Genomic DNA, 130011 nt, shown 5'->3' with positions numbered 1-130011 from the left:
TTGTAATCAACAGATTACGCTAGTAGGATTGCAAGAAGTTTTGTAAGGAGGACTATGTGAAATATTGCAGAGGAAAGTATGAAAAGAATTATTATTGAAGGACTATTAAAATTAATAGTGAAATTAATGAAATGCAGATTAAGTGATAAAGACTGAAAAATCTTCAGATGTGGTTGATGGAAGTCCAAAACATTGTATAAGATAAGCAAATATGTTATATGATTTGTGGAAATTTTATGTAAAAATCAATAAAAATATATATTTATATATAAAAAGGAAAGTGCAGTTTTGCCTGCTTCCGCAAAACAAAATGGCAGTAGGCAAACATTTCACATCAGCCACCTACTTCCTTTTGAAACATCAGCCTCCCTGACATAGTTACGCTAGGACTGGAGAGCAGAAGGGGAGGCACTCGCTGGCTTCTGCTATTGGACAGAGGACCTAAGGTCACCAGGAGGTTGCATTCCATGTTTCTGAGAAATGGCATCAAGAGTGAGTCTAACCTGGGGCCACTCATGGACCAGAGAAGGAGCAGCAGCAGGGTAGTTGAATCTCCCCTCCTTGTCCGAAAGAATACTGAGCTACGACTAACCTGTTGTCCCTGGACATTGGATGCAAGAGGAATAATAGAATTTCAATATACTTCAAGAAGTTCCTTTAATTCAAATACTTTCCCTGTGTTTGTGTGCGTTCTGAATACTATAAATTAAACCAAAGCTCCACACATGATTTTCTATACAGTGGTCCTGGCAATACCCCATTCCTGTTTCAAGATAAGAGGTGAAGAAATAATATTTTTATTTTGGAGCAATGTATTTTTAAAACCTTCACCACTGGCTAAAACCATGCCTCTTCACCCTGGCTGATTATTGTTCATTCCCTGAATTGTATTATATTTTAATTAAGGCTTTAAAGTTTTATTATGAATGTTGTTGCTTCAGTGTATAGGTTTGTACATTTCTTTCTCCTGTTTTGTTTAGTAGTGTTTCAAATGTATTGTGGGCTCCTCAGCACATATGCTATTCGTGTGCAACAGCAACCCCTAGTGGACAAATTCATACTTCCGTGGAAATATCAATTGAAAACTGCTTTTCAACCTGGGAAGGTAAAAAAAAAATCTTACAAACTAAAAAAGTATGAAGACTATTTATTTATTTGATAAAATTCACATACCGCTAGAGTGTAACACACACCCACACACCCCTTAAAGCAGTTTGCTAGACCATCCATGTATCCCTAGAGAAGCTACAGTGTGTCCCCTGAAGATTTTCAAATTATGTCCAATACTTTTGTTATTATTTAAACTGGCTTCTCGCAGCTGCTAATGGTTTTTGTTGCCTTTGTTTTTTGAGTGGGAAACATTTTTTAAAAATTGTTCTCACTTTTTAAACACCAAGTCACTGGATCAATGTCCAGAACCTCTGAAGAAGATACGGAGACAGTGTTGGTTTAATATGCTGTGTCAACAATGGTGAACAGTTAATCAACCAAGCTTTCTTTAATTGGGTGGCTGCTCTAGAAGTAAAATGTATCCCAAGCCCTTAAGCTGCATAAGACAAAACTGAAACGTGCACATTCCTGTGGGCCGCTGGTACAGCCACTCAGCCAAATTTTCCTTTGTGGTTCTGTTCAGATGGTTGTGTTGATCTCTCCCATGTTGATGTCTGCTGGCCACAGGGGCGTAGCAAGGGGGGTGCGGTAGGTGCAGTCCCCCCCAGGTGTCCCCACTGAGGGGGTGGCAAAATGCTGGGTGGCACTCACCATGGGGCCTGCAGGGTGCCTGAGTCCGGGGAGTGACGTGGTGGCTTGAGTACCCGCAGGCTCCACGCTATCCAAACAGTCTGCCTGTTGCCTCCCCCTCAGCTGTAGGGTGGCTGAGTGGGAGAAGAAGAAGAGGAGGAGGAGGAGGAGGAGGAGGTGGAGGAGTTTGGATTTGATATCCCGCTTTATCACTACCCTAAGGAGTCTCAAAGCGGCTAACAATCTCCTTTCCCTTCCTCCCCCACAACAAGCACTCTCAGGGGCTGAGAGACTTCAGAGAAGTGTGACTGGCCCAAGGTCACCCAGCAGCTGCATGTGGAGGAGCGGGGAATCGAGTCCGGTTCACCAGATTACAAGTCCATCGCTATGAACCACTACACCACATTGGCTCTCAATGTGAGAGCCTCAAAGGGAGGAGACAGGCAGACACCTTGGAGGCCCCGTGGTGCCCCCATGAGCGGCTGGCCCCACCCCTGGGCGCCTGGTCCACTTGCTCCACCGCTGGCTGGCCATGACCTTATTTGCACTGAAAGCCTTAAGTCTGGCTGGGAAACTTTTTCAGTCTGAGTTCTGCATTCCTTTCTCAGGCGACACATCCATGACAGGTGGCAAAAGTAGGTACAGAGGCAAAAGTGGACGGAGCAACAAAAGTCAATTTTACCTTTGTCCAATAAGCTAGTTTATACAGGCACACACTTTCCTCTAGCCTTCATCCTCTCAAGGAGGCATTGCCAGAGTTCCAAAGAGACATGCCAGCTAGGCACTCAGGATGTGAAGCAGGGGTGTGGCTTGGGGAGAGTTCTGAGGGCCAGGTAGACAAGCCTGAAGGGCCTACAGTGGTGGTGTAGTAAGCCAGTGTGGTGTAGTGGTTAAGAGTGGTAGACTCGTAATTTGGTGAACCGGGTTCGCTTCCCTGCTCCTCCACATGCAGCTACTGGGTGACCTTGGGCTAGTCACACTTCTCTGAAGTCTCTCAGCCCCACTCACCTCACAGAGTGTTTGTTGTGGGGGAGGAAGGGAAAGGAGAATGTTAGCCGCTTTGAGACTCCTTCAGGTAGTGATAAAGCAGGATATCAAATCCAAACTCTTCTTCTTCTTCTGCAGTCCCCCTTCCCTGCCTTATATATTTCCAATGTTCCACAGGTCGAGGCCAAGATTTATACAAAGTCTGATAGTTGTTACTGGTCTCATTTGTTACTATGCTCCATTCGTGGCTTTGCATTTGTGCATATAAGCCAGCAGCTGGCAACAAAAACTTTCACTAAACCTCATGTCAAGAATTAAGTTTGTTTGGAGAAGTTCCCTAAAATTTATGGAAAAACAATAGTAACCCTGATTTTTTAAAAAGAGAACTAAGATAGAAAAGGTAGGATACAGCTGCACCCATTTCATTTCTCATTGTACAGCAAAAAGGAACAACACCATTGAAGCATTATGTGGATCAAATAATTGCCTGAATATTATTCTCTCTGGATTTTTTTTTAAAGGAAAGGAAATATTGTGCAGCTGGGGAAAAGTTTACTGGTATTGATTAGAAACATTTTAGTCAAGTGCTTACATAAAATCATCACGGATTTAGCATTGCTTGAAACAGGATACAGACAATGTATGGCTTGATAAGTGTGTTCATATGCTGCTGGCTGAACAATGCCTTTAATTGTATATAGGCTGAATAGCCAGATCCTGCTAATGTGGCCCCATTCATTATCAATGAAGGAAAAAATGGATCTAGGTTCATATGGAATTTACTTGGGAGTCTGGTGTTCCTTCTGCCAGCACATCTGGGTTTCCTAGATGGTTTTAATCACAGGGTGAATGCTACATATGGAAGATAATTTATGAGGCTTTCAAAATAAATGCAAAAAAAAAAGCAAGCAAACCACAGTAATACATTCAGCTACCGCTTTCTTATAAAAGAGGAAGAATGGGAGGGGGAAGTTCAGCAGCCAGCTTCCAGAGTCGTGCGGTTTTGTCCCTGATTTGAGGATTTTGTTTGGGGGATTGGAAAGGTCATGGATCCTCCGGATCTGTGCCTTCATCTTCTGTCCCTGACAAGCCTCCAGTCCACTTCCGGGGTGGCGCCATCGGCAATGGCGGACTCCCTCTGAACTGGAGGGACTAGCTCCGCAGGAAACGGGTCTTCTCCGCTACGGCGAAGCGGGGACCCTTTTAAAAATCACAGGCGGATGAAGCCTGTGACCATGGGACTCGGCGGGCACCTTTAGCGCCCCCCCCAACTCGCTAAGGAACCCACTAACGGGCTCCGAAGTGAAGAGGGGGAAGTGGCGCGGTGCTGTGAGTCAACTGCTATTTCCGTGGAGTGAAGCCGCATAGCCGTTGCCGGAGAACGCTACCTTTTTCCTGGGACAATTTGGACTCTAAAATAAGCACCCGTGAGTACTTAAACTTTGAACAACTGGACCTTAAATAAAGACTTGCGAGCAGAAAGGAATTGGATTTTAAAAAATTTATTTCAATTTGGTACTGAACGGGAAGGTCTAAACAGGAAGTCAGCCTTCCGTTCTTTTGTAGACAGAATAAAGCAAAGACAACGTAAACTAGAACTCAGAAAATCACCTTTAAAGGATTGGATTTCATCATTTAAAATTGTGGAACCCCCCCTTTGACAGCAGGAGAAGTAGGGGGATCTTTTTCGGACTGTTTAAAGTGAGTTTAAAGTAAAGCAACTTTCCTCCGTCCTGATCTTGGAGCGGGGTGTCAGGACTGACGTTTGAAGTTCATTGACCAGAGACAAACGTTTTTGACAGATAGCTAAAAGAAGAGAAACACAGTGATTCCATTGTTTCCCTTCGCATTTTAAAGGGACAAATATTGGCAAAGTATCTCAAAAAGGGAAACTTTGTTGCAAGAACAAATAGAAGTTTTCCCCCTAGAGGGAGACTGTGAAACTGTAACCAACTCCAGGGAGCCGGCAGCTGTTACAGATTACAATCGTGGGAATAGGCATTTGACCTTGCAGGACAATGTATTCAGAAGCTCTGTTGTGTGCTTTCTATAAAACAAATGCCCTACTGGAACAGTTACATGAGAAGATGAATTTGATGGCGACCTCGACAAGAAATTTTGAACAGGCAGTGGGAAATTTTGAACAGACAGTGGGAAAATATGTGGAGCCCACCCAGGAATTAAATCAGGAGTGTGTCCTGACAGAACAGGCCCAACAGGAATATGAGTTTTCGGATTTGACAAATGAACTTGGAAAAAGCCAGATTTGGAAAGAAAAAGTTTGGTTTGGCTTGGAACTGGGGGGCTGGATTGACCCCCCTATGCTGGGATGTTTGGACTTTTCAAATCTGGCAATGGGCCGTGAGATGTTTGGGACTGTGGGGGCTCTTAATTTTGGAGGATTTTTGAAACATGCCTTTAAATACCATATGGAATTTAGTGCTGAATATGGAAAAGGGGCTGATCTGTCGAGAAGGGTTAAAAATATTGCCAAGCTGGAGTTACCACGAGCAGGAGACAAGGGAAAATACAGATACAAATATGAAGAAGAGCTGCGGAAGCGACATGGAAGAGACTTGAGGGCCTCGGATATAAGGTTGCCAGGTTAATGGGCTAGATCGATGGGATAATAAGGACTGACAAAACCCGGAACCAGGAGGAAGGGACGTTGGATGAAGATTGGATCTGTTTGTATTTTTTTTTTTCTACCATTAGGACTGTTTTATAAAATTGATGAATGTCAGAAAAATGTTGGAATGAAATTACTCGGCTTTAGTAAAGATGTTTAAAGAATTATGAAAGAATATTATGGTTATGAGAAGTTGGTAAGGATAAGATTTAAGTTTTAAGCTTTAAGGTTTATTTTCTTATAGAAAGATAAGATTAAAACAGTTTAGGGTAATATAATGACAGAATATTATGAAATATGGAAAGGATTTGCTGGGATAATTAATAACTAGGATACAAAGAAAGGGAGGAGGAGGAGGTCAAAGAAAGAAGGTAATGACAGTTGAGGATTCGAGAATAATGAATTTGTTTTTAAATGTTCTTAATTGTTGGTGGTGTATTTTTGTTTGTTTTTTCTGTCTCTTTTTCTTATTTTTGAATTTGTACTTGTATGGTTGGAAGGGGTTTGTTTTCTTTCTTTTTCCATATTGTTAATCATTTTTATTTTGTATTTTTTTCTGTTTTTATTTTAGTTTGTAACATTTTGAAAATTTCAATAAATATCTTATTTAAAAAAAAAAAAGACAAGCCTCCAGTCTGCCCCCTCCTTGGCCCTACTGATGTCAGAGCTCCGTCTGCAGGGCAAGGAAGGAGGCACCCGACGTCTTAGTTCTCTCTTCCAGGTCAGGCTGCTTTCTGCGGCTGGATTGCACCACTCCACACCGCAGGTGGGGAAGTGCGCTTTTGAATGCGCCTCCTGTCTCTATATCTATCTAAAAGCCGTCTGCGAGCCCGGAAAGTCAACTCAGCAGTTGTGGAGGAGCTTTAGTGAAGATTTTCGACTGCTAGCTTTCCATTTGCACACATCCACAAGAGGAACAGCAGTGCAATATATTCCAAAATACGGTCCGCCCCCTGAAGCGGCGCGCTCCATTCCCCCAGCAAAGCACCGCCCCTAATCCCGCTTCATTCCGTTACCTGCACGCATACAGGTGCAGACCTCCCTCCCCCTTTCTAATAGTGGGGTTTCCAGCAGGCATGCGCAGAGTGCCGGGCGCTGACGGCGAAGAGAACCGCCAAGAACTTCCAGCGCGATTCTTCCCCGTTGGCTGAGGAAGCGTTCGCGCTGGCCGCCGCCTCTAGGGGTCGCTGTGGGCTGGGGCGGCTGCTGCTGCTGCTGCTGCGAAGGAGCGGCGCGGGCGGAGACGTCGCGCGTCGGTTTCCGAGGAACGACGTCGCGAGTCCTCGGCGCGTTCCCTTCAGAGTCGGTTCCGTTGGAGGCCTTGCTTCTCCTCCGGGCCACGCCGCCGCCTTCCGGAGTAGCCGAGGAAGGGGAGGAGCCGCGCCATGTCGGTGCCCCCGACAGGGTTCCCCCCGCCGCCCCTCGGCTCCGCCGGCGCCTCCTTCCCGGGAGGGCCCAGCGTGGGGCCCGCCAGCCTCAGAGCCTCGGGCGGTGTGGGGCTGTGTCAGAACGGTAAGGGAGCAGCGGGGCCGGCCGGGCCCAGGACGGCGGAGAGGGGCTGAGGCTGAAGGGAGCGCGGGGCCTGGTGGGGGGGGGGCATGAGGGGTGGGGTCGGCCCACAGTGCAGGGGGCGAAGGTGGGAAGTGGGGGGGGGGCAGCTGGGAGGGGCAAAGGCAGCTCCTGATGGGAAGGGGAGGCGTGCCAGGCTGGCGGGAAGGGGTGGTGCAAGGAGCCCCCTGGGGAGGTCCTGGGTTGGAGCAAGCGGGAGGTGAGGGGCGGGTTGTGGGGCAGAAAGGGGGAGGGAGGCTGACTTCGAGGTGAGCGTGGAAATGTTAAAGGCTTTCAGGGTATCTTAACTTCCATGGGGGTTTCTTTGGTGGTGGGACTTGCGCCCTGCTTTTGGGATCCCCCCCCCCGTCCCTATGCTCCCCAAAGTTAGGTTCTGCATCCTGTATTCAGCAGTGGCAGGGCGGTTGCTTTTGAAAAGGGAGCTGGGAAAGAGCACGAACCCAGGGCAGAAAACGGGACTGGAAGGCTTTACTGGCTCAAGGCATGCATTCATACGTATACGTTTATTTCATGGGATCGACACACTGTAACAAAACCTCAGACGGGCCTTTGGGGCTGTAGAAGGGAAGACTGCCAAAATTTGCAATATGTACAATACGGAGAGGTTCCATTTAATTGTTGTTGCTAATAGCCATTGGTGGTGCTACCCTTTGACTTTTTCCAATCTCCCTTTAAAGTCATCTAAACTGGTGATCGCTGACACACCTTTTGAAGTTAATTATGCTTGGGATAAAGATGTACAGTGGTACCTCAGGTTACAGACGCTTCAGGTTACAGACTCCGCTAACCCAGAAATAGTACCTCGAATTAAGAACTTTGCTTCAGGAACTTTGTTTTTTTAAAAGTGCTCCAATCCCTCAATTTTTGTGAGACTTTCTTGCACCTTTTCCAGGTTTTTGGTGGCCTTCTTGATGCAGTACTGTCCATGTTCCATATTGCATCTACACCATAAATTGAAAGACATGAAGATAATGCTTTGTAGAAGCAGCTGGATGGCTTTTGTTGGAAACAGGTTGCTGAACTAGTTGAGTCTTTGCTCTGATTCTGCAGAGCAGTTACGTTACACAGAACATACCACAGATAGTCTGCTTTGCTCCTTTTGGTTGGGAGGCTTTTGTTTTGTGAAAGATTCTCAGGTTAGATTGTATCTCTTTTGAACAAGTATGCATTATCAAAATTGCATATGTCTTGGCATGTGTAGAATAAAGTTATTTGCTACAACAATGACAACAAAAACCATTTAAAGGGCTTAGTAAGATAGCTACAGATTTATATAGCAATCGAGCCCCCAGCCCCATTTTGGTCTAGGGAGATGGTGTGAATCTAATGTCACTCCGCATGAGGGGAATTTCCTATTCTGCCCACTGAACACCCAGCCAGGGTGAGCAGCATGGCTGTGGATGATGTGGTTGACCTACTGCTCTATTAAGCCTCACTGCTGCCTGGCCAAGGTTTGGATTTCAGTGTAAATTTGTTAACGTTGCCAAAGATTTGTGGAGTTTTCTCAAAGCTTTAAAGAAAGTATTTATGGCAAAAATACAAGTTTCTAAATACAGTTAAAATAACTTAAGTGCTGCTGACAGTAATGTAAGTTTGTTTGAATAAACAAACTTATCTAAAGCAGTTTACTCACCAGATATCGTGGTTGAATAAATCTTCATGAACAAAAGAAAGTCTTTAGCTAACGTTTAAAAGAGTAAGCCAAACCATGTATTTCATATGGTTTATTCAGTTCGAGGATTTTTGTCAGGATCCTGAGGATTCCAGAATTTTATAGCCCTCATTGTTGCAAGCAGGTAATGGCAAAGACTTCTCATGTGGTTTTCATTTTTTAATTATTTTGGCTACCCTTGGAAGACAAGACATTGTTAAATGTATGATAGTTTTTAGATACATGGTCTCAAAAGTATGGTTTTAGAAAGGCTTGTTTGCTTCTTGATGGACATGATTCTTGCTTGGTGGCAAATCATAGGGCATCACGTTACTGTTGTTAGCAGTTCTAATCTGTGGGGCCTTTGCCAGAGGTGTGGGAATGCTGTGCATATTAAAAATAAACTTTTGAGAGTAGTATTATGCAGTAGCTAGAGCTGAGGTTTTTAGATGTCATAAACCTAGGCTGAATTCACTGTTCCTCTATTAAGGCAGAAATAAGGTGACTTGCCCAACATACATCTCAGAGGTCTCAGCGTAATCAACTGACTGACCAGTATACATGTTCTTTGGGTAAATTGTGGGTTACATGTGACCAATAAACACATACCTGTCACTAAACTTAACTATTATTATTGTTGAAGAGTAGTGAGCAAGTTGTGAGTTCTTTATAGTTTCATGCTGTAGCAGATGGTTGAAGTTCCTATAGCTTATGTGTATACCTGCGCAGCACAATTGTTCTATGGTAGAGTCTTCCATACCACTCTGGGGGGCGGGGGGGGGGGTAGGGTAGGGACAGTACAAGTTATATACCTGGCCTCTTCCATTACAACTTTTCAGCTCTTCTTGGCCTGTAGATGAGCTAAGCATGCATGTGCACTAGCTATAACTGGTTGTAATGAAGGGAATCAGGTTTGCTTGGTGCAGAATCATATTGCAGCTGTTGCAAATAGGGCTGAGCCAAATGCGGAATGAATGTGTATCTTGGAGGGGGGTGTTAGTAATGGGAGAGGAAGTGACTTGTTTGCTTTAGCGATAAAGCAATGCTCCCTGTTTTGCTGCATTGTGACAATAAACTTACCGTACGACAGTGCAGCAAACCAGTAAGTGTTGGCCCAGGTGTGCAGTTTGGTTGTGCTTCAGAATTCGTATTCTATCAGACAACTTATTGAGAGCAATATTGCACAAGCAGATTGTGGGCCCTTTTGGATGTAAAGCTAAACACTAGTGTAGCATTACATGAGGTTTCTGCAAACCTCAACCTCATGTGCACCCACCATTTGCCAGGGGAGGAGATTGGAAACATCTGCTTCCACTTTTTAACTAGGGCTTCCTCTTATGTCCAGATTTTGGGATCTCAAGTTAAAAGACAGGATCAAATTGTAGCTTATGATCCTGGGGTGTGGACTAACCACAGTTAAAAATAACCAGAGTCCCTCAAGTTCAGACATAATTGGGAACTCTCATTCATTAAAAGTGGAAGCAGATGCTTCCAGTTTCATTCGCCTTGGTCTACAATAGAGGATCTGATTCAAGTTGACTGTCCTAGGTTGCTAACTGACATTAAGCCAGAGTTGTCTGATTTGGACATAATAGGAAGTGCTAGCTTTAATACAAGCCAAAATTTCTGTGCCAAAGCTGGCTAGAATGGAGTGGGAGGTGTGAGAAAGCCATATACAGTGGTATCTCGGAACTCAAATGTAATCTGTTCTGAAAGACCGTTCGACTTCTGAGGCGCAGCTTCTGATTGGCCAACAGCTAGGTTTTTGCACAGTGGAAGCCACATCGGATGTTCGTGTTCTGAGGAACATTCGAAAACCAGAGCACTTACTTCTGAGTTTTTGGCATTCGGGAGCCGAAACATTTGACAACAGAGCCATTTGAGTTCTGAGGTACCACTGTATTTCCATGGTACCCATCTACAGCTTAATGGACCATGATTTATGAAGCTGTGGGCAAATATCCAAGTGTGGCCATTGCAGATGAACAGGTGCAAAAGATTGAAGAGTGTGGTAGTATGTGTTGAGCTTATAATATTCCTCAAAACTAAACTGTGATGAAAAATGAAAAATTTGGTGGAATTCAAATACTTTATTACTGATCAGAATACTTAAGCTTGTTTCTCTGGACTCCAGGATAAACTCCTGTTCTTAAAACTGTATTCCTGCTTAGTCCAACAGCTCTCTTAGGGGGTTTTCTCACTATAGGAAAAGAGAATGGACTCTTTCAAAGTTATAAATGATATTTCCATGCTGATGTAGCTAAATAACTGAAAAGTTATATTGGCAGCAATCTACAAATGTATACACAATGCATCTCCTTGTGTCTGCCCCTCCCAGCTCTGATGAGTAGCCCTTCCCTTTTCTCTGCCTGGAGTGAAGGAGTCAATAAGGATGAAGCTGAGGCTGTCTTTTAAACTTTACTATTAGTACACAGTCTAAAGGTGTGGAGATGTAGCAGCCTGGAAATGCTTCAAGGAGAGTTTTGGAGGTGTCTAATTGGATTCCGTACTAGTTTGGGGGCATGCTGGGCTGAACCTCATTTGAGTGGCAGGTCAGGGCTGTATATTTCTCTCCTTTAGAAAGGCTTCTATGTTAGATGAGCAGTTTACAATTTTCAGAATGCTTGCTTTATCCTAAAGAGTAACCACTCCTTGTACAATTGCTTAGGTGGTTAGAAATGCAAATAAAATGTTATATATGCAGTACAGTAAGCAGAAGAGCCCTTGTTAAGTGAATGTTCAGTTTCTGTTAAACTCTGAGCCTATCTATGCATGGTTCCTCAAAAGTTCAGTGGGACTTACTCCTATGTAAGTGTGTATAGGATTGTGCTCCCAGTAGGCTGCTGGTGGTGAGCCCACATCTGAAATCAGCAATAGTTTAAAGTTTGGAAATGTTATAATTGGCGGATTGTATCCTCTCCTTTTAATAGGAGTTTTTAAAATAAAACTTGGACAAATCCAAAAGCCCCAAATGAATCTGATTTCATCATGACTTCTTAGTAGAAAACAAACTACTCTAGTATTTCCAAACCTCATGGACAGCGATTCAATGATCATACCTTGAGAAATAGAATCTAGTCTAGCCTATAAAAACTCAAATCACAAAAAAGTTGATGGTCTTTACAGTGCTACAGGACTTGTGCTTCTTGAATAACAGTTGTGGACAGGGAATTAGACAAAACATCTTGGGTTTTGTTTTAGAAAATATAATTCATAGAACAGAGTTGGAAGGTACCTCAAAGGTGATCAGTCCAAAGGCCATTTTTGTTCTTTCTGATGTTGGACTAACTCCAGCCCATGAGCCTAATAAGGCCTGCAAGGCGGTTTCCCCTAAAATATGGTTGTGTGCCCAACACTGGATAGCATATGTTATGTCAGGTGTGGGGCAGGTAAAGATGTGACCTTTATTGGCTGCACAAGAGATTTCCCATTGGGAACTCTGTAAAGGTAAGGGGACCCCATTGCAGCCATTTATTGGGGTTCTTTTGGTGCTGAGCAGCTGATGGGCACTTAGATGGGGCCCCTTTTGAAGTCTGGTCTCCCTCTCAGTGCCCAGCACCTAATGGATGGCGAGAGGAGCTCCTTTTAGGGTGGTTTCTCAGCTGCTTGATGTTGATACTGACGTCTCACCTTCGGAGCTTGCTCTTAGTGCTAATCAGGTGATGTATGCTAAGATGGATCTCAGACTGCAATTTCACAACCTCTGTGATAAGCAGCAGATCAGTAGTATCATAATCATTTTAGCCAGTGTTTTTAGCCACCATTGGTGTAAGGTGACCTTTAAGGTACTTTATCTTAACCTGTACTAATGATCCTTCTTTCTCTAGTTATTCAGTATGTAATTGCTGGAACTGACACTGAAATAAGTTAGGTGAAATCCCAATTTCTAGGTTTTTTAGTCGGATAAAGATGAATTATGGCTGCAATCCAGTATACACTTAACTGGGATGTGAGCCCTGTTAAATACAATGGGACTCAGTAAGATTGAGAAATTCCATGTGTGAACTAAGCTTACGTTACTAGTACTGCTAGGAGTATGATTGGAGAGAGGGCCATAGCTCAGTGATTGTGTACATGCTTTGCATGCACAAGGTCCCAGATTCAGTGTCTGGCCTATCCAGGCAGGGCTGGAAAAGAGCCATTTTGGAAACCCAGTAAGAGCTGCTGCCCATACTGAGCTGAAGGGACCAATGGTCTGACTCTGTTTAAGGTAGCTTCTCTCCTAAGCATCACTTATAATTAGTATTGAGACTATCAGGAGCATGGTTTCTGAAAGGAGGTTAACAAACTTACAGCCTGATATAAATATTTACAAAGGAGGTCACTGTCTGTCACTGAGTAAGTCCTATTAAAGTTGGCATACTTGTTTCTGAGTAAATTATGCATAAGCTCAGATAACATGTAAATTAGCAGCGGGTCTAGCTGATCTTCATTAACTCTAATGGACATGGATAGAAGTCATAGCTGGTTACTGTTGTTTTACAAAGCATACACATAATCATGGTTGGAAATTATGTATTTCCCACACCCAGGACAGAGCCAAGCTCACCAAATACCCCTAGTCCAGCTTTTTACTTGTTTGTTTTAATTTAAATATTTATACCCTGATATAGGTTCTTTTGTCACTCTGGCTCTTGTGTGCAAAATAGGATGCGGAATTATAAGTATACATCTCTGATTCTCATTGCAAGATGGCCCAGAATTATAAGCTGCCTTTGGCACCCAGAATAGCTAAACTGCACTATCTGCTGTCTTTCTGGGAAAACTCTTCACTGCATAGATGCCATTCAACAGTATAATTTCAGTTATATATAATACTGTTTTTGATACACACATGTGACACATGAAGTTTCAATCTAAACTGCTTTAAGGTTTACTACTTGTGTAATTGCCCAGGTTGTTGCAAAAGTGTGTGTTTGTAACAGTGTTTGTAACATGCTGCCTGCATTGTTACTGCTTGGACGTATTCCAGATGAGTGAATGTATTACAAAATGTTACATTTTTAAATGTCATTTTCCCCAGGTTTTTAGGAAAACTGAATATTGTTATGCTTTTTATGTAAACCACTCAATTTTTTAAATATGCATAGATAAAATAAATAATAAAAAGGCACTAATGATTTTTAAGAGGTGTATATCATGACTTTTAAAATTTATTTTTTAAACACTTTATGTACTGCATAACTACCATAGTGTCTTAAGTGGTTTGACATCCTTTAAAGAGATGATCTCTACAACTTTAATATACTGATTTTTCTCCCTTTCCCCCCAGGTCCAATTCAGAATCAGATGCCGTTCTCCCCTGGATATGGATCACATCCTCAGAACTATAGTGCTCCATCAGGACACTACTCACAAGTGCCCAATAACATTATCCCTTCGCAGCTGGATAACCACTATGGTGCTGATTATTATTCTGCCCACTATTCAGCACAGGCACAAAATGTTAATGCATCTTCTATGACTCCCAAGATGTTGAGCATGCAGGGATCACAGTACTTGTACAATAGAGAACCTCATATTGTAGAATCATCTGGACCTGTCCCAGGAATGGTTTCGTCAGCGTCCCAGTTACATACCAGCATTTCACAGTCATATTCCTCCTTTGGTAGTCCCTATAGTAATCCAGCCTTGCACTCTGCCAGCTCTTCAGTTCCATCTCAGGGATTTGTTGCTCCTTCTGGTCCCTATGCCACACATGTTGCCTCTAGTGCTGCTTATCCTAACGTTTCATATCCTATGTCCGTCGGCAGTCCATATGGGCAAGTGACTGCTTCTCACAACACACCAGCTTTTGGACATCCAGTAGAGGCAAATGCTTATTCTTCCAGTCAAAATAGAGCACCACCTGCAGGGCAGCAGAGGGTTCCTTTGAGTCAAAGTTCTGCAACATGGTCTGCCCCAGAGCTCCAGCTGGCTCAGAAAAACCATAGTGGAAGCTTTGCAGGATCCTTGCCACAAGCAAGCAACCCGACAGGCACAGGTATTGCACAAAGAACCAAACTGGATGTGACACAGTACATTTATCTATTCGTTTACCTGCACCATTCATGTTTTAAAAAAGGTTGGGAGGGGTCTACTTTTTACAACAAAAGGGGTGTGTTAATGAAGAGAGCTGAATCCTACCCACCACCTTCCCTCACCAAGCTTCATTACCCCAAGCACTTTTTCCCTTTGCTTAAATAAAGATCCTTTCCCCCCATAAGTCCAGCCTGAGCTACACAACCAGATGTGCTTATTATGTACTGTTGGAGCATGTTCTGGTTTGTGCAGTGAGAATACTGTTTAGCACATACCTACAGTCATGTTTTTGAATTTGACTGCTTCCATGCAATTAATTTGCATTTTTTTAAAAAAATGTGATACTAATAAATCATATTGCCTGGAATAGACAAGGCTGATGTATGTATTACAGTGACTTGATTGGTTCATATCTGAGCATGTAAGAAATTCAGGCAGTGTTAATTTTAATATATAAGCAGCAACCATTTTTAGGAGCATCCAAATTACACAAAATCGCTAAAGCTTGGTTCCTTTCAGACCCGGAAGATGACAAAATGGGGTCGGAACAGGGCATGCTTTTATATGTGCTTCGCCAATGTGCACGGGGACTAGAGACTAGTTCTTCGTTTTCTTAAATGCTTGTCCTCAGTTCTGTGTTGTATTTCTCTTGCTCCCTCTCATATACATATGTGTGTGTGTAACTGTAGGGCGTGTTAAATTTTTCAACTTTCAAATTCCAAAAATGAGGGGTGCTAAAAAGTTGTAACATGCCTTGGGATTTCAAAAGATATTTTGGTTAAATTAATATAATTTAGGTTTGCTTGGTAATTAAAATGTGTGTAAAGTTGCATGGAAATCACTAAAAATGATTGCCAAGTAGAATAATAGAATCATAGATTCTACTTGGCAAGTTATATTCCAAATCACTTGCAGTTATATCTTATCATTATTGTTATATATTATTATTATTAAGAATTACATGACATTTTCAAAGGTAAAATTAAATTTTCTTGGTTTTCCAAATGCCAAGGAATTGTGCTTCTTCATCAAACATAGACTTGCCAAGTGAAATTTGCCCAAACACAAAAATAATACACCCAAAATGTTTTAAAGGACCCCCCCCCCCGAGTAAATTTGCAAGCATTAAGTTTCACTCCCTAAATTGACATGCCCTGGTATAAGTAGCAGCAGCAGTGGTTGTGCATACTGATGATCAATCATCACCAATCTTAAAAAAAAGGGGGGGTGAAGTTAAAAGGAAGACTACCACATGAACTATCTGGACTAGAATTCATCATTAAGTTTGTTTCTGTTTGTTTAAATCTCAGTCTAAACAGTGATCTCCTCATTAGAAGTGTTTCATTTAGCATAATAATGCTAGGAAGATTGTGTTTTAACCTGTTAACTCCTGTTGAGAAGGCTCACTTTATTTGGCATGCATCACATACACTTAATATAGAGTTGTCATGGCAGTTTGGCCAGCAGTTGACAGTATTTTTCTCAATCCGTATATGTCCATGTGAATCTATATTCTTGCAAACTGAGAATAATCATGTACAGTGGTACTTCGGGTTATAAACACCTCGGGTTACAAAGACTTCGGGTTACAGACTCCAATAACCTGGAAGTAGTACCTTGGGTTAAGAACTTTACCTCAGGATGAGAACAGAAATCACACGGTGGTGGTGGCAGCGGGAGGCCCCATTAGCTAAAGTGGTACCTCAGGTTAAGAACGGTTTCAGGTTAAGAACGAATTAAGTTTGTAACCGGAGGTGCCACTGTATCTGATAAAGTTCTGTGCCTCAGTAAATCTGTTAGCTACAAAACTTTCATTGCTGCAGCAGACTTACATGGTTTCAGCTGTGAAAACTGTTAATCAGTGTAACTGTTTCCAGTTACCGTATTTTTCGCTCCATAGGACGCACTTTTTCCCCTCCAAAAATGAAGGGGAAATGTGTGTGCGTCCTATGGAGCGAATGCAGGCTTTCGCTGAAGCCTGGAGAGCGAGAGGCATCGGTGCGCACCGACCCCTCTCGCTCTCCAGGCTTCAGGAAGCTATCCGCAAGCCTTGCAAGCCCGGTGGGAGTTCCCGCGGGCTCACAAGGCTTGCAGGCAGCAGCCTGCAGCCCCGGCGAGTGTCCGCAAGCCTTGCGCGCCCGGCAGGAGGTCCCGCCGAGCGCGCGAGGCTTGGGGCAGCAGCCTGTCGCCCGAAGCACGGGGAGCCCTCCGGAGGGCTCCCCATGCTTCGGGCGAGTGTCTGCAAGCCTTGCGCGCCCGGCAGGAGGTCCCGCCCAGCGCGCAAGGCTTGGGGCGGCAGCCTGTCGCCCGAAGCACGGGGAGCCCTCCGGAGGGCTCCCCGTGCTTCGGGCGAGTGTCTGCAAGCCTTGCGCGCCCGGCAGGAGGTCCCGCCGAGCGCGCGAGGCTTCGGGCGGCAGCTTGTCGCCCGAAGCACGGGGAGCCCTCCGGAGGGCTCCCCGTGCTTCAGGCGAGTGTCTGCAAGCCTTGCGCGCCCGGCAGAAGGTCCCGCCCAGCGCGCAAGGCTTGGGGCTGCAGCTTGTCGCCCGAAGCACGGGGAGCCCTCCGGAGGGCTCCCCGTGCTTCGGGCGAGTGTCTGCAAGCCTTGCGCGCCCGGCAGGAGGTCCCGCCCAGCGCGCAAGGCTTGGGGCTGCAGCTTGTCGCCCGAAGCACGGGGAGCCCTCCGGAGGGCTCCCCGTGCTTCGGGCGAGTGTCTGCAAGCCTTGCGCGCCCGGCAGGAGGTCCCGCCGAGCGCGCAAGGCTTGGGGCTGCAGCTTGTCGCCCGAAGCACGGGGAGCCCTCCGGAGGGCTCCCCGTGCTTCGGACGAGTGTCTGCAAGCCTTGCGCGCCCGGCAGGAGGTCCCGCCCAGCGCGCAAGGCTTGGGGCTGCAGCTTGTCGCCCGAAGCACGGGGAGCCCTCCGGAGGGCTCCCCTTGCTTCGGGCGAGTGTCTGCAAGCCTTGCGCGCCCGGCAGGAGGTCCCGCCCAGCGCGCAAGGCTTGGGGCTGCAGCTTGTCGCCCGAAGCACGGGGAGCCCTCCAGAGGGCTCCCCTTGCTTCGGGCGAGTGTCTGCAAGCCTTGCGCGCCCGGCAGGAGGTCCCGCCGAGCGCGCAAGGCTTGGGGCGGCAGTCTGTCGCCCGAAGCACGCGAGGCTTGGGGCGGCAGCCGCGGGGGGGGGGGAATAATTTTTTTTATTCATTTCCCCCCCCAAAAAACGAGGTGCGTCCTATGGACCGGTGCGTCCTATAGAACGAAAAATACGGTACATTTCAAAATACAAAAGTGCATTTCCCACTTTTTGGTTCGTATTTCAGGGTCACCGCATCTTGTAAACCAGAATATTCAGCATATAAAACCTGCCCAGGGAGCGTCTTCAGCTGTTACTTCTTCAATAAGAACACCTGTTGTGGAAAAGACAACGAAGCCCACCACTTCCTCTTCCCTTACACAACCATCTGATCCTTTGCTTCAAGAAGGTATAAAACTAGAAGATGAATTAAAGTGTCTACATTTTGAAATTGCCCTACAATTTGAAATTAATGATTTCTAAAGAGTTCATTTTTCTCGGTTTTATGTGCTCATCTATCCCAGTGCAAAGGGATGCGGGTGGCGCTGTGGGTAAAACCTCAGTGCCTAGGACTTGCCGATCGTCAGGTCGGCGGTTCAAATCCCCGCGGCGGGGTGCGCTCCCGTTTCTCGGTCCCAGCACCTGCCAACCTAGCAGTTCGAAAGCACCCCCGGGTGCAGGTAGATAAATAGGGACCGCTTACTAGCGGGAAGGTAAACTGCGTTTCCGTGTGCTGTGCTGGCTTGCCAGATGCAGCTTGTCACGCTGGCCACGTGACCCGGAAGTGTCTCCGGACAGCGCTGGCCCCCGGCCTCTTAAGTGAGATGGGCACACAACCCTAGAGTGGGACACGACTGGCCCGTACGGGCAGGGGTACCTTTACCTTTTTATCCCAGTGCAAGTAATAATTTAATATTAATTCTAGCTAGCACTTCTGTAAGATTTGGCTCTTGTTATTGTGTTTGTTTATATATCAAGATACATTGTGTTTTATAATATATACACTCGCACTGTGTGCAAGCTGCTTAAGAAAGCATCTTTACTTTTGCATTCTCATTTCAAGGTGAGCACAGATTCCATTTGTATATCTAGAAAGATATGTGCAAGGCAACCTACTCAGTTGTCAAATTACAATTGCAAGAGGCAGAATCATACTTTTCAAGTAGGAGCCTTTTACAAGGATGATGTATGTATGGTAAATTTACAGAAATATAGTCAAAATATATTCAGGAATCAGTAGGCTTGGCTGAATGTGAGCCTTTTAATGGGAGCTCCAGGGACTACCACATAAAGTTTTAAGAGTTTGTAGCCAGTGCTTTGGTAAATAGTAATAGTCTGACTTTTCAAGTTTCTGAGGGAGAGGTATTGATAAGACAGCTACGAAGAATGCTGCTATGCAAGTCCTACTAAGTCGTAAGAAGGTGCTGTTCTGATTTTGGAGATTGTAATGGTGCAGAGGGGTAGAGAGCATGGTAATAAATGGCTTCAAATCAGTTAGGGATTTATAAGTCTGTATCATTACCTTATATTGATATGAAAGATGGAAGGGGACCAGTGTACATCACTGGTGTAATGTGTTACTGGCAACCTGTTCTTAGTATTGAACAGACCATGGGTTTCTGCAACAACTAAGACATCCAAACAGATTTAGAGGGTAGTATTTTTAAGTCACCTCTTTGCCTTAAACAAAGAGTGACATACTTAATTCTGTAACTTGGTGTCAAGGTTTCAAAGGTATGAATAGTAATTCAGCCTAAATCTGAGAAAAGGGGGTCACAGGGTTTCTTTTTTGTATTCTCCCTCCCCTAGTTTCATTTGAGGTCAGAATGAGTTCATTGTGAGTGACTTCGGTATGCAGATATAACAGATGTGCTGTCATAGCTTAGATTGATGTACCAATAGTAGAAAAAATATTACCAACTTCTTAATTCCTCCTTATTACCACATTTATATTATAGTTGTCCACTCTGTGTTTTAACTGGTAAATTCCTTTCCCATCCCCACACCTAATCAGCTTGATTATTTGCAAGTTCACTCAGGAGCAAGTCTCATGGAAGTAAGCACAGCTGAACTGTGCATGTGTTTGTGAACTTAACCCTGGCACGCTATAAAGCCTTTGTGTTATGACTCTTACATGTACTACTCATGTAGAGACTAATACGCTGCAAATATATTAAGGTATTAGCTGAAGTTTATTTTATTTGTAAATCCCCTACATGAAACGTCCACAATAAAAATAAATTTGGATCCAGTACAGATACAGATTGAGATAAGAATCTCCATCTAAAAGGCTTGTTGAAAAAGGAAGGTGTTTGGTAGGCATTGTAAAGGCAACAGAGATGACACCTTTCTGATACTTAACAGGAGGGAGTTCCAAAGGGTAGGTGTCATCACACTAAAGGCTCATTGCCTACATCATATGAAACAGATCTCTTGAGGAGGTGCTATCTGCAGGCCCCCTGCCGCATGCAGTCTGGTTGGGTATATGAATGCTGAGACTATCGTTTAGGTATCCAAGTCTCACAGTCTCAAGCTCTATATTTGCATAGGTTCTGCTAAATGAAATCTGACTGGCAACAAAAAAGTATTCTGTCGATCTTAGAAGCACTTTAATAATACCTTTGTTTTATGGATATGTTTTTTGCCAGCTGTGTATAAATTCATTGTATTTGATCCAAAGGTTCCATTCTATAAATGGAAAGAGGTTCTGTGACTAGAAGTGGCATTTCCATTCACTTATGGTCAACTTGTGAATATAAGTAACTTTTCATAGAGAGAGAGAGTCAAAAATTCATTTAAAGTGTGACCCTTTATGTGGAGCTTCGGTGACATCATTTGGAAGTTTAAGTTGTGTGGATTAAGGAAAATAACACTCATTAAGTATTAGCACTTTTGAAATTGATATTACCACTATATGCTAATGATAACTAGTGAAATCTGTTTTTCCTCAATGGACAATTAATATCACTGTGTCAAAATGTGAAATCCACCCAACTTTTTAAAAAACGGGTCTCAAAACTACTTCAACTACTTAAAAAAATTCTCTGACTTAATTAAGAGAGCTGTTTCACTATCTCTGGAGGATGAACTGTGTGTTCTAATTCTACTAAATTTCTTTGTCTACCGCTAATAATTAACCAAACTACTGCAATAAAAAGCGTCTGTTTTTCTGTAAAGACAAAACTTTTCTGGTATGGATTGGGTAACTCACTTTTCATGTTTGGGTGTCTTTTGTAATGCCTGGTTTTGCTGTCACTTAATGCTCTGATTTGTGCTTTCAGTTTCTCACCTTTTCTGTGTGTCTGATTCTTGTATTTGTGCTTTCCACTTCACAGGCATGCAGTATGGTGGATATGTTAATAATCAAGCTAGCTCTCCAGCAACTCCCTTGTCATCAAGTTCAGATGATGAGGAAGAGGAGGAGGAGGATGAGGAAGCAGGTCTGCTTTAAGCTTTGCACCAGTATTTCTCACTTTCATACCCAGTTTTGATAACATTTATTCCATTCCCTGAACAAAAGTACATAACACTAAGTATCCTGATTCTTAAACAGTCAAAATAATTGAAGGCAAAATGCATTGCATTTAGTAGCCAATAATATAGGGTGGTATGCAATTAAGATTTACTCAGAGTAGATCCACTGGAATTAACCTAAATTGGTCATATTAACTAATTTCAATGGGTCTGCTCTGAGTAAAACTTAATTGAATACCACTCATTAAAGAGTAATTGGACACTCATCAATAAAAGTGTTGTTATTTAAAATTGTAGGTGTGGACATGTATAACATACTTCGTCCAGATTGTCCAATGATATTCATTTGTCCTACTATAAACATAAAACTACCCCCTTTATTGTTAAAAAACTACAGTATTTTGTCATTCTTCATGCGTGAGAAAGTTACAAATAACCAAAAGACAGAACACAGAAATACTTTTTGAGGCCGGTTGTTGTTTGTCCTCTTGTGCAAGCAAACATTTCCTTAACATACCTCCTATATGGTAACATATTTGCCAAAATATTTTGTTTGGCTCTCTTCCTGTTGCAGTGAATATGTAGTTCAGAAATTTATTTCAGATTTAATAAGTTTTGGTTAATTCCTTTTTTTAAAAAAAAGGACCTGGAGATGCTTGAAACCAAAAAGGTTATTAAACTTCAAACTATCAAAGTTATATTGTGGTATATAGAAACTTGTTTAAAAAAATAAGGTTTAGATATGAACATGGCATGCATACTATTGAAATAGCTGGTAATTATATTGACAGTAATTTCAGTAATAAACATGTTTCAAAGTCTACATTTTTTAAAGTACCACAAATTAATAAATGGATTTCTTTTAAAATCTGGGAAGTAGTGTTGTCAAGCTACATGTGTACGGTATGCTGCATGTGGTGCATGGAAATATTGAAAACATGAACAGATATGCCTTCAATAATTTGTCAGTGGTTTTGTAACTTTTCTTTGTTGCTGATGCTGAACATGGATTTTGCAAATGGTATTTCTCCTGTATCAATCCACACAAATACATTCCTCATTTCAGTATAGCAAAAAAAATGTACTTCCTGTCATTGTCCATTCTCTATTTTATTGTTATACAGTAAACCCACAACTTACACAGGGGTTACATTCCAGGGATCCCGCCTAACGCCACATATAGTCAAAACACATTGGGTTCAGTGGCAGGCAGGATTGCCAAAAGTTGTTTTTCCCAGAACCCCACCCCCTTTTAATTTATTCATATATACTTGCCAAATGTATAAAGCTGAATGTGCATGAGTTAGATGTGTGTAAGTTGCGGGCTTACTGTATATGGCGTCACTATAATGTAGAGTTCTCAGTTCTGCATCTTAATGTGGCTTGAAAGTTTTTCTGGATGAAAAAGTAGACTCATCACTTTGCTTCTACAGTTGATCCATCTCTGTACAATCCATTTAAAGCAGATTAAAAGCTTAAAGCTAATTACTGTATTTCAGGGCTTTTCTGGAGACATTCAATCTCCTGAACATAGCAAATTAGGAGATACTCAAGCAATTCATGGCTTAGAGAAAACTAAATAAGAAGTTTAACATTGGCATCTGTACGATTAAAACATATTGAACTGCTTGTTTTTAAGTTTTCCAAAGTTGTACATTTTATTTATGTCACACTTCAGAAGCAAATGGCAAAAGGGTCATGAAATGCAAGAGGTACAGTCTTGGACATTAATATGCAAAGTTCAAATTCTGCGTAGGAAAATTCCAAACATTACAGCAGGCATTTCATGGCCTTTCGGCACCAGTGTTTACAAAGTGCTTTTTTTCCTCTATACTTTTCTTAGGTGTTAGTTTTTCTGGATGCCATAAAGGTACAGGGCTGGCTCCAAATAGAAAAGGAATCTTCAGCTCCAGTCTATTGTGCGTGTGTTTAACAGACTTTAACTTAGCTGTTCTTCTGGTATATATCTCACTGAGTAAAATAGGAACCTTGTGTTAGTGTATTTAGCAGCTGTACCCCACAAATGTGTGCTCCTGAAGTAGACTGTTCAGATGGAGTTGGGAAGCAAGAGAATTTGCAGTAAGCAGGGACCCCGGCATCATCATCAGCATTATCCTCCTCGTAATTTATTGGTTATTAAATTTATTTGTTGGTTTTTACAAAAAAAAGTCTCAAAGCGATTTATAAGGTAACATAAAATATGCAGAATCAGAATATCAAATAAATTCAAGGTGCTTCCATTAAGTGCTGAGAGCATTTCTTTTCCCTCTGCCTAGACTCTTACAGTGCCTCCAGACTTTTGTTTATGCTTGCAAATGCTTTACCTTTGAAGTAGAATTGCTTCCAAAGTCCAGCAATGGGAAGTCGGGATATGTAAAATGAACTATAATCACCAAAAGCTTCTGAGGTTATTTTTTTCTTAATTGGAGTTTGTCCTTTTTAACTCCCCTCCCCCCATGCATTTTTAGTTCAGTATGGCAACTGCTATTAACAAAGATTAAGACTGAAATCCTATGTTTGATAAACATGAAATTACAGCTTCTTACCTGGCGTTAATAAACATTTCTCAATGTGATGATTTAATGCCAGTTTAATGAATATGTGTGTGTGTTTTTCTCTTCTAGCTATTGACAGCTCTTCCACTACGAGCAGCGCATCTCCCGTTCTCAACAATTATGATAGTCTTGAAGGAGGTGGCTATCCAGGTGAATCATGCTTTTGTTTGTTTAATGTTTATTTTATTTATATTTATATACACATATACAAATGCAAGGTTGAGAAGCATCTGTAGTACAGCTTCTATACATTATTTGCTCAGAGTAGATATTCAAATACAGCACAGTGTATTGTTCAAGTGACTGACTCACTTCTGCTTTTCAAGTTGCATATTAATTCAAACTGATAAGAAGTTCCTTAACATGTAGTAAATCTTGAATATGCTTCATTAGAGGTAAAGCCATCTGATTTTAGTGGGATTTATTCCCATATATGTGGATAGGATTGCAGGTTTTCATATTGAAAATAAGTAGTTCCAAGTAAAGTATTCTTTAAAAAATACACCTTTGACATTTCCCTATATAACATGGGATTTTATTTCACATATTTCAGCTTCTGATGAATTAACTATTTAATTCTGGTTGCAGTCGAATGCATAAAGTTTATTGGACAACTGCATTCAGAAGGTTAAATATGTAACAAATTAGATATAATTACTTCATTTTATTTGCAGTTAAATTTTTATTACTACCCTGTTTAAGAATTATTTGATATTTAATAGTTAGAAATCAATACAAATTAAGTATGGGCTTTTATTTACTCAAATAACAGTAGTTGTGTTACTAGTTACTTTATTGTTGTGTGTTAAATACTAATTTACAACAGCATATTTAACTGAAGTTCACTTTCCTGCTCTGTTAATTAAAACGCTCACTATACTACAGGCACATAATACTCTCATAAGCAACAGTTTGCATTTTGATGCTTGCTTTTTAAAGGAATAAATACTGTATTAAAGCATTGCTTTTCTGTTTAGAGGCACGTTCTACAACAAGTAGTCCAGCTCCTGTTCCCTCAGTTCCACAGACGTCTAAAACCTCTAAACCATTTGGCTATGGGTACCCAGCTCTCCAGCCTGGCTATCAGAATGTGACACCACCACTTCCACCTTCCAGTAACTCTGGATATAATTCTGGATTTCCTCAGTATCCACAGGTTAGAAAATACTCACAAACTTTATATTTGATGTCATAGTGATAGATTAACTGAATGAGGGAGCATAGTTACCCATGAATCAAGGTTGGAATTTTAATTCTTTGATTTTTTTTTAAAAAATTGTACTTCAATTAAACAGGTCACCAGAGTAAATACATTTCCGTTTGTCTATTGTTTTGATTCACCTCTCAGTAGGGAGTTCAAAACTGTGTCCACAGGTTACATCAGTACAGTACTTACACATAGACTTAAGGTGGCACTATGAAATACAGTTGAAGAGAAACCAGTTGTCCCAGGCCTACCAGGATGAGAAAATACTAGCTGCTGCTTCAGTCCACATTTTCCACCTTCTCATACAGCAGGGACCAACCTTGCTGTTCTCCACAGACATGAACGTGACTTGTAGGGAAGATCTAATATATTCAGTCAAGGAGAATGATTAGTCAGTTTAGTTGCTATTCTTGTAGTGGAAGTGGCAAATCCTATTGAAAACAAATGTGGCACTTCATGGAAGTTGGATTGCAGCCATGACCGGTGAAAACTGCAAAGTTATGGGGCAAAGGTTGTTTTGTTCCCCTTCTTTGCATAAGAAATACACTTTTGCCATGACTGATAATTTGCACATCTTATCTGATTAGAAAATGAGAAGACCGTATGCACTTGGTTGACAATAAATGGTTAATATTGATAGTTGTTTGTGCTGGTGTTTTTAATGATAGTGATTTTCTCAAAGCATGTGACTTTCAGATAGTTATATATGAAGATTATACACTTCCAGTAAAGTCATATGAATAAATACATTCAAGTTCATGTACATTGAATAATAATAATAATAAGCAACTGTCCTATATTTGTGTGATAGAGTTGTGTGGCATTGGGTTGAATCCAATGAAAAGCTAGTGGAAATCTGCTCATTCACTGTAGCTTTGCTGCTCCCTCTTCCCCAAAGCTCCCTAGAAAGGGTCAGGGATACATCCAGAATGACTTGCAATATGGCATGGAGGGCTATTGTGGGAAGAGAAAAATAGGGCGGGGGGGGGGCTTCGTAAAATACTCCAGAATATCCCTGTAAACATGTCACTTGGTACTCCATGCTATCCTGAATGTTCTTTATGTCTAAGGAACGGATGAGAGATAGTTAGCCATGTTGACGGGTATTGATGGGAGGTGGTATCGCACAACATCTGGAAGGTCACAGGTTTCCCATCCCTGATTTAAGTCACAAATTATATTGTAATGGAAAAGGCTGGTGATCTGCCCAACATGGTCCCAGACCACTTGTGCTAGTAGATTGATGTTTTTAAAAAGCAACACTGATCCATAGATCACCCCACAGAAGGGGTAGAAGTGAATGTGCCTGTTAAGAGAATCTATCAAGAACCTCATATGCCTGGGTCAGATGCATTGCAGATATGAATTTGGGAGGGGAAATGGAGACAGGAACAGCTTATGGAATGAGGGGGATTCAAATGATATAGGATAGAACTTAGTGTAGTACAGAACCTTGTAAATAGTTGAGTTTGCTTACTAGGTATTGCAGGGTGGGGAAAATTAGGCAGATACTGTTCAAGCAGCTAATGCTATAAAATAAATGCTTCTTTAAAATGTTATTTTTCAGCAATACCCTACAATGAATCAACTGTCAGCTAGTCTTGGAGGACTAGGTATTCAGCAACCAGAGAGCTTGCGACCGGTCAACGTTACTCAAGATAGAAATATTCTGCCTATTGGTCCAGTTTCAGCTCCTGTGCCTAATTTGAACTCTGAGCTGAAGAAACTGAATTGTAGCCCCGAGTATGTATAAAGTTTCTAATCTTAAGCATGCTTCTAGACTTGTATTCTTTTTTTATCCACATCTTTGTGTGAGTCAAGAACTGGTATCCTGATTCGATTGTTATGGTATAGGTTTGGCAAACATACATTTCAGGCCTTGCCTTGTAATGCTCACATTTTGCCCCTCTATGAAATGTTGGAAAGTTTTAGCAAATGAAGTCTGCTTCTGTTGTACTCTTCCCAGATGCAAATATGTTGACACAAATGGTTCCATTCATTGCAGCTATTACAAATGATGGAAAGTTATGATTGGCTCAAGAACTTTTCACGCCGAGTTTATACAAGTGTTTCTTTTGGCAAGGGTGTGGTTCGTTGCACTGCTTGCCCCATATCAGTGAATCTATGTGTCATCAAACTTTAAATTTTTCTTTTACTACCTGGATACTTTCATGTAGAGATGTGGGTGGTGAATTTGGGTGAATATGGGCCTCTGTGATAGCACAAATGAGTCATAATCTTTGAAACTAACATTTGCGATTTCACTTTTAGCTCATTTCGATGCACTTTGACAAATATTCCACAAACTCAGGCTTTGCTAAACAAAGCAAAACTTCCTTTGGGATTGCTTCTACATCCCTTCAGAGATCTGACGGTAAAATGACTTTTTATTCCCAGAATTTTTATTTAGCCAAACTTGAATAAATTAAAAACATCTTTCATATTTTAAAGTTGTGGTTGCAGTAAATAATTGTGAATCAGTTGTCTTGAAACCCAAACAAAACACTGGAATTGAGAGAGAATATTTACAATAGATAATTACTGTTTTACATATACACCACTTTTAACTAAATTTACTTATGTGCAGTTGGCACAAATTTCAGCAACGCTCACTTAGAAATAAGTGAATTTAATTGTAGCCTTTATACCCTGATCATTAATAATGGAATTCTTCTAGGCTTAATTTTAATTATGGGGGGGGGAAATTAAAAATTGAACATTTTTTTCCAGTAGTAATTTTTGAAAAATGCATAGAAAACATGAATTTGTTGTTTAGGGGTGAAAAATATTATGAAATACTTCAAAGTTTTTCTTCAAATTGACATTTTACAATGTTCTTTATTCCCCAGCAATTGCCTGTGATAACATCGAACACCATTGTGAGATGTAGATCATGCAGAACATACATCAACCCTTTTGTTTCTTTTATTGACCAAAGGAGATGGAAATGTAACCTGTGCTACAGAGTTAATGATGGTGAATATTAATAAAAATGCCACTGTCTAAAGGAATGAATGATGATCTACAGCACTTCCTTTGTGAAAGCAAACCACCCCTGGCCCTTGCATGGCAAGCAGCTCTCAAAACATAGGGTGACACAGTCCCCTTAGGGCAGCCGTAGGATATTTTTTTCAGATGATGGGCTGAATCCTTATCTCAACCAACCCCTATGGGCCACCTGTCAATAACCTGACATCATTGTTATGTCTGACCATGACTTCAGATTATCTTTCTGTGAGTGCCAGTCAGCTGATGGGTACTGACAACAAGACCCTTTAATGTTCTTCATTTGGTGGTGTGGGCCTGGGTTCAGACTATGCCTGCAGATGGACATTTTCCCTTTGCAGACTGGCAAGTGGTATGGAATATCCCTATTGTTCCTTGGCATGTGGGGCCTGCTGCCCTAGGGTTTTGGGAAGCTTTTAATGTTTGTTTCAGGAAGCTTTTAATGTTTGATGGATTACTGTATTTTAATATTTTGTTAAAAGCCGCCCAGAGTGACTGGGGAAGCCCAGCCAGATGGACGGGATATAAATAAATAATAATTATTATTATTAGAATGGTGTGACCAAGTTTAGTATTTTTGCACTCAACAAGGGGTAATATATTTATTTTATAATCTTTTAGTTCCTGAAGAATTTATGTATAATCCTGTGACACGGTCCTATGGAGAGCCGCACAAACGGCCAGAAGTCCAAAACTCTACAGTGGAATTCATTGCTTCCTCAGACTACATGGTAAGTATGTCTGGAACAAAATATTGGTTAAAATAAATATTCGTAAAACTTTGGGAATGGAGGGTTTTGAATTTAGAATTCACTTCTGCAGTTTTCAGTTCAGCCCCTTATCCTCTTTTCAAAGAGTCTATGCAGATGTAGAAAGTGGGGGTCATAGGAACATGCAATATCAAAACTATTCATGATTACAAATAGAATATAAAGGATTTTGTCAGTAAGCTTAAAGTCTAAACTTTAATTTACAGCTTCGTCCTCCTCAGCCTGCAGTGTATTTGTTTGTGTTGGATGTATCCCATAATGCGGTAGAAGCTGGATACTTGTCAATCGTGTGCCAGTCTCTGCTTGAAAACTTAGACAAGTAAGAACTTTCTTGGGTTTTTTGTTGTTGTGTGTATTCATGGTCTGGATACAGCAGCCATTAAAATAATTGCCAGTGTGGTCCTGCTTTGATTACATGACCACAGGAGGGGTGTGTGTTCTGGTGCTTGAATACTGCTTGCTGGTTTCTCACAGGCATCTGTCTGGCCAATGTGAAAACAGGGTGCTGGACTAGCTGAGCCATTGGCCTGATCCAGCAGGCTTTTCTTATCTTGTGTAATAGTCCCATGATTAAGCAGAGCCAAATCATGGGAGCATGAACGTCATGTATCCAGTCATCTCTCCTTCTCCTCCCCCCATTATTCATTGCAATAATAAACTATTCATATTTTAGAAAGCTGTTACTAACCCCTATGGGTTAAATACAGACCTGCACTAGGCTGTATTTGTTTTTGTTTTTTGTTTAAATGATATTTATTGGAAAATTTTTAGAATTACAAAAAAAGACAAAACAGAAAAAGAAAAAATGAATCCATCATTCCCAAATTCTCAACTTTCATTACCTTCTTTATTTGACCTCCTCCTCCTCCCTTTTCTTGTATCCTAATTTACAATTATCGCAGCAAATCCTTTCCATAATTCATAATATTCTGTCATTACATTACCTTAATCTATTTTCATCTTATCTTATAAAAAACTTATAAAAAAACCTTAAAGCTTAAAACTTAAATCTTATTTTTACCAACTTCTCATTACCATAATATTCTTACCTAATTCTTTAAACATTTTTGCTAGAGCCAAGTAATTTCATTTCAACATTTTTCTAACATTCATCAATTTTATAAAACAATCCTAATGATAGAAAAAAGAAATAAGAACAATCCAATCTTCATCCAGCATCCCTTCCTCCTGGTCCCGGGTTTTGTCAGTCCTTTTTATCCCATTGATCTAGCGCATTAACCTGGTAACCTTATATCTGAGGCCCTCAAGTCTCTTCCATGTCCCTTCCGCGGCTCTTCTTCATATTTTCCTTTCACTCGTGGGAACTCCAGCTTGGTAATGTTTTTGACCCTTTTCAACAAATCAGCCCCTTTTCCATAGTCCAGACTAAACTCCATGTGGTATTTAAAAACATGTTTCAGATTCCCTCCAAAATTGAGAGCCCCCACAGCTCCAAGCATCTGACGGCCCATTGCCAGACTCGGAAAGTCCAAACATCCCTGCATGGGGGGGGGTCAATCCAACCCCCCATTTCCAAACCGATCCAAACTTTACCTTTCCAAATCTGGTTTTTTCCAAGTTCATTTGTCAAATCCAAAGACTCATGTTCCTGCAGGGCCGCAGCTTCCTCCATCTCTGGCGCCCAAGATTCAGCAACGTCCTCTTCTCTCATCTGTTCTGTCAGGGCACCCTCCTGTTTTAGTTCCTGGGTGGGCTCCATATAGTTTCCCACTGCCTGTTCAAAAGTTCTGACCGCATTAGTCATCAAATCCGTCTTCTGATTTAACTGATCCAGTAGGGCATTTATTTAACAGAGAGCACACAGCAGAGCTTCTGAAAACATTGTCCTGCAAGGTCACAAGTCCTTTCCCACGATTGTAATCTGTGACAGCTGCAAGCTCCCTGGAATTAGTTACAGTTTCACAGTCTCCCTCTAGGGGGAAAACTTCTGTTTGTTCTTTCTTTTAAGGACAATAGCAACAAAGTTTCTTTTTTGAGATACTTTGTCAATATTTGTTCCTTTAAGATGCGAAAGGAAACAGTGGAATCACTATGTTACTCTTCTTTTAGTTGTCTGTCAAAAACATTTGTCTCTGGTCAATGAGCTTCAAACGTCAGTCCTGACACCCCGCTCCAGGATCAGGACGGTGGAAAGTTACTTTACTTTAAACTCACTTCTGCAGGTTTAAACAGTCCAAAAAAAGATCCCCCTTCTTCTCCTGCTACCGAAGGGGGGTTCAACAATTTTAAATGATGAAAGCCAATCCTTTAGAAGTGATTTTCTAAGCTCTAGTTTACATTGTCTTTGCTTTATTCTGTCTACAAAGAAACGGAAGGCTGACTTCCTGTTTAGACCTTCCCGTTTCAGTACCAAATTGAAGTAAATTTTTAAGTCCAATTCCTTTCTGCTCGCCAGTCCTTATTTGAAGTCCAGTTGTTCAAAGTTTAAGTACTCACGGGTGATTATTTTAGATGCCAAATTGTCCCAGGAAAAAGGCAGCGCTCTCCGGCAATGGCTATGCGGCTTCGCTCCACGGAAAAAGCAGTTGACTCACAGCACCGCGCCACTTCCCCCCTTTGCTTCGGAGCCCATTAATGGGTTCCTTTGCGGGTTGGGGGGGGCGCTAAGGGTGCCCGCCGAGTCCCATGGTCACAGGCTTCCTCCGCCTGTGATTTCTAAAAGGGTCCCCGCTTCGCCGTAGCGGAAAAGACCCGTTTCGTGCGGAGCTGGTCCCTCCAGTTCAGAGGGAGTCCGCCATTGCCAATGGCGCCACCCCGGAAGTCCTGCACTAGGCTGTATTTGGGGCATATGTTGTCTTCAAGCATTGAAGACTGTCTCTTGAATATTTTTTTTCTAACATTAGAACAAGTTAAAGGCACAGCAAGAGATATCTGTGCTAAACCAATGTATCAGGGTAATTTTTCTTTTTAATCTTAAGGTTGCCTGGAGATTCAAGAACAAGAATAGGCTTCATAACGTTTGACAGCACTGTTCAGTTCTACAATTTGCAAGAAGGATTATCACAGCCTCAGATGCTAATTGTGTCAGAAATTGATGGTAAGAAGGCTAATTGTCTCAGAAAATGAGTGTGAGATAGAGTGATTCAAGGAGAGGAGACCATATTTAACAGACATTTTATTGAAAGTAACAAAAAATTAAAAATAGTGATGTGGAAAAGGAAATATAATAGTGCTATGTTAAGTATAATAGAATAATATCTGCCTAGCATTCATTCCTGCAAGATAAAATGAGGGCAAGTTGCTGTGCATTTGACACACTGTCTGGGACCATTAGTAACAACATGAAGAGGTACAGCTAGAAAGGAAGATTGGCAAAGTCCTTGTGCATGTGTGGTGTAGTGGTTAAGAGCGGTAGTCTCGTAATCTGGTGAACCGGGTTCGGGTCTCTGCTCCTCAACATGCAGCTGCTGGGTGACCTTGGGCTAGTCACACTTCTTTGAAGTCTCTCAGCCCCACTCACCTCACAGAGTGTTTGTTGTGGGGGAGGAAGGGAAAGGAGATTGTTAGCTGCTTTGAGACTCCTTCGGCTAGTGATAAAACGGGATATCAAACGCAAACTCTTCTTCTTCATGTACAGAAGTGCTTTTAACTTATATTGCTGCAGCTCTTTGCACCCTAGCTATGGTGTATCTTTTTAAGTACATAACATAAAACTATAATACTAATATATGTTTTCTTCATAGATATTTTCCTGCCAACACCTGATAGCTTACTTGTTAATCTGCATGAAAGTAAGGAGGTAAGGTGGATAATTCACAGAAGAATTAAATCTTAAAAGTGAAGATAATTCTTTCTGACTGCTCTGTCCTTGATTAAACTGCTTTAGAACGGGGATGTTAAATCTGATTTTTAAATCACAGCAGGCCTACAGCATTTCCAGTCCTGCTCCCACATTAGAATTTCTTCTTCAGCTTTTGTTTTGCCTCCTATGACACATTGTGATTCAGAAGAATAAGGGAAGGCTGAGCAGACAAGTCAAGGCCTCTGCTGTCCTTGGAGCTGGACTTTAAAATCAAGGTTCCATGTAGGACAAACACTGAGGCCAGCCTGAGAGGAAAGCAATCTAGATCTGTCAGACTGAGATGGAAGCTGGTGATGACCAGTGAAAATTGCATAGCGGCAGCCCTTTTCGAAGGAGAGACACATGACTATTATGTGGACAGTAGGGAAAGAGGACAGCCAATGGGGAAGAACTGAATAGCCTTTATGTCCATGATACCAAGGAGGTTTTAGATAAAGGGGTAATGTTTATAGGCTCCAGTTACGTGAAAGAATGTGACTCTGGGCAAAGAATCATTTCAGCTTCCTGAGAATCTTGCCTTTCGTTTTTAGAACGATCAGGTGTTTGATCCCAGTGGTTTCAAAGATTTATTGAAATGAATTTATACACAATTTAATATTTCAAAGATCTCTAAGCTTCAGAGTGCGCGCATAATACCTCCTGGGAATCCCAGAATCCATAGAGTGGTGGCCAAATAAGATTTTTCACTGGCTAGTGGTGGGACTTCAGCATTCTTGCCACTCCTAAAAAAAAAAGCAAAATATTTCCTTCTAACACTTTAACAATTATTTTACAGCTAATTAAAGACTTGCTAAATGCACTACCAAATATGTTCACTAACACAAGAGAAACACACAGTGCATTAGGCCCAGCCCTTCAAGCTGCCTTTAAATTGATGTCTCCAACGGGCGGGCGCATATCGGTGTTTCAGACACAGTTACCATCGTTGGGCACAGGACGTTTGCAGTCCAGGGAAGATCCCAATCAAAGATCAAACGCAAAGGTACTTTGGACTCTGTAGTGATTATAGATCTAACAAGCTTCTGTGGTGGCTGGTTTTTTTGGGAGGGGAATTGTTTTTATAATGTATTTTCATGTTAGGGACGCAGGTGGCGCTGTGGGTTAAACCACAGAGCCTATGGCTTGCTGATCAGAAGGTCGGCGGGGTGAGCTCCCGTTGCTCAGTCCCTGCTCCTGCCAACCTAGCAGTTTGAAAGCACGTCAAAGTGCAAGTAGATAAATAGGTACCGCTCCGACGGGAAGGTAAACGGCGTTTCCATGCACTGCTCTGGTTCACCAGAAGTGGCTTAGTCATGCTGGCCACATGACCCGGAAGCTGTACACCAGCTCCCTCGGCCAATAAAACGAGATGAGTGCCGCAACCGCAGAGTCGGTCACGACTGGACCTAATGGTCAGGGGTCCCTTTACTATTTTCATGTTGTGTGCCACCCTGAAAATCTCTGGATTACAGAATGGGTTATAAAAGTAAGAATATCTGATTTGTCATGCTATAACTTGGGCAACAGGTACTTGACAATGTTGGCTGGGGAATCTGTGGCCTTCTAAATGTTATGTGTTACAAGCAGTCTGAATTTTATTTGCATTTTTTTTAAAAAAAATGTACTTGTTTGTGTTGCACTCCCAACCTTATTTTTTTCTTTGTATCCTAGGTTGTTCAGCATCTTGGTCCAGCAACAGATTTTTATAAAAAGTTGGCGCTGGATTGTTCAGGACAGCAAACAGCTGTGGATTTGTTCCTTTTAAGTTCACAATATTCTGATTTGGCTTCTCTTGGTAAGAGCTTTTAACTTGCAGAGCTACTTCATAATTAGCATGTGTTGAGAGAACAATTTTTATGTTCAGTTAAAATTGCCAAGCTCAAAAATACTATTTGCTTATATGCAAATTTTTAATGGTTTTTAACATTTCATGCCACACTTCAGAGTATGTCAGGGTACTGACTGACTGACTGACTGAACTGTAAAACAGAGATATTTCCATCATGAAATTATGTACTCTTGTTGGTTGGTTCATGACACACTCTATTTCATGAGAGCTCATATCCTGTCAGCCTTGTGTAAAGGTTGTACCAGTTGATGCCCCTATATGGGAGCTGATATCATTCTTCAGAAAATGTGCAGAAAATGGTAGCAGGGCCACTGCAGTCATGCAAATTGCATGGGCTGCGTGCACAACATACACCCGTATCCCAGCTGAGCTGATTAATGCAACTCTACTACTGTGCAAACACTGGGTGGCTCTGAGGCTGTTAGTGGCCCTGTATACTTCTGAAGTGATTGTATGGGAGCGACCGGCAATGTGAACCAGTGTATAGTTGACTTGTTTTTTAAAACGTGTATTTAGCAAACATACTGGCTCCTTAGGAAAGCGGTCTGCTCACTTGTTTTCTTGCCCCACTCGTCTTGTTGCTTGTTGAGCCAGCGTGGTGTAGTGGTTAAGAGCGGTAGACTCCTAATCTGGGGAACCGGGTTCGCGTCTCCGCTCCTCCACATGCAGCTGCTGGGTGACCTTGGGCCAGTCACACTTCCTTGAAGTCTCTCAGCCCCACTCACCCCACAGAGTGTTTGTTGTGGGGGAGGAAGGTAAAGGAGAATGTTAGCCGCTTTGAGACTCCTTAAAGGGAGTGAAAGGCGGGATATCAAATCCAAACTCTTCTTCTCTTCTTCTTCTTCTTCCTTGATATTCCATGCTGCAGTAGTAAATTATTTATTTCAGTGACACTTCTATAATTCAGTCCAAAATAAGCATTTTTAGGATCTCTGCCTTTGTCTAAACTTAGGGCACTATACAAGTGTAACCTGGCTTTGCTTCTAAAGACACTATGTGACATATGTAACTTGCTTTTAAAAATGAAAAATTGCTTGAAGGTGAAGGTAATTTCTGAAAAGCTTAGAATCATGAAACATAGAATCATAGAGATGGAAGGGCACCCTGAGAGTCATCTAGTCCAACCCCCTGCAATGCAGGAATCTTTCACCCAGCATGGGGCTTGAACCCACACCCCTAAGATTAAGAGGCTCATCTACCACCTGAGCTGGCAAATGCCATTCTTTTTATATATATTATTTGGCTGGCCTGGCAATCTTCTAAGAAAATACACTAATTTCCTTCATTGTCTGTTTTTACTGGCTTTCCAGAAGCTCTATAAATTCAAATTAGATTTTTTTAAAAACTCTCATTTATATTTGGTGTGATAGAAGTTACCCTCTGATAATTTTTATACTAGACTGGTATAAATCACTTTGAAGTATGCCTTTGAAGATTGTCAGGAAACTACCGTTATTTCAGAATACAACTGCAAGATTGCTAAGTGAAACACTAGATGCTTATCTTGCCATTGTTTAAACAGCTTCATCGGCTCAGGGTCTGTTCTCTGCATTGCAACTGTTTTAGTGAATGAATAATAACTATCTCTTTTTTTCATCCTTGCCAAAAGCTTGCATGTCCAAATATTCTGCTGGATGCATCTATTATTACCCATCTTTCCATCATACCCACAACCCTATGCAAGCAGATAAATTGCAAAAAGACCTTAAAAGGTATCTTACACGGAAAATTGGATTTGAAGCAGTCATGAGAATAAGATGTACAAAAGGTATGGTGTGGTTCTGGTTTATTATTAAATGCACCCAATATTGGTGAGAATTGTAGGATTTGTTTGAGACAGTGGTTTCTCCTTCCTTTCTACCACAGGTGCTATCGTCCTTTTTTCAGCAGCTCCAACCAAACATGAATGTATGTTATTCAAAAAGTGTGGCTAGGACAAAAATGGTACACACACTTGTAGAAAATGATGCAGGGCATTTCATCAGAGGAGTCCTTTTTGGGAGGGTGATTCTAGCACTGTAGTAGCAACAACGTAGAAAACAAAAAGGAGAAATGTTCTCTGTACTTTGAGGACTGTGTGTTCTTCATGAATTCATGAATAAAATTTCTCCACTACAAAATTACAGGAAATAGAATATAAGTATCTAATGGGGGGGGGGCTCCTGCGCAAGGGCTGCATTTTCTTGTGGGGACAAGAGAATGTTGCCCCCACATGTCTCCATGTTGGTGTTGACTACGCCAGATAAAAAGTATGCAGAGCAATGTATCTGACTCCTACGTTGGCATAGTTGCCTACATTCCAACCATGCAAAAGTAAGAGGCTTCTACACATGCACACATGTCTCCTTCCAGGAAAGCAAGAGGCATGGTGACAGTTCAGGAACGTGTTGAGAGTGCAGAGCAAGGCCTTCAATGGGTGTAGTTTGGGGAGGGAGTGTGGCCTACGAAGTGTAGCGTACGAAGGTAGAGAAACCTGGAGGGGCTGCATTTTGCCCCTGTGCCTGAGGTTTCCAACCCTGTTCTAGTGTATAAATTATACTCTAGCCTAGGCCTTTCCCCCATTATATACTACATTGGGTCCCAGAGGGATTCTGAGGAAACAAAGGTGGCAGTGGTTGCTGCAGTGGCCACCTCTCTCAGTCTTTCCCCCCTCAGTTCTTGACTGAGGTGGTATTAGGTAGCTAGAGTCTTGTTCTTGCCCATTCCTGCCCTTTCCTCTGGCAAAATTGATTTGGGAAGATCCAGCAGGGGTGGATTTGGAGGCCCTGAGGAGGCCTTGCTCAGGGTGCCAGACTTGGTGTTTCCTGTCACTAGTGTACAAATAGCCATAGGTCTAAATTTTAAAAAACTTGGGCTGCAATCCTAAACATGCACACTTAGGGAATAAGCCCCATTGAACTTGACAGGACTTCTGATTAATTATGCTTAGGGTTGAACTGTTTACTATGTTTTTTTTAAAAAAAACAAAACCTTGCCATTTTAACTTGAACATTACCACTTTTTAGGTCTTTCAATTCACACCTTCCATGGTAACTTCTTTGTGCGATCTACTGATTTACTGTCACTTGCCAACGTCAATCCTGATGCTGGATTTGCAGTACAGATGTCCATTGAGGAAAGCCTGTCAGACACATCTTTAGTTTGTTTTCAGACAGCACTTTTGTATACTTCCAGCAAAGGTAACTTCACTTACCTTTCTCTTCTCAACATAAATTAAAGAAACAACAACCCACAAAGATCAAAATCAGATGATCGGTGGTTTTAGCAAAAAAAAAGGGGGGGACGGACATGTGAAAGTGGTCTTAGCAATAGCTTTGGATAAAAAGCTTAAGTATTGTTCTGTTCTGTTTATTCTATTGCAGGCGAACGAAGAATCAGAGTGCATACGCTTTGTTTGCCTGTGGTGACTTCACTGGCAGATGTTTATGCTGGAGCAGATGTACAAGCAGTTATATGCCTCTTAGCTAATATGGGTGAGTTGAGAATTAGCATTCAGAGGGTTCTCCATTCCCTCAAAGTCATTTTGTCCCTCTATCACCTGTAATTAGAAGAAAGCAAAAAAATTGTGTGTTTAGTACTGTTGGAAAGATAGAAATGCAGTATGGATGCTTGCAAGGTAGGTGTGGGGAACCGGCAGGCTGCCAGATCTTTAGATCTGGCCTGCAGTTCACCTTCCTTCAGATCTCTCCTCTCATGTAGCACTTGGGGATTAACCCTTTGCTCTGTGATTCCCAATGTCCCCCTTCCCCCAAAAAAACTCCTAAGCAGTACAGGGATGATTGGGGGACTTGATACATGGAGAGCGAAGGATTAACTTTCATTTCCCCATGCTATGATACTTCTCCTTCCTCCCAAAAAGCATGTTAATGCAATGGGGAGTAAAGTGATGGATTTGTGCAGTCAGAGTGTGTATGTGGGTCTGACTCCACTGACACACAACCCCTGAAATGTCCATGAAAGAATGCAGCCCTTTAGATGAAAAAGAATGCCTTCTTCTGTGTAGCAAATAGGTCTAGTGAGAGCAGAAGTTGCTAAACTGTTATTTTATTAAATGATTTATACAAACCAATAAAATCTAAAACTAAGTTATCGGATGGGAAACCTCAGAATTATCAGGTGTGTTTTTTAGTCCACTCTCATTTCCCAATTCAAAGTTCATTATCCACACAGGTAACAGAAACTAGGGCCCTTCTTATCCTGTCTTGTAAAATTTTGTGCAAATGGAAGGTTTTGTCAAAGTAGTACTCTTGATTTGCTGGGATGTTTAGTACTTTCAAGGTTGTTTAGAGAAATGAGAATGTACTGGCCAGTATTAATGTCTGGAGTGGTATGCTGTTTGTTTCCCTTTTTTAATACGGTTCTTTTCATAATTATTTACTGCTGCTTCGCTTCCATAGCTGTTGATCGATCAGTTTCTTCAAGTCTGTCAGATGCAAGAGATGCCTTAGTGAATGCAGTGGTAGATTCACTGTCTGCATATATGTCAACTGCATCAAATCTCCAGCAATCTGCTTTAATTGCTCCAAATTCCCTCAGGCTGTTTCCTCTGTATGTTTTGGCTCTCTTCAAGCAGGTACTTCATATGAATAGCAATTGTTATTGACGTCAGGCAATTTTGAAACTTTGATTTAGTTACAGAAACATTGGTGAATTACATGAAAATGCATAGTTTAAAAGCCTACCTTCTACCTTCTTCTTTTTAATGTGCAGCTTTAATTTGTGGGGGGCACTGTATAGTGTAAAGAGCCTAGATGCCAGGTTGCTTAAAAGAACTTGCAAAGATGTAACTATTGAGAGAGTTGCACATATGTCTGTTTTTAAAGCTGAGTACTTATCTGTAACACTTGTTTTGTCATAAGAGGTATTTGTAAGAAAAGGATGGAATTAACTATTTTTGAAAGGTTGCTCTTAGCTCTAGTTTTCTTTGATTTCTTTAAAATCTAGTTACCTAGTCACTGCACAACTAGTTCCATACACCCAGAGGAAGGCTGGCTGTGTGTTTCTAAAACAGAAGGCGCCATGCCCCAGACAGACCTCTTTTGAAACTTAGGGTCCTTTCATATTTTTGATATGATTGAGGTGGTAGCTGCCATTCAATGAGTGGTTGAATAAAAAAGTAGCCACTACTAGCCACTCCCTGGACCTGCCCCCCCCCATTTTAGCTACAATATTCATCTGATAAATAAAATAGTTTTTTGTTAAATGATAACTTTGTTTTTTTTGTTTTATAGAAAGCATTTAGAACTGGTACAAGTACACGCTTGGATGATCGTGTATATGCTATGTGCCAAATAAAAAGTCAGCCTCTGGTTGGCTTGATGAAGATGATCTATCCTAATCTATATAGGATAGACAAGCTTACTGATGAGGTATGTTACAATTTTTATTGCTTCTGGACAGAGATAACCTGTCTGCTGTTTTATAGGTTCCGGGAATGTTCCGGTTAGACACCTCTATTAAAAATAACTAGGAAAATTTGATTCACAGTATAGCAGTTAGTTTTCTTGCTGGGGCTATTCATATAAACATCTTGCTGGAGAGCTGCACCATTTTCCCGATCCATTTTCCAACTCAGTTTAAATGCTGGATTCTAGCTTTAAAGCCCTTCATGGTTTGGGACCCAGGTGCCTGAAGGATCAGTTTCTGCCAGTTAAACTTGCCTAATTGTAACACATTATCCATGGCTCTGTCATTAGAAATTAGGTAGGTGGTGAATGCTCTCTCCCAAGAGATTTTCCCTAGCACTGAATCTGTCAGCTTTTAGGCTTCAGTACATTGGGAGAGTAGAAGGAATACTTTTTGTGGTCTTTAATATAGTGTAAATGTTAGGAGTTACAATGTTTTGGTATTCTATGTATTTAATTTTCTGGATGTATATTCTTTAAAGTTCGTTGACAAATTATTTAACAGTGCAAGCATCATTATTTAATTATTTAACAAACTCTACATTGATTGTAGAAGAGCTTCAAAGCAGTTTACAAAAAAATATATAAAACAGTAAAATTATCACTAAAAAAATTTACAGCTGTAATTTAAAACCATACAAAAGGTTAGAACCACAGCAAAATGGACTAAAACAGTTAAAACTCCTACAGACTTTCTAAACATCTGTGCAGGTTTGTCTAAATAAGAATATATTCAGCAATATAAACAGCAGAATGTAACATTTGATGTAACAAACCAGAAATGGAGGTTGGGGGAAGTCAACAGGGAGGGGGGAAAGTAGAAAATGGATGTTAAATGATGATATTGAATAATTGCTATGAGAAAAGAAAATCAATAAAATTATTTTTTAAAATGTATTCAGCAAGCGCCAAAAGGAATACAGTGAAGGTACCTGCCTGCTATCAATAGGCAGGGAGTTCCAGGGTCTTTCAAGTGCTGCTGCACTAATATCTGAATTCTATTAAGAGCCTCCTCACAATTAGCAGAACTAATGGAGGCCGTTTACAATGTTTCCCAAAGTTTTGGTATTCTATCCCAGACATCATACTTTCTTATTTTATTTTTTTTATAAGATATTTATTGAAATTTTCAAAGTGTTACCAAATAAAATAAAAGCAGTAGAAAATACAAAATAAAAATAATTAACAAAGTAGAAAAGGGAAAAAAAAAACCCTTCCAACCGTATGAATACAAATTCAAAGATAAGAAAAAGTGACCAAAAAAAAAGAAAATACAGAAATACATCACACACAATTAAAAAACATTTAAAAACAAATTCATTATTCTCAAGTCCTCAACTGTCATTACCTTCTTTCTTTGACCTCTTCCTCCCTTTCTTTGTATCCTAGTTATTAATTATCCCAGCAAATCCTTTCCATATTTCATAATATTCTGTCATTACATTACCCTAAACTGTTTTAATCTTATCTTTCTATAATAAAATAAACCTTAAAGCTTGAAACTTAAATCTTATCCTTACCAACTTCTCATAACCATAATATTCTTTCATAATTCTTTAAACATCTTTACTAAAGCCAAGTAATTTCATTCCAACATTTTTCTAACATTCATCAATTTTATAAAACAGTTCTAATGGTAGAAAAAAGAAATACAAACAGATCCAATCTTCATCCAACGTCCCTTCCTCCTGGTTCCGGGTTTTGTCAGTCCTTATTATCCCGTCGATCTAGCCCATTAACCTGGCAGCCTTATATCCGAGGCCCTCAAGTCTCTTCCATGTCCCTTCCGTAACTCTTCTTCATATTTGTAACTGTATTTTCCCTTATCTCCTGCTCGTGGTAACTCCAGCTTGGCAATATTTTTAACCCTTCTCGACAGGTCTGCCCCTTTTCCATATTCAACACTGAATTCCATATGGTATTTAAAAGCATGTTTCAAAGACCCTCCAAAATTAAGAGCCCCCACAATCCCAAACATCTCACGGCCCATTGCCAGATTTGAAAAGTCCAAACATCCCAGCATAGGGGGCTCAATCCAGCCCCCCATTTCCAAGCCAAACCAAACTTTTTCTTTCCAAATCTGGCTTTTTCCAAGTTCATTTGTCAAATCCGAAAACTCATATTCCTGTTGGGCCTGTTCTGTCACGACACACTCCTGATTTAATTCCTGAGTGGGCTCCACATATTTTCCCACTGTCTGTTCAAAATTTCCCACTGCCTGTTCAAAATTTCTAGTCGAAGTCGCCATCCAATTCACCTTTTCATGTAATTGTTCCAGTAGGGCATTTGTTTTATAGAAAGCACACAACAAAGCTTCTGAATACATTGTCCTGCAAGGTCAAATGCCTGTTCCCAGGATTGTTATCTGTAACAGCTACCGGCTCCCTGGAGTTGGTTACAGTTACACAGTCTCCCTCTAGGGGAAAAACTTCTATTTGTTCTTGCAACAAAGTTTCCCTTTTTGAGATACTTTGTCAATATTTGTTGCTTAAAGATGCGAAGGGAATGAGTGGAATCGCTATGTTTCTCTTCTTTTAGCTATCTGTCAAAAACGCTTGTCTCTGGTCAATGAACTTCAAACGTCAGTCCTGACACCCCGCTCCAGGATCAGGACGGAGGAAAGTTACTTTACTTTAAACTCACTTTAAACAGTCCGGAAAAGATCCCCCTCCTTCTCCTGCTGTCGAAGGGGGGTCCACAATTTTAAATGATGAAATCCAATCCTTTAGAGGCGATTTTCTAAGCTCTAGTTTACGTTGTCTTTGCTTTATTCTGTCTACAGAAGAACGGAAGGCTGACTTCCTGTTTAAACCTTCCCGTTCCGTACCAAATTTAAATAGGTTTTTAAAATCCAATTCCTTTCTGCTCGCAAGTCCTTATCTAATGTCCAGTTGTTCAAAGTCTAAGTACTCACGGGTGCTTATTTTAGAGTCCGAATTGTCCCAGGAAAAAGGCAGCGCTCTCCGGCAACGGCTGTGCGGCTTCGCTCCACGGAAATAGCAGTTGACTCACAGCACCACGTCACTTCCCCCTCTTCACTTCGGAGCCCGTTAGTGGGTTCCTTAGCGAGTTGGGGGGACGCTAAAGGTGCCCGCCGAGTCCCATGGTCACAGGCTTCATCCGCCTGTGATTTTTAAAAGGGTCCCCGCTTCGCCGTAGCGGTAAAGACTCTTTTCCCGCGGAGCTAGTCCCTCCTGTTCAGAGGGAGTCCGCCATTGCCGATGGCGCCACCCCGGAAGTCTGACATCCAACTTTCTTAGGCTTGTTCACAGACTGGAATTTACTAAACCCTTCTTTGCTGTTTGGACTTAGTGACAACTCTGATGTTCCTTTACATGAACAATAACCTCAACTTCAGTTTCCTCATTTATTGTGTTGCATTGTGATTTATGTTGTGAGTGCATGTGCCCAGCTCCGAACTGTTGAATTATTGCTGCAGTGCTACTGAATTGTATATCCATTTTCATGTAGACTTAATTTTCACCTCCTTGTAGGGTGCTATACATGTCAACGATAGAGTTGTACCCCAGCCACCTCTTCAGCGGCTGTCTGCAGAGAAGTTGACAAGGGAAGGCGCTTTCCTTATGGACTGTGGCTCAGTAAGTTGCACAGATGGGGCAACATACGATTTAGTCACTATCTTACTTAATTTGTATCCCACCCTTCATTGCACAGTAATTTTAGATGGTTTTATAAAACGTTGCATTATCATTTTTTAAAGGGGCTATAAACTTTGTTTTTAATAAGGAAACTGTCATGTTTATCTGCAAGCACATCCTCATTATGTAAATTGTCGCAGTTTGCATATTTTTAAAAAGCAATTTCATTCTTGAGAGAATCTTGGTTACATTAACCAGATGTGTTTACTTTAATAACATTGTACCTTTAGATATTGTACCTTTGGATTGGAAGAAATTGTGCTAATAACTTCATAAAAGACGTCCTCGGATGCCCTAATTATGCAGCTGTTCCTCAGAAACTGGTGAGGGTTAATTTTTAAAAAATATGTATTTATAAATAATTTTATTTGTAATATTTATATGAAAATAATAATACCTGAAAGGAGCTACACATTCTTATGTTAATGTTGAAATCGAGGTTAGATTTCCTTTTCCGCAATGCAATCTGGTCATGGGATCCACAAGGTGTTGAGCACCCCTTTCTTGTGACCAGCTGTGGGGCATAGAAATGTTGCACTTCTGCCCCTATATTCTTGTTTTGGAATTGATAGCCTTAAGCTGGATTCCCAGGGGGCATCATTTTCTGGCTTGCCTCAGGCACCATAATGTCTTGGGCCAGCCCTGATTCAAGGCATGAGTCTTGTTGTGGTTTGATATGGGATGGTCAGGGTATGCCAGTCCACTGGCTGTTCCTTCCTCTGTCCTTTGGGGGACTCCCCAGTTTAGAGCATACCTTGCACCAGTGTAACTTTGTCCTACACAATAAGCAGTGGATCATGCCATAACATTTTTTTTTTTTTTTTTTTTTTTGGGTTTAAGGAGCTTTTTCTAGCAACAGATTATTTCTGAAGCACATCATTGCTTGAAGAAAAGCCATTTAAACATTTCCGTTGTTCCTTAAAGTGGCTTGTACATATCTACTTATACAAATTCAGTATTTATAAACATGAGATATAAGCAATACACTTTATTCGCTGCTCCCAGTCCTCCTCACAAAACAGTTATCTATTTTCATTTTGTATTATTAGCATTTTAGTCTGCCTTGAGAGAGGCAGGATATAAATAAATATACAGAATAAAAATAGATAATGGAATAAATAAAGAATTCAATTGTTCTTATGTTATTTGAATTTCTGAATTATGCAACACATCATTGGTGTTTAATTGAACTTTAACATAATCATGCTATTGAATTAAAGATAATAAATAATATTTGAATTCTTCTAGACACAGCTTCCAGAATTAGATACTCTTTCTTCAGAGCGAACCAGGTCCTTCATATCCTGGCTTAAGGAAAGTAAATCTCTAAGCCCAGTACTTCAAGTAATAAAGTAAGTATCCACTTACTTACTTTAGTAAGTAATAAAGTAAGTATTCACTTACTTTATTAGCAGATTGATCCTTGACTGACTGCAATAATATTTTAATACACAACAGCTCTTTGTTTCTTCTTAATAGACATATTGTGCTAATTATATCTTGTTATAAAATAATATCTATCTCCACTGGATTCTATTGATCCAGTGTGTGTGTGTGCTTAAATGCACATAGCAATCTAATATTCTATTGATTGGAGAAAAACATGAATCTTGCCAAGTGCTCACAGATACTAATCAGTGCATAATAATGTCATAATTTTGATTTAGAGAAGGATGGAGAACTGATACTTAGTGTCAGCTGGGGCCAGGAGTGGGGAAATCAACAGGTTTTTCTAGAAAGAGTTCGTGAAACAGGGACAGGGAACCTGCAACCCTCCAGAAGATGTTGGATTCCAACTCCATGGCTGGGCCATCTGTCCCAGCCCACATGGCCAAGAGCCAGGTATGGTTGGAGTTGTTGACATCCATCTATCTCGAGAAAGAATGGAGTGCGCTTCCGGGGGTGAAGTCAAACCGCTGGAGAATCACAGCACCTCCTATAGCTACACAGACCAGTAACTTGTAACTGCTGCTTCCCACATTGTTTTTGCTGCCTTAGCAGCACCAAAGTAACCTCTCTGGGGCACAAGCCAGGGCTGTATGTATGGAGGTCCTGATCTGCCCAGATGACAAGACACACACCCTCTCAGCCTCGCTGATGTGGCCCAAGGAAAGGCAGAGCAATACGTTTAGCACCAGCTTGGCAGCAGGAGTAGCCAGAAGGAGGCATACAAGGTGCCATCCAACAGCCTTAGGGACTCTACTCCAGAGTTGTAGTTCAACAAAATCTGGAGGGCCACAGGTTTCTCATTCCTGGCCTAAAATCATCTGATGAGAGTGGAGTGGGTAAGGTTGCCTTTTGGGGGGGGCTTGACACTTGGTACCTATTTAGACATGTTTCTCAGAGTTAACAAGAACAGCATGTGTTTAGCAAAAAATAGAGGTGATGATAGTTTTGCAATTTCAATAGCTACAGGAAGAAACATGAGGTGCAGTGTTAGGTGTAGGGAATTTTGCTTATGGAAATGGGGGTTGAGACATCTTTGTGCTCTTGTCCTTCTCTGGTCTCATCCCTAAAATAGGGCATATAGAATGACTGGCCAGCTGTCCCTTCTGTATTTGGCTGGTATTAAGTGCCAGATTGGCAGGTAACTACAATATTACTGACTCATAATCTAATACAGTGGACGCTTGGGTTGCGAACGTGATCCATGCGGGAGGCACGTTCGCAACCTGCAGCACTGCATCTGTGCACGCGCAGGTTGCAATTCGGTGCTTCTGCACATGCGCAAAGCACGATTTGGTCTTCTGCACATGCGCCAAAACCCGGAAGTAACCCGTTCCAGTACTTCCGGGTTCACAACCCGAAAACGCGCAACCTGAAGCGTCTGTAACCCGAGGTATGACTGTACTGAAAGAATTGGCTCTTCTGACTTCTACTACTGAGAGCTGACTGGATGACACTTGGAATATTGTATTGGCTGTGCTGATTCCTTCCAGGAATTCAGTTTTGCACCAGACTAGGTGGCGGTTGCTGTTGTCGGTTCCCTGTGCTCCCCATGAGCTCTTAGAATTGTGAATTAAAGGGCCGTAAGTCATGTACAAATGTTGGAAGAAACAAATACAAGGTGGGTTGTTGTTTTTTCTGTTTCAGAGATGAAAGCCCTACAAAGGCAGATTTTCTTCAACATTTAGTTGAAGACAAAACCGAGGCAGCATTCTCTTACTATGAATTTTTGCTTCACATTCAACAACAAATTTGTAAGTGAGAAGGAAGAAACTGAAATAATAATAATAAAAAAAACATTTCTGGACTTATACAAATGTCAGCTGTGAAAGAAGTACACTGGAAATGATAAACAGACATGGGTTCTTCAGCATCCATATCTAAAGCTTTTCAGCTAAGAGGACAGAGTACACATTTCCAAAGGAATTTTATGGTTTTGCTTCAATATAAAAATGATGGCTATGATGCAGTTTTAGTACTATGTTTTTAAGTTGGTTTGTATGCGTTTTCAATAGTGCAACGATATGGTGCTTCTGTTTCAAACTGGTGAACTTACATAGCGATGTGGAATAGTATTTCTTAATGAAATCTAAAATTGGAGAGCTTCCCCCCCCTCATATTTACTATGGTAGCCAGATTATCTCCAGCAGAGATGCCAAAGTGCAGTGCTCCATGCTGTTTATATGAATTTGTAAGAGAAAATTCATATTTGAAGACTTCACCATTTTCTCTGTGAAGACTGTAGAATTTCAATACAGCATACATGAACTGTAGAAATGAAATATATATAGTGTACAGAAGTATTAACATTTGTAAAGAAGTTGTAAAAATGTAACTACAGACTATGAATTGGTTAGCGTGCTGCAGTGTTTGTGATTTGATGACAAATCACTATCAGTTAAAGAATAAAGATGACTAATGCATATTAAATCTGAATCCACATAGAAAAAATGCAACTTTGTAATCCATTTAATTCTTTTATGTGGATTTATTTATGATCAGCTAATTAAAAGTATTTTGCTTGATCATGTGTTTTTATATCTACATGATTACTAAATTTAGACACTAATATTGAATTTGGCTTGCTGTATTAAAGAGAGAATGTTTACTACTTTATTGTATAGAATTCTGGGGAAAGGATAAGTGGAAATATGGCTGAATTAGGATTGTGTAAAGGATATAGCTGACTTGTGACACTACTTGGCATTTGATAGTGTCTTTTAACTGGTTTACTTTATGTACTCTGCAACAATTGTGGTCCTGGATCCTTTATTTTCTCTTGCCACCATGAGACATTAAAGAAAATTTATATTTCACTTTAAGCTGGGAGTTTCTTCAACACATAATCCAAGTACAGACTCACATTTATCTTTACTTGAGCTCTTATGCACATATGGAGAGAGATGTCTGTTTGGGCTGCTGCATCACAAATTTGGTTTTCTTTAATTTTTCATGTAATAGTAATGGGACATTATAATTTTTCAAAGCAATGCATTTCTTTTTTTAAAAGATGACAAATACACGAATGCACTCACTAATATATACCTGTGTCCCAGTATACTTTTCATCTGTGCACAATTTGTATATGCAACAAAATTTGTGTTGTTATTATACCTTTACACCTTTTTATTTTATGGATAAATACTTGTGGCTACATTTTCCTTAAGATTGAAAAAGCATGCCAAAGGATTTCATAGAAGAAAAATCATCTGCTTGTTCAACTTTGTTTATGGCACATTTAAGTCTAAGAATGTTTATTGCAGCAAGAAACCGTCACCTAACATTTTAAAGTTAGTGTTTCCCATACTTGACCTGGGGGGGGGGGGGGAATAAAATGAGTCAAATTTATTTTGGTAAAGAAATCAGCTGGTAATATATGTCATATGGAGCCATAAATGTTTCAGATGTATTAGTGTGATCTTAACAAACAATTAATTTGAAATAAAATATTGCTTGTGGAGCTTAGTGCTGATAAGCCAAAAACATCCAAAGCCATGATGTATGATCTGTAAAACCATTACTTAAAGCTCTATAATTCTATATTTTGTATATAAAAAATGCTGAAATGTTTTTGGAGATGCTTTTGCTTTGAGTAAGGTTCCTGTTGCCTGTTACTTGGGAAATATCTAGGAAGAGATGCAGAGTTGTTCAGTGAATGGAAGAGCTTTTTCTGTTCACAGATGGGATTCTAGCAGATATTTGCACAGGACGAAGCTAGGACATGATTTTTGCCGATTCCCCCCTTCCCTCTGCAGCCTTAACATCACCTTCAAAGACCTCCCCAGTCTGCCAGAGCAACTTTTCAGGGGGCTGAAGAGAGGATGAAAATTGGTGAAGGATGGGAACATAGGAGTTTGCCATACACTGTTAGAAGAAATCAGTAGAATTCCTATTTAAAAAAACCCATTAAGTGTCCAAAGATAAACTGAAACATGGCTGCTTTTGTGTTCCTTTATAACACAACACTGTGTGTATATACCTAGAAGTGAGTTCAATGGGACTTCCTTGGGAGTAAATAGCTGCCTTACTTCGCCTCATGCAATGCTTCTTTAGCCACAGTCACCAGTTCTAATATTACTTTTGTTAGGCTGCAGGAAAGTTCTGAAGTTCTCAAAGAACAGCCTTGATTACATCTCAGAACTAGTTCTAGATGAATGAGAAGCCCAGCTGTGATTGACGTCTACTACAAGCTGACCCAGCTAAAAAGGATACACTGAGTGTTTGTTTTATGTTGTTGGGAAACTGACAGATTGTTCTGAAATATAGTACCAGTGCCCCTGTTTATTTTTTAATCAGTCTTCTACCTGCTTGATCCTTGATGTTTGCAAACACCAAAGTGTCTCAGGTTTATGCTTTTGTATTTGCATAAGGTTTTTGAGAGTTCAGAGCACTTCATGTGCATAATCTTCTTGCAATCCTTAAATCTTGTGTGAGTATTATTACCTGCTAATACTGTCTCTGTACAAAGAGCAACTGTGAGATACTGCATGAGTGAGCTTAGGAGGCATTTTGTAAATGTTGAAATTCCTGCCAGGACCCTTAAGCGTTATTGCTTCTCTGGCAAGAACTATATTTTAAATGGCTCAATACGATTTCGGCGATGGATTTAGTGCAGTGCAAACACTCTGCAATGAAATGAAGCTGTAGTCTGGTTTTCTATGCAGTTAATCTTAGAAAGTGAGGTTGAATGAGATTCAGATTGGTATCAGAGGAGTAGAGAAACCAGAGAGGGGCAGAACAGTAAGAGATGGGGTTGCAGGTAGACAGAAGGTGTGTGCATGCAAACCGTTATGGGCTGCTTCTTTTTTTACATGCATTCCTCCTCAAACCACCATCAAAACACAGATGACATGGACTGAACCAACATATCAGGAACTCTGCACTTTACAGAACCGTCATGGCAGAACAACATGGTTTTTTTCAAGGGATTCCCCCACAAATTGATGCTTTTATGCCATGGAGTGCTGGGAATGTCAGATCTGTAATTTTTTACTGCAAGTCACGTTGTCTTTTCAAAGTTTCACATGTGCTCATGGGCCCAAAAGCTTACACTACGTAGGCTCTCAATAATTCTCAACCATAGATTATTATGTAATAACTTGATCCTATGCTTACATTTGTCCCAATATGTTCAGTAGCTATTACTCTCAGGCAAGTGGGTTCAAGTATATTGCTTAGACAAATTGCTAAATGTTTATTTTTAACAACTGAATCCATTAGATTCAACCTATTGTAAATTAAACTTTGGCTTAAAATGTACAGTAAAGCTGCTATTATAGGGTTGTATTCAACTAAACTTAACTCAAGAGTAGACCCATTGAAAGTGATGACCCTAACTTAGTCATGTCCATTGATATCATTGGCCTACTCCATGCTGTATGTACACTGAATCCAACCCATAGTTTTTGATCGCTAAGGTGGTGTTGGATGTTAATCAGTGCAAAAAAAGAAGGGAATGCTTATTGTAAGGTATTGAGCTGTCTTGAATGCTTTATTTTCTGATTTCTGTGTTGTCTCCACAATTTATCACATTCTGGCTTGTTGAGTGGAAGTGATGGCAGACAAAGCTGAAGTTGGAGGGGACGGAGAGCACAGCTGCCTAACTTCCTGTATTAATTTGTGCACAAGCCTTGTGATTTGCCTTTTGCTGCAAGCTGGACTCAGCATGCTCTGGAAAGAGAAATGTCATGAAACAGTGTGTGGGCTATTAATGTTCAAAAACTTCTGGCTGGTGGAAAAAGCAACACAACGATAATGCTTTCTATATTAGAATGATCCCAAAGCCTGGCAGCGAGACTGAGAAAATAGACACAAGTTTGTCATGAATCAGATGAATTTGTTTTAATTTGTAATTTGAATTGAACAGATGAGGAAAAATTGTATGTGCTGGTGATATGAAGGGATTGAAGAATGTTGTTTTTAGTGCAGACAATCGTAGGTTTGTTTTCAAGGCAAGCTTCTAGCGCTTATACATATGACATAAGTTCCAGACTGTTCTGTGCCTGGTGAATCCGCAATCATGGCAGATTAAGTTTCCAGTACCCATGAGCCTTGCATCATACCCATCACTCACTAGCAGAAACAGAATAATCCGTACAAAATTTAGCATTCATACAGTGGTTTTTGGAAGCATTTCACTTACCTTATCTTGTAATTCTTTGAACAACCCTAGCAGGTAGGGTTGCCAGTTGTCAGATTATGGCCCCAAGATGAGGTTTTGGGGTTAATTCTTGGGGAACTGTCCCCTTGATGGCTTCTAAATGTGCAGGTATGCTAGACTAGCTAGTGGATTTCCCTTGCTACAGTGTTGCTAACTTGCTGAACAGATAAGAGGGAGCATGCATTTTAAAAGTATCACAATTCTGAAGAAATTTGCTCTCTTCCGCCCAACTCCCCACATCCCAAGTCTGTTTTCTCCCCATTTCTGTGAGCCTATACATCACTAACTTCCTCGCTTTTATGGTTGGCCCATGCACTCGGGCTCAACCCATGTGTTTGTTCTATTGTTGACTTCAGAATGGGCAACCTGGTAACATCACCAAGATCCATATCTGGAGTTGCAGACATTGGGGTGCTGGAGAATTGGTAACCCTTCAAGGGACAGACTTGTATTATCCTCTGTCGAGCAGTTGTTTCAATTGACGCAGGGTCCTTTATGCTCATACTTTGTAGATCTCCTGGCCATAGCTCTGTGGTTGAGTGTTGACACAAAGTCCCAATTTCAACCCCTGACCTTTCTAGGTAAAACTGGGAGATATCTCAGTCCGAAACCAAGGAGAGTGACTGCCCGTCAGTGAAGATAATATTGAGCCAGATGGACCAATGCTGTGCTCGGTATATGGCAAATTCCTATATTCCTTGTTCTCTGGTGCCCACATTAACGTTTCTCCAGAGTCAGGTTTCTCTCTTCCCAAGCATTTAATTTATTTTGCATAGCTGCGGCTGCAATATAGCCTTTTCACCTAAGCATGGTGATCACCAGTTAAATTCTTAACTGACGAAGAATCGCATGAAATTTGTGCTTGCTGGGAGGGTGGCGAGTTTGACCTGTTACCAGTCACTTGCAATGTTTCCGCTCTTGGCCTTTTGTTTGTTTTTGCTTGCAATCCATCATATTCGAACTGTGATGTTTTCAGAGAATTGTGGAGTTGGAAGGGACCCTGAGGAGGTCATCCAGTCCAACCCCCTGCAATGAAGGAACCTTTTGCCTCATGTGGGACTCGAACGCACGACCCTGAGACTAAGAGCTTCATGCTCTCCCATGCCATCTTGTGCCTAAGAGTAATAAAATAATAATAATAATAATAATAATAATAATAATAATAATAATAATTTGCAGATTGAAAGCTGTGCAGGGGAGAGACCTGCACCTCCTAGCTGGCAAAGGGCGCGGCGCTCTTCGCCTCTCTCTCGCGGTTAGGGCAAGGAGCAGAAAAGTACTTTGCAGCTCTTGCGCTTTCGTTCGCGAGCTGCTTTTCGGCTGTTGCTGCTGCTTTTCTTTTTGTCGGCAAAAACAAATGTGACTGGGTGAGGGAGGGAGGGAGGGAGGGAGAGCCCGACGAGCTGCAGAAACGCCTTCCCCTTTAAACCCGCCCTCTGCTGCTCACTCGGAGAGCTCGCGCCTCCTCACTCGCGCAACGGGCTCCTCGGGTGCTGCAAGCGCCGCGCCTCGCTTTCCGCGCGCGCCCAGCAGCCGCTTCTTGCGCGGCCGGGACGGCGACGGCGGCTGCGCGCCCCGGCGCCCCTCGGCTCCCTCAGCGCGGAGAGGAGAAGCAGGGCAAGGTGGCGAGGATGCTCCCCGCCGCCAAGCAGTTGCTCCGGGGCTGCAGGAGAAGGTGGCGAGCGCCTCAGCCCCTGGTGCTCCTCGCCGCTCCCCTGAGAAGGGAGAGCGGCGGCTTTCTCCCGGCGGACCGGCTGCAGGTGAGTGGCGGACACGGCTTGCCCCCCGGCGCAGGCGGCGACCCCGTCGCTCGCTGCTTCCTCCTCCTTTCTTGGCTCAGGCCTGAGGAAAGAAACTTCTTAGCGCACGCGCCACCCGCTCCTTCCTCGGCAAGGCAAGGCAGGGCGAGGCGGGCGCTTGCCCGGCTTTGGCCGTCTGTTGCTCCACAGCCTTCCTGCCTTGCTGGAACTTCGGCCGCCCGCCCGCCCGCGGGGACACGCCCGCGAGACGGCGAAGTATAAAGTTGCAGCTGGCTGTGGAGCTGGGCGGGGAAGAGAGGAAGGAGCCGCCTGCCTCCTCCGCCTTGGTCTCTGTCGTCTTGAGTTTTAGGCTGTAATCGTGTTTTCCGGCTTGGGGGCGAGGGAGGATGCTTACATTAATAGGGTGGGGTGGCGGGGTAGGGAAGGGTTCCCGCACCCTCACCCCCTTTCTCGAAGTTTACTGTCACTGCTTTGGATCCCTTTTGCTGATCAGATCCATCTGCGTGCAAACTCAGGAGGAGGAGGAGGAGGAGGTCCCCAGGCCGACTCCAAAGAGAGGGAATATGTAAGCAAGTCCCATTTTTAAGTCCCACAAATAAGTGCATTAAATTTGTTGTTAGCCCAGTTTTCTGAATTGGGAAGGGCGGGGTATATATTTTTTAAAAATTATTATTATTTAGAGCAAAAGCAAGAAGCCAGACACTTGAATGCTTGTTAACCTATGGTGTAAGCTTCCACATGATTTACACATTCTGATCCTAGGTGTATTTACATGGCAGTAAATCCTGCTGCGTTCAGTGATACTGTCTTCCTTGGAAATCCTTTTTTTTTTTTTTTTGTAGACTTGAGTGCTGTGAACTGGGAATGTTGCTACTGTCGGAAGAAGGTTACATGCATGCTCAGTCATAAATAAGAGAGCCTATGTGTACATGCTGTGGGGGTTTTATTCTCTGAGTCGCCAATGGGATTTCAGTCCTTAGGTATTAATAGCTCATTAATCGCCCATTCACTAAAACCATTTTAAAGCACTAATGGCGTCCCGAGTCCTATCCTGCCTTGTTGGAATATGTGCACCTTGCAAAATGTCGGAGGAAGGCAACCTTACTACATTGACTGTGAACATTAAAGAGAGGCTGCAAAGTGCTAGCCTACCAACGATATCTCAGAGTGCTCTTCTGTAATCCTAGAAGACTCAGTGTTAATCATTCTCCTGCACAGTTGTGTTTCATTATTAGGAAGCCTGTGGGGATGGTCCCATAGGAGACACCAATTAGTTCAGCTAGCTGAAGCAGTGGTAGGTAGCTTCTTATTCTTTTCACCTTGCCTGTCACTCTTTTTCATACCTTACATTACAGGTTGTCGAACAGGCTTCCTAGTGGTCTGTGCCTCGAGAGAGAAAGAGAAAAAGGTGTTGGTGCAACAAATAATATAGTATTAAATTAGTATGGAAGTTAGTGCTTGCTACCCAGACCCCAGCACCAGTATTACATAGAAATCTAAGGTATATATAGGTAATTGATACTCTGTGTGCTTTCCTTAAGATAAGAGTTTTGTGAATCGCAAAAGTTGCTGACAGATGTTTAGCCACCAGCTTTTTTATATCTGTGCAGCTAGTGGCTTTTCATTCCTTGCCAAACCTTTATACAGGAGTAAAGGATTTCTCTCTTTGGGAGCCTCTAGGCATATCTGAGACAAATGCATTTGGCAGGAGTTATTGCATTGTTCAGGGAAAACAGGGATGATAGGAGTCGGTTTCTTGTTGCTTGGAGGCAAAGTCTTCCCCTATGACAGGCAAAACAAAGAAGGTCTTCAAAATCCGGAGTTGAAAGCCATGACCTCCCAGCACTTTTCTTCTTCTTAACTTGTCCTAGTTCTGAAAGGGTAATGAATCATCCATGGAAAGCGTTTTAAATAACACTTGATTTAGCACAGCTGCACGCTTTTTGGGTTGAGTCTGGCACAGAGACAATGTTGTTTGGAAAACAGAAAATTTGCATAGAAATGAATCCTGCAAATAAATATGAGCTTGATAAATCGACAGGGTTTGGTAAACCTGTCATTTGCAAGTGCCTGCTTTTAGATACTGCAAAGCGTTTGTCTTCATTACCATAATTTCTGGAACTTTTAGGGCACATATCCCTGTAACACAAATCATTTATATTTGATGGACAGCACAGTAGCAATGTAGACAAGCAGTTCTAATATTCCACCCCATCTCATTTTGTGTACTGTACAGTTATAGTTAAGTGAATCATAACTATTCATTTACTTCTTAATGTGTACCATGTGGCAAGGTTATCAGTAACTTCGGTTTTACTCCCTTGGAAAATGGAAGCTTGAGCATTGTTTGGCATCGCTTCTAGTAAACACCTTTTCATAGATTTGTATTCAGAGACACTTGCTTAAAAATATGCTGTGGGAATGCCAAGGGGCCTTGACGGTGCAGGGTATAAATCTTTAAAACAATAAAGTTCTTCATCAAGTGGTTGTATTGCTGCCTCCCATATTGAGGGCCTCTGAGATGACTATAAATCTGCTTCATTGTCTTGCAAGACAGATTATTTAAAAACCATCTGTAGTATTCCTATAGGGAAGATTATGTGCTTGGTTTGCAATTGTGTCCATAATATTGTGTCAAAGTGCATAGGGTATATAAAAAGCTGCATGCATGAAAAATAAGATTGTGGTGGTTTTTTACTGTATATGCTGTAATTGAAAGTTAAAACTTAAAATTGTAAATAATAGCAAAATATAACCAACAGTTGCATTAATCCTCTGTCATGGTTAATGCTAGCAATCCACTTTTCTAATTTGACACAAACATCTGCAGCAAATCCATTTTCAAACTATTATGCTAGATTTGGAACCATTAAATGTGCTATTACTGAGTTGCAATTGGGATTTGGAAAAACAGAACCTGTACTAGATCTAATATTCAACAAAGTGCTTCTGGTAGTGACATTGGCTGTTCAGTGGAACTCCTCCAACTTTTCTCTTTGTGCACCCTTAAATCTGTTCTGGGGGTTCCTCCAATCATCTGGAGCAGATTCAGGGGTGCCATGGGAAAAGAAGAGGGAGAAGACATTCCTTTGTGTGGAAATCCTTGTGATAATGAAAACATTTCATTAGATACTGCCCTCGGTGATTTTGCATTATACCCAAAAGCACATGCAGAAATTGACAATTATGTTTAACCTTTTGATATTGCTTTGGAAACAGTTGCTTAAATTTGATATCCCAAATTTTTGATTGCATAATCCTCCCTCTCCCTCAGCTTGGTGGAAGGGAGAAGTTTGGCTTAAATGGTTTGCCCATTTCCATGTAGATTGCACAGCCTATGCTGATTCCACTGCTATTTCTTTTAGCCAAGTGTGTTTTGGGTAGATGGGGAAGATGTGGCAGAACAAGAAAGAAGTACAGAATTAAATATCAGGTGCAAGTGGATTGTATTGCATGAATCAATCAATTCATGAATCAATCAGACCCTCTTCCCTTTTGTGGATCTGCCCTGGCCCACTTTGCCTAAAATGGTAGATTTATATTACTTTCCTCCTACATCATCATTATTACTTTCAGCCCCTCTCAGGAAAGCTCCATGTGGAACTAGGAATTTTGAGGATCCAAAATTATTTTAAAACTAGAGCAAGGAAGCCTTCACAAGATCAAGTCCCAAATTCTTCTTCATTTTGCCTAAAAGTGTATAATTAAAACACCAGCAGAACCTTCTGGGGAGAACATTGCACAAATGGGGAGCTGATGCAGAAAAGGCCTGTTTCTCATGTTGCCACCCTCTAGACTTCTGTTGAGGAGGCATACGAAGAAGGGCCTCAGAGGATGATCTTAGGGTTAGGGTAGGTTCATATGGAGAGAGGCGGTCCTTGAGGTATTGCAGTCCTGAGCTTACCTCACATCATTGTTAGGGGCGTGGGTCCCCTAAAACTAGAAAGCAAGTTATAAGAACAGTGATATTGTCAATTACCCAACCAATTCAGCCTGATTCCTAAAGGAAACCTGACATGGAATTGCTTCGTGCACTTGCAAGCATTCCTCTTAATCCTTAAACACAATAAAGCACATTTTTCAAAGGCATGTAAACCAGCTTGACTGCATTTCCTCTGTAGCTGAAGCAGGAGAATGTCTAAGTCTAATGGGTAGTGGAACAGATTCCCAGACTTGCAGAGGCAAGGGAAAAAATCCATAATACAGTATATATGGTGTGCCACTACAGAGGAAATAATAGGTGCTTCTCCCATTATCCCTGACCATTGATGATACTTGGCTGGGGCTGATTGAATCCAACTTGTTTACTGCCAACAAACAACGATCTGGAGGTTTGAAGCCCTTCATTACTCTTCCTTAGTCATGATTTGTTTAGCTATTCTGTTGGGTAGTTACTAAGCTTCGAAAACATGAGGCAAGAAAAACGAAACAAACTTTACAGATACAAGCTATGGCTTGTTTGTTTATCTGTGGGATAATCTAGGGTGAACTCATGGTTAAACCACAGAGCCTAGGGCTTGCCGATCAGAAGGTCGGCGGTTCGAATCCCCGCGACAGGGTGAGCTCCCGTTGCTCGGTCCCTGCTCCTGCCAACCTAGCAGTTCGAAAGCACATCAAAGTGCAAACAGATAAATAGGTACCGCTCCGGCGGGAAGGTAAATGGCGTTTCCGTGTGCTGCTCTGATTCGCCAGAAGCAGCTTAGTCATGCTGGCCGCATGACCCGGAAACTGTACTCCGGCTCCCTCGGCCAGTAAAGAGAGATGAGCGTCGCAACCCCAGAGTCGTCTGTGACTGGACCTAACGGTAGGGGTCCTTTTACCTTTACCATGGTTTGTTAAACCATAGCTTAAGCAAACCATGACCCAGGGTTATGTGTGAACCAGGTCTTGAGACAGAGCCGTAAAAATAACAGCACCAGAAGATAGCCACAAGGAATGACAGTATTATTGAAGTGAAGAAATAAGTATAAAGCTGCAAGGAAATGAGCATTTGTGAAAGGTTGCTTAAGTCTTTGTTTTTTATATCGATGTTGTATAAATATATAACACAAATGCTGCACAATGAGAGATCACATTTCTACTTCTAAGGTTTTTGGTTTGTTTTTTTAAAAAGCAACCAACCAAACAAACAAACAAACAAATAACTGCGGTTGTGCTCAGAATCTTAACAATGCCTTGGCTTTAATTCTCTTCTTCCACATTCTTTTCTTCCACATTCAATTGAAGGGGGGAAAGTGTGTTGAGTGATTTTTGGAGGTTTTAAGAACCTGACACTCAGTGATCAAAGTGAAAGATTGAAGATAGAAACTTAACATAACAAACCCAAGACATGCTTCAACTCTCTACTTCCAAAATTCTACATATCATTAGCAAAGAAGTTTGAGAGCATTGTACCAGACATCCAGTATATTTGACAGCAATATTGTATTTTCAAGCTAATGGGCATCACACATTCTTTCAGCTGAAGTTTACGCTTCCCTACCTTCTATGATAACATACAGTAATGCCAGTTCCTTGTGGCAAACTTGGGACCCAGCCTTTAAAATTCTCATTCGATATCCTCAATCTGTCTGCTTTCTGGAGCAATCAAACCGCCCCCCCATCTCAGATCGAGACTACATAGAATTTTCTTCAAAATCGGGACTGAAACTCACTCCAAACTATGGTTTCACATTTTGCATTTAAAGGAGATCCTGGTTAAGCATACCTGTAATTAATAGTGCTGATGCCAGGTTTATGTATATAAATATCTATATGTCTCCTTTATGGGCTATCCCTCCTAAGAGTGCTTGCATCGTAGTGATATACAGAAACCAGTCTTAAAATATTGGGCATCTCATAGGCCTCTGGTTGGCCACTGTAAGAATAAAGTACTGGCTGAGATGGACCTTTATCCTGATCCAGCAGGATAAAGGGGGGCGGGGGTGAGGAGATTTCACCCCTCCCATATCCAAGAATCTCCTGAGGAGTGTGCTGATTCTCCAGAGAGGAGGAGGCGTGTTCTGCTCTCTACTTATTCTGCTCCAGCACCCAGTCAGTCAGTCAGTCAGTGTCGGGGAGAGAGAGAGAGACTGAGTGTTAGAGATCGTGTGTAGAGATAAGGTTGCTGCTAAGAGCAGCTGCAGACACTCAGTGCAGTGTAGCATTTATTTATGCTTAGACCTATTTAGCTCTGTATATAGTTGTATAATAGTTGTAGATAGAATAAAGAAGATATTCTACAGAGCTGCTCTCCGAGTTGTTTATATACTCTGCTAGACTCTGTGCTGTGCGACGACTGTCTTCTTGTTGGAGTGAATCCGGTGCTCACAACTCTAAGCTGTGAGTCCACAGCACTTTGACCTGTTCCTGTGCAGAAGGTGGTCTCTGGAAGTGCTACCCAGCTCGCCTAGCCCAGTCGGGGCTGAAGTGGATGAGTCCAGTTGGTGGCACTGGCTCAAGGGCGATGCTGACAGGGGGCACTGTGGTCTAAATCACTTAGCTTCTTGGGCTTGCTGATCAGAAGGTCGCAGGTTTGAATCTGCATAACAGAGTGAGCTCCCATTGCTCTATCCCAGCTTCTGTCAACCTAGAAGTTCGAAAGCACACCAGTGCAAGTAGATAAATAGGTACAACTATGGCGGAAAGGTAAACGGCATTTCCGTGCACTCTGGCTTCCATCACGGTGTTCTATTGCAGGTTTAGTCATGCTGGCCACATGACCCGAAAAGCTGTCTGTGGACAAACGCCACCACCCTCGGCCTGAAGCAAGTTGAGCACCACAACCCCATAGTTGCCTTTGACTGGATTTAACCGTCCAGGGGTCCTTTACCTTTTTTTTACCTGATCCAGCAGAGCTTCTCGTGTGTGTGTGTGTGTGTGTGTGTGTGTGTGTGTTCGCATATAACAAAGTTTTATTCATATAGCATATAAATAATATCCCATATAAATGATGCAACAGCCATTTAAAATGAAGGCAAGCACTGTGTTTATTAGCTAAAACATCATTAGAACAGTGACAGCTGAAAACAATGCAGAACATTTAACTATTAGTTAAAAGCCAAAAGGCCTGTTTAAAAATAGTAAAAGGGTGCATTGCTTAAAGGAGGAGGAATTCCAGGGATAATAGCGTAAGCAGAAAAGATGCTCAAAGGCCCATCTAGAATCATAGAATTTTAGAGTTGGGAGGAATCATGTGGGTCATCTAGTCCAATCCCCTGCTATGCAGAAATCATTTGCCCAATGTGGGGCTTTGAACCTACAACCCTGATACAGTGGTACCTCGGGTTAAGAACTTAATTCGTTCTGGAGGTTCGTTCTTAACCTGAAACTTTTCTTAACCTGAAGCACCACTTTAGCTAATGGGGCCTCCCGCCACCGCCGTGCAGTTTCTGTTCTCATCCTGAAGCAAAGTTCTTAACCCAAGGTACTATTTCTGGGTTAGCGGAGTCTGTAACCTGAAGCGTCTGTAACCCGAGGTACCACTGTATTAAGAGTCTCAGGCTCTACCAACTGAACTATCCTAGGTCTATTCCATCCTTTGGTTTTCCCAATGCCCAAACACACTTTTAGGAAGCCTGCAATATCGTTCTCCCACTCCTAGTCACCAGCAAATGATTTGGAGGCATTCTGCTTCTTACACATAGTAAATATATCTATTGTGACTTTATAACTTTATTCTCCATGAGTAAGTAGCATATATTTGGAGACTGAGTACCAGTTTATTTACCACAATAAACAGAGCTATATGCATCAGCCATTAGTGGCTAACGTTGTAGCTGAGTTTGGTTCTTCTCTCTCTGCCTTGTGCTCAAATATTCTTTTACTTATTTATAACCCTCCAGTAACTGAGAATTGCCCACTCACCTTAGCAAGAGAAAGCTGAGACTCTTTATCCAATTTTAAGTTGTTTCCCGACGCGTTCTGCTTTTGGAATAAACACATCTGTGTACAAGAATCCAGTTCTGAGTATTGATTCTTCTGAGTGATTTTATAAGAGCAGTCTAATATACAGTGTATTTTATATAGCCTGTTACCACACTTAATATTTTCCCATAGCTTTACCTTTTGTAGTTTGCAGCTTTAAAGCTGGCTATATAAACTTCTTAAGTGGGTTTACTATCAGCAGGACAAAACTGGTTTTAGCACAACTATGCTGTTCTGTAAGTAATTTCTGTGAAACTCTTGTCACCGATAAAGCCTTTATTTGTGACAACAAAATGGTCTTTCAAAATCTGTTTGGGTAGAATGCTTGAGATAGAGATCTCATGTGGGTTAAAAATAAATTTTACTGTTGTTGGTCTGTCAATGTATCACTCCAGAAATAACATTTTTAGGACTGATATTAAAATGGAGATCCACAGTTATATTTATGATTGCAGCAAAATGAAGCTACAGAGGCCCACGGCAATCTGCATCCTTCACAAATGATCGGCATTAAACAAAAAACAAAAACCCAGACTATAAAACTTGTTATAAAAATAAGTTTTATATAATTTATGCTTTGTTATTTACACAAATGATTTATTCAAACACATATAACAATCCATTAAGTAATGAAAGCACACATAATCTTGAAACTACAGAAGAGTTGCAGTAGACTAAGACAAACTTGAAAGCAGCAGGTCACAGACTTATTTAAATGGGTGTTGGAGGTTCATACCCAGTTTCAGTGCAGGAAGAAAAGGACTAAGACTCATCTCCTCAGGAAAGGTATTCTAAAGTTTCAGTGCCACTACCAAAAAGGCCACATAGCTCATACCTGTCTGCCTGTTGAATCCCAGTGGTGATGGAGAGTAGAGCCTATGAAGCTTACCTTTGGGCATAAGCAGTATTGTTTTAGGATATGAGTGGTTAACCTGTGGCCCCCCAGGGGTTCTCAGTGATCAGGGTTGATGGGAATTGTAATCCAATAGCATATGGAGTGCCACGGATTAGCCACATCTGAGTTAGGAAAATGTGGTTCTGAATGTATCCTTGTTCAAGGCTATTAAAGTTTGGGCTTCTTTATATATCAGCAGTTTGTTCTGCAAATGAAGGAGGAGACAGGGAGAACCGGGAGCTTTTTCCACCTTCAATTTACCATGCACCGTGGTGTCATTGTGCCATGCCTGTGGCTGGGACAGGTCTATTAAAGAGTCTGTTGCACTGGTTTTGTGGAGTTCAATTCTCGTGGCTGAAGGAACACATGAATATTTTCTACGTCCCTTTATCAGATTTCAAGAGCATCAAGGATTTAGTATTTTTTTCAACCTCTATGATATTGCAAACCTTCCAACCAGCAACGTAAAATAGCATCACAACATCTTTGAACAAGATTCAAATCAAGGCACGTTTGTTACTTGCTGCAATGAAAGAGTACAGAGAGATGCAGGCAGGCAGAGCAAAACTATTTAGATGTCTCATCCAAATGTTCTGATTTCTGATCCTGTAGCTAAAGCCCCAGCATAAGTGCAAGTTTTGCTTTGCAAATTACTCTTGTCTGTCGTTGCCAACAGACTGCTATCATTCTTGACACTTTCCCTGCCTAGAGGTGCCTGGATGACATAAATTCAACAATGCAATTGAATGTCTCCTCTCAGGTGAGCTCTTCAGTTGGTGTAGAGCACAGAAAGGGACACTTTCTTAACCTACTTAAAAGCTTTGTAATAGATCCTGCCATCCCCCAGTACATCAGCAGCAGCTGTAATGAATCATTCCTTAGCCTTGGAGAAGAGCTTTCCAAATATATCTCGCATCTGTACAGTTGGCATCTTATTTATGTTCCTTTGTCTCATGAGGTTAATTTCCTTGGTGATTTTGCCTGCTACACAGTAGGCAGGCAGGCCTGAGTCCATGATATAGTTAGATCAGAGACTGTGAAGAAAGCATTTTGAATTTCTTGGAATTCACTTACATGTCCTTGACTTTATGCCCTCGTTTTATGCCATGGAACTGGCAAAAACCTAGGGTCAGCCTACATATGTACACCATCATGTGATAGACAACAATCCCATGACTGCAGACACGGGGAATGAATCTCCAACAAGGTAGCCTATAGCTATGTATGTGCTTTTTTTCTTACCAGGAGAGAGCACTAGGGCCATGAAACTGCCTGTTACTTCCCTCTCCAAGGGATTTAGTGGGTAGTAGATACACAGAGAAGTCCCAACAGACACTAGTAACCTGTCTTCTGTTATGATGTGTGAGGGAGAGAATTTATATGTGCGCTTTCCTCAAGTAAATTTGTCTTGTGCTTTCCTCACCCCCCGATAATTCCAGTAGTAGCATATCTTACAAACATGCCATGTAGCCACACGAAAGGTAGGTTAATATGTCCTACAAAATGAATATGTTCTAAAGTTTTGATCCAAGATTATAATATCTACCATTTTGTTTTGTTTGAGATTCCTCCCCCTCTCACAAGAACACTTCATTGCAAAAAAATTCTTGTCTAAGTCAGAAAACGTTGTGTGAATAAGCTCTAGTCTTGGCTTGTTGATGTGCACAAGTAGAGCTGCTTGGATCTTAAAATGCCAATTTAAAAAGAGAGAGTGCATAGAAGGCCAATAAAAGGCAAGACATTTGTGGTCCAAGCTTGTCATCTGTTTTGTGAATATTGCATTGCAGAGTCTGGAGAAAAGCCAGGCAGATCCTCTCATCCCTATTACAAGGAACTTGCCTGCCTCAGCACTTGTAACAACAACATCCATTCTCTTGCTTTCGATTTTGGTTCAGTGCCAATGTGACATAATGGAATTGAGAGTGGCATACTGCCACCGTAGTATTTTGTTTGACCAAGGGGTTGGGTTATAGTTGCTGCTTTCAGATTAAGGGTAAAAGCTTATTCAGAAGGTTTAATTATGGACTTAGAGCTCCTATCTCAACCCTTTCTGAAATTGGGCTTTTGGAGCAACAATTCTGCTGAAGATGATCTCTGTTATAACTTGCTCCTGCAACAAAATGTTTCAGTGTGGAGTAGTTGGTTATCTTTGTGGTTCCAGCCAGTATTCTCCAGTGTTCTGTATGCCATCCTCTCCATCGAAACTTAGCATTTTGTAGCTACTAAGCATGCTTAGGCCTCAATAAACTCTCTTGGGTTTTCCCATTTCTTTCTCTCAAAAATATTTCCTCCCATAGTTCTGTAAACTTTGGGTTGTGCATGGATGGTGTCATTTTGGCTACATGAGTTGTTACTATGATTTTTCTTAAGATAACCAAATTCTTAAGGTAATCACATTTTATGTGATGGTCCCTAACACCATAAGGCTACGGTGGTACCTCGGGTTACAGACGCTTCAGGTTACAGACTCCGCTAACCCAGAAATAGTACCTCGGGTTAAGAACTTTGCTTCAGGATGAGAACAGAAATCGGGTGGCGGCAGCAGGAGGCCCCATTAGCTAAAGTGGTATCTCCGGTTAAGAACGGTTTCAGGTTAAGAACGGACCTCCAGAATGAATTAAGTTCTTAACCCGAGGCACCACTGTACTAGTAATCTATATAGCAAACAAAATGAAGCTAGTCAGAGTATTTCAAAACCATGCTTTATCTTGGGGAGCAAGTAGTTTATTTCAGTACACAACAAACATTCGCCCACTTAATTCATTTAGCCAGCGTGGTGTAGTGGTTAAGAGCAGTGGACTCGTAATCTGGTGAACTGGGTTTGTGTCTCCGCTCCTCCACATGCAGCTGCTGGGTGACCTTGGGCTAGTCACACTTCTTAGGCTAGTCACACTTCTTCTCAGCCCCACTCACCCCACAGAGTGTTTGTTGTGGGGGAGGAAGGGAAGGAGAATGTTAGCCGCTTTGAGACTCCTTCGGGTAGTGATAACACGGGATATCAAATCCAAACTCCTCCTCCTCTTCTTTCACATGCTCAAGCTTAATATTATAAGGCAGATGATATATTTTTGGCAATAAATGTTCTCTACTTTCTATTAACAATCTCCTTGATTCAATTTACTTCTCTTAGCATATATTAATTATAATGCGCTGACTCAAGTATTTTTGTGGTTGCAGCTCTAGCAGTGATTGGGGGAGCTGCTTTAAGTGTCACAGATGTGGTTACAAGAATCTCTGGTCGCCATTGAACTACCACCCCAAGCTTGAATTTCAAACTTTTGTGTGAAAAATTCAGTAAAATCTTTGGCTACGGGCTTCTAGACACCCTGCTGTTTTTCTTCAGTTAGATCTTTATATATTATGCAGTATTTGCAAATACTGTGTAATCTTTGAGATCTGTAGGGAAGCTTCAGAAGTCTTCTGACAGCTTTGTAGACTCTTCCTCATTCATGTTGTAACCTGCAAAGTGGCCCTGGATCTACCCTTCCCTATCCAGAAAAAAGGGAAAAGGAAATAGCCCACTGCAAACACAGCTTGCAAGCTAAACCCAGCAAACTGTTATTGTGTGTAACTGGCACCTGGGAGATAAGGCTTCAGTAACATGCCTTTAATTAGAAAGTCAAGTTTTCAAAAGAAATCCCGGAAAAAGGGAGGGGAGAGAGTGAGCTTTTCAAGTCCTACAATCAACAGTTCTACTTAATGTAAAATCCTGGGAAATGAAAAGCTATCAAAAGACTTAAATAGACAAAATAGACAAAAGCATAGCGGAAGAGGAATTAGCTTCTTAAAGCATCCATCCTCTAGAAATTTAAATAGCCTTTTGCGGGGGGAGGGAGATAAAGTCTGCGTTTTTCTGAACAGTTTGCATGCAAATCCTTACTGAAATGGAAATGTGGTTGTGTTTTTCTTTGAAAGAATGGTTGTATGAAATTATTCTACTTTACAGGAGAGGCAGCTGTCATGTAACAAGGGAATGAATGCACTGAAAGCTATGTTCCCTTGATGGATTGCATGCTAAAGAACCCACGTTCATGTCTTGTCTTCTTTAGCTACAAGGATCAGGTAGCAGCTGGTGGTAAAGACCTTGTGCTTGAGACCCTGGAGATCCAGTGCCTGTCAGAATAGACACTAGTTGGACTGAAAACAGTTTCATATATTTGAGGGTTGCCAGAGTCTCGAAGCTACCAGCATGGGTTTGACCAAACTGCAGGAGGCAGTGGAAGACAGGAGTGCCTGGCGTGCTCTGGTCCATGGGGTCACAACTAAATGACTAAACAACAAGAGTCTTGAAGGGGTATGGGAAACCTGCAGCTTTCCAGATGTTGTTGAGCTATAACTGCTGTCATCTCTGACCATTGACCAAGCTGGCTGTGGTTTATGGGAACTGGAGTCCAACAACATTTGAAGGGTCACAGGTTCCTCTACAGCAGGATTTCCCAAATTTGGGTCTCCGGCTGCTGTTGGACTAAAACTGCCATCATCCATAACTAGCAGGACCAATGGTCAGGGGTGATGGGAATTGTAGTCTAAAAAGCGGTGGAGACCTAAGTTTGAGAAACCCTGCTCTAGAGCATGTGTAGCCTACATGGTGCCCTCCAGATGTTGTTGGACTCCTAACTACCATTTTTTCCAACCAGCTTGGTCAGTGGTCAGGGGTTATGAGAACTGTAGTCCAACCATATCTGGAGAGGAGTCTGTGTTGGTGTTTTGTGCTCTATAGAGTGGTGGGTACAAAAGCTGCAATCATGTGCCTACTTCATTGGGCACAGTTTGCACTGAAGTGTGATTGAACACAGTGGGATTTACTTTCAGGTAAGTATGATTGCACTCCAAGGCAAGGTCTGTGCTCTGGTAACCTCTAGGTTAGATTACTACCCAGTTTATGCTGTGTTGCTTTGAAGATGGTTTGAAAACTGCAGCTCATGCAAAATTTTGTGGCCAGATTATTGACTAGGACCAGGCGATCTGAACATACAGCTCTAGTTCTGGTCTGTCAGCACTGACTGCCAGTTTGTTTCCAAACCCAGTTCAGAGTGTGGGTTTTGACCTTATAAATCTTTACACAGCTTGAGACCCCAATATCTCAAGGGCTCGCTCTCTGAGATTGGCAGTTGGCCCCCTCAAATAAATGTTTGGGGGTTGTACCTGACACCAATATCTTCTCAGTGCCAGGTGAAGACATACCGTATTTTTTGCACCATAACACTCCCGTTTTTCCTCCTAGAAAGTAAGGGGAAATGTCTGTGCGTGTTATGGAGAGAATGCCTACGGGTGGCATGCCTACGGATTTTCCTCCTCTAAAAACTACGTGCGTGTTATGGTCAGGTGCGTGTTATAGATTGAAAAATACGGTATATTCTGCCAAGCATTTGGATAACAATAATGGTTGGATTTTAGTATCTGCTTTTGATGTTGGGTGAAGGTGGACATTTTTGTTTTGAAGGATGAACATATTTAGTTTATTTGTACTGTGTTAATTATCACTCGTATTCCTGTATTTATTTGTGTCACTTTGGTAATTCCTTTGGTTGTGGGAAGTGTTGAACAAATACTAAACTAAAAGTAAGGCGGCCATCATGCTTGTTTTGGTTCCTTTTCCACCTTTAGTTCATGGAAATTCAGCTGTGCTAATTACTACCAAAAAGTTGAACCATTTATTGTAGTTGAATAAATTTAAGCGCTTCTTTTTTCGGGTGAGGAGGGAGCTAGGGGAAACCTTCCTTTTTGTTGCAAAATGATATACGTCCATAACGCCAACCCTAAAAAGAGCCTATTCCATACAGATTTTGGTGGCTACCATAACAAAGAATAAAAAAGTTAGGGGTCACTTTTTGTGAAGTTTTATAGATTCTACTTATCCTTAAAAAAAGAAGAAATCTCTTCTGCTGCTGAAATCTCTTTCACACTCATTGGTTTTCATTTTGCATTTGTGTCTGTTTCCAATATATAGCACAAGCAATATTAACACTTGTATATGTGATGCTTTCTTTAGTTTTTCACATTAACTACAGAACCAGCAAAGCTAACCTTCCTTAGTCAAATAAGTGCACTGTATTATGTTCACCAAATAATGTTCACAGAGAGGAGTGAAAGTAAGGCTGAACATAAGTTGGCAAGTCTGCCTGTTAGAAATTGCTAACCGTTGCAATCTATACACTGCTTCTTTGATCCATTGGGAGTTGGCTGCAGTGTTGTACCGCATACTTTGTGAGAGGAATGTGAAAAGCTCTCCTGTGGCTTTGAAGGATAAAGGGGCAGAGTTCAATACTGGTTGTCACTTTTGAGAAGGCAATTGACTTTTTCACTTCTTTGTCTGGTAATGGTGTCATTGCTGTAGACTCTCTTATTGTGCTGTCCACTTTCTTTTTTTAGTAATGCAAAAGCTATCTTCACATGGCTAGAATTGGACTCTCCCCACAATGGGGCCATTTTCTTGCCCTTTCTCACCTGCTGTATACAAGTGGCATGATGTTGCTCAAGTAGCAAGTGGGAGGGTAGGTACACTGCAATTTAGGATACAGAGATAGCTTTCACCTGCTTGATAGCTTTGTTGATGTCTCATTACTGAAAATGTTTTCAATGAAAAAGTAACTACCCTGTCTCATCTTGAGATAGACTTCAGCTATTTATCTTGCTTGGCTAAATAAGGGTTAGTGTTGAAGGATTTCTGTCCTGTGTATAAACATCTGTGTTTGTTTTATGCATTTGTACCCACTTCTCCACTGAAAAGACTCTGAGTGACTTAGGACAGCAAACAATACAACCCATCTTCCTATTAACCTATCCTTAGTTAATGTCTTTGACGGCGGACAGGAGTGCAGAAGTCTTCACTCTGGTCCGCCATCAGAGGATAATAACCAGCTGTGCATGAGTTCAGTAGCGCAGCTGGCAAAAGATCAACTCACTCGTCCATCCCTAAAATGCTGTTTCTTTGCCTCTTGTGTGATAACCTTGCTTTGTTTCCTTATGCACCTTGTATGATGACCTTGCTGTGGATGAAAAATGGTTGCCGTATTTGGGACCGGGAATGAATTTGCTTGTAAACCATTTTGGCCCATTTGGAAGTTTTGCCTTCCTCATAGAAATTGTAACAACTTTTGGTGGATAAGGCATTGGGTGGAATCTTAGTCCAGTTCTGGGTTCAGGGTGAATTAGCGCATCACCCCAATCACAGATTACCTGTTAATGGGGTTTAAGTGGAAGTCTCTGTCCCGAAGCCAAGTGAGGTGCAGATGGGCCATAAAGCTTTCAACAGCAGCCTGGGATGGGAGGGGGACCTAAGTTGACCTTCATTTTGAGGGGGTCCATATCCCAGTCATGACCCTGCTGGAGGTAGGGCCTGCTTCTCATATCTTCCTCACAGTTACATGCTTCAGATCTCAATATGTAGCTAGTCAGTCAATCAATCAATCAATCATAACATGCTTGTTTTAGGTTGTGTATCTATGGAAAGCTGAATCACATAGTAATGCTTTCATAGATCATAGAATTATAGAGTTAGAAGAGACCCTGAGGATCATGTAGTCTAACAGCCTGCAAAGCAGGAATATGCAGCTGTTCCAAATGGGGATCGAACTTGCAACCTTGGCAGTATCACCACCATGCTCTACTCAACTGAGCTATCCAGGCTTGTGGCAAGTTTGAGAGTTTAACATAGATGTAGGCATATTTTTTGTGAACCTTCAATTCATTTTCCATTCTTGATGCAGGATTATTTCAACAAATAAATTATTGTCATTAATCTTTAGATAGAAAACAGCCTGATGTTAGCTTGAAAATAATAACTGGCCTCTTAAGAACACAAACATTTATACATGGAAAAATGCCTAGACCTAACCAATAGGAGTAGTTGATGTCTCTATATCTGACTACTACAAATTACAGGGATGGTATTTCTACACTGATTGAGCTCTAAGACTTGTGTTCTGGCTGTCTGCTCAAGTGGATCTTTGCTGCGGCATGTATACATACCCAAAAGAGCAGCTGAAAGTGCAAAAATGAAATTTTGCTTTCTTGCTAATGAGCTTGCAACTTGAAATTTTGATGAGGTAGAAAATTATTTTTGAAAAAGGTAGCAGCTCACTTTCATTTAGTGACCCTTGAGGGGTGTGTGTGTGTGTGTGTGTGTGTAAAAACCACCCCAACCACTTCCCTAAGATTCTTTTAATTTGCCTTTTGGGTATTGACCTTCAGATGTAAGGTGCAAAAATGGTTTAAGGACCCTGCATATGAAGTTTTGTGCTTCCAAAAATATTCCCCTCAAGGTCAAAATACACATTACAATATGTCTAGGTAAGGAGAAAGTGCAATGTAGTGCCTTAATTGCATGCAAAAAAATGTCAGTCGTCAGTCACAGCCTGTCAACATGTCCTGTACTTTCACTGCAACATTTACCTAAAATCTGCAACCTTTTCCTCATCTTTTGTCTCCGATGGGACTAACTTGCTCTCACTCTCCATAATTTCTGTCATTTGTTGGTCCTTTCCTTATATATTTCATTTATTAATCTCTTTCCTGGTGTGATTTAATGATAAAAACATCAGCAATAAAAACCTCATATAAAAATCCAACTCCATTGCTCATATGGACTGGGGTAAGAATCTCCACTTCAAAGTAAGATCTTCAGTAGGCACTGAGAATATGATGATAATATTTAATGGAAGGGAATTCCAAAGGATAGGCACTGCCACACTAAAGGCCCGATTCCTACAGCATTTGGAAGCAACCTTCCAATGTGCTGATATTTGCAGGAGGCCCTATTCTGCAGAGCACAATAATGGGTATATTTTTAAGGCATTCTGATCCCATGGTGTTGTATAGGGTTTTATACTCTAGTACCAGGACCTTGAACTTAGCCTGCTAGCTAGCTGGCAGCCAATTCAATTCTTTCAACAGTGGTATAACATGCCGATATTTTGCCCTAGGTGCAGATTCCGGGCCAACTTTGCAGGCAGCCACACATCGAGTGCATTGCAGTAATCCATTCTGGAGGTTATTGGTGCATGAACAACTGTGGTCAGGTTATCCCAGTCCAGAAATGGCCATAGCTGTCTTACCAGCTTGTTTTTAATTAGTCCCAACTTGCTTGAATTGCACACCCTTTCTACCATAAATATCCTTTGAAGGTTATTTTTTTGCTAATTCGGCAAGTTAATCCTACTGCTTTGGGGAAGTTTCCTTGAGAACAAATCTTTCCTTCTGTGTTGTGAAAAAACAGATTGTACTCTGGATGCATCCTAATCGGGCTACAGAGAGTTGGGGCAGATCAGCCTGCTCTGGCAAATAGACTCTGCTTGCCCCAGGCAATAAAATCCATCCAAAGATAATTATAGCCCTGAGGAGGAGAGAGCCCTGGATGATTATTTGTCATAGGCATTTCCAGTTCTTTTAGCATATGTCCTTGGGAGAAAACTCTTTTCTGATAATAAAAAAACAGCACTCTGTTAATCAAGTAGCTTTGAAGTGAAAGCTATTTGTTGTTGTTTTTAAGAAAAGAGTCCCCTGTTTATTTCTTAGCTGAATCTTTCATTCCGTATAAGAGGCAAGAGGTAACTCTGTTGGTCAGAATTCAGATGCTCTCCTTACCATGTTACACTTGCTCTGTGCATTAAATTTGTATGCAAGCTGATGGTTTAAGATTTGAGCCTGCTTGGTTTTGGTACTAGTCACGTGCATCCTCTAGGGGCAGTTAAGGGAGAGGAAGCATATGCATTTATCCTGTACCAGCAAATGAGGTGTGCAATGTGGCTTTAAGTGTTTACTTTTTTAAAGTGGCTTGGCTAGGTACAAAACACCCTAAATGTGCACTGAAAGCAAAGTCACTGGAAGAATACAACATTGTCATTCCTGCATTGGCATTTCTTCAGGGTACAATCCAAGGGGCTGTCAAAGTCTCTACAGAATGGGATGTGCTAGCATGAAAACCCTTCTGGGAACACTGTTTTGGCAAAAAAACTGTCCATGCTAAATCCTTTTCTATTTCACTTTTTAATGAACCCCTTGTGCAATTATTAGTCGCTATTTAGTTGTAAGGACCATAAAGAAGGCTGATCGCTGAAGAATTGATGCTTTTCAGTTATGGTGCTGGAGGAGACTCTTGAGAGTCCCATGGACTGCAAGAAGATCAAACGTATCCATTCTTAAGGAAATCAGCCCTGAGTGCTCACTGGAAGGGCAGATCCTGAAGCTGAGGCTCCAATACTTTGGCCACCTCATGAGAAGAGAAGACTCCCTGGAAAAGACCCTGATGTTGGGAAAGATGGAGGGCACAAGGAGAAGTGGACGACAGAGGACGAGATGGTTGGATAGTGTTCTCGAAGCTACCAGCATGAGTTTGACTAAACTGCAGGAGGCAGTGGAAGACAGGAGTGCTTGGCGTGCTCTGGTCCATGGGGTCACGAAGAGTCGGAAACGACTAAACAACAACAAAAAATTTAGTTGTAAATACTATCAGATATTGTTTCCTGTTGGACACTGAACCTAATTCAAAGTTGATGAGGAAAGTGGGTCTAAACTGCAGATGGAACTTGTTTATTTCCCTTGCCCCTTTTCTCTTAAACAGAAACTGATTATATTTTTTCAGCTCTCAATATCTGGAGCCAGTTATGTAAATTTGCATTTATTCTTTTTTCAAACTCTGTAAACTTTTTACAGATCCTTGTATGGCTTGTAATCCCCCCCCCCCCCCCCAGTTTATAAATAACTGAAAATAAACTCATTCTGGACTCCCATTTTCTTCCCCACCAGCTATTGAATGAAATCAGGCTTACTATGTTTTTTTTCTTAATAGCATATGCATCTCACCCTTCTTCCAAGAAACACTGGGCTGGATATAGCAGTAAATGGTTTATTTTTCCACAGATGGGCACAAACATGTAAGGTAAAAGAACTAAGGCAACATCATGTTAGGAAAACTACCCAATAGATAGAGAGCATTAAGCTAATTTTTTAATGAGGAGACTTTTTTTAAAAGGTTATTTGGTGCTACACTCCAGTGAAATTCTAACATTGGGAATTTGGTAAATGTTCCTCTCTGTGCCCACTTTACAAATAAACTGTCATTTAGAAAATTATTTCCTCCTGTGCTAAGAGCTATATAATTATATTTTCTTACACAGTATAAAAGATGAGCAGTGGCACATCTAAAGAAGGTAATTACTGCAATTACGTTGCTAATGGACACGGATCTGTCATACAGAATTTGCTCTGGTCTCTGCGATGGCTTCGTGATAGTCTAATATGCTCTAAATGTGTGTCTCTAAAGCACAATAAATTTAGTTTTGCAGGAAAGGAGTAGCATCAGATTTGCAGTGGACTGCAATTAGCTATTCATCTGGGCTGATTAAAATGCATGATGGGTACAACATGCAACCATGTCAAAACACATTAAAACCATATCAGATTTCAGTTTCAGATTTCGCTTGATGTGCCTTCAAACTAGCACAAAAAACCTTGCAGACTTAATAACAAAAAATATAGTATTGCTCAAAAAGCGGGTGTATTTTTAGGCTGATATTGATGCAGCACACAGATGCTTTGAAACCTATTCATCACTATTCTTAGCATTTGGTTATGCAGTAAATAATACTCCCTTTCCCCAAGGAGGTTCTGGTATGAAATGTGACTATAAACATTCCTATAATTTGAGAAGTTTACTGACAGCAATGGGGACGGGCAGAGTCTAGTGGATAACATTGGAACATAGGAAGCTGCCTTATACTGACCATTATTCCATCTACCTCTGTATTGTGGATGTTGGCAGAGGTTCTATAAGATTTCAGACATAATTCTATCTCAGCCCTGCCTGGTGATGCCAGGGATTAAATCTGGGACTGTCGCTATACAGTGTAGATGCTCTATCACTGTGCTTTGGCCCTTCCCAAAACATTTTCATGTGCTGTCCAGTTTTTAGTAGTAGAACTCTTCCCGAGTTTCTCTTCATTTAAGAAAACACATTTGGTGTGTTGTGTCTCAGTTACTCTTTTTCAAGTTAGAAAATTGGAAAAGAAAAGGAGGGGCGAAACAAAACAGAACTCTGCCAGTTTAGGGTATTGACCCACCTGTACTCAGTTGATGTCCAGCATCACAACTGAGGAAATGAGATTAAAGAGCCAAGTTGCACACACACCACACTGGTAAGATTTCAGGGCTCCCCACAGGGAAAGCTGACTTGCACCTGGAAAATAAAACAATTGGGTGCAAGGCACGTGTCTTAAATGTCATGCAGGCCTGCTAGAATTCCTGAGCTAAGTATTTCCCAGTGAAATAAAGTGCTTGCTAAATAGAACTCATCAGAGAACTAGAAGACTTGGTGATGCCCCTTTTCTGTAATAGCACAGATAAAAAATTGCATGGCTTAGTGAAGGAAACGTTTGCCTGAAGCTGCTAAAATGCCCTTTCATGTGAGAAAAAAATGATACTAGTCTTGCATATGCATTTGTGATAATTCACTAAATGAAATATGCTGGCTGCACAGTTTGGAAGGAAGGACTTCCCTTTCAGGAGCTGAACTTACACTATCATCATAGCCTTACATTATTTGGACACTATTTTTCCTTGGTAAACCATCTCCAGAGTGGCTCCTGACATTATAAAAATGTGTGTAATAAAAGCATTACATTTTAAGTTAATGCACTGACAGTTACCTAGGTTAGCATTTAAATTGGCATACAAATATGGGATGTTTTGATTAAGCTACTAATATTAATAAGCATACACCCAGATTAAACAAACCCACCAGTAATTAATAAACCTTAGCAATAGAAAAACAGCCCCTGAAAAGGACTCTGCCCTGATAGTCATCAGGACAACCTTCCCTAACCTGGTGCCCTCCCAGTGTTTTGGATTACAATACCCATTAGCTCCAGCCATCATGGCCAGCCATCGTTGCCTGAAATTTCTGAAGGGCATCAAGTTGGGGGAAGCTGTTCTTGGACCTTTCAGCAACAGAAACAGTCTTTGTAGCTAGAGCAGGTCAGAGCCCTGCTTTCTTGGGCACAGATAGCGATCAGGGACAAAGGCTTCAAGGACTCGCACTGTTCCTGTGCACTGGGCTTGCACTATAGGGTTATAAATAATAGTTTTCTCAGTGTTTGTCATTATTAATCTTAAGGGGATTTCAGCTTGGATGGTTTTCATATGTCTAGTGCTGTATGCTTCATTCCTACCTAGAGGGTCTTTTCACTGGAAAGATGTCATTAATATTGGGATTTTGACGTTTGGTTGGCAGTGGGGGAGATGCTTTACTCTGGAGAAATCGGTTTCTTAAAAAGAATTTGCAGTCGAACTTACAAATCACTACGTGTATATACTTGACTTCAGTTGACTTTTAGTGGATTTGTACATATCTTGAAGATGAAATGGTCTCTGGAATTTTTTGTACACAGTTCCCCTTATCACATTTGCAGTACATGTGGGTTATTTAGTTTGTAGAACATGAGACTCTTAATCTCAGGATTGTGGAGTTGAGCCCCCTGTTGGGCAAAAGATTCCTGCATTGCAGCGGTTTGGACTGGATGACCCTTGTGGTCCCAATTCTATGATTCTATGATGCTGTTCTATGATTCTGTGCACAGAGGAGTCATTCTGTAGGAAAACACACTTATATGGCACATCATTTAAAAGCTGCTTTTGGTGAGAGGAGCCAATTGGAACATATTACTTTGCATGTATATGTTTTTTTTGGGGGGGGCACTCCTTAAAAAAACCCTACTGTTATTGTGTCTAGTATGTAAGAATCCATCCTTTGTTCTATTTAAACCTATGAGACTACATTGATTTTACTCTCTGTACTCTTTACCTGTGATGTGAATGTGAGGTGTTTGGAATGGCCCAAGAGATCTTCAGTGTTTTATAGACTGATGCCTGCCTTGGAAGGGTCATGGTTATGAGAGCTTGCTTTCTGAAATATTTCATGTGGAAGTGTTAAAGGGGAAAGTTAAAATGGCTGTGGCTGGAATTTATGAGGCACAATTAAAGACATGGGTTGTCAAAGCTGTGATCCAAACATGAACATTAATCCATTTTGCCCATAAAGTTTGTAGATGCCAAGTAATGCAGAGGGAGCTATAACTGGGAAGGATATAAAATGAGATTTCTAACAGAATATTCTGAACATGTGACTATTCCAAGAATGGGATGGTTCACACATAATTTATTAAACCATGGCTTAGTGTTGTGTGTGAACCCTGCCCAGCAGATTAATTATGACTTGTTTACTGACAACAAGCCACAGTCTGAAGCCATGGTTTGTTCTTGGCTTATTAACCTTGCTTTCTTTTAACTTTTAACCTTAGTGTTAGGTGCAAACCCAGCATCCTTCCTCAACCCTGTGGTTTGCTTGGCTACTCCAGACTCTCACCAAGGTATACAGGTATGAGGCAAGTATAGCTACAAAAGAAAATAAACCATGCTTTTATTTGATATTCTGTGGGGCGGCTCATGTTTAACTTAGAATCTGTTGGCTTAGATTTGCCATGAATTAATGTTAACCATTATGGAGTAAATCAAAAGAACTGCATTACTAAATACCTTGAAGGTCCATTATTGTAGTTCTCCCTAAGAAAGCCTGTTCTATGATTCTGTGAAGAGAGGTGTCATTCTGAAGAATCTAGGCATTCAGAAAAATTCAGTTCTAGTTAAACACAATGAAATTGTCAACAGAGGCTGCTTTTGTTGCTCTTATTTGTATCTGAGTTGTTATGGTTGTTACTCTCTGAAGTAACTTTGTTTCTGTTCTGAAAATGAAACTACAGTATGCAAATACATGGAACTCCAAGTCATATCCTGTTATAACTATTAAATGTAGTGTCAGTGTGGTAGATTTTAGGTTGTTTTTGTGCTAACCATTTCCTGTGGAAAAAACCATACCTTGTTCACTCATTTTTTACATGGCGCTTATACAACATAGTGAAGAAAACATCCTCTGCATGTTTTATCTGTTCAGTTTCCTTCCCCATACCTCCCAGCTCAGAAAATCCTAACTTTTTTTAATTCAGTGAAATTACTGCAATTTTCTAAGGAATGCTGCCATTCATGCTGTATTCATTCATTCATTCATTCATGTCCAGTAGTGACCTGGGCATATTGCTATTGCCATTTTCTTTTCTGTGCTCCATTTCTCCACTCTAGCAAGCAACTTTACCCTTTCCAAACAAAATGGAGCGCAGTGAGGGCGGGAAAGGCGAATTTAAGGCTTCCACATACACAGTGGTTCTATTGAAAATCTCCTTCATCCTGTTGAGGGAGCTGACTGCCCGCTTGGCTAGAGAGTGTCAGAAGTCTGGAAGCAGAATTTCTATTCCTCGTCCAGGTAAAAGCAGGCCAGCACCAATTGGGTGTTGCTAAATTGTCCATGTTTGGAAGTACCATTGAAGTGAAGGGACGCAGGTTAAAATATCCACTATGTAACCTTGGTTCAGCCAATATCTCTGAGCTTAACTTACCTCATAGGGGTCTTGAGAAGAAAGAGGGGACAATGTATACTGCTTTGACCTCTGTGGAAGAAGGGTAGAATAAAACTTTAATAAAATGTAATGTGTGGCATATATGTGTGTCCCCTGCCTTTTTGGCCCCAGAATGCAATCGACTGGGATGCGGAGAGAAAGAGTCATTACTAAATCTAAGCCCTTCTCTCTCGCCCTTTGGCTCTCACAGTGCATAGCTTAAGCTTGATGAAATATTTCATGCACAGATAGATTTTTTCTCTGTGGTGGTTCTTAAATAATTTTAACTGTGACATAGTGTTCAGTCTTTCTCTCAGGGTTTACTCCCAAAGCCTCTCTCGTGAATGAGTGTAACCGCAAGGCAGAGAAGTAGAGGATCAAATTTTTCCTTCTCCTGGATCTTGTAATTGGACCGTTGCCCCAATAATCTCTTGGCCTTTTACCTTAAAGTATAGACTTATCTTGTTGACTCCAAAGTGTCTTGGTTTTACTTCTCATGCGATCCCTCTATCAAAATTATATGGCCACATTTACTGCCACTGTGCAGCATTAAAAACGTAATGTATTTTGATGTAGCTTAATAGGAAAAGCATTTTTTCAATTTAGTCTGAGCAATCACAGGAGAAGAAATGCATTTTCCATTAATTTTTTTCGTGTCCCTAATTGCCCCTCTGTGGCATTATTATGAAGGACCCCTAGTGTAATGATGATGAGGCAGAGGCAACACTTCAGTTATTTTGGGAAATGCAGTCCGTTTTCTCACTGTAAGTATAATTGCAATTTCGGTTTTATCATTTATCATATGTACATTAACAGTATACTCAAACATAAATTAATATGCAGTTTAGCACCAGGTTAATGGGAGTGCAAAATCGAAAACTTTCAGAAGGCTTGTTGCAAAACCTTCTGGTTCTTAAATATTCAAAATATTACAAATAATGCTGAAAATATTTTCTCCCTTCTCCAGGTAGGGTAGCATGCCAAAAATGTTTCTTGCATAAACTACACTGAAATGAAGCAGAATTGTGCAAGAATCAAGCTATGATACTTTCATCAGGGCATTTTCAAGATTAAATGTGGATTAAATTTGTACCTTGGTGTTCCCCCAGGGAGCTTTGCCTTCCTAATTATATTGGAATGCGGGTGGCGCTGTGGGTTAAACCACAGAGCCTAGGACTTGCTGATCAGAAGGTTGGTGGTTCGAATCCCTGCAATGGGGTTTGCTCCCATTGTTCGGTCCCAGCTCCTGCCAACCTAGCAGTTCGAAAGCACGCAGTGCAAGTAGGTAAATAGGTACCGCTCCAGCGGGAAGGTAAATGGTGTTCGCCAGAAGCGGCTTAGTCATCGTGGCCACATGACCCGGACGCTGTACACCGGCTCCCTCGGCCAGTAAAGCGAGATGAGCGCCGCAACCCCAGAGTTGTCCACAACTGGACCTGACGGTCAGGGGTCCCTTTACCTTTACCTAATACAGTGGTACCTCAGGTTACATACGCTTCAGGTTACATACACTTCAGGTTACAGACACCACTAACCCAGAAATAGTGCTTTAGGTTAAGAACTTTGCTTCAGGATGAGAACAGAAATCGTGCTCCGGTGGCGCAGCGACAGCAGGAGGCCCCATTAGCTAAAGTGGTGCTTCAGGCTAAGTACAGTTTCAGGTTAAGTACGGACCTCCGGAACGAATTAAGTACTTAACCTGAGGTACCACTGTACATTGTATTTGGCTAAATAAGTAGAGAGAGTAGCTTGTTGATCAAGTTCTTCTCTGAGTACAGGTTTATGCTTGACCTTTCCACACCATTGTGGCCTAGCACGTTAGCCACAAGTGTAGTCATTGTTGAGTGTGGCCATCACTGAGTATCTGAGCAGCTTCTGTTGACAGAAATGTTGACAACGTATGTTCATATACACAGCCAATAGATCCTCCTCACACACACGTCTTTTTGACACTTTTGTAGATGGCCAAACAAATAGGAATAAACTTCCTTTCCTGTTCAGTAAGACTCTTATACTACCCTTAGCTTGTTTTCGGAACTGAAAATGCTGCTTCAACTGTAATGTTAATCAACTTAATGCTTAAGTGTGTTCTGGCAAGAATGAAATACAGTACAGATGCTTCGTATCAGCAATGCATAATCTCAATAAGCAGCCAAATGAGTAAACATTCACCAAGGGCTTTTGGCGAGCTGTGTAATTTAAACACTTGCTCAATTAAAGAAGTGGATTTAGGAATTTTTTTGCCACCACTAGTAGAAAAGTTATCAAATGATCTTACAGTATTTTGCTTTGTATTCTCAATGGTCTTAAATTAGAGAGTTCTGCACTTTCTGTGGTTCTTCAGTAGTTGTTTGCTTCCCAAGACTGTCACTGGCTTGTTTTGGGTTGTTTCCTGGAGGTTTTATAATGCTTGAAAAGGTATAGGCAATGCAAAGATCTATTTAACTTATGTCAAAAGTTAAGCGGTTGCAGTATAAGGAGTCAGCAGTTAATGCCATGAAATGCTTCTTTTTAAAATTCCACACTGAGGTTTTATTCTTTACAATCTAAAGAAAACTTAACAGTGCATGAAAACCAAGTACTGTATCACTTCCCTTCATTGGTGTGTTTGTGTGCCAAAAAAGAAAAAAACAGATGGCAAATAAAACTAGTCTAGTTTGATCATTGTGCCCTCTTTCTCATGCTGGGCCAAGTACTGGAACATCTAATGTGAAATGTAGCATAACTTTCATGTAGTACATTGTCGTCTTTTCCACTGTGTAATAGTGTAACTTAAGTAATGGAAAGGAACAGATGCTAAAGATCATCTTGTCTGTTCTGGTTAAATGTGCAACTGGTAAGTCAGTAGGAGCTAAACTGGTTTATGCCAGTTGGAGTTATTATTAAGATATGTCAGATGCATAAGCTTTAGAGAATCTGAAGGCAGCCCTGTTTAGGGAAGCTTTTAATGTTTCATGTATTACAGTATTTTAATATTTTTTTGGAAGCCGCCCAGAGTGGCTGGGGAAGCCCAGCCAGATGGGTGGGGTATAAATAAATTATTATTATTATTATTATTATTATTAATCTGAGGCTAAGTTGTAATGTATAGAGCAATACATTTCTTACTGAAGAAATAAAAAAAAATGGGCAATTTGAAAGTATGCCTTATGGTACTAAACTGTCTGTGGCGATTCCTACCAAAAACAGAAGTTATCACTGTACACACACAAAAAACCGCAATGAAAAACAGCTGGCGTTTTACAGTAGCTCCTTTTTAATCCATATTATTAATAAGAACATATTTGATACTGAAATATGAGAGTTTAGATACCAAGTTTATTTCAGAGTCCAATGAAACACGAAGGTTTGGATCCTAAGAATTGTGAGATGGGTGTTTGGCATGCAGAACAGGGCTTTGCTGCTGGCTGCCTCTTTTCTGCCACAGTCTCCCGTGCACCCTTTAAAGCTGTGGAAAAGTGGGCAAAGGATTTGGGACATAATATTCCACTGAGTCATGTGAAAGATTGTGGAGAGAGGATTTAAAATTTACGGCTTGTAGTTCACTTAAAGAAAATTATATGAAAAGGATGTACCAATGGTATTTGACACCAGTTAAACTTGAAGAAATGTCTAAAAACTCTCCTAAAATGTGTTGGAAATGTAAAGATAAAGAAGGTATTTTTTTTCCATATGTGGTGGGTTTGCAAAAAAGCAAAGGGCTACTGGGAAATGATATATAATGAACTTTAAAAAAATGTTTACAATAACATTTATTTTAAAAAAAAACAGAAGCCTTTTCAGTTGGAATAATAAGTGATGAATTGCCAAGGAAGCTAAGGAGATTGTTTACCTATGTATGCTGCTACAGCCGCTAGAATGTTATTTGCCCAGAAATGGAAAGAAGAGGTCCCAATGAAAGAAGAATGCATAATGAAAATGATAGACAATGCTGAAATGGCTGAACTTACCGTGAAGATCAGGCATCAAGATGAGAAGAAATTCAGTGAAGAATGGGAAAAATTATAGACTTATTTTAAGGAAAACTGTAAGCATGTTAAAACATTAGCAGGATTGATGTAACATTTATGAAGTAATTCTATAATTAGGTTTTAAAATATTTGGAAATTAAATGGAAAAAGTAATTATATTCAAGGAATTTTTTTGGAAAACGGGGGTGGGGTAGGGGGAAGTCAAATATGGTGTTATTATGAATGGAAAATTGTTGTTATATTGCAAAATTTTAAAATAAAATATTTAAAGCTGTGGAAAACTGTGAACTTCTCTTTGCATGTCTCCGAGTGCTTTCTGCTTGCAGATCTGCCCTTTTGGATCCAAGCCATGCCTTCAGGCAATCTGCTGCTCCTTAATTCTGATCACTGGAAGTATATTGAAGGAGCAACATCAATCTTGATAATAAAATGATTTACTTAAAGGACTCCTGCTTGAAAGGAAGCATACACTCAAGGCAGGTCAGGATGGAGAACCTGTTTTGCTACAATGGCTGGGCCATAAATTGCTTCTTGTGACGCTCTCAAAAGCGATGATCAATTGGTGAATGAATTTGTCTGGACTTTCCTAATGTGTGTTCCCGTCACTTTTATATAATAACATGGACATTTCAGATACAAACTGTACCCACTTCTAACTAATAAAGTAGCAACTATATGTGCCTCTTCCTCCCCTCTCCCCCCATATGTACAGAATGGAACGCATACTAAAGAGCTAACGCTAATAATGATTCTTGAATTCTTCATATTGTATTAATTGGCCCCAAATTGGAAACTTCCTAGCTAAGAGCAGGGTGATCATTTAGCATTTGATAATTCGCCTTTTGCCATGAGAATGCCTTTCATATTGCCTTCATAAGAATTGTAAGATGTTTCTTACGAGGGCATTGCTGCGGCATTACAACATTAATTACAGAACAGAGATGACTGAAGGCTATACATCATTCCTTTTTATGTTGAATAATGTTGGAGAACTCTTACTGATTACTTGGAAATTGCCCGTGTCCTCCTGCCAAAAGAGTTTCAAAATGGCAGATGTGGGAATTCAGCCATTAATCAGATGCTGAAAGCCCTGGGCTGTAATTTGGTGGGGAAAAATCATATATAATGTAATGATGGGCTTGACTGCTGGTGAGCTAGCTTGCTTCTGCTGTAAAATGCAAAAAAGCTGGATAGTGGTAATATTTAAGCTCTAATTATAATTATTCCATGTGGAGCCTTTCAACTGCTGCCCTTTTTATGGTCAAGTATCATTTATGTGCCCTTTAATCATTCACTTCAATCTTTAATCTTTTAAAAGTATAGACTTGGCCATGTTAGAATCAATAGTACGTAAATCAGGATTTTTTAAAATGACTTATTTTTATTCAAAGAATTTCAAATATGCAGATAACCATAGTAATCAACATTACCAATTCATAGCACAACTGTTGCAATAACTGTACCATGCTAAGTTAAACATGTTGACTTAAAGGGTCTCGGCAAAAATCACTAGGAGTTGATGGAAGAACTATAGTGTGGCTAGATTTAGTCACATTATTTAAATTGGAATTGTTTCATGTAAACCTAAACATTACTCTATGAAGCCTTGTATCATAGAAGGATGGATAACAACTCTTCCAAACACATGCTACCAACATTATTATTATTATCTTATTAATATCCTGCCCATCTAGCTGGGTTTCCCCAGCCACCCTGTACTGTTTACAGCACATAAAAACATATGCATATGCATAAGAATATTTTAAGTTGTATGTGTGAGATGTCCACATCAGGGGTAGACAACTTCTAGCCTATGGGCCAGTCTTGTCCTGCGAGGGCATTGTGTCCCCAAAACATGGTCACCTGTCAATGAGCTGATGTTGCTGGTTAACATCAGCTGATGAGCAGGTGGTAGGGTTCAATTCTGCATTGGGTGTGGGATGTGCCACCTCTGCTAATCTCAGTCCAGGTTGGCTAATACAAGGAAAGTTGTTCCATTAGATACTTGGTTGCCAAGCTTTTAGGGCTTTGTGTATCGGCATTAGTATCTTAATTTGGGTCTGGTTGTGTTTAACATGATTGCACACAGCATTCTCACAACCACAGTCTGCACAAGCTGTAGGATAGACTGTCTTCAATGGTAGCCTTATGTAGAGAGTCTTACAGTAATTAAGATGCAAGGTTACTAGAGCATGTGAAATTATATGAAATACTTGCAAGTTTGAGCAGAATCAAGAGCAGAGGTGGCCACTTATGTGGCAGGGAAATGGGTATCATTGCAGTATCTTTGTATAAACCAGCAGAAGAGCAGAAAAATAACTCTTCCTAAACACATCTGTTTAATTGAGTTATTCGTGGCTGTATGTAACTTGCAGCCAAACAGCAGCTGTTATAGATGTAGTTATCTCTCTGGACATTTTTGTCTGTTTTGATTCATGTTTGCTCTAGTCTGTGACTCTCAACTTCCATCTGCTACTACCCTATATTATTAACAGGTAGTAGCAGATGGAAGTTGAAAGGCTACTGTAAAAGTCTGATCAATCAGTGCAGTCTTACAAATCTGAATGCAGAATGAGATTTTTAACCCCTTTCTGGGTGATAAGCACAAATTCCTTTATAAGGTACACAGGAAATTGAATGAGAAATGAGCAGTAAGCCATCTTATACTTTCCCATTCCCCTTGGAGAATATTTGATCTTATCAGTGTAGATGCTGTACAATGGTTTCTCTGTGTCTGTAATAATTTGTTACCTAAGTTACACTTGAGTTGCTGTAATGAAAAATAATGAACTGTGTGTGCTAGAGAATCATCAGGCTAATGCTGAAAGACTGGGGCTGCCTTAAAACCTTGTTGTCCAAAGTATGTTGCATATATTATTGCTATTATTATTTATTGAGAAAATGTCTTCCCTGCCTCACAGCCTCCAAGGGGCCATATGAAGAAGCTTCCATAATTTAAAACACAAATACAGTAAATGCTAAATAAAAAAACCAAACAATCTCAAATTAAGTGAAATTTAACACAGAGGGTCCATAAAATGATTGAGTCATTTTAAAGTATAATGCCAATTCACTATCTTTGAATATTACATCATTGTTCATATATAAATACTGACTGGTTCTACTTTAATGCTTACTTTTTGACCTACTTCTCTGGAAGTGTTAGCAGATTTTTGTCAGCTTTGTATTATAAGGCTTGCCAGCCAAATATAGAGGTTCTTAGGATTCTGTGCTCCTGTAAAAGGCACTCCATAGAATGGCCAAACCATGTCATCTTTTATAGCTGTCATGCAATACTTGCATTAAACTTGATATAATGAATTTCTTTCTGCATTCCCATCCCTCATTCCAAAAGAAAAGTGCTTGCTAAGAGACAGATATTATGGTTTCTGCTATCATACAGGCTTTCCTAGGACTGAAAAGTATAATGAATTGATACCCCTGTCTTCCCTCCTTTCTAGACCTCCTCCCATCTTAAATTACTCCCAAGTGCAATAATACCCTACTGGATAAGTTATGAAGAAGATAGCTGTATTTTTTATGTTTAAGATTTCCTCTGTGTGTGAATATGAAGACATTTTCTACATAATCAACTAGCTATCAGCAGGTGTGCATTCATCCATCATTAGAATGTTTTGTTAAGTATAATGGAAAGGTAACTATTTTTCTAGTTCATATAATACAAATTAGGGTAGAGGCAAATATATATTTTTAGTCACAATATTCCTCACCCCCCCCCCACACATTTAGCATAAACAGTTGATGTGGTTATTATCACTTCATTCCTCTAACGGCTATAATTGCTTCCTTTTCTGGCCTTCCCGTTCAGAAAAGGCAGTGATAATTAAGAAATAAATTAACTGTGTGGTTGTGCTAATAGTGAAAGTAGCCTTGTGGCCACTTAAAACAGCCCAAACTCCCAAATCTACTGACTCCTCTACCAGTGGAGAAGAACCAAGACACCTATGTGAGGAACTGGAAGAAATGTAGCTCTGTCGTAGGATATGATTATAAACATCATGTGGTGTGGTCTGGATGGGAGCAGGAAAGATGTATGATTATTATTCATTAATTAAATTTATTGGTCACTTTTTCTTGTCAAAGGCAAGTCGAAACAACTTACAACCGGATAAACAAAGTCCCACTTGTAGATGTAGATATGTGTAGTTCAGGACTTCACTTGCAATCTAACGAGTTCAGGGATTGTAGTTTCGTTTGCAGCTGCTTCCCACTACGTCCCACTTCATAAATTAATGCACTCATCTCAATATTATGAGAATGAGGCTTCCTGTAGAAACAATAAAATCCAGAGGCATATGTTATGAATACTACCTGTGCAGGAGAGTGAGCCGTTGTGGTGATTTTCAGCTTATCAATTTTAAAGCAGTAATGATTCTTTGTTTCTCCAATACTATTTCATATGATAATCCTTCCCTCCATTCAAAAGATGAAATGGTTGTACTCTATCGCTCAAGCTCAGAAGGCCTCATCTGCACCTTATTCTTCTTAGAGTCAAAGACTGGGGAAGGATGGAACATTTACATCCACAATAACCAATGCATTCTCATATTGGTTTATATTGAAGCTTAAATTGCATTTGAGACTCACTCTCTTTGTGTTAATGTAAGAGAGTGGTTAATGTAAGAGAGGCGTTTGTAACTCAGATAAACTTTCTGGCTAGTATGGGGTCTTTCTTGGCATTAGAAACTTGGAAGGAAGCAAGAACCACCACAAGCTCTTTTGTAAGAATGCTGTTGCATGCAGTTATATACCTTCATTACCTTTTATTTTTTTCACAGCATGCTGTCAACAGGCATTAATTTTCCTCCAGAGTTTAAAGCAGCTTAATGAGCCAAGTGGGCATATTTAATGTCTAGCTTAAGACTGAAGAAATACAGCTAACCAAATAAGCCTCATTTTCCAGGCATTCTTTCCCAGGTTGGAAGGAAATAGTGTTGACAGCAGCAGAGTACTAGGTAGAGAGCAGGTGGGATCTAAACGGTAGCCCCTTCAAGTAAGACTGAACCTGATTGTGTTCAGCTTGCCGGCATTCGTGCAGAGATGCTTACCTAGTTGACTGCTCCTGCTTTGAATGTTTGCCCAGTTCCTAATGTGAACGGACGCTCTACTGGTAAGTGACTTCCATTTTATGCACAGCTGAAGCTAAGTGGTGGATCAAATGCTTTGTATGTACTAGGTCCAAGATTCAATCCCTGGTATCCCCCAGATAGCTCCTCAACTCATGGCCAGATAGATATCCTATGGAATATTCTGCTCAAGTTTTTTGTTTTTGTTTTTTCAGAAATTATAGCACAGATAAACCTGTTATATATTCTGCACTTGGGAATGCAGATTTTCCAAGCTCAACTCAAAACTGTTTTGGGGTTTTTTTGTTTTGTTTTTTATGTATATATAAATATACATTATATGAAAGGCACTATTTTTTTTAAAAAATGCAGTAAAGAATATAGGGGAAGCTGGAAACTTCTGAGAGGAATTACTGGCTTCCTTGAGCTCTATTTAATCTCCTTGTGTGTCCTTGGGGAACTTAAAAGAGTGGGCAGTAAAACTGTCTCGCTAGTAAAGTTGCCTTGGAACTTGTGTTTTCTAATAATGCTTTTGCCATTGGTGGCTTTATGAAATAGTGCAATCTAAGAGTTCTAGTCATCTACAAGTAGGCACAAAAGATGTATAGTACTTCAAAAGAGAAGGCAGAGAGTCAGATGAAGATTTTATTTCATAAAATAAGTTGCACAGGATTAAGACATAATTCAGCATCAGATTGTTTTCTTCATCCTGTGTCTTCAGTCCAGAGGCTCATTGCAGATCAACAGCAAAGCATGAACAACACCAGCACTACCATTGCAGGCGTGTTATTCCTGCAAATTCAGCTGGGCATTCTTGTTGATAAAGTCTAAGGCTTGGTATGCTATAATTATTTAAAATCAAATGTAGTTTTCAACTGCAATTCTGAATAATTATAATAGTGGAATTCTTGGCACTTTGGGCATAATTTTTTTAAAGCCTTTTTAAATAAAGTAGGTATTATAGCACTGTTGGAGATGGTAATGAAACATACTTCTCCCATGGAAATTTCAGTACAGTGGTACCTCTAGTTGCAGACTTAATCTGTTTTGGGGTGCCATTCGCACCCCGAAAAGTCCGCAACTAGAGCTCCTCTTCTGCGCATGTGTGCGAAGTGATCAAGCGCTGATGTGCATGTGTGAGGTGAACATATCGCTCATGCGTGAAGCGCGTAGGTTGCTTCTGTGCATGTGCGGGTGGCGAACCACGTTCGTAAGCTGAAAGTCCATAACAAGAGCGGAACACAACACAAAGTATGACTGTAGATTATAAATCTCTTTTGTAGATCAGTGCCATATTTTTCTCATCTGTAGCCTTATATTTTTTTATTATTTTAAAAAGACTCATTTCCTTTTTTAATTATTTGCTTAGCCGTGCTTGTCGTACACACTTTCACTTAAGCATATCAGCAAGGTGCTCCCTTTCATTTCCAACAAAACTGAAGGGAGCATTTGCTCATTTGCCAATAAGAGCCGCTTTGGGAATTTTAATGTTTTGCTACAACAGATATCTTAAATTATGTAAACTGCTGCTTCCTGTCCTCGATACCCATTTTCTCCCTTTTTAAGTCTTTTTGTTGAATTTCAATTAATTCAAAGTGTAAGAGGAGTTTTGTAATGGAAAACAAGCGCGCTGAGTTTTCGATTGGGACATGTGGTTTATTGATGCTCTAGATTGGTCCTTGCATGCTAATTGAGCAGTTAATAAAGTGGATGTTGGCAAACCGTCGATACTTTTTTTGGGAGATGTTTGTGTGTTGCCATTACTGTGCTCTCCTCTTTGGGCTCACCTCATACTGGTCCTGTATTCACTGTGTTCTGCATTGTAATCAGGCAGAAATCAACAGTTTGGCTGTACTGCAATCAATAAAACCTGCTGAGTGTTAGCTTCTTGTTCTTCCTTTCCTGCTTTAATTTAAAACCTTGGTATGGGTCCTCCCTCCCTGAGGACTATTTTTGCAGTGTACAGTCTTCTGATTTGTCTTAAAGAGACGAGATGGCATTTCATTTCTCAAAAACAGCATGTATAATAGGAAGGGACTCTTGAGGCATCAGCTCTAGTGGTGTATTGGTGCCATTTCATAGGGAGTTGTTGGAGTACAGAGCCACAATCTGATAATACGTACTCACAACTGCAAGCAGCTTTTATTGGCTGGGCAAAAGTTTCATTTTACCCGCAGCTGCATTTTGCAATTTTAGATCTGGGAAAATGCAATTTCCTTGCCCCGGGTGGATGATTGCAATCTGGATCCTTTTGGGATAAGGTTGCAACCACTGTACAATCCCTAAGAAAGAATAACTTAAGCTGAAAAATATCAAAAGAGCCACTGCTAGTGTCTTTCTAACTAACAAAAGGATCGAGGAGAAAATGAGTGGATAATCCAAATTTGCGTCCTATGATATCATTGTAGGTGCCCAAGCATTTACCGCTCCTTCTGACCAGTTCTGGCTTGAACTGTACTATTCCTTGGTGTTGTGAATGCCCAAGAAATAGTATATGTCATAGCAGAATAGATCTGCTAGACTGCTTATTGGGACCAGGCTTTATAGTTTCTAGACCCAGTTTTTAAAGTACCTTTTGAAAGCCCTTCAGGTCTTGGTGTATCTTCAGGATCGCTGTCCCCATATATGCTTTGCTCTGCTTTGAGATTTTCCTACCATCTAAGGTGCTTGTTACTCCCGGTGAGAGGGCCTTTTCATTGGTGGTGCCCCAGTTTTCCAATGCTCACCCCAGAAAGGATTATGTGGCAGCCTTTAACTCCTGTTGATCTAGTTACAGATAGGTAGCCGTGTTGGTCTGCCATAGTCAAAATAAAAAAAATCCTTCCAGTAGCACCTTTAAGACCAACTAAGTTAGTTCTTGGTATGAGCTTTCGTGTGCAAGCACACGAAGAAGTGTGCTTGCACACGAAAGCTCATACCAAGAACTAACTTAGTTGGTCTTAAAGGTGCTACTGGAAGGATTTTTTTTATCCTGTTGATCTGTTTTGTTTGCATTCTGCTTATGTAGAGGTGCTGCTTTTTTGGAAGGGGGGTAAGTCACTCTGATAATGTATATGAAGCGTAAGGCGAAAATGTACCTAAGCGACAAATACTTTGAAATGCCGCATAGTTTGCTCACCCTTGCTGAAAGAGGGTGTTAAGAACAAGGTTTGTGTGCTGATTTCATTGTCACTGACATTTAACTTGGAAAACTGCAAACGAAGGATTGAATGCAGAGGTCAGGAGAGGCAAATGCCTACAACAATTAGACTTAAAACTTGAGTTTGATGGAAGTAAATAAGAACTGGCAATACTGTTTTGCAATTGCTTCTAACAATTTGATCTGCCAACAGAACTGTGCTTTTGGCAGGTACATTGGTGACAGATGTATAACTTCAACAGTGATGGAATGTATTTCATTACATTACTTTCAAAACTGGTAGGTTTTGTTGGGTGTGTGTGGAAATGCTACAGAATGACAAGCAAATTCTATTCAGCATTATAGCCAGTTTAATCAAGGTGCTAACTAGTCAACTTGTTTATACTTGATTATACAGAGACGCAGCTGACACTGTTGTCTAAACCGCTGAGCCTCTTGGGCTTGCCGATCAGAAGGTCAGCGGTTTGAATCCCCACAATGGGGTGAGCTCCCGTTGCTTTGTCCCAGCTCCTGCCAAACTAGCAGTTTGAAAGCAAGTCAGTGCAGGTAGATAAATAGGTATTTCTGCGGTGTGAAGGTAAACGGTGTTTCCATGCTCTCTGGTTTCCGTCACGGTGTTCCGTTGCGCCAGAAGTGGTTTAGTCATGCTGGCCACATGAATCGGAAAGCTGTCCATGGACAAACACCACCTCCCTCGGCCTTAAATGAGATGAGTGCCACAACCCTATTGTCTGGACTTAACTGCCCAGGGGTCCTTTATCTTTTTTTGTTTTAACCTTACTTTATTATACCCAATACTATGGGCAACATCCAATGTTAGCCATACTCAGAGCAGACCCATTGAAATCAGTGAACAAGTTAAGCCATCCTTTAATTACCCCACCTTTCTCTCAAGGGTTGCTTGCACCAAAGTCAAAATCTTAGGCCATTGCCAATGTGTCTTTGTAGAGAATAAAGGAATTGTAGGAGGGCCGGGGAGAGAGAATTTGGCTTCTGTTGTACTTCCACAGCAATCAGTTTATTCACTGCCTGCAACCAGAGCAGAATAAAATGTGAGAAAGGAGCTAGGATTCTCCCAGCAGCCCCTATGAATTTGAAGCATTTAGATTAAAGACCACTGAGGCTGCAATCCTAAAGAGACCAATGGGGCTTTCTCCCTACCACAAACCAATTGTGTTAAGACCAGGTATTAGGCAGAAGGACTCATATTCAAACATCACTGGGTAACTGAGAAGCAAATTATGTACAGTGGTACCTCAGGTTACATACGCTTCAGGTTACCGACTCCGCTAACCCAGAAATATTACCTCGGGTTAAGAACTTTGCTTCAGGATAAGAACAGAAATCATGCTCCGGCGGCGCAACAGCAGCGGGAGGCCTCATTAGCTAAAGAGTTGCTTCAGGTTAAGAACAGTTTCAGGTTAAAAACAGACCTCCGGAACAAATTAAGTACTTAACCCGAGGTACCACTGTAGTGGGGTTTGTGGAAATATTCCTCCCCTTACCTCTGCTCCCTCTCTCTCAGACTTCAATGTCAGATACCTATAAAAATGCTGTGTTTTTGTTGATTCAATCTCAGTCTTTAATCTAAAGATACACTCTGTATAGATGCTAAAGCAGAGGGCCAGCCCAATACATTTTGGCACCTGAGGCGAAGCACAAAATGGCGCCTATCCCATACATGGGAAGAAGGGGTGAGTGAAGATCCAGATCAGGAACAACCAGGGGAGGAGACCAGCAGCACCTCCTATTTGCCTAGAGGCTGCTGTAGAGATGGCCAGATTCAGCCTCCAAGAAGTTGGCAGCAGCAGCAGTTGATGCATTCCTTGGAGGATCTTTTGCCCCTGTGAATTCTGCCATCTGATATGGTTGCCCCACCTTCCCTCATGGTTGGGCTGGCCCTGTGCTAAAGCAACTTTGAGCTGAATGGAACACGTTAACTCTTTATTCCATTTGTCTCTCAGATTGTAATCATCCCATTTATAACACTCCAATAAATATTTATAAACAACTATTATGGGTTTAGTTCTGATTATTTCCTCCTGCAGTATAGATGTTGCACTTCTGAGGGCGGCAGAAGTACCAAGCGAGCCCACTCTGCTGAGTTTAACACCAAAGAAGGTAATTAGGGATGGAGGCAGTTTTTCAGATATTTGGGGTCTAAACAGATTTTAGAGTATGATCAGACTTCATTTTATCCATTGCCTTTCAAAAAGGATTTTCTTCGGTCAAAGTACCAGGCTTTTATTGCTAGAGAATGAAGGTAGACTTAAAAATTGAGACATAAAATGTGTCTAGCAATCGTTACTTTGAAGGGAATCCAATCAGTCTTTGAAATGTCCAATACTGTACTGAAACCTATAAAATACCAAGAGTAATTTAAAGCCTATTCAGAAATTATGCTAGTAGGCTAGAAGGGACATGATATTGAAGTGATCCATGGAATGTGTCAGTCTGATGATGAGATTGGGAGAAAAATGAGTGAGGCAAATGGTAAAACAAATATTAACAAACTTAATTGCTTATCCTTCATGTAGTGAGGATATGGAGTTATTTGTTCTGATGGATATTCTGTACTCATTGTTTCATGGAAAATATTTGAATTAGGGTAAATGCTTTTGGAGTAGCTTGTAGGAAGCTTGCACTGGGTTCTGTGCAACTCCTTGCTTGCTGAAATGTTTCCCCCTTCATGAATTCTGCCAGAATTCAGTATTTAACATTGCACATGTGTGTGTGTGTTTTAAAGGGGTATAAACAAAAAAATGCTGAAATTACCTTGAGCAAGGAAACGTATGAGGGTTGTTGTTGTTTGCATAAATGTGGCTCTCCTACAGTTTCACCCCTAAGGTTTGTGCCTCTGGATTACTGTACCTAGGTACAATTGCAGCTTCCTTCTAAGAAAGGACAGCTGCTTCAAAGTTAATAAAAGTTAAAAGCAAACTATTTAACAACATAAAACAAGAAGCCTTCATTCTAGGAAGTGCCTTCAGTGTTCTTGAAGGGTTTGGCTGTAATCTTTTTCTGGATTTTCTTGCCTGTATAGCAGTGTTAGCCTCATTCTTTATAGACATGCTATGGGGAAACTTTCCTGATATAAAACCTTCATTTATATAAAACATCCTTTGTCGGAGCCAGCCGTTACAAGTGGCGGAGTTTAGCATAAAATAAAGACACAGAGAGCCAGCAATATTTTCAGGATGGTATGAGCAGCTCCTTTCGAACTTCCCTCTCCTCCTCCAGCTTTTTTTATTATTATCCTTTGTCTCTCTCCAGCCGCATGGCTGTTTGCCAATGTCTCACGTTACCTCATCCGGTCAAGGCTTTTATTGCCCCCCCCCCACAAACCATATAAGGTCATTACATTCCAATACATTGTAAAGCTCAGAGTGCTGGTCAGCCGAGGTCAGGGGGCACCCTGCAATATTACAAGCCTTCGCCGTGGCTTTATGACTCCCACAATCCTTCTAAGAAATCAGTTACAGATAGGTAGCCGTGTTGGTCTGCCATAGTCAAAATAAAAAAAAAAATCCTTCCAGTAGCACCTTTAAGACCAACTAAGTTAGTTCTTGGTATGAGCTTTCGTGTGCAAGCACACTTCTTCAGATACACTGAAACAGAAGTTGCCAGATCCTTCTATATAGTGAGAAGGTGGGGAGGGGTATTACTCAGAAGGGTGGTGGGAATGGGAGATTGGCAGATAGCTGAGATGAGCCTGCTGACGAAATAGCTGAGATGAGCCTGCTGACGATTGCAACTCATTACCAAATTGCAACTCATTACCAAACTTAAAACCATGGAGAGACCTGGTTTGAACAAAGACATTGGATTCTTATCCCATTATACATGACTAAGCCATTTCTCACCTTCTCACCCCTTGCCTTTTCCTGTAAGACCTATTACAGTCGTTAAGAGTCGTCAGCAGGCTCATCTCAGCTATCTGCCAATCTCCCATTCCCACCACCCTTCTGAGTAATACCCCTCCCCACCTTCTCACTATATAGAAGGATCTGGCAACTTCTGTTTCAGTGTATCTGAAGAAGTGTGCTTGCACACGAAAGCTCATACCAAGAACTAACTTAGTTGGTCTTAAAGGTGCTACTGGAAGGATTTTTTTTTATTTCTTCTAAGAAATGAAAAAGTTTGTTCGATATCCATTGTACAGATATCCTGCTGAAACCTGAAGAATTTTTAAAAGGGGCAGTAAGAACAACAACCCAGTGGCTTGGATCCAAAGAGCCTGCTGTGTAATCAGAAGGGACTTTACTTGTTTAGTGGAATTTTTGGAACTAAGCCCATATTTACTTAGCGTGATGAATTATGTCATGCATTATTTAAACTGGTTTTAACCACCCATACAGCTTTTCTTCTCTTTGATTTCTCTGAGGGCAAGATAGTGAGCTTGTAGAGGTTTTACCAATGGAATTGTTATAGCCTGTATTTCAGCAGAATACTTGTCAGATTTCAATCATTATTTTCCCACTATTGCTTTTGTTGCCTCTTATATGCAGGCACCACTAGTTGAGGTAATTTTGCTGAATTCTTGATAGTGTTGTGAGTTTGATGGGGGGGCTAAGTCTATATGGTGCTTAAATACCTTCTAACCCCCCTGAATTGAGCAAGGGTTAAAATCTAATGGAGGATTCCATTGTTGAATTAGCCATACAAGGATCATAGTTGCCACCTAAGTATGATCATTAGTATGGCAAAGGAGGTCGTTCTGTGCCAGAGGGCAAAGGAGTGGACCCTCTCCCTCACCCCTCCTTCACCTGAGAAGGACATTAGCCAGGGTTGTGTGTGAGAGCTGGGCTAGAAGCAGGCGGAACTGGAACCATGCTTAATTTTGCCTTGAATCCAAAATTGTGACTATGGGAAGCAAGACCATCTTGGGGTGTTAAGGCTCTGAACCCCTCCATCATAGGCTGAAGTTGTATGTATGAGTCATTCCACTACTGCCGTCATTGTGCATCATGATGTTGATAATATTCTTAGCTATATTGTAACGATGTAATGAAATAGAAAACAGTGTAGAATGCTTTCAAATGGAGTAAAGGTAAAGGTAAACATACGCCTGACCGTTAGGTCCAGTCGCGGACGACTCTGGAGTTGTGTGCTCATCTCACTCTGTAGGCCGAGGGAGCTGGCGTTTGTCCGCAGACAGCTTCCGGGTCATGTGGCCAGCATGACTAAGCCACTTCTGGCGAACTTATTTGTTTTTAATTTATCATTCAGGTTTGTTTGTTTTTAATCTTTCAATTCCAGAACTGTAATCATCAGTTCAAAAAAATGAAACGAATGTATTTTAATAAAAAATAATGCTGGTCAATAAAAGCAATATGTAACAATTAGATACAAAGTTTAAATTGTTCTAAAATTAAGAGAATAGATCCTGCTTGTTGCATCTTACAGCCTCTATAGAGGCTTTAAATTACAAGCCCATGAAACAAGTCCTTAGATGGTTGAATCAGAACTGTAACAATTTCAACTTCCATACTAGAGAACTCATATTTTCCAAGACAAACTGGTATTTTATAGGCAAACTCAGCGGTAATCACTGATAAAACTGGTATCCTACCATGCTCTTGTTTGATACATTAGCCAAAATGCTCTGTTTGGGTTTTTCTTGCAATCTGTAGAGGCTCATTCCAGATCAATCTTCAGCTCTTGAATCATGTCACTCCTGCCTTGAGTGTGAGATTAATTTTTATTTCCTCCAATTGCAGAAAGCTTGGCTCCCAGCACACACTCATTTATCTGAGCAGCAGTTCAACATGTAATTGCAGGCTGCTGTAGTTTTGTTAGTCATGTTTTTAAACAAGAAACTTCAACCTATGTAGAATGCAGAAGAGCATTGTTAATAGTCAAACAAACAAGCGCTAATGAAAATTATAAATGGACACAGATCTGACATAAGAAATGACAATACTAAATAAAAAGTAGTGAAGCAACACTTCATTCTCCCAGGACACCCTGTATGTGTTCTTATGTGAACAAAGAAACTTCAGAGGGAAACTGCAACCTGAAACTGCTGAATTACAATTCAGCAAGAGATCAAATTCTATGAACTGTAGCTTGAACTGGCTCAAAGGTTGTTTTTTATTATTATTACTCTACATGTGTAAATTAGCTTATGAGTACCAGGATGTCTATTATCAACAACTTTTGCCAGTGAGTATTGTTACTATTGCTACCTGTACCTTTTGCATTTTGTTTTTATCTGACCCAATTATTTACACCCCTACCCCCCCCCCAAAAAATACTTTGTGTAAATACCTGTATCTTAGGATAACAGTACATGCATCTGTCAATTCCCATAAAAGCCCTTACCACAATAAATTTGCTACCTTTCAAGGTGCCACAAGACTCTTCGTTGTTGTTGTTTTGTGTAGCAGACTAACATGGCTACCCCATGGGGGGGATTAAATTCTGACAGTATCCTAAGTAATATTTTCATAAGCACTTTCTGTACAGTACATAACCAAATAATATTTTTTTATTAAAAAAATGTACTATAATAAACTAAGTAGAAACTTTTCCTGTGATTTAGCGGAAACACGATCATACCATAAATTCACTAAAGATTGAATCAACCAAAAAATCACTGGGCAGGAATGTTCTCCATCATTCTTGATCCCAGGGTGGGTTACAAATGTATAAAAACAATAAATGTTCACAGAATATAATAATACACAACAAGAGCAGATAAAACCAATACTCAAGCCAGTTAAAATTCATTCCTGTGGATGGTTCCATTAAAATCTTTAAGGGTTAGGAAAATAAGTTTTGAGCATGCACCAAAAGCCTGCAAACAGCCTGACTTCCAAGGAGAGGGTGTTCCACATTCAAGAACACCACCACTGAAAGAGTTAATTTTCATGTTGCTACATAATGCACCAATGCTGGATACAGGACACAGCAGGTTGTAGAAGGATGTGGATCCTTTTCGTAGAACAAAATTTGTGTGCAACACAGGTTCTTGCTTCTTTGGAGCCCAAATTGATCATGCAATGGTATTAACCAGAGATGGATAGCTCCCTCCCCTGCCCCCTAAGACATTGGTGGCAAATGTACTTGTTAAGTTGTGGGTGAACATATCAGACGACACAGCGATTCTTCAAACAGCTCTTGTTTATTCACAGGCCAGAACAGAACTGAACTGAAGGGTTCAGCCAGCCTGCTTATATAGAGCTCCTGTACAAAGTAACTGTAACAACTTTCTGTAACTATCCAATCACTGAACGTCACTTTCGATCCCTTATTTGCATATGTGGACCTGAGTAAAAACTATCTACAGTATCCCCCTGCTGGCCCAGGGTGAGAACTTCAGTACATAACAGTACTGAAGAAGGGCAAAGACTTTCTGATGATCCTACTATTTATGCACTGTGACTATTGGAAAACCTAATTAAATGAACTAAAGGAGACCGGTGGCTCTTTCTGTCATCGCCTATCCCTTAATCTACTATAGTAGTAAGCACTGTATGGTAAACATTGGGAGTTCGTGTATATCATAATCCAATATGCTCTTGGCAGATTGATTGTGTTGAGCAAGCATTGGCACTGTTCACCGTTAGCCTCAGTTTATCTGCCAAGCCCCTGTATACCAAACAGCATTTCCCATTAACCAAGCAGTTGGCATGATAAATAGTTGCAGTGCCTGATTGCTTAGCCGACTGCTACTTGCTTGCACTCAATTTCTAGCATCCGCAGCAACCTTTTTATTGCTTCACAATTCATTTGTATTGGGGGTTGTAAATCAAATTTGAGATGATGAAGCAGCAAATGTGCTGTGTGTGTGTGTGGGTTAACGTTCATAAGTTATTTTACAAGCAAAGAATAGGGGTGGCCCTCGCAAGCACTTGGGCAATTTCAAAAGCAAATGAGAGTATTAAATTGATTACATGGAGACAAGGTTATTACTCAGAAATTTGGCTAGAACTCTTTTAGCATAATGAAATAAAACTCTACTAGAATTTGGCAGCAGGGTATAGTAACCAGAACCACAAATAATTGGATATTGACTGAAAGCAGAAATAATGGGTCATTGGTAGAAGTAAACATTTCCTTTAAGGCAGGAATAAAGCAGACTTTCCTTGTTTTTGGTAATTTCCTAGTTTGTTCTATTCTGTTTGTCTTGCTTCAAAACAGACTCATTCTCAAATTTGAGGTGTTCACTTTTGATTATTATTGTTTTTGTAAGGTAACTATTCTAACCAAAGTTGCTATATGTGCATTTCTTAACAATCAACACAAAAGCTTTTTACTATTTTAAGCACCTATACCATGATAGTACCCACATCCGTAGTAGTTATGGCTGCTTGAGAGACCAGGTTCTCCTTTGTGTATCCATATAGCTGTGCTGGTTGTGATAGATATATTAAGAAACAGGAATAAAAGTAGTCCTTCATGCCAAGATTTCTAATTTTTTAGTGCAGCGTGCATCAGTGTTAAGGTTATTCATTTGAAATTCTTGTCTCAATGTCAAACCCAGTTACATGAATGACCTCCTCTGCGTGTCTGTCTGGTAATCAATTTCTCATGGGATCATATCATCCCTTGTGAACCACTTTTGCCCCATGGGGGTGCATGTGAAAGTCCAGACTGCCAATTAGAAATGCTTGTGTGTCATAGTTTGTTGGCATCCATCTGTGTGTCATAACTTTAGCATTAATTTGCAGTGGAGAGGGTGGATTTAAAGTAGCATTTTCACCTCGCCGTGTTTTTGTGTCACCAACCTTGTACAAGAATTGCTGTATATTACCTAATGTGGTTTTTTCCATATATTTATACACATTTAAATAGCATTTTTCATGTTTTTTTAATAAATCCTCTGAATGGAAGTATTGAGAACCTTATCATTTAACATTGTAGGCTTTCTTAAGTTCGCTTTCCCTGCCTTCCCATGAAAGTTGATTATGTTCAAAGAAAGCTATGTCAGTTTCGCAGATACCAGGATGACCTCAGCCATCTACTTTTCTCTGCTACCATTTTCCCACCCAAAAGGGCATGCATGTTTACCTGTATAGTAAGGTGGACTAGAAGGATTCACCTGTATCCAGTGTAGTGAGAGTGCAGAACAGAACGGCTAGCATTTTTTAACAGGTTGGTCAAAGAGTGTCTTCTCCTATGTTGCTGAAGATGTGAGGTGGCATTGTGGAACTCTTAACAGGATAACCTGTGAATTGTGTTTGTGTGCATTGCATGAAATAGGGAATCTTCATCAGTAGTGATTAGAGAGCACTTTCAAAATTGCACATATAGTTTTTGGCCTTCCACTTCTGCAGTCCCAACAAGTTCAGCAGCATTTTGCTGTAGTGCAGTTTGTTTGCTGATGTTTGAAACACCATGAGAGGAAAAGCTTGCAGAGATTTGGAGTAGTAAATGTTGGTGGGGATAATGTTACGCATTTGCCTTTTTCCTGCCTATATATATCACTCAAAATGACTTGGCACCAAAGTTGCTTTTCATAAGAAAAACCAACTGCTGGGAGCTGAAATTCATAGCTTGTTTATGCAAGTTTATTTCAAATTTTTAGCTTAGTTTGGCTCAGGTATTTCTTTTTAAAGCACATATAATTATTCACTACAGGGTCTTGCACAGTGTTTTTTGCATGTTTTGGAATTTGTTATTAACACCATTTTTCTCCTGAATTTAAATATCTTATATTCCTATTTAAGAATTGTGTGTTTTCTGTGCCATTTTGTCAGTGGTAATAACTTTGCCTGATATTTTAGCACATCGCAGTCAGGGAACTGTTCCCACTTCTTTTAGATTACTTTTCAGGAGTCTTCACAGCCTTGTGGACAAAAGTCATTTAAGAGTTTTTCATCTTTAGAGTTTGTAGTATTGTTGTTGACAACAATATAATTGAATCCTTGCCCATGCCCATGCCTATGCCTGTGCATTGTATATATTATCTAAAATCTGGACAGACTTGGGTCTAAACTGGAGATACTCAATAAATATCTTGTCTTTTTCTCCCAGTGGGCTCTTCGTGAGGAAACTTAGGTATGAGAAGCAGCCCTTACATTGAATGTATTCAGCTGAGAACTCTTGACATCTAATCAATCTTCTTTACAGATGCTTTGCCTAAGACAAACTGGAAATCTAAGACATCACAGAAGAGCACTTTATAGCACACTAGTGCCATCTGATGGTAAGCTTTCTTATCAGTTACTGTTCTCATATCAAGTGATGACATCGTTCACAGTGTCTGGGTGCATGCATATCCAAGAATTACTCTGTTTTTATTCTGGACGATTGAAAGTCTTCAAAATTTTAGGTCAACATATATCCCTCCAGTGCTTCGGACTTCTTAGTATTTTGCCCACCCCACCCCAAATCATATAATAGTATCCTCCTCGTGTGTCATGAGATGCTCGTGTATTTTGAACTCCTAGGAATAGTGAGTGGTGCTGCATTTGCTGATCTTGGCGCAGGTGTGGCAAAGATCAGTAGTGTTGGGGCTTGATAGTTAACAAGTCTCACAGGTTCTTTAAATCCCGGGTCTCTTTGGAGCCCATTGCACCCCAAGCAGAAGCACTAAATTCTCCATGAATTCTGGCGGGGAGGGGGGGTGCAGAATTTCAGTAGCATATTCCTCCTTTAAACTCTGTATGGCCTCTACTGCAGAGAGTGCCTTTCCTTCAACCACTTTCAGTTCTTCATATCCTGTAATGTAGATATACAGGATTCTGGAGTGAGGCCTTCTATCATATCATATACACTTAGTAGCTAACCATTCCACTTTTGGACCTTCTATTTAATATGTACGTATTTGTTTAGTTTTTATCACATCCTTTCTTCAAGATCTTCAGTGCAGAGTATATGTGGCAGCATATAGTCAGGTGTGTCATGTCTTTGTTTTCCCCAAGCTTTTCAATATGTGCTTGTAAGTTACTCTGTTGTCATCATTTTTTTAAAAAAAAAAGTTTAAGTGATAAATCAATTAAAATGCCCTTTTCTCCCACAGAAGTAACTGTACATTATAAACATGGATTGCCTGCGATAACTCTGACATTACCCTCAAGAAAGGAACGCTGCCAGTTTACAGTCAAGCCGATGCTGATGACTGTGGGAGCCTTCTTGCAGGACATACAGAGAGAGGATAATGCCATTGAAAAGGTAGAAGTCTTCACAGCAGGTACTAACACCACTGTCACCTTGAAAGTAAAGGACATTCTGTTCCAGCTCCTATACATGCAAAGCAGACTTTGACTTTTGGAAATTTTTGTTAACTGTACTACTTTGGGGGTGTGGAGGTTTCCCCTTCAATGAGATGTCTAGCACAAGAGTGGGCAGAAAGTAAACTGGTAGATCTCTGTTGCTGATCTCCAGTAGTTCCATAAAGATTTCTGATGCTCAGTTGCTTAACAGTTTTTGTTGTTTGTTGTTTAGTCGTGTCCGACTCTTCGTGACCCCATGGACCAGAGCACGCCAGGCACTCCTGTCTTCCACTGCCTCCTGCAGTTTGGTCAAACTCATGTTGGTAGCTTTGAGAACACTGTCCAACCATCTCGTCCTCTGTCGTCCCCTTCTCCTTGTGCCCTCAATCTTTCCCAACATCAGGGTCTTTTCCAGGGAGTCTTCTCTTCTCATGAGGTGGCCAAAGTATTGGAGCCTCAGCTTCAGGATCTGTCCTTCCAGTGAGCACTCAGGGCTGATTTCCTTAAGAATGGATAGGTTTTGTCTTCTTGCATTTAATGGGACTCTCAAGAGTCTCCTCCAGTACCATAATTCAAAAGCATCCATTCTTCAGTGATCAGCCTTCTTTATGGTCCAGCTCTCACTTCCATACATCACTACTGGGAAAACCATAGCTTTAACTATATGGACCTTTGTTGGAAAGATGATGTCTCTACTTTTTAAGATGCTGTCTAGGTTTGCCATTGCTTTTCTCCCAAGAAGCAGGCGTCTTTTAATTTTGTGACTTCTGTCACCATCTGCAGTGATCATGGAACCCAAGAAAGTAAAATCTCTCACTGCCTCCATTACTTCCCCTTCTATTTGCCAGGAGGTGATGGGACCAGTGGCCATGATCTTAGTTTTTTTGATGTTGAGCTTCAGACATATTTTGTGCTCTCCTCTTTCACCCTCATTAGAAGGTTCTTTAATTCCTCCTCACTTTCTGCCATCAAGGTTGTGTCATCTGCATATCTGAGGTTGTTGATGTTTCTTCCGGCAATCTTAATTCTGGCTTGGGATTCATCCAGCCCAGCCTTTCGCGTGATGAATTCTGCATATAAGTTAAATAAGCAGGGAGACAATATACAATCTTGTCGTACTCCTTTCCCAATTTTGAACCAATCAATTGTTCCATATCCAGTTCTAACTGTAGCTTCATGTCCCACATAGAGATTTCTCAGGAGACAGATGCTGTTGCTTAACAATAGCAACAGCAAAATGTCTTTTCCCACCTATTTTAGGCTTCTGAGATTAAGATAGCTAGGCAGGAGTGGACCTCTGTTTGAAAGGAAGAATATGAGTTCAGTTCAGTTCTTGGACTGAAAACAAATTGTGAGGCTCAGAATTTGCTCAAAGGCCCCCTGGTGTTTAATTCTGACTCTTAATGTCTTTTGCACCTGGCTCTGATTGGTACATCTTGAGGTTCCAGGGGGGGAAAGGAAAGCTCAAACAAGGCTGAAGTCTGAACAATCTTGGGCTAGCAATAACCAGGACTAGCATCAGGGATTGGCATTGTTGGGCTCCTGCCAACATCTCAACAGAGGATGTGATTTCGTCTCCAGAAAACAAATCATAGTTAGTTCGTTTGGGCTGTGTTGAGACATTAAAAAACCCCACACATTGGCTAAACAAACCATCACTTGGTGTTATATGCAAACCAGGCAAGATGTTGATGGTTGACTTTTATCTCTTTTAATGGTGTCACTAATTGAAGCCTCTTCATTTTTTGGATAGGTATTACTAACTTTTTAAATGAGTGAATATAGCCAATCATACTATTAGTTCTATTACAATTACTCACTTTTTAAAAAGTTGTCATAGATGTAACCAAATGGGAGAGAATTCTTGGCTTGTTGCCTGGAATCATAGAACTGAAAACCTTATTATGCTGATGGTCAGATCAATAACATACTTTAGTAATATCCTTGTCAGCAATCTATAACTGAAGAGATTATCAGACTTCTGATGTTATCATTCCCAAAACACTTGCAGCGTTTCCATTCTGCATCTTTGCATAAGCTGAGATAACCACCAACCAGACTTCACTCTATGCAACATTAAATAGAAAATTATCTTGCAGACGACAGTTACAGTTAAGAAATGTACTAGAGAGACTCCAGTATTTGTTCTCCTCTATCTTTTAATCTCTAGGGTGATGTGAATTTACCATTGCAACAAGTGCAAAAGAGTCTGTGTGCAGTGCTTTCAGAGAAATATTTCCTTTTAAAGATACCACCCCTCCTGGATTTCTTTCCCCAAACCTAAATTATGTTTATATGAGAATACTGAATCTCACTTGCACTTAACATTTCTTAAATCGGCATTTTTGTGTTGTTGCATTTTTTATTTATTTGTAGAATGCCTGGTAGCCGACCCATAAAAGTTAATAGCAAAACAAAGCAGCGAGAATAATATTTCATATAAATATTTAATGTTTCCCCGCCCTTCCCTCCTTTGATAAATTATACTGGGCCAGATTGCATCCCCAAAAGAGCGGGTGGAGAAGAAAGCTGCTGTACTTGGTTCATTGCTACTGTAATCAGAAGCCCAGCATGAGCCCAGATGACAGAATTCCAGTTAGGATATGCCAGTATGCCTTTGCTAACAGCACATTACTTTGAGTCAGAGATAAGACAGAGAAGCAGGCCATGTTCCAAGCTAGTAGTAATATGTTTTGTCAGAGCCTCTTGTTATGCTAGCTTTAAAGAAACATTAGTGCACTGACGTTGCACCTTTTGGATGAATGACCAGCTCAGTGCTAGAACACATGCTTTGAATGTAGAAGGTCCCCCAGTTCCATCTGGCATCTTTGGTAGGGTCCTTCACTATGCTCTTTTCAGCACCTGGTTTAAAACATCTTTATTTTAGGCCATCCAGACATGTAGAAGTTACAAGCCAAAAGGTTTTAATATATCTGCTTTTATCAATAATTTTAATGTTTTATTTTATATTCTTTAAACTGCTTGGAGGTTTCCTTACAATCAAGGGGTATATCAATATTGTTAAAGAAAATAAATCTCTGTTTAAAGCAGTCTGATAGCGAGAAGGATCTATGACGGAAAGCCACTTGCCATAACCTGCAAATGACAGGATGATAGCAAATTATGGTAAACAGCTCTGACCATGTGGTGCACAGGAAGAGGGAAGCAGGGAGAGTGTGCAGGCAATCACTACACTGTTCCTTGGTTTGATAAAACCATAGGAAGCTGACTTATTCTACTGAGTCAAACCATTGATCTATCTTTATCAGTATTGTCTATGCTTATTGGCAGTGGCTTTCCAGAGTTTCAGGCAAGAGTCTCTCAGCTGTACCTGACGATGCCAGAGTTTGAACCTGGGACCAATGGGAGCCGAAATACATGCTCTGCCATTGAGGTATAGCTCTTCCCGAACCCTGGCCACATTGGTCAGGAGCCCCAAAGCAAAATGCTGCTCCCAAAAGTATTACATTGGGAAGAAGATAGGCTTTTCTTAGAGTATGTGTTCAGAATTAATCCATATGTGGGTGGATACAGTGGTTCTAATCTAGATGCGAGCACATAGGTGGTGATTCTTGGCTTACTAACTTTCAGAATCTTCGGACCAAAGTGTAGATCACACTAATGGTGTGCATGGATGCATGGTAGCTTCTCTTGTTTTTTCCAGGTAAATGGCAGGATTGGAAAAGTAGATTTTGGGAAGCAGGGTTAACCCTTTCTCTCCATGCTGTGATTTCAGTGACGATTGCAACCATCTTCCTCCTAGATTAGTCCTGGGAGGAAAGCTTCCATTGCCTTGATGTCATGTCACGTTTTGAGTTTCACTAGATGTGACAAGAAACAGGAAGTGACAAAACATGGGCCTAGCATAGAAACAACCTAACTCAGTAATTGTTGCTGTAGTAATCCTTGCCTGTATTGAACTTCATTATCTGTGATCAACACAGTACTGGTGCTTCATTACTTAATGAAGCATTTTATTGCTAGTATTGAGGTATTTGCTTTCTCCCTACAGATGGCAGCATGATTTCTTCTTCAACGTTGATGGAGGTTCTTTTGATGAATGATTTCAAACTTGTCATCAATGGTGCAGAATACAGTGTTCATCCTCCACTGAAAGGTACACAATTCCATGACCAACGTGAAATCATCTGGAGACATATTTAATATATTTAAAATCCATTCCTTCAAAAATAGAAGCTTCATGTTTGCTCAGAAGTTAGCCCCATTGAGTTCAATGGGACTTACTCCCAGGTAACTGTGAATAGGAAGATTGCAACCTTAAATCACAAGCAGTCAAAACTGACTTTTTGTTCCATGCTTTAAATGACTGGGATGATAGAGCTGTTCCTTCCTTTTGCAAACCCCCAACCTTAATTTAAATTCTGTCTCTTGAAATAAATGGTGCCTATTGAAATGCATGCAAGTGTTCTTGTTCTTGCATAGCCCTGATTCATTTGCATTATTGTGAGCTTGAATAAGAGGTGAAGTGGGAGAAAAAGAAATAGCAGGAAATGCTTGGCAGCTCAAGGCAGCCTGCAGGAGAAAATACAGTGTCCCTGCAATTTATGCTCACTTTACATAGATCGCAACCTTAGGCAAGGTGTGTGTGTGGGGGAGAGTAAATAAAGGCGATGTGAAGAGTTGCTTACCAGTCTCTGGGAGCATCCCAGGGGCCTAACATCCAGTGGCGTAGCTGGAGGCATATAATTTGGATAAAAAACTTGGCTTCCAGGTGGAAAAATCAAAATTGGAAACAGAATTGTTAGACCCCAAAATTAAGAATTTATCAAGAATGTATAACTTGCTGTTGAAATGGAACACTCAGGATGAAACTGTGAAATCATCTATGATTAAATGGGCACAAGATGTTGGACACAACATCATGATGGCTGACTGGGAACAGTTATGGACCACAGGTATGAAGTTTACGGCATGTAATGCCTTAAGAGAGAATTTAATGAAAATGATTTATAGGTGGTACGTGACACTAGTCAAGCTTGCAAAAATTTACCATCTGCCTGATAATAAATGTTGGAAATGTAATGAGACTGAAGGTACATTCTTTCACCTTTGGTGGACGTGCCCAACGATTAAGACATTCTGGGAGATTGTCTATAATGAAATGAAAAAGGTATTTAAATATACCTTCCTGAAGAAACCAGAGGCCTTTCTCCTGGGCATGGTTGGCCAATTGAAGAAGGATAGAACTTTCTTTATGTATGCTACAACAGCAGCAAGAATACTTATCGCAAAGTATTGGAAGACACAAGATTTACCCACCCGGGAAGAATGGCAGATTAAGCTGATGGACTACATGGAACTGGCGGAAATGACTGGCAGAATCCGAGACCAGGGAGAAGAGTCGGTGGAAGAATACTGGAAAAAATTTAAAGACTATTTACAGAAACACTGTAAAATTAATGAATGTTAGAAGGATGCTGGAATGAAGTTATATGGCTTTAGCAGAAATGTTATAAAGAATTAAGTAAAAATAGACTGTTAATGGGTTAAAGGGGGGAAAAAACAAGGTTAGATTGTGTTAAGATAAATTATAGGACAAAACTGAGAAAGAAGGAAAGTATTTGCTGAAATAGCTAACTGAACTAGAATACAAAAAAGGGAGGTGTGAGGAGGTCGTCGAAACAAGTAAATGAAAGACAAGATATGGAAATATGGGATGTGTTTTTAATTGATTCTGTTTTTGTTCTTGTTTTTGTTTTGTTAAGATAAGCAGTGTTTTTTATTTTTTATGTATTGTATTGCTTTGTTTAACTCTTTTTTTCTTTTTGTAATTTTTAAACTCTTAATAAACATTATTTTAAAAAAATAACATCCAGTGGCGTAGCGTGGAGGGTGCAGGGGGGGCCGGCTGCACCGGGCGCAGCATCTGGGGGTTAGGGTTAGGGGGCGCAAATCCACGGGTTAGGGGGCGCAAATTACTTGCCTTGCCCCGGGTGCTGACAACCCACGCTACGCCACTGCTAACATCTCCTTCCCAGAGACCAGTAAACAGCCCTCTGTTCATAGCGCATGGGGTTCCTGACTTTGGTGATTTTGCCTTTGCACAGAGACTCCCGGAATCAAACCCTCATGTAAGTGGCGGGTCCATTGTACCTGCCCATTGCCCATATCCCTGAAAAGGTATGGAATTTCAGGCCTCCCCAAAGCTGCGCTGGTATAGTGGTTCCAGTTTCTTTCTTTCTTTCAGATCAAATGAGCACAGAACATAAACTGGAGATGGATGACATCAAGTCTATGGTCCACAAGTTGTTTACAGCACTTCACTTAGAAGATCACCAGACAAGGAGGGAGAGGGAATTAATGCAAAAAATGGAACTTCTGAAAGAAGAACTGCTGCCTCTGGAGCAGGTCCGGAAAAATATTTTTTCATACATTTCATATTGTGGAAATCTATTTTGAGTTTAGCAGGTGAAGTCTATGAAATGTGTGGCAGATTTTCCCACTTCTGCACCCATTTTTGACTGGTTCCAGAGACTTGATTTTTGTTACCCCAGTTCAACACAATTTAACTTATCAAAATGGGAATACAAGGCATCTTTCTGTTTTTGTAACATCCTTCAGAGACAGGTCAGATCTGCATACTGAACTGGTATATTTCTACTCCCCATTCCCTATATTGAACCACTAGGTTTATGTCTCCTGTTATAAAACTTTGAATTGGCTCAACTTAATTAATCCACCTTTATAGATAAGTAAAGCAAGTTGTATTCACAGCGAATGCTATTTTTAACATTGAAACTCTCTTAGTATGCTCAGATGTGAATCAAACACATTCTTGTATAACTTAGGTATTGATGTCTATGTAACTTCTTTCCAGATACACTTTTTAAAAACAGCAGTAGTTTGTATTTGATGTAGTTATTTTAGATGTTTTGCTTTGATGATAGTAAACTGTATTCAATGATTGCAAATTAAAATTATTGCAGAAGATGCAGTGTATGTATTTTGGACAGACATATGACTTAATCAGTTTCTTTCATGGATAGTTTGTGAAATGGAGACTCTTTTTCTTTGATAATTGAGAAAGGATAGCAAAAAATATCTCCTTTAAAGCAAAAATTGAGTGTAAATCTCTCTTCTTTGAAGCTTCTCTTGGTCTTTCATTTGGGGGGCCCATTTCACCTTTTGTTTGCTGCCCAATTCTAGCCTTGCTGATTAAAGTAATTATGATTTAATTAGGGTTTCTCAGCTCTGCATCAGTAATGGTATTTTATAAGGGTTTTATGCTATTGATCTTATTTATCTTGTTCTCTGTATTGCTTGCTTAAGTTCTATTAAGTAAATGAAATGTTTCTGCTATACTCCTGAAAACTTCTCCTTGAACACTAGATTTTTCTGTGTGATAATACTAAGGAGACTAATCCGTCTCCCCCTGAATGTCATAGTTGTTAATGAAAAACTGTGGGTATAGGGCTATATACAAATTTAAATAACAACAACTTAATTGTCAGACTCAACTTCTACTGCATAGAAATGAGGCTTAGATACATCCTCTGAACAAAGCAAAATGGTCACACCTGCTTTATGAATAAGAAAGTAGAACATGCTTGCAGGATCAGACCAAGGTCTACAAAAGCCAACATTCTTCTCCAAAAGTAGTTAATTAGAAGAGTAGTCAAGACCATCTAAAAGACTAAGGAAGAAGGACAGTGCTTACTGTTAAATGGCTTCCTTGAAAACAGTTGAATTGTTGTTGGCACCCATCTGTTTTGGAGGACAATGGAGGAGCGCACCTTTATGAGTGAAGTCAAACTATTGGAAGGTTGCAGCACCTGCTATGGCTGTAGAGAGTGATGCAGGAGAAACATGTTTTGTCTCTATGGGAAAGGCTGGCTGAAGACATCATTTGAGACTTCTCTGCACTTCACACAGGGAAATATTTTAATTTATTTAATAATGCACTTTTGAATACAAGGTAATCTGTGGGAGTAGGTGGGGCATGCTTGAACAATGGTGTCTCTTCGGTCTTAACATCGGTTCTCTCTTCCTAGCTTAAAGCTGGAATTACTACAGATGTCGACGCTAAGACTTCTCGGCTTCTATGGATTGGCTTAGCCTTAATGTCAACTCAAGGTGGAGCCTTGGCATGGCTTACCTGGTGGGTCTATTCATGGGATATCATGGAGCCTGTTACTTACTTTATCACCTATGGAACTGCCATGGCATTCTATGCTTACTTTGTGCTTACTAAACAGGTGAGTCTCAGTAAATTTGGAGCTGTAATGTTAGCGGAATCTACATGGTTATCAGAGTGAGAGTCTGCAAGTACATATCTGTGAATCTTCTAAAGTATCCTAACAAGGAGGCCTAGGATTTCGTTAGGTTGTAAAATGTCCATAGACCAAGGTTGGCTAACCTGCAGCCCTCCGCTTCATTGGATTCCATGTCCCATCAACTCCAGCTGGCATGGCAAATGGACAAGGGATTGTGGGAGTTAGGGTCCTTCAGCTTCTGGAGGGCCACAGATTCTCAGGTGGGCACAAGTGCACCACCAGGTAGGTGTTGTTATGCACCACTCACTTGAAGAAGGTGAAAAACTTCACCCATTTGACTAGATGCTGGCTCATCCCTTTCCTTTGGGGGGCAGTTTGTTTTCTGCCTTCACTTGAACTAGACCTATTTTGGAATAGACTGTCCTATTGTTCTGCTCTCCACAGGGTTCATATAATTTTGTGGAGGCTGGTCATTGGATCTATAAAGCTTCTATGCCTGGGGCTACATGCCTGAAGGGTCACCTTCTGTCCTTCAACATATCCATAATCAACCAAGAGTACTTGCCTAAATGTGAAAGGCATGCATCTCATCCATACCATATTGAGTGCTTTTTTTCCCAGTGGCTGATTCACTCTGTCACCTTGGAAGAGTCATTAATGTCTTGGGACTTTGAATCAATCATCTATAAAGGCTAAAATTAGTTATATGAAAGAGTCACAGTGAGGTGGCTTCACATTTCAGTCTTCATATGAAAGTGGCCTTGTAAGAATAATCCCATGTGATAAACAGCACGTTGCCACATGCTGAAAATTACTCAGATCTGTAACATGCATTTCATTGTGATTTTTTTCTACCTCAAAAGCTATCGTGAAAATGAGCCCTTAACATTTTTTAGATCTTTCTGTTTACTGATTTGATGGAACTATGCTACACTGTATGTTTGGTTCTTTTTTACTTTTTTAAAGGGGAAAATGGGCTTGAAATCTAAATTGATTTTTTTTTTAAAGCACTTTATCCACATTTAATGACTGCAGCTGCAGTAAAATGGACAGCTCTGCAATTGTGATCTCCTGGTTGAAAATTTCAGAGTACTCCCTTATATATTGTTTTATTTCACAGGATTATATTTACCCAGATGCTCGGGACAGGCAATTTCTCCACTACTTTCACCAGAAATCCAAAAGCCAGAACTTCGATGTGGATCAGTATAACAAATTGAAAGATGATCTTGCAGAGGTTAGTTGCATAACTTGCTTTGAGTCAATATACTTAAATTTTGTCCTGTAACATAAAAGTGGCTCCAAAAATGTTTTGAAATCCCAACATTGGCCCCCACTTCTGCAGCTGGCACATTTCAGGGAGTAACGCTGTAGTCTGTTGCTAAACAACATGCATAGAAAGCACACTCTTGTAGCCGTAGACAGGCTTCCTTTTTGAAAAGTGGGTTTAAAATGCATATTGACAGCCACTTGACAGGTGAGGAAGAAAAGTAATAATCTTACTTTGGAGGAAATGGGTACAGCTTCCCTTTCCATCTGCTGCAGCAGCTGTGATTAGTGTCAAGGAGATGTGAAATGGAAAACTCTCCAGCTCCAAAGTAAACAAACCCTTATCTCCCTTGCTGTCTCCAAAAGCTAATGGAATGCTTCCCAGCTACTTCAGTAGGCTTTAAAACAAAAATGAATAGTGTTGACCTTGCCAGGCCAGCTCTGCTCAAACCTTCCAAGTCCATAGAGAATTGTTTGGATTAGGGACTTCAGTGCTACTCCTCGATGACAAGTTACAGTGCACCAGCTGCAAAAGAGAGCGCCAAATCATAGGCCTGCCCACCTTCTATATCCCCTCTCAGAACTGGTGAGACATTGCCATAGTCACCAGGTGCAGAAGATGACCCTGGCAGTGTGTTGTGATTTGCAGCTGCTGCCAGCAGCTGCTGCTTTCACTGGATTTGCCAGCCAGGAAGAGGATTCTGCCATCCTAGATGGCACATTAACTTGCTTACGTGATTGCCAGGAGCTCACTGTCAATATAGCACAACACAGTTACAAAGCCAATAGCTTCCCTTGCTATTCTCAGTGCTTCTTTGTCCAGTGGCCCTGTTGGCATCTTTCCCTCCCTGTCACTGCCTCTGCTTACCCTTTCAGATTTCAGGCATCCCTGGAAACGTGTTGCAACTCATGGGAGTCCCAGGCTCCAGGTCTTTGGGGGTTGACCTGTAGCAATTTGTAAGCCGAGGTACAGGTTTTGTGTTGGAAGACATCCCCATTAAACTACTGTTTGATGATTAAATAAATTCTAACACTGGTTGCTCAGTGGAAGAATGCTCATGCTGTTATACTTTAGTATATATATTTACACTAAGTAGATTTCTTTATTGCATTTATATCCTGCACTTTGCCCAATGGTACTGAAGAAGGGAGTGCCCATAAAAGTCCCTGTTGAAATGTCAGGCTGTACGATGGCCAAACCAGCTTCCTGATTTTAGTTAACTGAACCATACTTAATTCTAATCAGAGGTGGGAGGGATCACACGAACCTGCAGGGTGCTCTTGGTTGTTAAACCATGTAACTATGCAGCGTGATGTTTGAGATGTATATTCCATTTGTTCCGCACAACAATCTGTGAGATGAGTGATCGGCTCATGGTGGACATCTGGATTTGAAATGTGGAAATCAGTCTTCTTTGCCACCATTGTGTCTGCTCAGTGTCACAGAGCTAAGCTTGCACAGGTGGTGAAAGGCCTGTTACAATCTGGCCAAAGCAGGGGAAGTGATAGAACCATTGATGCCTGCTGTGAGCATCAAGCAAGACCTTTTGCAGCTAAATCTCCTTGCATCAGTTCTGATTTGGATTCCAGTTTTTGAAATGAGATCAGAGAAATGGACAGACTCCTTGAAGAAATGAAACCAACTGCATATATGCAGCTAGACCCTGGCCCTTCTTGTGCCCTTAACGTGGCAAGTTTAGGTATATCCAGTTGGGTCCCAGAGGTAATCAGTGCCTTCCTTCAAAACTCTGGGAAGCATTCCCTCTATTAAAAAGGCTTTAAAATTACCCTTGACCCTGATGAAGCTAATAACTGTCACCATGCATCCAGTCTATTGTATCTTAATGTGGTAAATTCATGATTGCTCATTAGCAGCAGGGTTTTCTAAATGACAGTAATTACTTGGATCAGTTCCCATCTGGTTTTAGAGCAAAGGAGCAAATACCCTGATGCTAAGTGATTTGGCAGTTTTTTCCTTCCACTTTCCTTTAAGAAGAATCTCCACTGCTTTAAAGGTTGGACATGGCTTTGAAGCTGGTCTTATCATCCTTAAAAGCAGGGCTGGGGAACCCTTTTCATTCCCTTCTGGCCAACCTTCAGATGAGGTGTGGACAGGCACATGCCAGTGGTGGTTGGTGGTCAGAGCTAGAGGCCAAAGTGGGAAGAACTTTTTACCTTGGTGCTGCGGGCTAGTTTCTACATATGCTCGCACATTCGCTTTCTTCCAGGCAAGCAGGAGGCACAGAGGTCAAAGATTCATTCTAGCCAAGCAAAAACAGTGTGGCCTGGGATAGAGTCCTGAGGGCCAGATAAACAAGCCTAGAGGGCCATGTTTGGCCTTCAGCTTTAGGTCTCCCACTCCTGCTTAAGATACTAGTCCTCTGCTTGCTCACCAGGCTCTGCAACCTAAGCTAGCCTGTTACTTCTTTATGGAGTGACTACCCCTAAAATTTGATATTCCTCTTATTACGGCTTACTGCCCTTTGTCCATCGTTTCAAATGGTTGTAGACACAATGAATTTCCTTCCTTGGAATTAAGTGGCAGTTAACTTGGGGAAACAGTTTGGATGTTAAAGTTTGCCATAGCAAATGCATGCTGAGATTTAAAAATTCAGGAACCCCACATGTAAATAACCACAGGGTTCCTGCAACGAGAGCAGATTTCCTCCATGCATGTGATATATAAAAAGTTCCTTTAGAAGCCAACAATTGGTGTACCTTTTATGCTGATGCAGTTAATCTATCCAGTTCCTTAGGCCTAGATGGGGAATCTGTGTTCCTCCAGTTGTCGTCAGACTCCCAATTCAGAGATGGTGTTTCAGTCCAGAAATTACTAGAGCCCACAGGTTTCCCACCTCTGCCTTAAACTCAAGGTTATATAAATGTATACAACTACTAACCTAAGGGCAGAATTATATGTTACAGCAAGCACTCAAGTGCTGGAAGGCAACATGCAGTGAATAACTGGTGGGAGTTAATAGAACCAGTTCCTGGTTTATTCCTCTCTACCTATGCCCCAAGGTTGTTTTTCCTTCAACTAAACAAATTTCTAATCTTAGAGTTAGGGGAGGTGGAAAACATTGCAGAGATTTTTGGAGGGAGAGGAAGAGTTGGACCACATGAAAAATAAAGGCTTTTCAGTGGTATCTGTGGAATGGTGTCCTTGAGGAGATGCACCTGGCTTTGTCCTTGTCAGCATTTAGGCGCCTGGCCAAGACCTTTTTTGTTTATTCAGGCCATTGGTAATTAAGTTGCCTCCTAAGGTGGTGCATCTTGTCATCCTTATTGGGTGAGCATTTTGTAATGCTTTTTCTGCTTTTGATTTGCTTTTATTTGTTGTAGTTTCCCTCTGAGGAACCCCTTCTTTGCCTTGTAACATGACTGAATGCCAACAGCCATCCAGATGGCATTAACTAGGCATCAGAAAGATTCTGAAGGGTTTCACACCTGCAAGCTCACCAGTTTATATTTCTCTCTTCTCACTGCTAGGTGGAAGAATCCTTGAGGCGGCTGAAGAATCCCTTACAATTGCGTCTTCCTATCGAAGAAATAAATGACAAACATTAATTTTTTTGATAATTATTAGCCTTGTTGAATTGCCTCATAAGATTTGAAACTGGAGTATTCTGGACTAACGTAGTCCTTCTGTTTTTGAAGGGGTTTGGGGGTGAAGAAATCTACAAGGAGCAGCTAAAACTGTTTCTGATAACCGAGATTTCTTTTTCATGTTTTACAAAGAAATTCAGACTCCCCATGTATATAGTTTGTTTCTTAATACTGTTCACAATAAAAAGAAACATGTAGCAGCTACTATTGAATTAATAATGTATACTTGATTGAAAGAAGAGACAAAAATGATTTTTAAAATTTTTATTTTAATCTGGAACCCTTCAATTTGAATGTAACTTTATAATAAGGTAAATAAAAAATGCATTGCTGTTTTGGGCTTATTTTATTTTCTGAGTTAAGATCTGTTCAGCAAAAAAATTTTAAAAAGCACCTCCTAAGTTTTCAGAAATCCTCACATGCACAAATAGTTTTAGTGTCTGTGGCTTTTTATAAACATATAAAGTTTCTTGTTACATTTAAGATGCAAAGTCCACGGGGCACAACTCACCTGTACAAACAGCACCACCCCCAACGTCAGGGAGCAAGATAGTACATGTCCTAGCACCTATAGAACAACAGCTAATGGCCTGCAGTAGGTCAAGCTACTTTATAATAATTTTGAACTATAAATGGGATGCCTGGAACTCTTTTGACCGTACCAGCCAGTTACACCAGTCAGTGGCAGTTGCACAACTGAGTCTGACAGTGTTCAGATGGTATTTGCCAGGCTAAAGTATGGGGATGAGGTCAGATAATGGAAATGATCCCTACAAAAGCATTATTGTATGGGAGCGGGAGAGAGAGAGTACAAAATCTAAAGTTTCAAAATGAAGCTTGTAAACTCATGCACTTGAAAATAGTTAAGTCTGATTAACTGCTTCTTTCTTGCTCAAATGTAAAAAGATTGACTTATTTTCCAAAATTCTCTGAGGTTCGGTAAGTATAATGTTGATTTCTAATCCAATAATTTCAAATGCAGTGCATAAAAAGTACTTCTGGTTTTAAAATGTTGAATTTTATGGAAAGTTCAGCATTATACAACTTCCTTTCAAATTTCTTTTTGCAATTTTTCTGACAAGTTAAAAAAAAGTCTTTCAGATTTTGAAATTATCTTACAATATTTACAATCCCTTTTTTTTTTTTAAAGGACCTTGCTGGTTGTAATTTGGTTACTTGGGTCTTCCATTATTGCTACTTTGTAGTTTTGCAAATTGTCTTAGTTGATCAAGAAAAATAAGCACGATTTCTTAACTGAAATAGTGCACACTGACAATGCTTGACAGTGCAGTTCCAAATATCAGCTACGCAGAAGCAACCCCATTGAGTTCAGTGGGAATTACTCCCAGGTAAAAAAGTACAGGATTGCAGCCTGAATCTATTACCCCATATGTCAAGATTGTGGGTAGTTTGAGATAACCTCTTGTTACTGCTCCTCAGTGTTATTTTGATTTTGGGTAGAAATGCAGCTTCTTAGTCAACATTGATGCAAAGCAAGGAATCTGCTTTTTCCCTATAGCATTAAGATCTTTGCACATATCCACTCTGCGATGAGCCACCTTCCTGTTAACCAGCGTCAGTAGCTCTGTGAACTCCAGGGAAGAACCATGTTTTCTTATCATCTCACACAGATCTTGAATGTACCAAGAACCATTTACAGTCTCGCGATGAGAATAGTACCCTATTGCAAAAAGGGGGAAAGGGTATTAAGTCTTTGTCATGTCTGCAGAAAAGCCTTGGATCTGAACCTGCATTCAATTATTTTTTTAAAACTAGCAAATAGTAATCTAAGAGATTATTAAACCTAATTCCATGCTTTGGGAAAGCTGAAAATAATCACACACCCTGATCTAAAAGCATGTTTCCTGTCATCAACTGAACTTTTTAAATAAATATGCTTAGGATTACAGCCTTAGTTGGTCTTGAGGGACATTCATTTGTGGAACAAGAATGATTAAGGGCTTAAAAATATTTTTTGCACTATTAATGAGTACAGCTTGCAGCAAGAATCCAACGTGTGTCCAACTTCAACAGCAGAAGACAACAGGTGTACTTCCACTTTGGACAAAGCTTTAATCCCAAGGCAGATCCTTAAAAACTCTGAACTGAACTTGCCTGAAGCAGTCTAGTCTCAACGCTTCAGAGATACCTCTGAGCTACAGAGGGTGTTTTTGTTTTTTTACTTTCTCAAGCCAAATTTTTGAACCTTCCACAAGCAACTCCTATTAAAGGAAATGGGTGGTTTTTGCATACATTTTTTCTTATCGTAAATATAGCATGCAACCCTGCACATGGCAATAATACAAGTATACACAGAGACTAACTTCAAGGAAATTGCCTCTCTCTTTTGTAGATAACTGCTATTTCACGGAATCAGCAGTTACAGACAGCCGGGGGGCGGGGTGCATTTTACCTTCTGCAACCGAGTAACACATGAGGAAGTCTGCCCCAGCAGGCAGTGTATATACGGCGGCAGCATCAACTTGTGTTTCATTGATTTCTGTTTTGCTATCCACTGTGTCACGGTGAAGGACTGGGTCGTCATGCCTGTCTCCTCTGCATGCCTGTGGGAGGAGAAACGGTTGGAAACGAAGTCTCACAGCTGGACACCATTCTAACGCAGAACCTTTCTGAGTTCTGCCTTGGTTAACATACACTGAATATATACTTAAATATTTGGTTACGCTTTGCTGAGTCTTTTGGTAGGATGACTCAGCTTAGAAAGTGCAGCAAACACTGGGAAAAGGGTGTGTGTTTTTCACTTTGGAATTGAGTTTAGAAAGAAGCATGCTTTGTACTTCCTATCATATGCATAAACCAAGGCAATACTTAGAAAAGCAAGGGAATATAAGGTGGCTCTATGATACCGAAGAGTTTTCCATAAACTGACACATGAAGTTCTGTCTACCCCAAACTGAGGGCAGGAACTGCAAGAAGCAGCAGATAACTGGGCCACTGACTATTCAGTTGGAGGAGGGGTTTTTGTGTTTCCATTTTTTTATTTCTGTATTGTTTCCAATAAAATACACAACTGTCTCCTCCTGCCTTCCCTAGCCTGGTGGTGACCTGGCTGGTACTGGTGGGAATTCCAGCCCAAAACACCTGGAGGGAATCATGTTGTGGTTTAATTCACGAGCACCACCTTACCTGAATTATAAATACTTTTGGCTTCCCAACTAGGCTTGGGCATTTGTCTCCTCTGAACATCTTGGTTAATTCCTGTATCTTTATTTTAGCATCGTAGGCATAAACATGATCATCTTCTCCGTGGCTCAGGAAAATGCACACGAAGCAGTCTGCATCTTCATGCTGGTCTGTAGACACTGCAAAACAATGCCGTTGAAAAACGTTATTTTAAAAGCAATGGTTGGTAAAGTAGTGATGAACAAAGTACCCTGGGGTCATGTTGGAGCTGAGCTCAGCAAACCCAAGCTATCCCCACCCCCCAAAAAAGGGAAAATAGCTCATGCGCTTTTATACTAAGATGGATTGAAAATATGAACCATATTTTGGTCTCGATTGTATCACTGGAAGTCTCTGTCGTATCCAGCACCTCTACAAATTCCTCATGGGGCCCTGAATCCTGCACAGCTGCACTTTTGTATTCCTACTAAACCTCAAAACTAGAGGTTCTTGACAGAAACAGTGTTCAGAATGAAAGAGACATGGGCTTCAAGGTGACCTTGTTGCCTCCATCAAGCCGGATTGATAAGCATCCATACTAGGGACTCGGGTACCCAAAAAGCTACTGCTTGGGCTATTGCTGTATCTGGATTCAAGGTAAGGAAAGGAGGCTCCTTACAGGCAGAGACAATTAAGAACTATGGGTTGGGCAAATAGTGCTTTCTTCATAGTGCGGGTGAGTACTATGAATGGAACAAGTTCTTATTTAGAGTCAGGTGACTTAATTGGAAAGGCTATTAAACTACATCGATATTGCCTGCTAATTCAATGATACATTCCCACTCAAATTCTAGTACCTTAGGCTGCAATCCTAACCCCGCTTTCCTGGGAGTAAGCCCCACTGAATTCACTATGACTTACTTCTAAGTAGACACAATGAGACTGTGCTGCAAGTATCATCACAATTTTGCTAGAGCCTACTTGGTGCATTCTGGCTGTTCTGGAACTGCAGTTCAAAACCAGCTTTGTTTCAGACTTGATATCACTGCTGCAATTTTCCAGATTTAAGTCAACCACAGCAGCAGGTTTCATTCATTAAACATAAAATACGCTCCTTTACATTGTTGGAAGGCTATCTAGTTCAACATCCTGCTGATGCTGAAATACACTACTAGAGCATCCCTAATGTTGGTCATTCAGTCCCACTGTGTAGTGGGAGACTTACTCTAATGGAGAGTAAGTCTCCCACTATCACAACACAGTCTTCCACCTTTCTTCCTAATGGCGCAACAGAAAACATGAGTGTTTCCATCCTAGTGGCAGCCCTTCAAATATTTGGCCATCATATCTGCTCTTACTTATTGCTATTGTCATAATTCAGCTATTGCTTTATCAATCTGGATCAGGCATAGGCAAACTCGGCCCTCCAGATGTTTTGGGACTACAACTCCCATCATCCCTGACCACTAGTCCTGTTAGCTAGGGATGATGGGAGTTGTAGTCCCAAAACATCTGGAGGGCCCAGTTTGCCTATGCCTGATCTAGATACTTTGGATCAGTTCAACTCTCATAAGGAAACTAAGCAACTGTGACAGTAGCATATTTCTTTTCTATTATTTTTTTTTACCGTAACACACTTTTATCAAGAAAGGGTTAAACAAAAGGTTTTAAGTTGAACACATTCACTATTAAAGCTGTATAATAATCATAGCAGAATTTACTCAAGTAAATAAAGCAAAGTCACCTACCGTTGTAAATGTTTTGCAACACTTCAACTGCTTTAAGGTCATCAAAGCACTTCACTTCAAACCCAAGCTCCGTCAAACTAGTATAAACAGGAACAAGAAAAGTCTTGCAAGTTGCATTTGTTTCTTGATTTTTCTCTTCTTGAGAAAATGCAGCCTTAGAAATGTGTGGGGTACTAATAACTAACCAATGACATATGACATGGTTTCTCCAAAACAGCAATAAGGGAACAATAAAACTACTTTTTGAAGAGAAAGCTATCCCAACTGTTTTAACTTGAGTAATCTGCTGGGAAGCAGTTTACGAGTGGCTTGACCTTAATTGAACAGGAACCAGGGGTTCCTTTGGAAACTTTCTTGGGACTTCTTAAAGCAAATACTGGATCAAAAAAGCATATTGATAGCTTAACACTCTCCCCTCTGCACCCCATTATCGATCTGCCATGTAATTTATTGGTTGATGCAGTGTTCAGGAATAGAGGGAAAATAAGGTGTTTTCTCTCCTACAACTCTTAACAGGTTGCTCTGTGTACTCCTATCCTGCACTCAAAACTGCTTAGAAGCCATTTTTGGCAAGTAGGTGGTCTATAAATGAAGAGAAAAATAATGTGCAGCCACAAGAGTGGGCTGGGTGCCTTCTAAGGTACACCTTCAGTTCATGTGGCGTCATGCTTCTCTGCAAAACACAGGTGGCTTGTGACAGGCAAGTCAACATGGGATGGGTTGCCTAAAAGTTTGAAAGCTGCATTCAAAGTGCTTTATATACAGTCATTCTTTGAACTGCACCTGTAATGTTCACCTGTATATTGGTCGGTGGGGAAAGACTTGAGTCATAATGACCAACTAAGGAACACATGTCTGAGGCAGCATTTGAACTGTGGACTTCACAGCTCATGCTTTTTTAGTCCTTACAGTGCACTCATTCTCAGGGCAAGTCCCAAGTGGGCTTCATCATTTTTATACACGATGATTTTGTCTTTAAGAAACTTCATTCTTTGGTGTTTTTATGTATAAATGGCATGAAGTTGAACTGGATTCTCCCTACTCCGCCCACAAACTCACACATGCTTAAAAATAATTTGAGAACATCTCCACACCTGCGTTTTAGGTTATCCCTGTCAGCTTGGGTGCCACGTCTCTCTGGTAATGTCAAGTGCCAGAAAAAACGTTCGTGGTTGAAGATCAGAGCAAGTCCCCTCCTCTTGTGGTTCATGTTATACTCCACTGCTGGATCAAAAAGCTGGATGTTTCTACAAAAGTAAGGAGTTTTCAGTTATTAAATCCAGTCTCCCTCTCTCTCTCATATGCACACCACCTTGCTGAATCTACTGGATCAAGCCAGGATCCAAAGAACTGTACAACTAGTTATACATGGCCAGAGGGCTTGTATGCTTCTAAAATAACAGGTCCCAATTCCATATGCCAGTTGTAGTTTTGCCAATCAAACAGGATTTATTCCATACGAAAATAGTCCAGTCATTGTATATACACACACAAATATAAACACATTGCTTTAGGATAGAAAATTTACACTGCACTGACAACTCTTAATTCTGTGATAAACCCAGTTACAACAGTCAAATAATCAGCAAGTACAATTTTGGTTGCACCTAGAAAGGTTATCTTTTGTATTGTGAGCACGTCAGAGCACAGCCATACTTATTAGAGATCCAGTAAATATTGAGGGTGTGGTTGTGCATATACTGTGGAAAATACTTTTCCGTCTCTTTGTTTTCAGCTACAAACAGCTGTTCAAGGACAATAGAGATTCTTACCTTTCACCAATGGCATCTGTTTCAGTGTGGTTTTGCTGTCCATCTATAATTTGAAAATAATTCAAAACATGGTTGACCCAATATACTTAAAGGCACAAATGAAATATATATAAATGACCTATTTTTCAAATAAGCTTTTAAGGAATGTATCATCAACTTGTTCCAAAGATGTTTTCATTTGAGATAACTGGGTTTGTTCCTGTATTAAGATTTTGCTATAGTAAATCAAGAGCTTCTACAACTCTTGTCCCCAAATCTGTAATTTTGCATAGGTAGACTTGCACAAATCCTTAGAGGACAGTTTGTGTGTATCGTTGGATCACAGCACCTGCAATGAACAGGGGAAATAACAGGACGTAGAATCATAGAATCATAGAATCATAGAGCTGGAAGAGACCACAAGGGCCATCGAGTCCAACCCCCTGCCAAGCAGGAAACACCATCAGAGCACTCCTGACATATGGTTGTCAAGCCTCTGCTTAAAGACCTCCAAAGAAGGAGACTCCACCACACTCCTTGGCAGCAAATTCCACTGTCAAACAGCTCTTACTGTCAGGAAGTTCTTCCTAATGTTTAGGTGGAATCTTCTTTCTTGTAGTTTGGATCCATTGCTCCGTGTCCGCTTCTCTGGAGCAGCAGAAAACAACCTTTCTCCCTCCTCTATGTGACATCCTTTTATATATTTGAACATGGCTATCATATCACCCCTTAACCTCCTCTTCTCCAGGCTAAACATGCCCAGCTCCCTTAGCCGTTCCTCATAAGGCATCGTTTCCAGGCCTTTGACCATTTTGGTTGCCCTCCTCTGGACACGTTCCAGTTTGTCAGTGTCCTTCTTGAACTGTGGTGCCCAGAACTGGACACAGTACTCCAGGTGAGGTCTGACCAGGGCAGAATACAGTGGCACTATTACTTCCCTTGATCTAGATGCTATACTCCTATTGATGCAGCCCAGAATTGCATTGGCTTTTTTAGCTGCCGCATCACACTGTTGGCTCATGTCAAGTTTGTGGTCAACCAAGACTCCTAGATCCTTTTCACATGTACTGCTCTTAAGCCAGGTGTCACCCATCTTGTATTTGTGCCTCTCATTTTTTTTGCCCAAGTGCAATACTTTACATTTCTCCCTGTTAAAATTCATCTTGTTTGTTTTGGCCCAGTTCTCTAATCTGTCAAGGTCGTTTTGAAGTGTGATCCTGTCCTCTGGGGTGTTAGCCACCCCTCCCAGTTTGGTGTCATCTGCAAATTTGATCAGGATGCCCTTGAGTCCATCATCCAAGTCATTGATAAAGATGTTGAATAAGACCGGGCCCAAGACAGAACCCTGTGGCACCCCACTAGTCACTCTTCTCCAGGATGAAGAGGAACCATTGATGAGCACCCTTTGGGTTCGGTCAGTCAGCCAGTTACAAATCCACTGAGTGGTAGCATAGTCAAGACCGCATTTTACCAGCTTCTTTACAAGAATATCATGGGGCACCTTGTCAAATGCCTTGCTGAAATCAAGGTAGGCTACATCCACTGCGTTCCCTTCATCTACCAGGCTTGTAATTCTGTACATTTCATTCTAAATGCACATACAGAGAAGCTTCATTAGAACAATCAGCCATGCCTACAAATTTAATGTGTATTAGTTCATTCCCTATGCAAACAATCCAGCTTGGGTTAATGAAGCAAGAGTGTACCACCTTCCCATAAATCAGATCCACCTCTGAATGTTTTCACCTCCACAGGAATACACCCACACCCCATCTGGGGAGGAAGATTTCCTTCTCCAGCTTGCTTCCCTGTTCTGTTCCCACTTAGAAAAGCTTTCTAAGTGGAAACAGAACACTTTTTTGAATAGCTTTCAATTATATTTTGAACAAACAGCAGATACTTTACCTCTGTCTTGCAGTACACTCTTGCTGTCCACATGGATTTCTCCTATGGCAGAAAACAACATATTTAGTGTTGCAATAAAAGTGTAGACTGTTCACTTCTTTTCTGAAGTTCTATATATAATTGTGTTGGTTCCAAGGTTTTGTAGATTCTGCTTGCTCATTAAACTCAAGAAGACTTTAATCCAGCCTTGGCCAGGTGTCCATGCTGATTTGTGCAGCTGTATGCCTGCAGAACAGTGATAGGGAAACTGTAGCCTTCCAGACACTTTGAATTACATACAAGACCTTGTCTCTGGCCATGCAGGTTGGGACTGATGGGAATTGAAAGTCCAACTATGATGCACTCTAAGACAAAACACGGGTTAGCATGAACACAAGGGTTCCCAGAGAAATCACAGCCACTGCACTCCTCCCCTGGTCCACCTGGTGCAGCAAGGTAAATCATGATTGGGACTAGTGTGCTGACCAAACCTGGGCTCATAGCTTGTCTTCGCCAAAGAAATCATGAGCTGTAAAACAAAGAAGAAACTTACAGCTCACACTTTCTCTGGAGTAGAAAATGGAAGTTGGTGCTGCCCTAAAGACTGTCACATTGTTGTTGGGACATGAGACAATGGAATGTGCCTCTGGGGGTGAAGTCAAATGGCTGCATTAGCAGCACTGAAGTGACCTCCCTGGAGCACAAACCTGGGCAGTGTTTATGGATGTCCTGAGCTGCACAAGGACAAGACTCCCCCCCCCCCCCATCTCACAGATGTGTTTCAAAGGAAAGCAGAGAGATGCATTTGGCACCAGTTTGGCAGGAGCCGCTGGAAGACGCCATCCAATTATCTTGGGGATGCCACTCTGGATTTGTATAGGGTTTACACCTCAGCCTTGTCTTCTCCCGAAGATATCCCGCAATCATAGAATCATAGAGTTGGAAGAGACCACAAGGGCCATCGAGTCCAACCCCCTGCAAAGCAGCAGAAGTTTAGGATCAGAGTTTTCCTTCTCCTAGATGAGCTACCTTCCCAGGTGAATGCGCCCCACCTGCCCCTCACTTCCCTCCACAGCACATGCAGAAAGTGTCGTCTTGACCATTGGTCTTGTCTGCTAAATCCGCAGAAGCCTGTCTTCGCATGCAGGGGAAGTCCCTAACTCACTGAAGGTTTGAGACCAGCCAGGCCATCAAAGCCATTCTCGGGCATAGCTGTCAACTTTCGGATTTGAAAATAAGGGATCAGCAACCTCACCTGTCCCAGGGACAGTCTACAGGATATCTAACAATCCGGGATAGCAGCGGGAAGCAGCGCTGGATTAAGCAAATTTCACGCAAAAAAAGGGAAGGTTGACAGCTATGTTCTCGGGGTGTGGCTGCTGCGGCCACCTGCTGACAGCTTCTAGACATAGCTGTCAACTGTCCCTTATTTGGCGGGAAAGTCCCTTATCCCAGCGCTGTGTCCCGCTGCTATCCCTTATTGATGATGTCCCTTAAATTTCTCGGGTTTCAAAGGAAGCAACTCCTCTCTCTCCCTCCCTCCCTGCCAGCCAGGGAGGAGGGAGGCTCCAACTATGTTGCTTGGCTGCATTGCTCACCCAATAAAGAGTCTAAGAACGACTGGGGGTTGGAGCTTGCATGCCTTGTGCCGATCAAATCGGCTGAGTTGCCTGGGGACTCGCCTTTGCTCAGCGCTTCCCAGCGGAGAGGTGACGGTGATTTTCCTTGCTGCATCCCCTTTGCCAGGTTGCTGCGCTGTGGGAACCACCGCTTGAGGCTTCGTTTGGCTGCTGGCTGGGCTTTCTGCCTTTGGCTCGGAGGGGCTCAGAAGTTGAACATACCCGTGTTAGGAAAATCCCTTATTTTGGCTGCTGGTCCCTTATTTTCGAGGCTGCTGGTCCCTTTTTTTCAAATCTGTAAGTTGACAGCTATGCTTCTAGGAGCCACAGGTGAGAGCTGAGCGCACCCTGTACTGTTCTTTCCAGTTACCCCACGGAATCACCGGCTCTCCCCAGCAGCCAGGCACCCGACTCCCTGCCCTGCGGGAGCGACAGCAAACGTGCCCGGCAGCTACAACCCAGCCCAAAACACAGCGACGCGGCCACGTGACGACAAGGAGACGGAGGGGCGGAGCGGGAGGAAACACAGGAAGGCGAGAAAGAACAAAGGAACGAGTAGAACAGAAGCCGACTCGAACCAAGAGGACAAAGGGCGGGCGTGGACAGCAGTTTTGCTTTCTCTCTCCCCCTACCTCAACGGTAAAAAAGAATACCCCTTCGTGCCCCCCTGCTTGAACTAAGCCTCAGGAGGTCCGTGTATCATATACTGATCACTAAATGCAAGTACAGATGCACAAGCCATTCTTTCCTGAACACGAGCGTTCTGCAGATGAGAGTTCTTGCATGTACACCACCCATTTCAAAGAGTCCTGGGAATCGCGGGTTCATAAAGGGTGCTGGAAACGGGGGCTCATTGAGGGGTGAACTGCTGTTCCCAGGGCTCTTCCGGCGAGCAAATACGCTTTAAATGAACTGGGTGTCCCCCTGGTTCCTATTCAGACGTTGACACGCAGGCAGACTCCAGACCCCACCGACAGGATCCCTCGCTCTCTCCGGGGGTTAAAGGCGGCGCGCAGCCTTCCTACTTGGGGGCACCTTTTGGAGACCCGTCTCCCGCGGCTGTTCCTCCCCGCCGGGAGAAATTCCCGAGCTCTGACCATGCAGGCGGAGAAGCCGAGCAAAGGGGAAGGAAGAGCCGCGACCGGCTGCACCCGGGCCGCGCTCAGGCTTCCTGCCCCGCCGCCGCTCGGTTTCTCCACCAGTGCGCAAAGGGCGCCTTTGTGCACAGACGCCCCTCGCGCTCGGCTTCCGGCGCCTACCTGAGCCGTTGTTGGAGTTTCTCTGCCGCTTGGAGCTCGCCATGGCTGGGCTTTCGACTGGCACGCCCGAGACTGAGGGAGGAACCCCCTTGGGTGCTGCTTCTGCCGGAGTCAGCGTTTCTCCACCTCCAGGCAGCCGCCTTCCTCCGCCCACCTTTTTCTCCCCCTCCACCCAGCCCGAGTTATCTTCCTCTGTCCCTCTCGGTTATCCAGGCGGGGCGTGGGCTGCCGCTCCTGGGTGCCAGCCTGGACGCACGGCTCGAGGAAGCTTCCGTGTTCCTTCCCTCCGAAGGTCAAAGAACTCGCCAGGGCTTGTCCCCGAGGCTTGTTTTCGTTGCCAGCCCCCAACACTGCCTTCCCAAGACGTGTCCAAGCAAAGCAACAAATGCCAACCGCCTCCCCTCCCCAAGGTGTATACAGTACCCAGGCTGGCCCACTTGTGAGGTAGAAAAATAGCACAGGGCTCTCTTCCTGGGATTAAAAAACACATTGATAATAAATATATAGAGGTTTGCTGCCTATTACCTAATGGCTGGGCCGGTCCTGTTCCTACAACTTAATTTATTTTTATTTTATTCTATAATTTTTCTTAAATTTTCTGTTTTACATTTTAGAATATTCATTTAAACAACCTTAAAATATCAATGACTTCCCTTCTTCTCTTTCCATGGTTCACTTTGCAAAACATAAATCCCTGCATGTTAATAGGAGCAGGCTAGCGCATTTTGCCGCCTGAAGCAAAAGATGTTGTTCAATGTCTTTATAAACAATTTGGATGAAGGAATTGAAGGGATACTCATCAAATTTGCAGATAACACCAAACTGGGAGGGGTAGCAATTCACAGAAGACAGAATCAGAATTCAAAATGACCTTTACAGATTGGAGAACAGGGCCCAAGCTAACAAAATGGTTTTCAATAGGGATAAATGTCAGTTTCTGCACTTAGGCAGGAAGAACCAGATGCACAGATATAAGATGGGGGACACCTAGCTTACTAGAAGCACATGTGAAAAGAGTCTCTAGGGGTTTTGGTGGACACACTGAAAGGAAATTTCCAAAAGGCAGTGTTTCTGCCTTTATCTATGGGTAATCTCATTGCCTTCATCACCACACCGCAACTACTGTAAGACTGTAGTCCAGGCTTCATGAACCTCAGCCCTCCAGATGTTTTGAAACCACAATTCCCATCATCCCTGACCACTGGTCTTGCAAGCTAGGGATCATGGGAGTTGTAGGTCAAAAACATATGGAGGGCCAAGGTTGAGGAAACCTGCTGTAGTCCTCCTCTAAAAAGAAAATGTAATTGACTAGACATAAAAATGGTTAGCATTCAAGGGTGTGTACCAATGTTTCCACTTGACAAAAATAAAACATGATATACAGGCTGCTGGCAGGGTGGTAGAGGATATAAACATTACCTGTGATGTAACCCAACACAAAAAAGCCACTAGCATGACATACACTGTTTCTAACATGTAACATACTGAAGACTAGGAATTGTATCTAATGGTGACTTTGGGCTGGCAGAAGCGTGTCTGCTTGCATGAGTTAAACATCTGGTTGCTACTAACCACAAGTCCTCCTACCCCAAAAAGCTTTCCCTGCCAGCTGGGTAGAGAATGGGTATGGCCCACAAATTGTAGGGGAGGGTTTGTGAAAATGGGTTGTCTCACCTTGTTAGCAGAAGCACTTTTAGCACAAAAAGTACCATTGACTGCAACCCAGTAACTCAAACTGACCTTATGTCTAAGGATCTATCCCTACTTAAATGGGAGTGAGCTCCAATGAATCCATTGGGAATAACTACTGAGGCGTGTATAGGATTGTGCAGCAAGTGTAATAATGTAAATGTTGACAACTTCCAGAGGGATCAGTTTGTAGGTAGAAAAGCTTCTTCATGAGGCTGGCAAGTTCCCACTTAGTACCACTAAATCCAGTGTCTTCTGTGGTGACCACTTCCAGGACCGTCTGATTAACATCGCAGGAAGCTGCCTCACTAGGTCCACCTAGTGCATGTTTGGATGATGGGGGCTTTCAATAGTCCCAGCCCTATATCAGAGACTGAACCTAGGAAAATGTGCATGCAAAAAACGCACGTGCTCTACCATTGTGTTATGGCAGGCATGTCCAACAGGTACATCACAATCTACTGGTAGATCACAGGGGTGTCCCACGTAGATCACGGAATGAAGTTTAGTGATTGCCTTTGGTCAACCCGCCCCTAGCTCCTGCAATGGCAATGGGTAGATCACAGCCGGTCTTTTTATACTGTGAGTAAATCACAGTCTCTTGAGAGTTGGACGTGCCTGTGTTATGGCACTCCTATATAAGAATCACCTTTTCTTTCCAAACTTAAAAATTAAACCTTGGTCAAGGTATACCTGGAATCTTTGATCTCTTAGTCACAGTTGTGTCAACCCTGTGCTAACATAAACAGAACTATTGGGTCACAGTAACCTGATTTCTGACCCATATACTGTATAAATTTATTCAGTTTGCATTAACAACAATAATAATCCCAGACATATATTGACATGCTGTAACCTTTGTTAACTTTAATTATCTTTTAAATTGTTTTAATTATTTGGTTTTAACTGGTTTTCATTGATAATTTTAATATTTCTTGTAAACTGCTTAAAGGTTTTTATGACAGTCAAGCAGTATACAAATCTTGAAATTGTGGGGAAATACAAAAGACCTGTGTGGAGTATGGAAGCCCAACTGCCACCTGTAACTAGATATTCTCTTCAGAGCTGCAGACGCCTTTTCTTCTGCACCTAATTTTTCACCAGGCACAATCATCTCAGTATAAAGGGCTAGAAATAAACTTCCTTTTTCAGAAACAAAAGCAGGTATTTTTCAGGATATTGTACCAAGTGCAATAGTTTATAAATGTATTGACATTTTTTTGAATATTCAGAAGGAACCTTGGTCACTATTTATATAACTGACAATTCAATGCCAAAAAAAGGTCTTATGCCATGCTTGTTGAATTAACATTTGTTAAGAATGCAATGGGAACATAGCTCAGCATTCTGAAACTGGCCAGAACTTTTATGATTCCCCAGCATTAAATGGTTAGTATAAATGCTTCTACCCCAAAGTGTGTTTTGGCAGGGGTTTTGGTATGTAACTCTATCAGTTCTAGATTTTAGATCCATGATTAAAGTTTACACTCCTTCAAACTTCTCCAAATTGAAGTTCTCTTGTTTTTGGCTTGCCATTGCTTTCATTAAAATATCTAGAGAAAGTAGTTTGCTCTTCCTTTCCTCTGGCTTTGGTTTGTGTTTCACAGATTGCTCCTGCTGAACTTTGTACCTACAGCAAACTAATAATATAAACTACTAGCTTTGAGTCACATTGCGAGGAATGCTCTTGGCAGGGCAAACTAGTACTGAAATTTGCTGTTTGAATTGCATCTTCATTGCACTTGTGTATTTGGATGAAAGGTTGTTACAGTGTACTTTTTTGGAGCCTTGTATTAAATACTTCTTCAGAAACCTAAAGCTTTAGTTCTGAACCTACTCTTAACCTGAATTTTATTGAAACAAGCCAGCTCCGTAAGTCAATAAACAAAAGTTATGACTAACCACAGTTTGTCTAGCTTCAGACAATTACAGTTAGCCAAAAATGGAAGGGAGTTTCTGACCTTGCAGCCATACTGGGTGCTGCAGGCTCTCATGTTACATCCAAATGCAGCTAGCACAGGGGTCAGCAACCTTTTTCAGCTGTGGGATGGTCCACTGTCCCTCAGACCATGTGGTGGGCTGGACTATATTTTTTTTTGGGGGGGGGGGGGAATGAACGAATTCCTATGCCCTACAAATAACCCAGAGATGCATTTTAAATAAAAGCACACATTCTACTCATGTAAAAATACCAGGCAGCCCCCACAAATAACCCAGAGATGCATTTTAAATAAAAGGACACATTCTACTCATGTAAAAATACACTGGTTTCCGGACTGTCCGCGGGCTGGATGGAGAAGGCGATTGAGCCACATCCAGCCCACGGGCCTTAGGTTGCCTACCCCTGAGCAAGAATAAAGGCTTATAAAATGAATCCTGCAGATTTTCCTCAGTATAGTATGCTACTCAGTTAAGTTTCATTTATAGCAAAATGACATGACACACATACAGCTTTGACTCTTTAATTCTTCTCCCCCACTTTACACAAATACAGTTCTTTTTTTTTTTTTACAAATTTTCATGCTAAAGAAATCCCTTATTTCCCAGAAGAAAATATATCACAGAACACTCTTCAAGTAATTTCATTCAGTAGTTTCTAGTGCTTGTGTGTTCAGAACTTGAGAACAACTCAGCATTAAAAGTTCACATTCTTTCATAAAAGACAAAAGACATTTGACAAAAAAACCTCTATAAAATCCAAGATTAAAAAATGGAACACCCATTTTGTAGGTTTCGATCCAACTAAAGTTGGTTGTGACCAAGACCTATTAGAATTAATAGGGAAGACAGCCCCACTGTTTTCATTGGGTCAGTTATAATTAACATTAGCAGCATGGGAACAGATTATTTCTCACAAATTACTTCATTTCAAAATATATATATAGAAAAGATTAAGAGAATTTTTTTTCTATTAATGTCAAATAGGCAAATACAGACAAATAAATTAGAATCTTTTTCTATTCAAGTCAAATGCGAAAGTACAAATAAATTATTAAAAATCAAGTGGGAAACAACCCTTGCAGAGTTCTCAAAGCAATTCCATAAGCCTAAAACACAGAAACAATGGTAAAAGTATTCATTAGTCATATTATTTCGTTCTGAAACAGTACAGAAGAAACAGGTTTGATAGTCAAATGCTTTGCACACTAAATGCAAATATTTCTCTTGTTCAGGCCAATAATACATATTAAGACACCGTTACTTCGCAGAATGTCTATGTGTCTAAAACATTTGATTAGAGATCAAAAATAATTTTAAAAATTTATAGTGTTCTTGGATAATTGGGGGGCAGGGGAATCAATAGCTTGGTTTCATTGCTTTGGCAGATGGATTTAATGCACCCTAGAATTCCAACATGTAAACAACTTAACTTTGTCAGTTGAAACTTTAAGGGAGATATGCAACCAAGTAATCGCCAGAGTAGATCCAATGAGGTCAGTGTGCTTAATGTACACAGTAGTGGATCTAGTCTGA

The 130011-nt window shown here is 41.0% G+C and overlaps 3 protein-coding genes across 7 annotated transcripts; 2 read left to right on the top strand and 1 right to left on the bottom strand.

The window, feature by feature from the left end:
* Window positions 1–6581: 6581 nt before the first annotated feature.
* Window positions 6582–47649, top strand: SEC24B (SEC24 homolog B, COPII coat complex component). 2 transcript variants are annotated; one of them, XM_081022193.1, is made up of 24 exons: window positions 6582–6868; window positions 13849–14559; window positions 17908–18069; window positions 20996–21100; window positions 23759–23839; window positions 24667–24845; window positions 26464–26639; window positions 27168–27270; window positions 27746–27872; window positions 28524–28633; window positions 28879–28991; window positions 31612–31730; window positions 32377–32432; window positions 33271–33477; window positions 34146–34269; window positions 35933–36091; window positions 37329–37502; window positions 37686–37796; window positions 38721–38896; window positions 39555–39692; window positions 43223–43327; window positions 43618–43710; window positions 44636–44739; window positions 46481–47649. In XM_081022193.1, exons 1-24 carry the CDS (start codon window positions 6742–6744, stop codon window positions 46593–46595), a joined length of 3675 nt encoding a protein of 1224 aa, XP_080878319.1. In that variant the 5' UTR covers window positions 6582–6741; the 3' UTR covers window positions 46596–47649. The 2 variants fall into 2 exon arrangements, with proteins under 2 accessions (XP_080878319.1, XP_080878320.1); XM_081022194.1 differs by lacking the exon at window positions 20996–21100 and having other exon boundaries at window positions 6584–6868.
* A 4852-nt stretch (window positions 47650–52501) lies between these two features.
* On the top strand, window positions 52502–114606 carry MCUB (mitochondrial calcium uniporter dominant negative subunit beta). Of its 4 annotated transcripts, none has more exons than XM_081020392.1 (8): window positions 52502–52753; window positions 99271–99346; window positions 100163–100333; window positions 104368–104472; window positions 106564–106724; window positions 108368–108571; window positions 109710–109826; window positions 110735–112304. In XM_081020392.1, exons 1-8 carry the CDS (start codon window positions 52625–52627, stop codon window positions 110807–110809), a joined length of 1038 nt encoding a protein of 345 aa, XP_080876518.1. In that variant the 5' UTR covers window positions 52502–52624; the 3' UTR covers window positions 110810–112304. The 4 variants fall into 4 exon arrangements, with proteins under 4 accessions (XP_080876518.1, XP_080876519.1, XP_080876517.1 ...); XM_081020393.1 differs by lacking the exon at window positions 110735–112304 and adding an exon at window positions 113348–114606 and having other exon boundaries at window positions 52505–52753; window positions 100166–100333; XM_081020391.1 differs by lacking the exon at window positions 110735–112304 and adding an exon at window positions 113348–114606 and having other exon boundaries at window positions 52508–52753.
* On the bottom strand, window positions 113714–125161 carry CASP6 (caspase 6). Its single transcript, XM_081020402.1, has 8 exons — window positions 124849–125161; window positions 121992–122033; window positions 120108–120150; window positions 119430–119582; window positions 118336–118412; window positions 116612–116787; window positions 115878–116028; window positions 113714–115145 (listed from the first exon to the last, which is right to left on the bottom strand). Exons 1-8 carry the CDS (start codon window positions 124889–124891, stop codon window positions 114907–114909), a joined length of 924 nt encoding a protein of 307 aa, XP_080876528.1. The 5' UTR covers window positions 124892–125161; the 3' UTR covers window positions 113714–114906.
* Window positions 125162–130011: the final 4850 nt, after the last annotated feature.

The sequence above is a fragment of the Podarcis pityusensis genome (assembly GCF_964106645.2).
Source record: "Podarcis pityusensis genome assembly, chromosome: 9".
NCBI classification, from domain to species: Eukaryota; Metazoa; Chordata; class Lepidosauria; order Squamata; family Lacertidae; genus Podarcis; species Podarcis pityusensis.
The sequence above is the reverse complement of the archived record's forward strand: the minus strand, read 5'-3'. Positions and strand labels throughout refer to the sequence as shown.

Coding starts and splice junctions, on each gene's coding strand:
- MCUB (XM_081020391.1), top strand. CDS start 52,625: ATGCTCCCCGCCGCCAAGCAGTTGCTCCGGGGCTGCAGGAGAAGGTGG. Junction 100,334..104,367: donor GGTAGAAGTCTTCACAGCAG/GTACTAACACCA, acceptor TTCTCCCTACAG/ATGGCAGCATGATTTCTTCT. Junction 106,725..108,367: donor AACTGCTGCCTCTGGAGCAG/GTCCGGAAAAAT, acceptor CTCTCTTCCTAG/CTTAAAGCTGGAATTACTAC.
- SEC24B (XM_081022193.1), top strand. CDS start 6,742: ATGTCGGTGCCCCCGACAGGGTTCCCCCCGCCGCCCCTCGGCTCCGCC. Junction 26,640..27,167: donor AAACTGAATTGTAGCCCCGA/GTATGTATAAAG, acceptor TTTCACTTTTAG/CTCATTTCGATGCACTTTGA. Junction 27,271..27,745: donor ATCCCTTCAGAGATCTGACG/GTAAAATGACTT, acceptor TTTATTCCCCAG/CAATTGCCTGTGATAACATC.
- CASP6 (XM_081020402.1), bottom strand. CDS start 124,891: ATGGCGAGCTCCAAGCGGCAGAGAAACTCCAACAACGGCTCAG. Junction 116,788..118,335: donor GTTGCAAAACATTTACAACG/GTAGGTGACTTT, acceptor ATTGTTTTGCAG/TGTCTACAGACCAGCATGAA. Junction 116,029..116,611: donor CAAAAGTATTTATAATTCAG/GTAAGGTGGTGC, acceptor CTCCTCCCACAG/GCATGCAGAGGAGACAGGCA.